The sequence below is a fragment of the Euprymna scolopes genome, chromosome 12 (genome assembly GCF_053919585.1).
Source record: "Euprymna scolopes isolate OS-2025 chromosome 12, ASM5391958v1, whole genome shotgun sequence".
NCBI classification, from domain to species: Eukaryota; Metazoa; Mollusca; class Cephalopoda; order Sepiida; family Sepiolidae; genus Euprymna; species Euprymna scolopes.
The window spans coordinates 155,157,094-155,266,798 of NC_136493.1; the positions used below are offsets into that span (position 1 = coordinate 155,157,094).

General features: G+C 35.3%; 1 protein-coding gene across 3 annotated transcripts; it reads left to right on the forward strand.

Moving 5' to 3' along the window:
- Window positions 1-31,735: 31,735 nt before the first annotated feature.
- On the forward strand, window positions 31,736-109,303 carry LOC145291573 (galactoside alpha-(1,2)-fucosyltransferase 2-like). 3 transcript variants are annotated; one of them, XM_080137649.1, is made up of 3 exons: window positions 31,736-31,951; window positions 77,653-77,690; window positions 107,176-109,303. In XM_080137649.1, the coding sequence occupies exons 2-3, from the start codon at window positions 77,672-77,674 to the stop codon at window positions 108,318-108,320; spliced, it is 1,164 nt and encodes a 387-aa protein (XP_079993775.1). In that variant the 5' UTR covers window positions 31,736-31,951; window positions 77,653-77,671; the 3' UTR covers window positions 108,321-109,303. The 3 variants fall into 3 exon arrangements, with proteins under 3 accessions (XP_079993775.1, XP_079993774.1, XP_079993776.1); XM_080137648.1 differs by lacking the exon at window positions 31,736-31,951 and adding an exon at window positions 64,716-64,888; XM_080137650.1 differs by lacking the exons at window positions 31,736-31,951; window positions 107,176-109,303 and adding exons at window positions 64,749-64,888; window positions 89,102-90,161.
- The last annotated feature ends 402 nt before the right edge of the window (window positions 109,304-109,705 follow it).

Here is a 109,705-nt window from a genome sequence, read left to right on the forward strand (position 1 = left end):
TACTTTTGCATGCTTTCCCTCTCGGAGCGAAGCTAAACAGTTTCTTCGTCTTCTTTGCAACCTGCATCCATCTTTACAATTTACTATGGAGGTTGAAGACTGTAGCTCTCTCCCATTCCTCGACGTTCGTGTTTCTAAAGTTGGTACTACGTTTGAGACCTCTGTTTATAGAAAACCTACATTTACAGGGCTCTATCTTAATTGGTTTTCTTTTGCCCCTCAGTCTAGAAAAATAAACCTCATTAGCGCTCTTACGCATCGTGCACTTATGATTTGTTCACCAAACCGTCTTGATACGGAACTTGGTGAAATTACAACTATTTTTCTTAATAATGGATATCCCATTAATATAATAAAATCTACTATTGAACGTACAATTACTACATTTAATAGCGGTAAACATATTGGTCCATCACGTTGTCCCATTTATCTAAAATTACCATGGTTGGGTCCTGTTGGCCTTCATATTGTTAAAAGGATTTCTTCTGCTACTCAACGGTGTTTTCCAGCTACTATGCTTAGAGTAGTTTACACAACTCGAACCTTTTTCTCTTCTTTTCGTAAAGATGTTTTGCCAACCATTCAAAAGAACTCTGTTGTTTATAAATTCGTTTGTCAGTGTGGAGCTGACTACGTTGGCAAAACGTCCCAAAGATTAGAAATGAGAATATCCCAACATATCCCTCGGGATATTCGACTACACCAGGTTTCGAGAGCATCCGGGCACTCCCAGGCTCATGAGTCTGCCATTGGCGATCACCTGTTGAGTATAAATAGGTGTGCCGATCAATATTCCGATGGGTGGTTTTCTGTTTTATACAGTGCTAGGTCGAACTATCATCTCAATATCATTGAGGCGTTAGTTATTAACAACTCTCGACCTAGCCTGTGTAGACAAAAGATTCTTAGACATCAGTTGGAGATATTCATTGATTTAAAACCACCTGAACAGTGAGATTTTTTTTTTTTTTTTTTTTCTTTTTTTCTCTCTCCACTGTTCTTCCAACTGTAACCAAAATTCCCCTCTTCCCTCATTCGTTTTCTTAGTTTTTAATCTATCATTCTGACGTTTCCTCTTAGAGGGTCAGACGATAAGGCCTTAGGGAAAATTTTAATTTCACCTGCCCATTTCTTGTTTTTTTTTGGTATTTAAATTAAATTATGTTTCCTCTGAAATTTCTCCTTCCATTCTGCTGTACCAAAAATTTACTTACATATTTATATATGTATGTATATATATATATATATATATATATATATATATATATATATATATATATATATATATATATATAGTCATATATATATGTATATATGAATTTTCGCGAAACATCTGTTTCGTATTCTAAACTATTTTCAACAGTATTTTTCCTTTTTTTTTTACTCTGAAGCTTTTTAATCTTATTAGCTAAAAATTGTGCGGTCCTAGAATGTTCGCAGCAGGAATATTTGGCACTTGGTATTTTTCTGGAGTTATTGCAACTGACAAGATGCTTCTTTTAGAAACACAAACTCTGTTTACGTAAAAACGAAGTTACGAATGGTAAAAGGAACTAGGTTTATTTTATTTTTATGCAAATCCGATAATGCCCGGGAATCAATGACTATTCCAATAAATATCTTTTTTTGTCAAGTTATAAATATAATAAATTAAATCCTCGCATTTGCTGTTTACGGTTATTTTATTTTTATTTTTTTATTACATGGGGGGGGGTCACCACTTATCAAGGCCAGGAGGCCACTCAGGGATAAGGGTTTTTGCGTGTACAGTAATCGATGCAATAGTATTGTAGTAATATTTGTATTGGCGATTTGATAGAGTGTCTTCCTGAAGGGGGCGGTTTGTCAGGAATTTGTTTGTGTTGGATTTGAAGACATCCAAGTTGTAGTCAGGTGGGAAACAGGCGAACGGAAGAGAGTTCCACAATCGTACATACGTAGAAAGGAGCTTCGCTCATGGAATCTACGTTTGGATTAAGGCACAGATAAAGAGTGGGGAAAATTATTGACCGTAGTTTCAGTCAGACGGGTGTTTCTCGTGAAAGATTGGCGAGGGGGGGGACGAGAGATTGGAGCTCAGAGGAGCACTTGCCATGGAAATAACAATAAAACAAAGACAGGCTCGCAACGTCTGTTTTGTGGGAGAGAGGCTGCAGGGAAGAGAAAAGGGCATCCCCCACCAAACCACGAAGTCTATTTTGTACTCTGTCAAGGCAGGATAGGCTGTTTTTAGCAGCTCCTGCCCAGATGTGGCAGCAGTACTCCATCCTTGAACGTACTTGGCTTTTACAGATAGAGAATTGCATCAGTAGTGAGATATCTTCTGGAGCGGTAGAAGGATCCCACCATTTTCCCAGCGTCGTTGGCAACAGATTCACGCAAATGCAGTCATAGGACTAGACTCGGAAACAACCGGAATACAAACTGGATACTACAATTAGATTTACATCGGGTTTTATTCGAGAAAATTTACTCGCCCTAGGACCAATTAACTTAAGTGAAGCAACAGCTACTACACTTATATCTTACAGTATTACAGCTTCTGTAAGGTTTGGTTTTGGGTACCCTAAATCTAGTTGCCCCCCGCCCTTGTTCACTGATACCCGTTAACGTTATAATTTAATAAGCTCTGATTTATGATGGCCTGCAAGACAGCAGCGAGAGCGTTTTAGCCATAACAGGCTAGAATGAGACTGGCAATGGCCACCTGAGTAATAATTAAATAACTTCACTTCAGGAAAAAAAAGGCCAGGTTACACTCGAAACCCACTTATTTCCGACCGACACAGAGGTCTAACATACGGACATGCAACCATGTCAAATTCTCAAAGAAAGGAGAAACCCTGGGAAGGATAAACACCAGAGGTTATGGATGTCTAGAAGGTGGTGAGAACCGACCTAAATGGACCCAACAAAGAAATAAATCGATCAAGGAAATTCGGGAAAATAGAGACCAGGCTTCCGGAATGGAATGTGTAATTAAGAAGTAGACCGATAGAGGCACTAATCGACTGGATCGGAAGTTTCGCTCCTTAAAACATCAGTTTTTGAGGAGTTAAAAACGCATAAATGGGAGCAAAGCGGTTCTAACCTAACAGTTACTCTTGAAAACGGTCAAAAATGGCACTAAAAAGCCTGGTCCATTTATCTATTAAAATGGCACTAAAAAGCCTGGTCCATTTATCTATTAAAATGAAGAAGGCAAAAACTTCGTTAAGGTTTTATATCACCCCAGACTTAGATCGGGAGATGATGTTATTTTCTGTGCTTCTTGGCCTAAGCCTTTTTCTATTTATTTAAAAAGAAAATACAACTTTTTTTATATATGGGCCGTTGAACTGCAATTATCTGCGAAAGATTTAGTAAATTTGCATGGTCTTTTAAACATTCATTTTAACTAATTCCCTAGAAGTTTTTTTTCGGTTTTCTTATGGGATGATCATCTTTAGTTTACTATTACGTGTAATTATATTCATGCAGATATTCTACACGATTTATACTTGCGTAATATTTGCATAAAAAAGGTTATAGCAAACACAAATCTATTTCTCTATATATTTACGTGTGCGTATATACATTTGTTAAAAAATTTTTGGCCTACCAAACTCCTCCGTCAGTTTTTGGTCTACAGACATGAAACTTCATATATAGGGTATCGATCAATGCAAAACTTTAAAATCGGTGCAAAAGTGTGAAAATTAAAAAAATTAATTTTGCCAGGTGAAGGTCGAGCGACGGCATTACAAATATGCATGCGTATCTTAATAGCTATTGGATCATGTTTTACTTATAAACTTTGCAGTAAACATGTCTTCAAAGTACAGTCATTAAAAAAATAAATCGTAAGCTAAACGTTTTGGTTTCGATTCTCGGTGGTGGCACACGAGTCATTTTTTTTTAACTTTTTAAAATCATTACTGTACATTGGGTCCAATATGATATAATAATAAAGATAGAATCTGCATTAATGAAAATATATTTAATCGTATATTACGAACGTGCAATGCCTGGCGGCCCGCTAGCATATATATATATATATATATATATATATATATATATATATATATATATATATATATATATACTAGCATTTCAGCACGGCGTTGCCTGGGTGTTTGGAGGTGTATGTTGAGCAAAAAAAAAAAAAAAGCGCTCAATTTTTTTAAAATTTGACCACTATTATGACCCCTTAACATTTATTGTTTTGGGCTCAAATAAAGTTATTAAAGGAAGCTCTATCGAAAATTTCAAGTGTTTAGACCCAAAATTTGCGGAGGGGTTTGGTAGAGTTCTCAAAGGTCAAATCGTCAAACTTTGACCGCTTAACAGCCAAATTTCTGGTCGAAACCGAATTACAAAGATTTTCCCAAAATGTCAGTACCTTGTATATCAAATTTCGAGTCTGTAGACTTAAAATTAACAGTTATTGCGTAGGGAAATGTACACACACACACACACACACACACACACACACAGACATACACGTTCACTTTTATAGATATACTAGCATTTCAGCCCGGCGTTATTCTATCTAATAGCCCGATTTTTTGTGATTTTTCTTTTCTCTCACCAGAGCTTCCAAGATCCAGCAGATATATCCCACATTCATGCGTCCCTAAAAAAAAAAAATACAAGGTTATATCTTTCTTACGTAATCTACGGCATATTTTTGCCTGTCTCTTACTTCATTAAGCTATATGTGATTGCCTCGGGACTACCTATCATCAGTTTACTGGTCCCCTTAAGAATTTTCGTATTCTTTCCAATGCCTGTTTATTAATTAAGCCAAGTCTTACCACTTGCTTGGAGTCGTTACGTGCAACCAGCTTATTTTAAGCACTTAATTAACCAGGTTCCCAAATTTTTCGTATAGGGGCACATCTTGTGCTTATCAATCCCTACCAAGTCACTTTTCTTGGAAAAAAAATTATAGGATCTCTAAAAAACAAAAAACAAAACAAAAACCAATTGCTAAAAGAAAACATCTTTCTTACGGCTTATCACATCTAAAAACTCTCTAAATACACGTTTACGTAATTTATTTTGTCCCACTCTTAAAAGTCTAATTTCTAAGTCAACCATTCGTCTTAATCTTATTTTCTACTAAATCATTTTAATTCTAATGTATATATCTAATAATTACTTTGAATTCCTGTCGCAAAAAAAACATTACATTTACATACATTTAAGACATTTTGCAATATAAAAACATTAAATAAAATACGTTACATTATATTTCAAAGTCCGTTAATACAAAATAAATTGTCCCTTTTTTTCAAAGACAAACAATTAAAACACACATTAAAAAGCTGCAAAGTTCAATCGTTTCACATTTCTGCAGCTTTCTTTTTGACAATAGCGTATTTTATTCTTTTTTTTAATAACACAAGATTTTAAAAGTACATCGGACTTTGACACAACATTGTTACAATGATTGACAGCTGACTTTAAACAAACTGCTTTGACCCGCATTTACCAAAAACATTTCTGACACACATTTATTTTGTTGTGTGTATGTGCTACATATATATATATATATATTTCCTTTTTTTAAACAAAAGAATTCATTTCAATGAATTATGCACGGTGACTTGTGTTTACTACTATGTATTATTTCCATTCATTACTACGGATTTCTTTTGCGGCATATCGGCCTTTTCTTTTTTTTTTAAATATTTCTTGTATACTTTTGTTCCTTGTGTGTGTTCAATTTTTTTTCTATTTTCAATACTGCGTATGTGTGCATGCTTCTCTCTCTTTTTTTAAATTATTGTTTTATTTCGTTTTGAATTTCTTTTCCTTTTTCGAATTCTGTGATCGTCTAGTAAACGTTGTGTTTTTTTTTTCGTGGTAACGCCAGTTTCTTTTTTTTTCAACCCACCCTTGTATGAGTGGACTAGTCACGTACACCAAATTTCATATATGTTATATAAGGGTGTTATTATTAGACGAAGGTACCACTTGTGCGCGTATGTTACGTGAGTTCTTATTTAGTGTTCTTGTTTGTATTAAAAAGTCTTAGAGTGATAGACAGTCTTAGGTGAGATTAGAGTCTTAAGAGTGTTCATGGAAGTAAGAGATCTTTGAGGTTCATGTGTGTGATCATGTTGTGAGATATGGAGACATTAACAGGTGTATATAAAGAGAGAGTGAGAGTTTATAAATGAGAGAGATTGCATGTAAATACATTTTGAGAAGGTGTTTTCATATCTAGATAGACAGACCGATAGGTTGGCATTTATGCCGATGGATTGACAGGTTGGCATTTATGCTTTGACAGTTCGTATGAACGGGAGTGTTTATATAACATAAATAGACACATATACTTTCTAACACATATATTTTTTTAGATGATGAATTTCAAATAGTTTGTACATATAAATAGACAATACCTTTTCATGTAATGATGGACACAGGAGACGGCAGTTATAAAAACATGATGAGCATTTATTCTTCCACTTGAACCAGTTGGTGGCTTTGCGTTCAGGAATTCAAAGGTTCACATATTAAGTTTCAAAAGTGACCGTCTCGCTTCTAGACGATTGAAACCCATGTCTGGACCCAGACTATCGTCTGACTCTGACTCTCTGCCTCCCTTCTTCTGACTTCTCACTCTAACTAACTAACTAACTAACTAACTAACTCTCACTTCCTATATTGAGAAATCCATGCATGTCCGGCCAACGTGACCATAATTCATGTGCCATCAACATGCGCGACCTGCACGTTTCCGAACATTCTGATTTCCCATTTTTTCTTTGTTGTTTTCACAAAGGAATTCAACCTATATATCTAATTCATTTAACCCATATTTTATTATCCACATTCTTTCTAACAATTGAAAAGTTTATTGATTATTTATTTCATCAGAATTAACAATTTACTGGACATTCCATTTAAACCTAATTTTCTTTAAAACTTATATCCAGGGTTCGATCTCTGCTTTCTCTCATTCTATTTTCATTTTAACTAAATCTCTCTATTTTTATACTTACATGAAAAGGAGACAGCCCTTATCATGTAACAAATGTTCATTATAAGATGATAAACACAATTACCTTTCGTTCGTGATGAAGGATGACACAAGACAACAGTTACAACATAATGATGACTTCTTTATTCATCTGATTGGACGGTCGATGACGTCAGGAATTCAACTGGTATGACTACATTGGTTTACCCCTCTCCCATCGCCTCCAAAGGGCTCTGAATCCAAGTCATCAACTGAACAACTGACTGCCTAACTCTCTGACTCTAAACTCTCTCTGGCCGACTAACTAACTAACTCTTAGATCCTATATTGAGAATCTCCCTTTGTCGATGACGCCAGAAGTGTGATTTCAAACGTGATTAATTTCACGTGGCTTTTCGTATGTTTGTCCAACACACTCTTGACAAACAAAAGAATCCTCAATTCTAATCTGACAAATATAATTTAATTTGCATTGTTCATTCTTTTAGCTGACATTTTTATATTCCGATTTCTAAAAGAATGGACAATCAACTCTTTTTCCGATATAAACAATATTTAACTATTCTAATAGAATTTAACAATAGACTAAATTTCTAACATTCTATTTCTTAACCTTCACATCAGGTTTCAATTTTAGGCTAATCTCATTTTCACTTATCTAGTATTCTTCTTATTTACGTGGGAAAGGGACAGCCCTTTCCCTGTAACATACATACATATATATATATATATATATATATATATATATATATATATATATGTATATATATATATATATCTTATGTATCACTTTATCACATTATAAATATATATTTAACATATATATAAATATATAAAACACATATATATAATATACATATTTTATATTTATATATATATATTTTTTTGACATTAAGAGGAGATTATATATATATATATATATATATATATATATATATATATATATATATATATATATATATACCCGTTCACATACACCTTTCACGATAAAGATAGAACCCACAACTAGATGGAATCGAACAATTGCATCGACAGCGGACAACGCCAGACCCAAAATGGGTTTCGATGTACTGCATCTCATCAGTGACGTGCTCCGACATAGGCGCGAACACAGGTCGTCGCACTCATGAAGTGTGCAATTTTGACGACCTAACCATATGGGCCACGGCGCAATCTATTGACTATGCCTCGATTTTTTAAATTCTTATATATATATTATTTTTTTATCCAGTTCTACATTATACAATGTGACAAGCAACGCGTCTTATACAACTAAGATAGTTACTACTGGTATGCAGGCGGTAGATATCACATCTACAAACATTAACTGAAATTACCCGACTCCCCAGACACGATTTCGGAACAACCTTATTTGTTGAGGGACATCACGTCCCTACAAAGGATGACCCGCTTTTTCTACATATATTAGACATTAAGAGGAGATTATATATATACATATATATATATATATATATATATATATATATATATATATATATATATATATATATATATATATATATATATATAAATACCCGTTCACATACACCTTTCACGATAAAGATAGAACCCACAACTAGATAGAATAGAACAATTGCATCGACAATGGACAACGCCAGACCCAAAGTGGGTTTCGATGTACTGCATCTCATCAGTGACGTGCTCCGATATATGCGCGAACCCAGGTCGGAGCACGTCACTGATGAGATGCAGTACATCGAAACCCACTTTGGGTCTGGCGTTGTCCGTTGTCCATGCAATTGCTCGATTCTATCTAGTTGTGGGTTCTATCTTTATTGTGAAAGGTGTATGTGAACGGGTATATATATATATATATATATATATATATATATATATATATATATATATATATATATATTTATATTTATATTTATATTTATATATACATTTATGATAATTTGTTTTACTATAATAATTAAATACCTACAGACATTAGTGTTTCATCCTTTCGGGAATTTTCAGTGCAGGGTATCACGATTAAGACCAGTCGACAGATTCGAACTCGGCAACACGAGCCATCTCTGGATCGATTAGCAAAGACCGTATCCATTCGGATATCATTAATAGCGTGAAATAACGTTGAATTTAAACATTTTAATTTTTAAAATGTTCTATACGTCAGTCAGACAGTGATCTAATCGTTATACGATCATCTATGCATATATATATATATGCATATGTGGAAAATAATTATATATATACTAGCGGGGGGTACCAGGCGTTGCCTGGGTGTTTAGAGGTGTGTATGTAGGAGGGGGGTCCTGTTTTAATATTATAAAAAAAACACGATGTTATAAAAAATTGGAAAAACCAAAACAAAGCAAAACCGCGAACAAATGTAAAAAAAGGGGGAAAAAGGTGTAAAAGAGGAAAAAAGGTTTAGGTAGGAAGAAAGGCTCGAACCCGAAGCATCGAGGCTAAGGCAGAAAAAATGCCTGACACGTTACCTCTACGCCAAAGCGACACACAACTGAGAACGGATAAATTAACCCTTTAAAAACACTTGCAGGTAGTTGAAACTAACGTCAACGTTTTCTAGGTCAAACATGACGTCATTGTCGTAGTAGCAGGAGGAGGCCGAGTTTATTTATAGATTCCCCCGCTCTGGTTTAGCTAATATATGACGCGTAAAATTGAAAGGAATAAAAACAAAACGAACGTGAAAGAATACCAAAGGAAAAAAAGGAAAAAAAAGAAACCCTCCCCAAAAGTTACCGCGTAAAATGCAAATATGTTTATTTAAATCTAATTTTTTTTAAAAATGGAAATACAAAATTCAAAAAATAAAACTTACCGCGTATAATGAAAATATGTTTATTAGATTTTATCTATTTGTTTTTCTTTATTTAAATGAAAAAGAAAAAAAAATGAATAAATAAAACCAGAAAACTGACCGTGTTTTTTTAATTTTTTTAAATTTTGGTTTGTTTTGGTTTCTTTTTTTGTATTGTTTTCTTTGTTGTCGCTATTAACCAATTTGAATGTCGTCTGATTCCAATATCGATAACGTAGCAGTAATTGTGCTAATGAAACTATCAGAAATGCAATGTATAGAAATAAATAATGAATAAGTAACTAATCCGAAAATAGGAAGTCAGCTCCCTCCTATTATCACGTATGAAATCAGTGCAAACATAATAGAAGTATAAAGACAGCAAATAAAATATTAAAGCGACTAATTGGTGCAAGATTTGAAGAACGCTGGCGGCTGACTGTTAAAGTTTTTTGTAAAAACTGGAATCCAATGTTAGTTCGTTTCGTAGTAATCCTTCGAATTACAACCCCCCATCCCCCTACAAAAAGGGAAAAATATAAAGGGAGGAAAAAAAAAAGGGGGAAAAAGAAGAAGAAATTTATAAAATGGTACAAGTAACGCACAGAATAACTGGAATGTAAAGTCGCGTTTCACCCGACGGAAAACTGCCAATCCATATTTTTTAAGCAACTAAGAACTCAAACCGGTGTTCCTTGTATATCCCCCTGTGGATGTATCCGCAGCGGTGTTAAGTGGTCGCGGGCGGAGTATGAATCGAATAGAGAGAAAAGATTTTACAACTTCCATTGATTCTAACCGATTGTGGTAATGAACTCTCACCGGAAAAAAACATAGAAATGTACGAATATCAACGAACTGTAAGGGTAGTAGGCCTATAGCACACCTCAAATCCTATGCTGAGGTTTGGGGACATTATATTTGAATGTAATGTGATTTTTAATCCTATTAAGGTCAAAGTTACACGCGAAAAATTAGTTCTTTATTTATATAGAGAAGAAGATATATATATATATATATATATATATATATATATATATATATATATCTCAGAGTTTTCCTTCTCCTAGAGAGGTTGCCTTCACCACGGCTTAAGCACCGTGTGTTTTGTGTGTATGTATCTGTGTTGGGGTGGAGAAGGCTCCCGTAAGCCGTGGTGAAGGCAACCTTTCTAGGAGAAGCAAATCTCTGATTTAAAAAACCATAAAGCGGGAGACTAGTACCCGCATTAAGCTGGTCTGCAGTTTAACTTGTTGCTGGCTATCTTGCTCTTGTTTGTTACTGGATCTCAACATTTTGAACCGAGAGAGAGACTAAGCTGTCGTACAAAGCTAAGACTCTGTAACATCATCTTTGTATAGATACACCCTCGGGCATTTGTCTATTAAAATAGTCCTGTGGCGATGGAAGTCATTTTTGGGCTCATATATATATACTTTTAATGTATATTGTGAATACTTTTTTCCTAATTGCCATAATTCATTAAACTAAATAAAAGTGTACATTTTCAGGGCATATACATTGGAAGTCAACATACCAAATATGACGACATATAAATAAAATCCGCTTCGTGTATTCCGACTCCAAAAGGGTTTGAATTTCCACCATTCAACGATACATATGTTAGACAAATTATACTAATAAAATAACATTAGTGTTCTGTCAATGCAACACACACACACACACACACACACACACACACACACACACACACACACACACACACACACACACATGTATCTGCACATCGTAGCAAGGCATGACTGTATTTACATAAAGAAAATAAAAAAAATATAATTTCTCTTTGTTGAAATTTAATTATTCTTAATTTTTGGATATCTTTCTACCTGTAATATATATATATATATATATATATATATATATATATATATATATATATATATATATATATATATATATATATACTACTTAATCTGGCTGAAAAATGCGAAGCTCGCGGTTTGTTTACAAACAAACGTTTGAGCACTTTACAAGTGGCGGACGAATGTTTATTTGAATAGACATTCGGACAGATTAGTTACGGGCACCGTGGTCAAGGGGTAGAACTGCCGACTGTCATCACGACGGTTCTAGGTTCGATCCTCAGCTTGGGATAGGTGCTAGTCTAGCGGCACTGATGAGTTGTGATACAACGAAACAGGACTGTATGTCGATGACTACAAATATACTTTATATATATATATATATATATATATATATATATATATATATATATATATATATATATATATACTAGTCGTATCCTGCCACGCGTTGCTGTGATTAAATTTGATAAAATGGAAAATATTAAAAAAAAGAGAAAACACATGTTTCTTATATACTTACGAGGGGCGCGCAATAAGTAATGCCCCTGACCCACTTCTTCTATAATCGGCTGCATGGCATGGTTTACTTCTTGAGTATCCTAGTTTTAAGGCACCAGTATGACACTATCGTTTCCCGGGGAGAGTTACTGGAAATGCAACTAGCACCCCGGGTGTTAGAAACCATATCAAACGATAGGCACATGGAAAAATCAATAGGTGGATATGTCGTCAGCTATAATCGGCTTGCTTCTTTAGTCTTCATTGCGTAGTTACAGACAGCATTTCTATCGTCGGCATTAATGGCTGGGACCGCGTGCTGAAATTGAACGCTTGTACAAAATAGCGAACAAATGCATTTTTATAAAAATATATAATGTATTTTACGTTTAACACTGGCGGAGCATATTTAAATAAAGACGAGTTGAAACTAGACGCATACAGCTAAACTGCTATGTCGCGTCCTTTGCGCCCAGAATCCAAGTTTCAACTGTTTAAAATAATACAATAATAGTCAATTCTTGCTGGATGTTTTGGAAATATTGCACATGGGAGTTTTGAATAAATTGAATGTTTAATAGTAATTTCAAATCAGAATGAGTACTTCTTCCACCTGGTAGTAAAGTTGCACCTATTCCAGATGAAGCAAGAGCTAAAGCTATGCTATTTTGTGATCGAATGGTTGCCAAAATACATTTAATTAGGAAAGTTTTACCAGTTCCTCCGGTGCTGTTCTAATTAGTAGTAATTTTCAAATAATTTTCTAATCTCACTGTAAGTAATTTAAGTAACTAAAATAGAATTATCCATGTTTTAATAATAACTTATTCACAGTAAGTGATTTAGGTGACTAAAATAGGCCTTATCTATGTTTCAACAATACCTTATCCACTGTAATTTAGGTGACTAAAATAGGATTTATCCATGTTTTGACAATGCCTTAGTCACAGTAAGTAACTTGGGTGACTAAAATAAGATTTATCTATGTTTCCCTGTAATTTAGGTGATTAAAAGAGAATTTATCTACTGTAATTAATTTAGGTGACTAAAATAGGGTTTACCTATCTTTTGACAATGCCTTATTCACTGTAAGTAAATTAGATGAATAAGATAGGATTAGAGAGAGGGATAGGTAGAGGGAGTGATAGAATGATAGAGATAGAGAGAAAGAGAGAGGGAAATAGAGAAAGATAGAGAGTGGTAGATAGATAGATAGATAGATAGATAGAGGGAGGTGGAGGAAAAGAGAGTGAGAAAGAAAGAGATACAGAGAGAGGGAGAGAAAGATTGATAGAGAGTGAGAGATAGAAAGGGGAGAAAGAGAGAGAGAGAGAGAGGGGAAGGGAAAAGAGATAAACGGGTAATAAAGAGATAAAGATAGATAGATAGAGAGAGAGAGAGAGAGAGAGAGAGAGAGACAGACAGACAGACATACATACAGACAGACAGACAGACAGAGTAAGTCACCGGCATGTTCATTTTTCAATACCGCTATTCGTTTATACTTCTTACACAATTATATTGCAACAGTAAATACAAATTTTTAAAGACTCAGTTATTTTTTATGTTGAAATATAATTGTATAAGAAGTATAAACGAATGAATTAGTTTAACGTAGTATATATATATATATATATATATATATATATATATATATATATATATATATATATATATATATATATATATATATATCGACAACTGAAGCAACGAATCACGTGACTAATTCTTACAGTAAAGTCAAAATCGATATTTTTCGCATTTGTCAGAACATAGGAATTTTTATTTTTATTAATATTTGGTAGTAAATATATCAAAATAAATAATATTAGTGTAATAGCAAAATAGTAAAACAATCGCTAAGATAAAAATGAAAAAGCTAATTTTTGTCGCGTTCAAAATGATCGACTTTTGAGATTAAAAAAAGTTTTTTATATTGTAATATTTTTTTTTTTTATCTAAAAACACGTTTGGATTATTTAAAAACTCTATCGGAAAATGTCAAGGCAATCGGTTCAGTATTTTATTTAAATAGTAGATACGTAACAAACATGCATTTCCATATATATATATATATATATATATATATATATATATATATATATATATATATATCTTATAAAACTGTACTTTGTATTAAAAATACTGGTTCTTAGTCAATTTTGTTAATATATCTAAATTTACCGATAAAACAATATCTTCCAAGTACACCAAAAAAATATTTTAAAAATTATACTTATAAAAATGTTAGCAAAAACAATTCATTGTAAAACAAATATTGTTTCGGAGATGGGTATATTTGCCGATGACACCACTCTCTATAACAGATATGAGGGGAAAACAAATGAACACATATCCAAGAAAATGGCAGAAACACTAGAGGATGACCTCCAATCCGTAGTGGAATGGGGACAAAAATGGTTGGTCTCATTCAATGCTGCTAAGACTAAGCTTGTTTCCTTCAATAACTACAAGAAACCTTCTCTACCACCAATAGCAATGGCCAAGAGCACATTGCCTGAAAGTACTTCTTTTAAACTCCTCGGTCTAACGTTTACAGGGAATATGAACTGGAATAGATACATTGAGAGCATTGCCAATGCTGCTGCAAGGAAGGTTGGCTCCCTCTACCGTGCTAGAAAACTACTTACGCCTGACAGTATCCTATACCTCTATAAGGCAACCATTTGCCCATGTATGGAGTACTGTTGTCACATCTGGGCTGGTGCATCTGCTGCTTGTCTCTCGCTCCTGGACAGGGTTCAAAAAAAGAGTCGCCAACCTGATAGGTCCTGAACTGTCATCTAGGTTTCAACCTCTGTCCCATCGACGAGATGTTGCATCCCTCTGCCTGTTCTACAAATACTTTAATGGTGAATGCTCTGACGAACTGCAAACAATTGTACCTCCCCGACGTAACTACCCCCGACAAACCCGACAAGCTACTAAGTCCCATCCCTTTACAGTGGAGATCCCTAGGTGCAAGAAAGCCTTTTACTCCAATAGTTTCTTCCCCAGAACTGCGGGTCTTTGGAACTCCCTTCCGGGATTCTGCTTTCCCAACTGCAATGATATGCAGAAGTTCAAGCGTAATGTTAACAAACATCTTTCTACTCTTCTCCCTTCATAATGACCCCGCTAATTAATTCCCTAATAGTAGCCCCCTGCTTCAAAGTGGCACTGTGCCTTGTTTGGGGTGAAAATTAAAAAAAAAAAAAAAAAAAAAAAACTTGTATCATCAAATATTCGAAGTAGATTATTAAACGTCACAATAACAAACTCAAAAAGAGGTAAACATGTGAAAAAAAAACCCATCGTAGTGAAGAGTCGATGACGATAATTTATGATTCGTTTGAACGACTAAAACCTTAAGTTACACTAGAACAAAAACGCTCTAACAACTCTGCAAAATAAGCATCTCTAACTTTGGACATTGAACCCCCCCAGTGTATATCTTCTGTAAGAAGTGAAATTTCAAAAGGAAATGTTCAAATATAATACACCCCTCACGAACAGAATGAATTAACCCCGAAAAGGACTATAAATAGTTTGAGTTATTTGGATTATTCGTACTACTATGCATTGTTAGTTCTAATAATCCAAATTGTCAGTCCGCATTCTCAATAAATAACTATCGATCTCGTGTCCCGGCATTGTTTGAAAATCATTTTTTTTTTTTTACACAGTGATCACCACTTATCAAGGCCCGGAAGCCACTCAGGGATAAGGGTTATTGCAAGTACATTAAGTTAGTGAGGAGATTTGCTGAAGTGTTTACTTAAGGGGGCGGTTCATTAGGAATTTGTTAACATTGGACTTTAAGACATCCAAGTTGTAGTCCGGAGGGAAGCAGGCAGACGGAACAGAGTTCCACAGGCGTGCAGTTCTAAGAAAGAAGCTTTGTTCATGGAATCCGCGTTTTGATTTAGGCACAGATATAGAGTGGGGGAAATTTTTCACAGTGGATTCAGCTAGACGGGTGTTTTTCGTGAAAAATCTGTAAACAACCAATTATATTGCTCGGACAGTAAGAAAGGAAGCGTAAGGAAGCAGTGCGTATTCAACCAAGGTATATATTACAAGCAAAAGATAAATAACACGGAATTTTAAAACGAAACATTAACGGTTTTATCTGATAAGTGGCTCTAATGAAGCAGATTTCTCAGTGTCCAATAGGAGACTGACAGTAGATTTTTGCCAGAGTGCAATCTATTCCTACCTCCTAAAATTATGATTATTTGGGGAGAGAGATTTGGTCGGATTTAAAGTAGGAAAGTATGAAGTCGAATGAAACTGAGTGATAATTTCCGGAAACACGCCCCATGCATTGCCAGGAAAGATGATCACATTGGAATAAGGTGTAGCGTCTGGGTTTACAGTCCTATAATGTCTGATTCGAGTGGGAAAATAACTCTATTTTATTATTATAGTAAATGCGTATTCGTATTTGTTCTTAAGTAATAAATAAAATAATTATAACCATTATAATACTTAATGATAGGCACACTGAAGAAATCCCCGTTAATAACTTCTTGAAAACTACTGCATTCTGTTAAAAAGTGTACATGCATGCATCTAAAAATGGTTAAAAATATACAATATGGAATAAACAGACAAACTGTTTTGAAACCACGTTAAGATGCACATATTTTTATTAAAAAAAAACTCATTCGATTGTTTTATCGTGAAATATTTCTTATTAATTTCGGATAGTAAAATATCCATCGTCAGAACTAGAAATATTTTTTTTCGTAAATCTGTGACTAATATTATTGTATCGAGGTTGTGTGTTGATGTTGTTGCATGCAGTACTATAGAAAATAACTCTTTATTTTAAGATATTTTGGCGCGTGACTACTGCAATAAATAAGAATCGACAAAAAGTTCTTAGAAGCATCTTTAATAAAACGCAAAAATTTGAAATAAACAGAAAAACTCTTTCTTTCTCCTGAATCAGCACTGCTTTATTCTACGAGGGGGGGGGGGTGAAGTAAGTAATGCCCCTGATCCACTTCCCATAGAAGTAGAGCAACGAAACTTGGCACAGTTATTAGTCTTTCTCTACATAGGAACCACACAGAGTTATGTATTTCTCCCATCGTTTGATGCAGCTCTGGATACCGTTTTTGTAGAACACCCCAGGTTAGTCCTCCAACCACGACGTGACTTCAGAAATCAAGGCTGCATAATCTGGGAAACGCTTTCCTTTCAAAAACAACTTCATGGCTGGGAAGAGGTGAAAGTCAAAGAGTGCAAGGTCAGGAGAGTAGGGAGGATGGGGAAGGATTTCATATCCACATGCCCGTGCTTCTGATCTGGCGACATGCGAGTTGTGGACCAGAGCGTTGTCCTGCAGGAGGAGGGTACCTTTGCTGATCTTGCCCCACCTCTTGATTTTCATAGCTTCCCTTAATTCCCTCAAAAGTGAAGCATAATAGGCTCCTGTAATTGTGCTACCCTTAGCCATGAAATCTGTCATCACTACTCTGTCCTGGTCCCAGAAAACTGTGAGCATGACCTGGCCAGCGGAGGGCTGTACCCTTGCCTTCTTTGGAAGTGGTGAGTCCAAGTGCTTCGACTGCATTGACTGGGCTTTGGTCTCTGGATCATAGTGATGGACCCAGGTGTCATCCTGTGTAATCAGTCTTTTGAAAAACTTTGACTCATGTTCTTGGCACATCTCCAAATTCATCCTCGAGCACTCAACGCGTTCTCGCTTCTGGAATGGTGTGAGCAACCTGGGAATCCATCTGGAAGACACCTTATGCATATGCAAATAGTCATGAATGATAGTTTCCACAGACCCTGTACTAATATTGACATCTTGAGCTATTTGGCGAATAGTAATGCGCCGAACTTCCAAAATGGCAGCCTCAACTTGACGGACAGATGGCTCATCAATGGCAGAAGTGGGGCGACCAGGTCTGAGAGCTGTTTCCACAGACTTCCAGCCATGTTTGAATTCACGATGCCAGCGTTTTACAAGGTCATATGATGGGGCATTATCACCATGAGTTTCTTTCATTTCATCAAAAGTCTCCTGTGGTGTGCGTCCTTTCAAATACAAAAACCGGATCGCTGCTCGACATTACACAGGCTCCATTTCACACCTGACTCAGTTCAAACACCTGTAAAACAGAAACCACAATTAGTTCAGAGCTGTAATTTGCCACATAACCCATAGAGATATAAATCATTGCACATGCAAAATTTCAGCTAGATCAGAAAGCTGGAAGTGGGTCAGGGGCATTACTTATTGCACGCCCCTTGTAATAACAAAAAGTACAAGACGACTGAAACAATGCCCAGATAAATGGAGAGCACATACAAGACATGGCGTTTCCTGTTACCCATATTAGTATTGACTCAGATCCACGTCGCTTAATCCTACTGATCCAGCGGATACCAGTTTGCAACGTGAGTATGTCGTATGCAGGCTGTGGATATAGGTTCACTGCCATTCACATCTTAAATCGACGCGTTCATCCGATGTGCCATCATTTGAAACGTTTGTAATTAAAAAATTCAAATTTCTTTCATGTGTTGCATTGACAACATTCACTGCGGAATTTGATATAATTCATATCGTGTTCTTCGGATAAGAGACTAAAAATGAATCTCACTGGGCAGGCGGGAAAGTTTAGAGGATAGTAAAAGTGATGGAAACTTTCCCAGAAGATGAGTTTAGTAATATCATTCTAGCAATGTGAGGATTAAATCTGAAGTAAAGCGATCAGAAAAAAGGTATAGATTCTGTGCTATGCAACTGCAAAAAAGCGAAAAGATATGCGCATCTAATATGAGAGGCGAGGCTTGCAGATTTCAATAGAATGGCAATGTACTGCTTACAAAATGATGGAAAATAATTGAACATTTTAAAATTCTACAGCAAAATCGGGAACAAAAAATGTAAATCTTGAGAAAACAAACGAGGTTGAAATTTTACATTTTTGATCCAAATCCGACCAAGTCAAAACGTTTTCAATATCAGGATACTTTCATTAATGACACAGCTTTTGCGTTACGACATCTAACCAGGTGTTTCCGTGAAGAAAACTGGGCTACCAACACTAAGCTTCTTTCCTTTAATAATTACAGCAAATCGTCTCAACCACTAATAGCTATGATTAATGATACATTACCTAAAAGAACTTCGTTCAAACTCTTCGACTTAACATTCTCAGGGAACATGAGTTGGAACAGATACATTGAGGGCAAGGCTGCTGCAAAGATCGTTGGCCCTCTCTACCGTGCTAGAAAGTTACTTACGCCTGGGAGTATCCTGTGCCTCTACAAGGCCACCATTCGCCTATGTATGGAGTATTGTTGTCACATTTGAGCAGGTGCATCTGCTACTAGTCTCTCACTCATAGACAGAGTTCAAAGAGAGTCGCCAACCTATTGGATCTCGCACTGTCAGCTAGGCTTAACCTCTGTCCCATCGACATAAATACCCCCCACAAAGCCCTTGTACCCCCCGACAAATCAGAAAAGCAGTAAAATCCCACCCCTACTCAGTAGAGATCCCCAGATGTCAGAAAACTTTCTACTTTAATAATTTCTTCTCTCGAACTGATATACTTTGGAATTCCCTTCCGGGTTCCGGTGTTCCTGACCGTACTGAAAGAAACAGAAACATGTACATGCGAGTATTACGTTCCTTTCTAAACAATTCACTTCTTTTAAGTAAAAAATAGTCGAGATAAAATCGAAACCAAAACCTAAAGACAGTGAGTCATGTACGATAACCATTAAGTCAGCTTAATACGATCTTTAAAAGGTGTTTACAAACCTACTTATTCTTCACATAAGGTATCTGTTATGAGAACGATTCACGCATGCGAATTCGTGAAACAGTTAGCAAACAGATAAATTCTAACACGTGCCAATTTTTCAATTTTGATCTTTTAGTAGCCATTTTTTTCCGGATGACAACTGATTAAACAGTTTTCTATATGCCTGAATACTCTATATACCAAATTTCAAGTCTGTAGATAAAAAATCGCTATGAACATATAAGTGTCCTCACGCACACACATTTCCCACTTTATTTTTCGGAATGTGAAAGCAAAAAACCGAAAGTCCAAGATTCGAGTTTCGACCTCATTTGGGCTCATCAGTCAGGCATATCCGAACCCGGGATTCGAAACCTGAGCCTCTTGCATGCGAGGCAAGCGCTCTGCCAACTGAGCAAACACACAAGAAGGTCTACTAACTCTACGCACATCAAGCAACTGTCGAAGTTGCTTGATCTGTGTTAGTAGACTTACGGATATATCTAACACGAACCCAAATGAGGGCGAAACTCGAGTCTTGGACTTGGGGTTTGTTGAGTATCATAGCTCTTGTGAACGGCGACGTTGTTTGGCTGTGGAAATAATTATATATATTTATTATATGAAGCAGAAATGTCTGTTAGTGTGTATGTATGTATGTATGTATGTATGTATCTTCGTGAACAGCGCTCCTCCATGCCAACCTGCTCCCAGCCACGTCCTCCCATGTCTCAAGGTCCATGTGAAACTGCTTTAAATTTACTTTGATGTTGTCCTTATACCTCATCTTTTGGCCACCCTGGGCACGCTTTCCCTCAACAAGCTGAGAGTATAAAATCTGTTTTGGGAGGCGGAGATTCGGCATTCTGACAACATGACCAGTCCATCTAAGCTGGCGTTGAGCAACAGTAGCGGTGATAGTAGGAATGTCGGCCTCACCCAGGACGCTGGTGTTGGTGCGTCGGTCCTTCCAACTGATTCTGAGGATTTTTCGGAGGCATCTTTGGTGGTACGTCTCCAGGGTTTTTACGTGCCTCCCGTATGTGGTCCAGGTCTCCGATCCATAGAGAAGAGTGGGCAGCAAGACAGCCTTGTATACCATGATTTTGGTCTTTGCCAGAATGTCACGGTTCTCAAATACTCTCTTCCTTAGCCTTGAGAAAGCCCCACTGGCACAGCTGAGACGGTGTTGTATTTCATCATCTATGTTGGCTTTTGATGATAGGATGCTGCCTAGGTATGGGAAGTGGTCCACATTTTCCAGTCTAGCGTTGTCGATGGAGATGTTTGGGGGTGAGACTGGAGTACTGTTTGGTGATGATTGATGGAGGATTTGAGTTTTTTTTATATTGATTGTTAGTCCTAGCTGTTTGTACGCCCTCGTGAAGGCAACCAGTGTCCACTGTAGGTCCTCTTCTGATAGGGCTACAAGGGCGTTATCGTCTGCATACTGTAGCTTCATAATGGATATGGTGTTCGTTCGACCTTTGGCCCTGAATCTGTTGATGTTAAAAAGTCGCCTGTCAGTTTTGTACATAATCCGAACTCCACGAGGAAGATGTTTGTCCGTGAGATGGAGGATAGCAGTAATGAAGATGGAGAACAGGGTTGGGGCAATGACACATCCCTGTTTCACTCCTGTGTCAACCCTGAAGGGCTCTGTTTCATCTCCACTACTACTGAGGACTGTAGCTGACATATTGTCATGTAGCAGTCTCAGTACCCGAATGTACCTCCCTGGGCATCCAAACCTTGCAAGAACCAGCCAAAGGGCTTGACGGTTCACCGAGTCAAAGGCTTTAGTAAGGTCTATAAAAGCCATGTATAATGGTAAATTTTATAGCAGTGACCTAAATCAAGCTGCTGAGGATAAACGCAAGCACAGAAAGGACAGATTATCAACCAGACACACCCAACCCCACCCCACCACCACTACCTTTATCTGCCCAAATTGCACAAGAAAAATTGGGTCTAGGATTGGGCTCTATGCTCACCTGAGGACCCACAGAAGCTACAACGGGGGGCAGTCTTACTCGGACACGAGTGACCGCCGATGATGATGGTATGTATGTATGTATGCGTGTTTGTATGTCTCGCTAAAACTTTTGAAATCCAAAGCGAATAAGAATGATTCTGGTACTGTCTTAAAAGACGCATTATATGTGAAATTTAGAACAAAATATTCATTTTTTTTTTTACCTTAACGAATGCAGAATCGTTTTTTTTTTTTTGCTTTTAATACCATAAGTGATCAGTAGGGATATGACAAGAGAATATTCTTTTCATTATTTTGGCTCTCGGGTATATATCAATTAATATCTTATATGCTTTTAGGTAGAGTTATGTGGTTCTCGATTGATTAACCCTGTCTAACTGTGTCGGATATATACTTGAGAGTCAAAACGATAAAAAGAATATTCTCTTGTCATAGCCCTAGTGATCAGCAACATATTTTAAAAACATAAAATATCGTCTATTTTGGTTAAAGAAAGACTTTTGCGGTTTACGGACTGTGCCGAAGCATACAACCAGAAAGTTAAAGTCGTTATGCTTTTGCATTTATACATGGGTTAAAATAGTTTTTGTAAAATTTAATCCTGGAATTTAGATTCATACTTTGCATTATTTATACGAGGGCAAGATACTTTTTTTTAACCACCGTATTAAACACGAAAAATCAGCGCCGTATTCCCCCTTCCAAAATGGCACCGCTGAAAGGGCATGGCGAACCCTTTTTGAGATGACAAGATGCCTACTTACTGAATCGAAATTAGCGCATAGTTTATGGACATACGCTTTAATGGCAGCAGCATATATCAGAAATAGATCGTTCAATAAGAAGCTAGAAAAAGCGCCGTATGAAGCGTTTTGCGGTGTAAAACCTAAAATGAACAGAATGCATCTATTTGGTTCTGATTGTTTTGCATTTATAGAAAACACCAGTAAACTAAATACTAAAAGCCAAAAAGGTACTTTCGTAGGTTACGATAAAAATAGTCCGGTATATTTAATCTACTTCTCAAACCAAAATTCCATAAAAAGGATTAGATGTGTAAAATTCAATGATACATTAAATTTAAAAAATGGCGATCCAGTGGATGAAAAACGTGAAATATTACCTAGCATCTTAATCGATCACAATGAAAATATTAATAACGACGACAATTACAGTAGAACTTCTGACGAAAATATTAACCAGACACGTCGATACCCAATAAGGGAGCGAAAAAGGCCAGACTTCTTACAAAATGAAAAGATACAAGATTACGCCGTGGATTACTGTTATTCGTTGAACAGCGCACCGGAAAGTTATTATGAGGCGATTAATTAAGAAAATCACCAAGAATGGGAACAAGCCATGGTATCCGAATTGAAAGCTTTATCTGAAAATAACATATATGAAATAGTGGCAAAAACCAACAGATAAAAATATAATTTCTTCACGCTGGTTTTTTTCCAAAAAAAATCACAGCTTCTGGCAGTGAAACTTTTAAAGCAAGATTTGTTGCAAAGGTTTTTCACAAATTTCTGGAGTGGAATATTTTGCAACGACAAATTTAGCGACAATTAGAATTTTATTACAACTTGTTGCTGAATACAATTTAAAAATACATCAAATGGATGTAAAAATGCTTATTTAAATGCTCCGATTGACTGTGAAATCTACATTTACCCTCCAGAGGGATTTAAAATGAAAAATAAAAATTGGGTGTGGAAATTAAATAATATATGGACTAAAACAAAGTGCACACAATTGGAATTTAACACTCCATAATTATTTAATAGAACAGGAATTCAAACAATGTCCCATGGACGCATGCGTGTATACCAAACATGTAAGTAATAAATTGTTGATTTTGTTTTTTTTGGGTTGACGATATATTACTTGCCTCAAACTGTGACAACACTTTAAAAGACGTTAAAAATGAATCAAATAAAAAATTTAAAATGGCCGATCTTGGACGACTGTCATGGTTCCTTGATATAAAATTTACCTGTGAAAATGAAACTATAACTATGGACCAATCACGATATATTGAAAAAATTCTACTCAAGTTCGGAATGTAAGATTGTAAGCCGCGTTCAACTCCCATCGAAATGGACATAAATAAAAATATAGGGACCGAAACAAAATCCATAGATAATCGAATATACAGGGAAACTAGATGACTGCAACAAGGCCTGACATATATTACACTGTAACAAAGGTATTCCAGAACTTATCGAAACCGACAATTAAAGACCTTAATCGTGCAAAACAAATCCTTCGTTACCTAAAAGGAACCAAGGAACAATCTTTAATATTTAAAAAGTCTACATATCCTCTAAATTTAGATGGTTTTTCGGATTCAGATTGGGGTAACTCTGAGGATAGAAAATAGTATAGTGGGGTATTGTTTTAGACTGTCAAAGACTGGACCGATGATCTATTGGAAAACTAAAAAGCAACAAATTGTTGCCCTTTCTACTTGTGAAGCAGAATATTTGGCTCTTACTCATTCCGTGCAGGAGGCAATTTTTCTAAACATCCTTCTAAGATCTATTTTAAAACCAGATCTAAGTAAAAAACCTATAGTAATTCATTGTGATAATCAGAGCAGTATCTTATTAGCAAATAATTCTATGATTCATCAAAGGTCGAAACATATTGATATCAGATATCATTTTATAAGGGATGAAATAAGGAAAAAATCTATTACTCTTATGTGACGTCTGAAAATAATATAGCCGACATTTTCACTAAATCTGTAAAAAGAATAAAATTAAGACATTTTATAACCGAACTTTTTGGAATCTAATTATGAATAAATCTCTTTTCAGAAACCCAAAAAGAGAAGCATAAACAGTCAAAATCACCCCCACCCCACAAATTGTAAATTGTCCCGGACACGACGTTAAACTGCGACCATTTCTACCTTACTAACCAAATTAACAAACTAATACTTAACACAATGTTTCCAGTTTTTGTTGAAAAAAAGTACCTTGTTAAAACCTTTTCTTTATAAATTTCTTATTTGTCAAATAATTTTTTTGTATCTTTTTTTTTGGCAAACATTTGTTAAAAAAAGAAAAAGAAAAAAATGTATATTTGTGAATTTTTGTGCATGTTTATATGTATTTGAAAAGTATTCTATTTGTATGTTTATATATATTTGAAAAGTGTTTATTTTTATATGTATCAAAAAACCAAAAACCAAAACAAAATAAAAAACTCAATGTCATAAAAAAATTGCTTCTTTTTGCACACATTATACCAATATATTAATTCTTCTTGACCAATGAGAATAAAGACAAATTCCCCCAAAACAAGAGGAAAAAAAACAACAAAATGTGGCACAAGGCCGGAAAGTAGGAGCCCTACAGGCTCCCCTAAAGAAACGGCACTCCTGCAATTTTAAAAATTGCCTGAGTAAACCCGTCAGCATTCCCCGTTCGGGGCGCCTAAGGCAGTAAGCAATAAACTTGCCCCACCGGAAAGCCCGGTGGCAAAGCCTGGGAGGGTGGGCCTTCTAGGTATTACCCATTTACCTAGGCGATGTACCTCAGTCCAACAGGTGCTGGGCCGGTTCCCGGCCCCTTACCTGTTGGACTGAGTGTCAAGTGACGAATCCTTGACGTGTACTACCCTGTCTCCCTGCAGCCGAAGCCGCTAGGAGACCTTCCCCATCAGACGAAGTGATGGGGGTATATATTTAAATGCTACCCACATCAGCATTATGTGGCACAAGGCCAGAAAGTGGGAACCCCGCAGGCTCCCCTAAAGGAGGGGCACTCCTGCAATTTTAAAAATTGCCTGAGTAACCCCGTCGGCATTCCTCGATCGGGGCGCCTAAGGCAGCAAGCAATAAACTTGCCCCACCGGAAAGCCCCGTTGCAAGGCCGGGGAGGGTGGACCTCCTAGGTATTACCCAGGCGGCGTACCTCAGTCCAACAGGTGCTGGGCCGGTTCCCGGCCCCTTACCTGTTGGGCTGAGTGTCAAGTGATGAATCCTTTATTTTTACTACCCAATCTCCCTGCAGCCGAAGCCGCTAGGTGACCTTCCCCATCAGACGAACTGACGGCTGTGCTAAACAACCAATGAAAACGTTTCAAAATTATTATAAAAATTGTTGAATTTTGAATTCAATCAGTTCGCCGTTAACTACGCCACGAACCGCATTTGATTCTTGGCCGCCATCTTGGTTACTGATCTGAACTACGCCGCCATCTTTGTTCAACACAATGTCTCAAAACTTAACAATATATATATATATATATATATATATATATATATATATATATATATATATATATATATATATATATATATATATATAACCCTAACACCCTCTCTTTCCGAGGGCCGAGCCAAATCCGTCGCTATCCTGTTTCTCGGGAGCATACTTGTGATGTACTTCTGGCCGTGTTCGTCACTCCCAGCTCACAGGACCATAGATGCAACCCAGCAGAGCTACATTCTTACTTGTCTCGTGGTGGACCCCTCGAGGGTGACCAGACTCTCACTGGTCACTGAAAAATATCTCTTAGGGTCATGCACGTTTCGCCCCCCCCGCAGGCGGGGTGAGAGCGATGTGGACGCCTCGATGCCAGCTAGTAAAAAAAAGGACCCTAACTCTAAAAAGCCAATCGTTTTTATCAAATCGGTAATTCCTCCTTCCACCCTTTTGGAGTTATTCTTTCTTTTTCTTTTAGAGCTTATCTCTACCAGACCTCAACTCCCACCTGCACTGAGGTTTTTTACTTGTTACCAATTAGGCATGATTAGTCACCCAGGTCGAACAATGCCTGGCGGCGACCCCTACTTTTTGAGCCCCCATTCTTCATCTCGCTCAACAGAGATTTTAATAACAACCTTTCCGTTGTTGATAGATGTCATCTCGTTTGTCTTTCTCTTAAAAACCCCACCCCGGCACTGATGTGATAAGCGATAACTATTTATTTCCTATTGAAATATTTTATTTCTTCTGGACATTTTTCATAAACATCTGTTTTTCCTTGACCAAGTGTCAGCATGTCCCCCCTAACCATACCTCATCCTCTCCCATCTTCTCTTCCTCTATTTGAAAAGAAAGATCATCTGGTGTCTCCAGGGATCTCGTCATATATATATATATATATATATATATATATATATATATATATATATATATATATATATATATATATTAAATTAAAAAGGTGTCAAAATGAAAGTTACATATAACGTTATAAAACTATTAGGTCAGTGAGGACAAAAATGAGAAGAAAATGGAAAAGAACCTTTGGTGTTTCAAAGCTAAATGCTTCTCACCAGGGCAGGTTTGCTTTATAAAGAAAATATTCTGTTTTAAACTCATTTTTAACTCATTGTATATCTATCTATGTATGTATTTCTGTCTCTCACTCACTCTCTCTCTCTCTCTCTCTCTCTCTCTCTCTCTATATATATATATATATATATATATAACTACTTCATTTACTCACATAAAATTAATATACGAAAGTATAAATTTATGTAAACTTTTTACTTCAAAAGTGCTCAATACGTAGGTAGAGCTAGTTAGTAAGTTATAAAATATATATGGCGATTAAGCTATACTGAATATTCCGCGCTTCATCCACTTTAGGACTCTTCAGGCTTAGGCGGTATGCGCATAAGCCTGAAGAGTCATAGAGTGGATGGAACGCGGAATATTCAGTGTAGCTTAATCGCCATATATATTTTATAACTTATATATATATATATATATATATATATATATATATATATATATATATATATATATATATATCCGAAATTAGTATATTTGGGCAGCATTTTTTCTTTTATGCACGTTTAATAAAATAGCACAGATAACTCTTGCTTGTTTTTCTTGTAATCCTCCTTTTCTCTTTGCCGGACCATTTCCCGAACGTTTTTTTTTTTCGAGTGAAAAAAGAAATTTCCCATAATCGCGAACGTTTTCGACGTCCATTGGTCATCCTCAGGCGAGTAGTAAAAAATAAAAAATGATAAAAAATGAAATTGAAAAATGAAAATAGCGAGATGAAATGAAAAGCCGATTAAAAGACGATTAAACGCTTAAAACCACTAAAATACTCAAAAGCACTTGAACGTTCCCTCCGTTTCATTTTGAGTCTGGTTAATCGTTGGTTTATTAATGTGGATTAGCAATGCCTCAAAGATTGGAAGTCGCACCTCGCAATATGAGACAGTTAAAATGGCCGTGTTTTTTTAAATTAATATCTCTCTGAATTCAGTTTTAGGGGTGATTTTGAGTATTTTAGTGATTTTAAGCGATTTTAATCGTCTTTTAATCGTCTTTTTATTTCATCTCGTTATTTTCGTTTTTCAATTTCATTTTTTATTTTTTATATTTTACTACTCGCCTGAGGATGACCAATGAAGGTCGAAAACCATCGCGATTATGGGAAATTTCTTTATCCACTCGAAAAAAAAAACAAAAAACGTTCGGGAAATGGTCCGGCAAAGAGAAAAGGAGGATTACAAGAAAAACAAGCAAGAGTTATCTGTGTTATTTAATGAAACGTGCATATATATATATATATATATATATATATATATATATATATATATATATATATATATATATATATATATATATACTAGTTGGACGCCCGGCGTTGCTCGGTCATACAATACGCTTAAACATGGTAGTTTAATTTATACAGATCGTATATGTATTATTGTAGAATCAATCCTCTATTCCGAGGAATAATTTACCTGGTGGACTAATTCGCAAAAATACATAAATAAATAAATAAAAAATATGAAATAAAAATAAAAGAATAATAATGATAATGTCGTCCATTAAATTTCGTTTGTGTTACAATATCACGTCAGCTGATATTTAGGCTTGAAGATAAATGCCCTGAAAAAGTCACTTCTGATTACTGTTTAGTTTTCAAATATACAAACGAAGAAATAATTTGCGGCGATTTCAAATGGTATCTCTTCTTTTATAATAAATTGAACGCATTAATAAGAAAAAATTAAAATAAAATGGTGAGGTATACCCGGGCTTGAACAGGGGAACCAGTTGATCTGTAGTCAAACGCTAATCTTTTTGATGTCAATAATTCTATTTTATAAGAATAAATGATTTGCTAAGATTTTATTATCTCTCTTGCCAGTGTAACGTAATATATTCCTCTTTAAAATATTTTCTTTTTTATTTAAGAAAGACTATTTTTAGGATCGTTTTGTTTCGATACTTATCGCATGAATTTCTGTACAAAACATATCTAAGAACACTGCCAGACATATAAATTACCTTTGTGTGAAATTTGCAAAAGATAGGCTCAGGCATTTTGGAACCTATGAGGAACGAACTCACACACACGCACCCAAAGTGACTTTTACATGATATAACTCCAAATCTGTTTGTGTGTTCTCTATAAAAAGGTGATAGAATCTACATAAAATCTAAAACCGTGCTCTTACGATGTTATTCCACACTTGAACCCAGACCACGCCGGATAACCCTGCTAGAACTACAGAAATTCATAGAAAATATCGCGAATGAAGTCGGGAAATTAAAAATCATAATTGAGTGATCGTGCAATACGTGATGAATAATATTTTCTTAACGGAATGAATTTGTGAACTAGAATATATAAACTATTTAAAAGATGTAATGTTTTTGTTCTTTTTGAAAACCAATCTCCAGTGTCGTTTTTTTTTGTTCTTCTTTACATGGGAGTTACCACTTAACAAGGCGAAAGGCCACTCGACGATAAGGGTTAATGTGTGTACGGTAGTCACTGAGACAACAGCGTATCAATAGTTACTGTTGGCAATAGGGTAGAAATGGATTATTTAGGCGGAGAGCAACAAGACCTTGTTTACATTGGATTTGTAGTCAGTTGGAAAACATGTTAGCTGAATAGAGTTCCACCGGCGGGCAGTTCTAGGAGAGAAGTTTTATTCATGGAATTTGCGTTTAGATTTAAGCACAGATAGAAAATGGCGGAAATTGTTGATAGTGGTTGTAGCTAGACGAGTGTTTTTTTGTGAAATTTTGGCAAGGGGGAAGTTATAGATTGAATTATTGAACCATAGATTGAATTATTGAACTATAGATTGAAGCTCAGATAAGCACTTACCATGAAAATAACGACAGACCAAAGACAGTCTCGCAATGTCTCTGCTGTGGGAAAGATGTTGCAGGGAAGAAAAAAGCGCAACTAAATTTTGAACTTTCTCAAGTCAGGATAGAGTCTCTGAGGATCTTCCGTCCAGATATGGCAACAGTACTCCATTTTAGGACGTATCTCGTTCTTATACAGGTAGAGAATTGCGTCGGGAGTTAGATACCTTCTGGAGCGGTAAAACGACGCAACCATCTTTCCGTCGACTTTGGAAACATTTAAGTATTCTGTTTCAGATCAGGAGTAAAGGTCAAACCCAGAAGTTTGTCAAATTAGGAATCCTCTTTTTGACGAGAGTCATTCATATCAATTTGGACCAAGTGGAGATCAGAGCGTTTATGGTGAAAAGATAAAAGCTTAGTTTTGGGTGTGTTAGAATTAATCAACCATTTTTTATCCCACTGCACCACATGCTAAAGGTCTGAAAGAGATCTTAGCTTTTATTGGCTTTTGAAGTGTTTCCATGGATCGTAGTATCATTTGCGTACATGTCGATGAATGAACCTGTAATGTGATTTGGGAGATCATTAATTTGGCCCAGAATGAATTCCTGAGGCACGTTAGCATTGGTTATTTGATTTTCTGACTTTTGTCCATCGACGACTACTTGTATAGACCTATCAGAGAGAAAAAGATTCGATGGTTGAGAAGACATTTCTAGATATTCCATAGTTGTAAATCTTATGAAGTAGACCTTTATGCCAAATCCTATCAAATGTCTTTGATATGTCAAGAGCTATTGCTCTTGAGAAGAAACCCTGTCGATAGATTCACTGATCCTACGTGAAATTACAGTCACTACATCAGCTATAGATTTTGCCGGACGGAAACCATATTGCTTGTCACTGAGTAGGTTGTTTTGCTGAGGTAGTTGACAACTTCTCTATTTAGCTGGATTCCAACAACTTACTCATCACATACAGAAGACTAATTGGACTGGACTGAGATGCAGAAAATCGATCTTCACTATTTTTAAATATTGGTCAAACTAATGAGGTTTTACAATGTGCTGGAAAGCATTTCTTCTTAATGCAACGATTGAACAGCTTTGCAAGAACGGTACTAGTTCCGGTTGCAGCTTTTTGAGTACTATAACTGGAATATTGTCAGGACCAGTTGCTTTGCTGGCATCAAGATTCTTGATGAGTGTGGCAAAATCACGAACAGATATCTGGATGTCGCTCAGATTATTTACAGTTTTGAGAGGAAATTCGGGAAATAGGAGTTCCTGATCGCATAAGGTTGAGTTTGCTGCAGAGTTATTGGCAAAGAGTTTGGCCTTTTTGTCGTCATATGGTAAATGGAGGCAATACCGAAGTTGCAAAATTTCCAACCTCCATTCTCTGGTTGAGTCCTGAGGCAAGGAGAGTATTGTTGAAATAAACAAGAGTTTTTCATACTCCTAAATTATTTCACAACAAATAGAATGTAATCCACTGCTGAAAAGAGGAAATATGGGTTCGTACATTTTTTCTAAGAGTTTTAGTAAAAGGAACGAAGTCGCCCCAACTGAACGTGACACACCGAGCCGATTATACAATGTCATTCACACACACATACATATACATAGACACACAGACACGCAGAGTTACACACACACACACACACACACACACACACACACACACACACACACACACACACACACACACACACACGTTTTTTTACGTTTTGTTTTAAACAGAGCCTCGTTAGTACTCTCACCGTGGTGTCCTGACAAACGAGTGGGTAAAACGGTTTGGAAATTAGTTGTAAAGAAAGAAAATGGATGAAAATGAGGAGGAGGAAGAGGAGAAGGAGAAGAAGACGAAGACCAAAAACGACAAGAACAAAAACAACAACAGCGACGATATTATAAAAATCAAGATGTGAGCGTCACACTGGAAATATAAATGAATGAATGCTTGACATATCGTAAAGACACCGGTACAGGTGAGTAAAAACGATTCGCTATTTTCCCTGATTTTGATTTAAGTTTCTATCATTATTCTCCTCCATCTCTCTCTCTCTTTCTCTCTCTCTCTCTCTCTCTCTCTCTCACACACACACACACACACACACACATATTTATCTATCTATCTATCTATCTATCTATCTATCTATCTATCTATCTATCTCTACACATACACACACATATATATATGTATATATAATTATTACTATAAACGTTTCTGTGTAGCTTAAATGACACAAATATGTGTGTGCATGTATATATATATATATATATATATATATATATATATATATATATATATATATATATATATATATGTAGTTCTCAAAAACTGGTTTCTTCTGCGGGAGACAAACTTTTTTAAATCGCCTGACGAGGACTTGTCGTTTTAGTCAACCATATGTCCGAAACATTAGCATGTCTAGTGTCGCGATCTTGTTATTTTGCATATATTAATAAATATATATCTTGCTCTTCTTTTATTGAGCACTCTTAATAAAACTGTTAAATTCATGAGTTATGTTTCTTCAATACCTATAACTTGGTATATATATATATGAGGTAGTTGCCTGTCTAGCCACACTGATGAGCTGTGAAACAGCGAAACAGTACTGTATGTGGATGACTATATATATATATATATATATATATATATATATATATATATATACACACTTGTGGTAATTAAGCTACACAGAAACGTTAGTCTTTCATTGATTATCTATCTATCTATCTATCTATCTATCTGTCTGTCTATCTATTGAAGTATATTTGTATTTATTTATATCATAACCATACTTATGCACGTGAGTAGAACTGATTAAAAATAATTGGCAGAAATGGGTTTACACAAATTACGCAACCATTCTAAATAAACAATAAATTAATAGCATTGTCATTTGAAGTACACACTAGAATTGGCATTTAAAATAATCACAAATCTCAACATAATTTTAGATGCAAATTAAACAGTCTCTTTAAATAATTACTAAACTCAATACAAGTCATTTGAGATTCTTTGATGATATAAAGAAATTAACATGGACGTTAATGGACATGTCTTGGAACTCCATGATCGCCGATGTCAACTACAAGTCTGGCGCTTATCCAACTAACTGTACATTGCTGTTGAATTTTAAGGGTTAACTAGTTTGATCTCACTAAGGTTTATATTCACTACCTCCCCTTAGGCAATGTTCGTTTTGATTTCAACAAGTACGCGTGCATGACCACAAAATAGAAAAAAGGCAAGGGAAGACAATGACGAACAATAAACCCGATTTTGTCTAATAATATAACTGTTCTGAATAAAATTAGTGTTAGTTTCTAAATCATTTATAAAAACACCTATCCTTGCACGTAGCATAACGTTCACAGCTTTTACTTCTATGCGTTTTCAGTTCTAATCAAAATAAAATATTTTATTTTATGCTTTGAATTGCAAATACAACGAACTTATTTACTTTTCCAGCAACAGGTTTTAAATAACTCTTACCTACTAAATGAATGACGAAAGACAAAAAAATGTCGTAAAGCGACTCGCACGATATTCACATCGTCGCCTGTTTTCTCACGGCCTATTGACGTAAGATTTCCAGCTTAGCAAAGAATGCCAGAATTTCAAATACAGTTTTCCAAGTTTAACCCCCAATCCTCAGTTCGGTGGTTCTTGGTATGCCATCAAGAAACTGCAGCAAGTGGTGTAACCCCAATCTTAGAGCTTACTCCCGTTTTCATTCTGACTTAGACTAGTATACTTGTTCCTAGTTACTTGCCTCCCCGCGAGGGGAATTAGATAAAGATCGGTTTTAATGTGGGGAAAACTCAGCTACCCTAAAAGTGGCACACCACACTGGATTTGAACTTAAATTAAAATTTCTTTAGTCTAGAAAAATTATCCTTCAATGACTGAGGACAGAAAAATGAAATGTAGTATCAGAACAGATACTACAATTTCTTCATAGCCAAAGACTTAATGGTATGTTTATTTCGCCCCACAAAACAAGATGTGATACAAAGTCGTGAACATGGGATTTGAAAATCCAACGTCCTAAGGGAAGTTTACTCTGGCCTTAAAAATATGGTTGAAGGGTGGACCTCCTACAATTGCGCAGGACCTTACAAACCATGGATCAACCCAGGGAGAACAAGTGCTCTCAACAATGACCTACACTCTAGTAGCTTTAGGGCAGAGAGAGAAATCCCTGTTAGTGTCTCGTTTGCAGAGTTTTCATTTACAAAATATTTTTTCTACAAAACAAATATACTTACTCTGATATTGTTTGTTATATTGTTACATACTCACTTTTAACAAACTGTAGTATCTGTTCTGATACTACACTTCACTACACTTCACCTTTTCTGTCCTCGATTAGTGGAGAAGAAATCCTTTTAGACTGAGGCAATTTTTATTCTTGTTCCTATCAAAAATGCTCCTTTTTGGAGAGCTGGATTTTTCCCACATTAAAAACCTACCTTGTGGTTAACTCTGTCCTCGTGGAGAGGCAAGCAAATAGGAACACTTGCAGGACGCAAATAACGTACAAGTATAAAAGAGAGAAAGTCCGGCATAATCGCGTTGACACCACACCGGTTATCGTTAGATCACCAAAGTTAAGCGACGTGGAGTCTGGCCAGTACCAGGTGAGTGACTATTCAGGAATACTGTATATCATATTTCCACGACCAGGATGTACATTCGGCTGGGGACAAATTGTGAATTTCATTTTCCCTGTAAACTTCCTCCTTTGAAGGAAGCTGGCATAGCTCGACAAGGGCTAATATTAAAAACGAGGTTACCAGAAAAGAATAACGTGATGAGAAGTAGGTATATATATATATATATATATATATATATATATATATATATATATATATATATATATATATATATAGAGAGAGAGAGAGAGAGAGAGAGAGAGAGAGAGAAATATAGAGATACAGCAGCGGGATATGTTTTTTTAATACACCACAAATTGCGGAATCGAGCTTTTGCATCTGGCTGAGATTACTTTATAATATAGTCTTCAATATTTATAATATACTTTAGTTTTGCCATCTTCGATTATTTTGGTAAACTTAACTGTAATATATATATATATATATATATATATATATATATATATATATATATATATATATATATATGTGTGTGTGTGTGTGTGCTTCTAAAAAGTGGATTACTACTAAACTACCCATTCACGCTTAGACGGCGCTACCCACTGGACTGACAATACACACTCTCTACTTCGAATAACAAACTCTGCCAAACGACACCATGGCACGTAAAGGGGGGAAAAATTGTATTGTTTAAAAAGAAAATTCCTGATGAAGGCTTTATGAGCCGAAAATTTGAAACTTTAAATAAATATTTTGTTTATTTAAAAAATACAGATACGCACGCGGTTGTCTTTCTAATCTCATATTTCGAATTCCGTTTCCCCGTGCTTCTAAAAAGTGGATTACTACTAATATATATATATATATATATATATATATATATATATATATATATATATATATATATATATATATATATATATATATGTATGTGTGTGTGTGTGTGTGTGACTTCTGTTGCTGGGTTCGAATCTATCGACTGGTGTTAATTGTGACATCCTGCACTGATGATTCCATTATAAAGGATGAAACTCTGATGTATGTAGGTATTTGATAATTATTACTGTATGTAGATATTTAATTATTATTATAGTAAATAATTATCAAAATACATTAAGCACAAATATTAATATATATGAAGAAGAATAAGATTGCCTATAACACAGCACACAGTTATATAAAAGAATTTAGAATTAAATGACACTCCCACCCTCATCTATTATAATTTTAATACAAAACGTTAAAAGGATAAATAAGACAGATTAGTTACCCCCTTAGACCACTAAATAACACGCGTTGTCTCCCCTCAACCGAAAAAAGGTACAGAGGTTAAATAAGATAAATTAATTATCCCCCTTACTCAACCAAAAGCAACGAAAGGCAGACCGGAAAAAAAAGCAAACAACACATAATTACTAAAACGCATTAAAAAAAATTAAAAACAATTAAAAAAGAAGAAAATTCATACCGGATTAAAATAAATAAAACAGGAACTAGCTATAGTCTAATAAATAAAAACATACATCATTATATAAACAAACATATGCGGACCTGAAAAAATATGCCCTGGGGCAGAAAACAAGATGGCTGACGAGAGCCGAACATTATTTACGTGTTACCATTAACGGTTTCCCGTTGTGTTGGGGCTTGAAACCGACGGTACCAATGTTTTTCTGAACTTCTGTAAAACTAATATATATATATATATATATATATATATATATATATATATATAAGAGCAAATAGTTAATAAAACATGTTAAAAAACACTTTGAAAAAGATATTTAATCTGAAAAGGAAACACTTAATAAGTGGATAGTCCTTAATCCGCGGAGTTTCGAAGAAATACTTTCCTTCTCATCAGAGGGTAGGAAAATGCGGGATCGGATTTTGCATACAAAAGTATTTGATGAAACTGCAATTTTTTCGAAACTCCACGGATTAAGGACTATCCACTTATTAAGTGTCTCCTTTTCAGATTAAATATCTTTTTAACTCTTTTTTCAAAGTGTTTTTTAACATGTTTTATTAACTACTTACTCTTATAAGCTCTATCTCCTACTTGATTTTATCGAACTTTTACATCTGGTTGAGATTACTTTATAAATATTAACTCTTTTATATTTATAATATACTTTAGTTTTACCATCTTGAATCATTTTGGTAAATTTAATTGCAATTTTTATTTTATTTTATATATATATATATATATATATATATATATATATAAGACGACACGATCGGCTATATAGATACACGTTATTTATAGGGACATGCACATACGTATACACCCTGCTATGCTACACCTGCTCTAGTCAGGGACCCACCGTGATACACTGAGAGGAAACTGTACATGTCTCTACGCTATGACTTATCATCATACAATGTCTTGAGTTATAGTTTAAAATGCAAAGGTTAAGTATCATAGTTCACTAGTGCTCTAAACAGAAAAATTCATTTTGAACGCGCCCCTGTCTTATTACTCTTGTTTTTATACGCCAGGTCCTTCAGCGTGTTTGTGATGTTAGGCTGTATAAGGGTGTTGACTTTAGTAAACATCGAACTGTTCTTTCTTTAATCGGATTTTTTCGATTATCAATATTCAATATTTATCGGAAGGATTCCGATCAAAAACCTATCTAAGAACACTTCCGGGCTCATTAAGTACATTTGTGTGAAATTTCAAAAAATCGGTCCAACAGTTTCGGAGTTCATAGAGAACGGACTCATACACGCATACACTCGCACGCACACACTCGCACACAGAGAAAAAGTGGCTTTTATATATAAGCAGAAATTACCAAAAATACAAAAAAAAAACAAAAAAAAAACAAAGATTAAAACACTTAATCGCATATAAACATTTTTTTTGATAAATACTCACCCAGAAAGAAACATTTAAAAAGCATTCCTAATATAAAAAAGCAGTCAACGCGATGGTGTTCTTAAAGACATCAAATAAGTCATTTTCTCTTTATTTTAAATTTTGATAAATATCAATAAAATATTTAAATCTTTTTAAATACATTTTTCACTGAGATATTTCTGGTTTTAATTTTCTTTTTCTTTTATGACACAAAAAATATCTGTTGTGAAGAGATTTCGTTTCTTTACATTATCATATCTCTCGATTATTTATGGACCTACTTAAATAAAGTAACAATTATAGTTAAAATTTCAATGCTGTTTTTGGATTTCTTGAACATTTTAAAACTTGATACTTATAATGGATTTTTAGCTGGCAACAACCATTAGTCATCTGAAATTTGAGTGGCAATAAATCTCTCAAAACTCTCAGTATTATTGGCACCCTTCTACATTTACAAATATAGAACAAAAAATAAACCAGCTAATGTATATGGATGATCTGAAGCTATTTGCAAAAAACAAAAACAAAACCAAAAAAAAAAAAAAACTAAAAGGAATCGGAAAAAACTAATAAACACGGCTATAATATTCAGCCGGGACATTGAAATGAAATTTGCAATGGAAAAGTGTGCACTAATAGAGATGAAAAGAGGAAAAACTAGAAAAATCAGAGAGCATAGAACTGAGGAGATGAGGGCGATGGGTGAACATGGGACTTGCAAATATTTGGGTTCTGGAAGCAGATCAAATCTACAGAAATGAAAGATAGGATTGGAAAAGAGTACCCGAGAAGAGCAAGGAAACTCTTAGAAACAAAATTGTACAGTGGAAATCTTATAATAATATATAGAATAAACACCTTGGCAGTATCATTAATACGTTATCTAGACCATTCATAGGTAGGACCAAAGAAGAACTTAGACATCTTGATCAGAAGACTAGAAAACTAATGAACATGGACAACGCTTTACACCCGAAAGATTCTACTGACTGACTCAACGTGAAAAAGAACAAAGGGAGAAGAGAACTCATAAGTGTAGAAGATTGTGTAGAAGACACAAGATTGTGTAGAAGACACAAGAAAACCTTGAAAAGGACAAGAAAAGAAATGTGAGAAGTGAAAGAACTACATGAATGATTCATAAGAATAACAAAAGAAGCGAATCACGAAAACATATGGACATGTACAGAGAAACAGAATCTTCATTGACAGCTGCACAGAACATGATTAGAATGAACCACATTAAGGCTAAAATAGATCAAATAGGAAAACAATAAATGTATATTTTGTTAACAGAAACAGAACGGTAAACTTAATAATAAATGAATGCAGCAAACTAGCCCTAAAGGATTTCAGAAAACAGACAAAGCTGCGTGGGGAAAGCAGTACACTTGGAACGATACAAACCACTGCCCTTCGAACATGCAAGCAAATTTTATAAGCACAAACAAGCGACAGTGTTGGGAATTGAAGAATAAAAACCACAAAATCCTTTGGGACATGGAGGTACAAACGGCTACAAATTAACGAGGAGGAAAGAAATTGCCAAATTGTAGATTTTGCTGTGACAGCAGATCACAGGGTGAAGACGAAAAAGAAGGAAAACTAAAAAAATATGCGGAAATTTCCAATAAACTGAAAGAAATATGGAATATAGAGAAAATCAATATAATACCAATAATTGTAAGAATTAATAGGAACAGTCTCAAAGAACTTGAAATAAAAAAAAACTAGGGGAAATTTGAATAAAAGAGAAGAATGAGATTATACAACAGACGGTAATACTTAAAACAGCTGAAATCTTAAGAAAAACCCTCGAATGCGGAAATTAACCCACATCAGCTATAAACATTAAACGATCACATGGAAACTATAAAGAATAAAAGAAGATCATTACATAAAACCAAGAAAACTGAAACCGCAAAATTGTAAGTTAAATATGCGCCATCTCCCACAAAGAGTCAAGAAGAACGGAAACATCCAGGAGAGAAAGCACTAACCAAACCTCCAGTAGATTAATGTGGAGAGGACTGATCATTAGAGAGGTTTGTTGTCACGCAAATTTTAGTGAAGACCAATGGTCATTGCCAGTGAAACATTAATGACCAGCGGCGGTTGCGATAACGCAACACATTTGCAAAGGTTATGGTAAAAAAAAATGGAAATCTGAAAAGACCTGTTGCCAGTAAGACTTCAAGGAACACCACAAGTTGATGTCAAAGAGTAGTGTTTGATTACGTCCTGTGTGATAACTCCAAGTGAGTACAAAAAATAATATTTATAAAGAAAAATTTTCGTCGAACCGGACTTAATAAAATCGCAGACCGAGTTTAATCCGCAGTCAATAGTCTTGACATAATCATCGGTTTCCAAAAATACTTTCCGTTTCGATTGATGAACATAAAAATAAGACCTCACCCAAATACTCCAGATGTTATCAATCAATTAGAGCGCAAACGAAAATCGGGCTTCCCGTTTTCGAGGCGCACCGAGCTATCGAGTTGTGTGTGTGTGTGTGTGAGACCTGTTGCCGGGTTCGAATTTATCGATGTGTGTGTGTGTGTGTGTGTGTGTGTGTTGACAAAGGTGGAACGAATGTGTTATACGCTTTTATTTCATTCTCGCCCAAAACACAACGTGAAAATAAATGACATCTGTTTAATTCAACAAACAACAAAGCTTTGCAAACAAATGTGAATAAAATATTCATAAATTTCACAGAAAAAACATTTTATGGAAAAGGAAGCTGAGCAAAATATTTTATAACTATACAATAACAAATAGAGAAAGACAGAACAAAGCAATATAAATAAAATAGTTTATATATGCATGTGTATCTGGCTGTGTAAAAATATTTAACCGATAATCTCTTAAACTACTGATAGCATAACATAACAGGAAATAGTAATTATACACCAAGGATGGTTTATAACGACTAAAATTTATGGATGAATGAATAATGCGTACAGAAATATGTCGGCAAGTTGAAATGCAAAATGTTCATTTCAACTTGCCAACATATTTCTATTACTTTAGCGCATGCACACATACATAGCTTGAAGTAGATAAATTTTAAGTCTTGCTTAGCTATCCATCATTAGTTCAAAGGGTACGGAACGCGAATGGAGCACTAAATATGTTTGTTTCGATTTTAATTCAAAGCACCCAAGTTATTTTTTAAACTTTAGAAATCAGCACAGTGCTGATTTCTAAAGTTTAAAAAATGACTTGGGTGCTATCAACTAAAATCGAAACAAACATTTAGCGAAACAGTACTGTATGTGGATGACTGTATATATATATATATATATATATATATATATATATATATATATATATATATATATACATATATATATATATATATATATATATATATATATACATATATATATATATATATATATATAGTAAGTTATAAAATATATATGGCGATTTTTTTTTATTACATTTTCACCCCAAACAAGGAAAATTGCCACTTTGGTGTAGGGGGCTACTATCAGGGGCAACAACTACTGGGGTACTATGTAGGGATTTGGGAAGCAAGATGTCGGTTCACGTTACACTTGAACTTCTGCACGTCAGTACTGTTGGGGAAGCAGGGACCTGGAATGGAATTCCAGAGTCTAGCGGTTCTGGGGAAGAAACTATTACAGTAAAAATATCTTTTACATCTAGGGATCTCTACAGTGTGGGGTGGGATTTAGCAGCCTGTCGGGGTTGTCGAGGGTGCTCACGTCGTGGGGGCACAAGTGATTGCAGTTCGTCAGAGCATTCACCACTAAAATACTTGTAGAAAAAGTAGAGGGATGCAACATTTAATCGATGGGACAGAGGCTGAAGCTTAGATGCCAGTTCAGGGCCTATCAGGTTTGCGACTCTCTTTTGAACCTTGTCAAGGAGCGAGAGACTAGTAGCAGATGCACCAGCCCGGATGTGACAGCAATACTCCATACATGGGCGAATGGTGGCCTTATAGAGGTACAGGATACTTTCGGGTGTTAGTAGTTGTCTAGCACGGTAGAGAGAGCCCACCTTTCTTGCAGCGGCCCTGGCAATGCCTTCAATGTAATTGTTCCAACTCATGTTTCCTGTGAACGTTAGGCCAAGGAGTTTGAAAGATGTACTCTCAGATAAAGAGTCGTTGGCCATTGCTATAGGTGGTATAGAGGGTTTCTTGTAATTATTGAATGAAACTAGTTTAGTCTTGGCAACATTGAACGCGACCAACTATTTTGTCCCCATTCCACCACAGATTGGAGGTCTTCCTCTAGTGTTTCTGCCATTTCTTTAGAAATGTGTTCATTCGTCTTCCTGTCGTGCCTGCCATAGAGTGTAGTGTCATCAGCATATATACCCATCTCAGAGGCAATTTTGTCGGAGAGGTCATTTATGAATATCAGGAACAATAGAGGTCCAAGGATAGAACCCTGGGGCACCCCCGCATTTATATCATATTGTTTAATGTACGACCGTCGAGGACAACCTGGATTTTTCTCTTATCTAAGAAGGATTTAATTATGTTAAATATTCTACCAGTGATACCGTATGATCTAATTTTCCTGAGGAGGCCCTCATGACATACCCTGTCAAAAGCCTTAGATATATCTAGAGCTACCGCTCTGCCCCCCCCCGCTTTGTCCAGTGAATGGTATATACGTTCAGAGATTACAGTTAGGATGTCTGCTGTGGAACGGGCTTGTCTAAATCCATATTGTTTATCAGTCAGAAGTTTAGCATCTGTCAGGTGATGGACTAGAGCATGGTTAATTAAGGTCTCAAATATTTTGGCAAAAAGTGGGAGGAGGCTAATGGGGCAATAATTTGATGGGTCAGTCCTTTCGCCAGAATTCTTGAATACTGGTACAACAGAAGCAGTTTTCCAACAGCCCGGAAAGCAAGCTTCATTAAGGCATTTGTTGTAAAGTTTGGAGAGAACTGGAGCTACTTCGGCTGAGCACTTTTTTAATAGCACGGCTGGGATAAGATCAGGTCCACATGCTTTTGAAGTGTCAAGGTTTTTTATGATAGCATGCACCTGAGCAGGGGTGATTTTTAGATCGTCTAGTGTGGCGTCTGTCCGCATAGGAAAGTCAGGTAGGAGGTGGTTGGAAGGGTCCAGTGTGGAGTTTGAGGCAAACCGACTGGCAAGCATGTTAGCCTTATCGGTTGCTGAGGAGACAACCTCGTGATTGTTGGTTAGTGGGGGAATTGTTGATTGCCCATTATTTACTACACTGTTGGGAGAGCGGTAGAGAAAATAATAGTAGCTAATATTGTGTTGCATGTTTAGTCTAAAGCACATAAAGGCTTGACCATCTGTTTCTAGGTTTGTTTCTCTAGTAAGGGGGGAGGGTATTACGAATGTAAACTCCAAGTCCGTGCATGTGTCTGTCAGAGTCCTTACGTAGAGTGGGAGATATCCAGGCATGTTAAAGTGGTTAGAGGGGATGGAGGAGTGTAGGTTAGTCTCACTTAGTGCTAAGATATCCGGGGTATTTGTTAAGAGAAATGCTTCAACATCAGCTAAATTAGTTCTAGGCCCACGGATATTTGTGAATGCAAGCCTCAAGGGAGGAGGCAAGTTGAATTTGTTTGTCCCTAACCCTGGTTTAAGCTTATTTTTAGATTGTACTGTCGTCATATTTTTTTAAAAATAGTTTCGATTTAGGTAAGGGGGAGCTAAACAAGAGGTTATGCAGAACATCAGACATGCATCACAAGTAGACCATCAGCTGACCTTTCTCCAATTAGGATTGTGGTCTCAGGAAAGCCCACCGGGGATGAGTGCAGGGTCCCTTTCCATGCGCGTCATCGCACTACAAACAACCCGATATTATTCAACTGCTGATGGAGCAGCCGCTCTAAGCGCTACCAAAGAGTTAGGGCATCTGTACTACCAGTCGGGAACAACAGCCAGGAACTGTCAATCCAGTACCCTCAACCCATTAGAAGAAGGTCAACCCAATCTAATTGCTCGGGCATATATCATACTCAAGCACTCCCAAATGTCCAGTTTTAGGGGTGGGGTGTGCTGGGAATGGGGTAAAACGGCGTTCGTTGCCCTAGCCAGGAAACAAGATCTACCGCTGGGTGTTTCTGCCGAATCACTGAGATAGTGTCTCTGCGCTTGACTAATAGGCAAAGAAGGAGTATGGAAGCCGGGCGATAGACAGAACTTATCTACTCCTTAAACAGTTTAGGTTTGCAAACCGGTGAATTTGTTTGAGTCGACAGCTCTAGGAAGGTTGTCATCCAAGACTGAAGAGGCCTCCCTCCTCTTTGGTTTAGTTTCAGAGTTTTCCTTCTGCTAGACGGATGATCTGGGAAGACCTACTGGGTCCGTCAGCACTGAGAGGGTTTTCTCCGCGCCTAGGTTCTAATCCGCGTGGTTAGTTAGTGTTACTGGATTAGTTTGTGGGGGTTATATCTCTGCTGATTAGTTACACTCCTCAAAGTGATTTAGGGACATTGCTATTTAATTGTTAATGGATAAAGGGGGTGAGTGGAGTTCATGCAGTGTAAGCATCTATGATTGTAAGAAGGCTTGTTAGGGAAGAGACAATGTGGTTTGAGTCTTACCCTTTTTATTTATTTTATTTATGTTAGCTTAGGTCTAGGATAATGTTACAGTATGAGTAGGTATTAAGAATTGAGCTACGATTTGTGCCCAAACTATTTTACATGATAGGAGGGTTAATATGTAAGTGCAATATAGTATGGATAAAACAGCAAGTTTTGAGTCATGCGTAATTAGGTGAATAGATATATGGGCAGGTTTTCAGTAGGTGCGAATAGAGTTGAAGTTGTAGGTATTTTCAAGTAAGAGTCATGGGACATTTTGCATAACAAGGAGTGTCGGTTCAATTTCGTATTAACTGTTGCAAAACTCTCGTGGAGACAGTTATGTAATGCAGATCGCTTTGCTTCTGAGTACGTTGGCTGTTAAATTCCTGCCTCTAAGTGCTTAGGCTGTTAAATCCCTTACTGGATAGGAATGAGCTGTAATGCATGCCTTAGAGGTAGAAATGTATAGATGTTTAGTGATGGCTATTAAAACAGTTTGCATGTGAGGGTTAGGGGATGGAAGTTAGCGATTCCACTACAAATGCGGTACAATGTGGGAGTTTAGTGGCGGATAGGTGGGAAGGAGTAGATTGTTAGCGTTCAAGAGGAAAGGGGTTATTTATTTACAGATAGATTTCCATTAGGATTTTTGAGTTACAGGTAAGGTTTAGTTTGAAGAAAGGGGGAAAAAAGATTTTTTTCTTTTTTTTTTGCATGCAGGTAAGACAAACGCAATCGTCTTGGAGGTAAAATGTATATTAAGATTTCGTAGCTAGCTATTAGGTTTTTCCCCTCAGTTATAGGAACAACTAGTTCATTGGGATTTGGAATTAAGCTACACTGAATATTCCGCGTTTCATCCACTCTAAGACTCTCCAGGCTTATGCGCGAATTTTGTGGTTGTCTGTCGTTTTTACATACGCACCTTCTATTGAGATCTTAGTTAACCAATCAGCTTTCTAGTATACACCGCGCCCTTTCTATCAGCCAATGAACATGCACTTATCGGACAAAGGCCTATTTGACCTCTGGTGTGTGCTCTATTTAGCCTGGATATCTAGTTTTTTGACCTATTTTAAATCTAGGTTATAGGTTGTTAAATTTTTTTTATGTTAGTTTATATATAAATATATATATATGTACATAAATATATGCACACACACACACACACACACATATATATATATGAATAAAATAAAGCAAGATATAAATGATGCTTTAGACGTTATGTGAATAAAAAGGAAAAACCTAAAAGAGAAAAAACAAAAATAAAATCAACGTTTTGTCCCCATTTCAGGGGACATCATCAGGATTTCTAGGCGAGGATGTACAGGAAAGACGGTCATATCACATGCGAAAGAGGAGAAGTTTAGTTCTATTTCTGTTCTGGAGAGAAAAAATTTCATGATGAAAAGAGAATTTATATCAAGTGTGTGGAGGGGGGGGGTCGGGTTATATACATATATGCATTTTTTTTTTTAATTTTTTTTATCATCATCAACCAGGATCTAAATTAATGTTTTGTTCATTACCGAAAAGATACACAGATACTTTAAAACATCTAGCAAAAAATAAAGACATTATAATCTCACAGGCAGACAAAGGCGGCGGCATAGTGATTATGGACAGAAATACATACGTAGAAAAAATGCACACACTACTATCCGACACAGATACATATGCTCCCACAAACTTAAATTCCATACAAAAAGATATTGAAACCTTCAACAAATCCTTAAAAAAATTTATAAAAAATGAAAAAAAATGGGCATCTTATATCGAATATCACCCCATTATTCCCACATTATATGGCCTCCCCAAAACTCATAAACAAAATATCCCCATGCGACCCATAATTTCGAACATCGGAAGTGTCACACAGAAGGTAGCACGAGCCATCTCCCAAATTTTAACCCCACTAATGGGCACCATTAGTACTGCTCATATTAAAAATTCTGGAGACCTACTAAATAGAATAAAAAACATCAATATACAAAATAAAACAATGCATAGTTTGGACATAGTCTCTCTATACACCAATGTCCCAATTAAAAAATGTCTTACGTTACTTCTAAAACATCTAAACAAAATTAAAATTGTTTTACCTTTCTCCCCGAAAACATTAATAGAAATAATTAAACTTATCACAAACATTACCCACTTCCAATTTAATAACTATTTTTATAAACAAAAATTCGGACTCCCCATGGGAAACCCCCTCAGTGGGGTACTCGCTTGCTTATTCTTAGAATTTTTAGAAACTAGCTCTTTTAAATTTAGAATACCTGCAAACACAACTTATTTTCGATACATTGACGATATCCTCATTTTTCTCCCCGCAAATACACACATAGAAGAATTAAAAAATAAACTCAACTCAGTCGAACCCTCCATAAAATTCACATATGAATCCGAACATAACAACTCCCTACCCTTTCTTGATGTACTTATCATAAGATCTGAAAACGATCTTATGTTTAAAGTACATCGAAAAAGTACACACAAAAATGATTATATACACTATTATTCGCACCACAGTGATAAAATAAAAACGGGCATGATAATCGGTTTTTTCTTACGTGCCATTAGAATCTGCAGCCCTCAATATCTCGAAAATGAAATCACACATATCACCGAATCACTAAAACTTTTACAATACCCAACTTACCTTATCTCTAAAACAAAGAAAAAAGCCATCAAAATATACTCAAACATAGACAAACAAAAACAGAACACACCAGATACACCACTACTAAATAGACATCTTCTTATACCTACCCACACTAACAACGACACAATTTGCAATACTCTTAATAATCTAGGCATACAAACAGTACAAACCACTTCCTTAACTATAAAGCGAACTTTAAAAACTAGCAAATATTCCGCTGAAATCTCCACTTCCAAAGCCGGTATTTACGCCATCCCATGTAATGATTGCAAAAAATCATACATAGGTGAGACACAGCGAAATTTGGAAATCAGACTAAGCGAACATAAAAGGGACATAAGAAATGCCAACCCCTTAAATGCACTCTTTTCCCACTGTGTCGAACATGGCCACTCTTTCGGCTTTGGACGTGCAAAAATCTTAAAATCCATCCCAGATAGAGCAAAACGGAGACTTATTGAATCTGCTTTAATTTCAAACATTAACACCATCAAACAAAGAAAAGGATTTTATAATGTAGCCCCAATCATAGGTAATATAATAATAAATGAACAAAACATTAATTTAGATCCTGGTTGATAAAAAAAAATGCATATATGTATATAACCCGACCCTCCTCAACACACTTGATATAAATTCTCTTTTCATCATGAAATTTTTTCTCTCCAGAACAGAAATAGAACTAAACTTCTCTTTCGCGTGTGATATGACCGTCTTTCCTGTACATCCTCGCCTAGAAATCCTGATGATGTCCCCTGAAATGGGGACGAAACATTGATTTTATTTTTGTTTTTTCTCTTTTAGGTTTTTCCTTTTTATTCACACACACACACACACACACACACACACACACACACACACACACACACACATATATGCACACATATATGTGTGATCGTTTATGTATATTCATGTTTATTTAATTTATTTATTTTCTATTGTTTTTTTTTAGTTTTAAAACTATTTTGTATCGCTATCCTAGAGTAAATTTTATCTTGTGAACACAGTTGTTCACTATTTCTCTTATACAGTTTAATAGATGTTGGGGTTCTTTAAAGTACAGGATAGCAAATTTTTCATGAAGGCATAATCTACATGGGTCGTCTTGGTCCCTATACGTGGTAGCTTGTCTTATTATTTTCCATTCGACTACCAGCGAATGTGCGCTTTCCTTGAGTTCCCAGTATTTATTTTCTAGTGTTGTTTTCATACGGTGTTTTTTTTATTGTTGAATATACTTTTGTGGTCATAATATCGAGTTTTGAAATCTAAGGATGTCATACTTACGTAATATTTCTTGTTACTCGGGTTTTCTTTCGCATATATTATTGCCTGATAAACTACGCTTTTGGTTAGACATTTATTTTGAAGTGGGCAAAGTGTGCGATGTCTACAGTTGCATTTATCTTGTTCGTTATTAGTATTTTTATTTATAGTATTATGGTTGTTCTTTTCCGGGTTGGTTTATTATTATTATTATTATTATTATTATTATTATTATTATTATTATTATTATTATTTCTGCTAGTGTTAGTTTTATTTTTGTCATGGTGTCTACTTTTTTATTTTGTTGTTGTTTACAGTGTTTTTATTTAATATTTTGTTATTATGTGCTTTAATTATCATTTCTAAATTTTCGCAATAGCTGTAGGATAACTTTAAGGTATTTTTATTGAAAATTTTGTGTAAGGGGTTGGTTGCGGGAAAGTGTTTTTCAATAAGATCTAAAAATTTCTTGCCAAGTTTTATTTTTAACATTTGATTGTATGGGGCTGTATACCAAACTATAGTTCTTTTTCTTCTATTTTTAATTTTATTATAGTTATTGGTGTTTTGTTGCTTATATTTGATATCGATATTGTTGTATCCACTATTTTTAGGGCTGTTTCATAGATATTGGTTGACCTGTTAAATGAATTTTCATCGCTTGAGTTATTACTGAGTCTACTTACGATCGAGTTAGGAATATATTTTATAATTGATGGTGGGTGATTGGACTTAGGGTTTACGTATATTGGAGTAGCGTTATCTTTTAAGTAGGGTTCATATGTGTTTTTATCTAAATTTAACGTGACGTCCAGGAAGTTTGTTATTTTTATGTTAGCTGGTACGTCTGCTTTTAGGCCTAATTGTTTCATTTCCTTGTGTATGATTTTCTTAAAGTTTTCTCCTTTGACTTTGTTGGAATTTTTTCATTATAGCTAGTCCGTCATCTCTATATAGGCCGATATTTGTAGTATCAAATATGCTTGTGAGGGTATATAGAATGAATAATCCCACAAGATCTGATGCCTCTGCAGAATCCCTGGCACCCATCGCCAAATCAAACGAATTTGTCATTTTAGTTTTTATCTATTGGTTATTGTTATTTATTAGAACTGATTTTCTACATTTTTTAATGAAGTTGATTTCTTCCGAGGATATATCAGTGTATGCCTCGGCAAATTCTAGGGCAATGTTAAAAAGTTCTTCGGATATCGAGGAATAGAAGTCTATGGTGTCTAACTGTATAAACGTACATTTATCTTTGTTTTCTATATTTTTAAACCAGGTGATTGCTTCGGCAGTATTTGTCTACTGGTTTAATTCTAGGTCTTGTTTGATTTGTTTGTTTACTCTAGAAAGTATTGTTTTAGTATATATATATATATATATATATATATATATATATATATATATATATATATATATTTATATATAAACTAACATAAAAAAAACATAACCTAGATCAAAAACAGGTCAAGAAACTAGATATCCAGGCTAAATAGAGCACACACAAAGGAACAGGTCAACCACAGGTCAAATAGGCCTTTATCCGATAAGTGCATGTTTATTGGCTGATAGAAAGGGCGCAGTGGATGCTAGAAAGCTCATTGGCTAACTAAAATCTCAATAGAAGGTGCGTATATAAAAACGACAGACAACCACAAAATTCGCGCATAAGCCTGAAGAGTCCTAGAGTGGATGAAACGCGGAATATTCAGTGTAGCTTAATCGCCATATATATTTTATAACTTACTAACTAGCTCTACCTACGTATTGAGCACTTTTGAAGTAAATACTTAAAGTTTACGCATAAATTTATACTTTCGTATATTAATTTAATGTGAGTAAATGAAGTAGTTATATATATATATATATATATATATATATATATATATATATATATATATATTTAAATAAGGGAGTAGTCACCAACAATGTGTATTTTTTAACATTATTTTATTATTCCGTGTCTTGGGTTTTCATTGAGAATTATGTTTGGATCATTGTAGTAATGTTTTTAAGTCATTGAAATCGTTTTTACGTGCGTTTCAGACGGTCTGTGATGCGTCCTTGTCAGAAATTATTTTAAACACATTTGAAAATAATTTCTGAGAAGGACGCATCACAGACCGTCTAAAACGCGCGTAAAAACGATTTCAATGACTTAAAAACATTATTACAATGATCCAAACATAATTCTCAATGAAAAACCAAGACACGGAATAATAAAATAATGTTAAAAAATACACATGGTTGGTGACTACTTCCTTATTTAAATATACATCTTTCTTTCGTTGGAATTTTTTAACCCATTTATATATATATATATATATATATATATATATATATATATATATATATATATATATATATATATACTAGCAGATAGCCCGGCGTTGCCCGGTCGTATGTTTTAATTTTTACAGAAACTGAGACATGTGCATGCGAGTATTATGTTTTTCTAAACGGTTCACTTCTTGTTAGTAAAAAAATACTCGAGTTGAGATGGAAACTAAACGAAAGTGACAGTTATTGGGATAAAAACATATTTAGTCAATTATTGCTCCTGTCAATATAACATATATGTAGAAGACTAATTCATTTTACTGTAAAAAGAAAACAAAAAAGTACAGATACTACTACTACTACTACTACTACTACTACTACTACTACTACTACTACTACTTCTAGCAGATATCTAGATATTTACGCGCAGCTAATTTAACTCCTCAAAATGAGATTCTACATTTTTTTAGGTAATTACATATGATACCGTGAGGAAATGGTGGAAAGAAGAAATATTTTAGAATTTTGAGAAGGGATTAGTTTCGTATATAAATTTAATGTAAAATGAACGTGCTTTTCCGAAACTTCTTTACCACTGACTCTAAGTCTGACTTCCATAAAACCATAATGCTTTAAAAGTATGAGCCTCCCCTCCTAAAAAAAAAAAAATGAGCACGCAGAATTTATTTTTAGACCAAAATAAAACTGTTTTGTTAACTGCTCTAAAGCGCTAGAATTTCCCGAAAATGTGAGCCTATTTTATGTTAAATTTATATGTAAAACAGATACCCAACTCTAACTTCTAAAATAATATTTTTGAGCGCTCACAAAATAGAATCTCATTTGTGTGTGGGAATAATTTAGTCGAGGGCGTTAATCTTCTGTAATATAATAATAATGATAACAGCAATATCTCCCTATATAATATTTTGACGACATAAATTTCCCTCTGGATCAAAGTATCGTACGTTTGCAATAACAAATACAAAATGCTAATTCATTGCATCTAGGCTATTAGCAACTATCTTATTTAATTTTCGAATACAATTTTAGATACATTAAGCCGTTATAATAAAATGCTACATTGCATCCTAAGAGCAACACTATCACAATCGCACTATATATAGAGGAAAGAGTCCCTATTTTTCTCTATAAATATACCAGTTGACACCGGGATCAATTCTACATTTCCCTATATTACTTTCATTGTGCGCATCGTAACTGGTTATTAGCTACATTCACATAACTTAATCTTTCAATTTCCCATTTCAAAAATAATAAATTCTCCCTTTCAGAATCTGCACATTCTGATTGGCTGAGACATGAAAATCTTATTATTCCAAAATCTACTTCTTCATACATAAATGGACGCTTCAGAAATTTTCCAAATGGTATCGCTCTCTACATGAGGTAATTGTTCTAAAAAACAAATACAAACAAAATAATCGCTCATAAACAGACAATTTAATACTGGTGACCTTACACTTATTTATGCACAAAGTGCCTACGCACCGATATCCCCCACAAAACACCCCGAAAAACATAATTTACGGGTACCATTATTTATTTTTCGATTTTGGAGCGGCTTGACAACCCTTACACGATGCTATTTTTTTTGTTTAGTTTTTTTGGAGGAGGGGGCGTTTTTATTATATTTTTTATTCTTTTTATTTTTACTATTACTGCGAACGATTTAAATTACTTATATATTTTCCAATATTACCTAGACTTCAATCATGTTACTCATCGTGTCAACCGCTTACAAATAAGTTAACGTATCAATATTTTATGCAGATAAATTTTAAACCAAATTACATTGCCTACAGAAACACTTATTTGTTATATGTTTTTCTTAACAATTAGACTTTCGGTGAAGTGTTTTGTTTAATTCTCTTTTCCTTACTCACTATCGACACTGCAAAGACATTAACTTTGTTTTTGTTTTTTTTAAGGTAATTTTTAACCTTATCTCCAGCTCAACAATTTTCTTCAAACGAACGACTTGTTTAGGTTTCCGACTTTGCTGAATAAGACAATATCATTTTAATTTAGCAGAAACAAGTAGTTTTCGAGATATAAAGAACTGTGTTATGCACTGTAATTCAGTGGCCGCCAGATTTGTACGCACACTGACACCTCCCTATGCTGGTTATGCTGACAACAAATACCAAGATTAAATTTAGGGCAAATATTTTGAGAATCATCCCTCAAAAATGGGTTGTCTATTCCAAAAGCCGTTCTTAACATGGCGGGGTTGGGGTGTGTATTTTTAAAGCAGTTCTTTATATAAGGAATTTGGATGTCTATTCCGAAAGCCTTAAACAATTGCGGGCGGACACTGGCAGCTGTGGCCAAAATGAAAAAATCTGGCTTTCACTGGCGATTAGTGATGGTTTGGAGCGATAACATGCAGGTAGTGTTTGAATATAAAAAAGAAACAATTAATGGAAATCACTACGAATTAATAAAAGTACGAAAATGGTCGATTATGTTCAATTTTACGTTCCATAATGGAACGCTGGAGTGTGTCGGCAGTGATGTTTCGGCGGATCATTAGAATGTTTCTGGTCTTTCAACATCAGACATTCCTTCTCGCGCATGACCCGACCAGAGGTGATCAGTCTCTAGTCCACTTTCAATAAGTGTGCTTTCAGACACTGTTTAAATTGCGGCTGTACTCCACACAAAATCCTCTTGTGTTCTCGGATTGGTTGAATTTTAATGGCGCGTGTTTTAGTATGCGAATAATATAATAGCAATGGAAGAAAAAAAACTTCAGACCACCTAAGAAGAAGAATTAATTACAAATAAATCCAATCCTTCCCAATAATAATAGAGGTGGATATATACATGCATACGACCAACCACACACGCACAGACAGCCATATGCAAATCATTCTTTGTTAAAAAAATATCTTCAACCTTGGAAATTTACCGCATGAATTATAATTTTATAAATAATTAAAGTCAATTGAAAAATAAAATTACTATATACAACTGAGAAGTATATGCTGTTCGAATAAGGGTAAAAACGAAGTGTAAATATGCGACTAAATACAAGTAGAATAAAAACTCAATGAATTAACTATGAAAATATTCTGGAGTAAACTCCAAAAACATCTAAAAGTATTTAAATAAAATCGCCGCGAAAAGTAAAGGGACGAAAAGGTAGAAATGGTAAAAACTCTGTGACTGAAGCATTGAAGCAAACGAATGAAAAAAGAATAAAATTATCGGATGAACAAATAAATGAAAAGGTTTACATTTAATAAATAAGTAAAGCTGAATGACGAAGTTACTTGAAGAATAAAATAACTAAATACAAATAAGAATTATGTGTACTGTGCGAATAAGAATTAAAAATGAAATGTAAACATACGAGTAAATACAAGTAGAATAAAATAAAATTAAATTAACTATCGAAATGTTCTAAGGTGAACTAAAAAGCCTAAAGTATTTAAACAAAATTGCTGCGAAAAGCAAAGGGACGAAAGAGGTGGAAATGGTAAGAAACTCTGGGATTAAGGCGAACGAAAGAAAAAAATATATATCGGATGAAATGAGCAAGTTTACGAAAATAATAGGTTGGGACGAACATATAAAGAAATGATTTTCCCTTTTTTTTAAATTATATTTTTAGGGACGAAAAAGGTAGAAATGGTACCGACTCTGGGACTAAAGCGAATGAATGAGAAAAGAATAAAATTATCGGATGAACAAACCAATGAAAAGGTTTACATTTAATCTCTTCTCTTTCTCTCTCTATATATATTATATTATATTATATATATTATTATCTTCTTCTATCTATCTATCTATATAAATAAAATGAACTCATTTTTTCCCGTCGGATTTTGACCTTAATAGGATTAAAAATCAAGATATTTCATGCAAATATAATATGCACAAACGGCAGAACAATATATGAGGTGTGTTATAGGCTTATTATTTCTCAAATTCCTCGATAATCTTAGATTTCTATACTTTTTCTGCTGAGAAGTCACGGCCAAAATCGGTTAAGATCAATGGAAGTGGTAAAATATTTTCTCTCTAATAAATTCCTCCTCCCCCTGCCACCACTTAACACCGTTTGGGGATCGTTCACAAGGAACAGTTGAGAAGAGAACACCGGTTTAGCTTCGTAGTTCTTTCATGTCAAGTTATTTAAAATCACTAAACTAAGCTGCAGTGATCTGTGGCGTAGTGGTTAGCGTGCTGGACAATTCACATTATATTTTCACGTTCGCGCCGACCTACCGTAGTCGTTTTATTCTTTTTTTCCTAAACAACTGGAACGGACTTTTCTTGGTGGCCGAACTGTTAACGTTGCAGATGTTTTTTTTTTTTTACACTTTATTTTCCTACTTTTACTCATGACTCCGGGTTTGATCCTTCCTACTTACCTACCATAACATTTTTTAAAACTCCCCCCCCCGTCCCGGAAACAAACACTCGGGCAACGCCGGGTACTCTCGCTAGTATATCTATATAAATAAAATGAACTCATTTTTTCCCGTCGGATTTTGACCTTAATAGGATTAAAAATCAAGATATTTCATGCAAATATAATATGCACAAACGGCAGAACAATATCTGAGGTGTGTTATAGGCTTATTATTTCTCAAATTCCTCGATAATCTTAGATTTCTATACTTTTTCTGCTGAGAAGTCACGGCCAAAATCGGTTAAGATCAATGGAAGTGGTAAAATATTTTCTCTCTAATAAATTCCTCCTCCCCCTGCCACCACTTAACACCGTTTGGGGATCGTTCACAAGGAACAGTTGAGAAGAGAACACCGGTTTAGCTTCGTAGTTCTTTCATGTCAAGTTATTTAAAATCACTAAACTAAGCTGCAGTGATCTGTGGCGTAGTGGTTAGCGTGCTGGACAATTCACATTATATTTTCACGTTCGCGCCGACCTACCGTAGTCGTTTTATTCTTTTTTTCCTAAACAACTGGAACGGACTTTTCTTGGTGGCCGAACTGTTAACGTTGCAGATGTTTTTTTTTTTTTACACTTTATTTTCCTACTTTTACTCATGACTCCGGGTTTGATCCTTCCTACTTACCTACCATAACATTTTTTAAAACTCCCCCCCCCGTCCCGGAAACAAACACTCGGGCAACGCCGGGTACTCTCGCTAGTATATATAAATAAAATGAACTCATTTTTTCCCGTCGGATTTTGACCTTAATAGGATTAAAAATCAAGATATTTCATGCAAATATAATATGCACAAACGGCAGAACAATATCTGAGGTGTGTTATAGGCTTATTATTTCTCAAATTCCTCGATAATCTTAGATTTCTATACTTTTTCTGCTGAGAAGTCACGGCCAAAATCGGTTAAGATCAATGGAAGTGGTAAAATATTTTCTCTCTAATAAATTCCTCCTCCCCCTGCCACCACTTAACACCGTTTGGGGATCGTTCACAAGGAACAGTTGAGAAGAGAACACCGGTTTAGCTTCGTAGTTCTTTCATGTCAAGTTATTTAAAATCACTAAACTAAGCTGCAGTGATCTGTGGCGTAGTGGTTAGCGTGCTGGACAATTCACATTATATTTTCACGTTCGCGCCGACCTACCGTAGTCGTTTTATTCTTTTTTTCCTAAACAACTGGAACGGACTTTTCTTGGTGGCCGAACTGTTAACGTTGCAGATGTTTTTTTTTTTTTACACTTTATTTTCCTACTTTTACTCATGACTCCGGGTTTGATCCTTCCTACTTACCTACCATAACATTTTTTAAAACTCCCCCCCCCGTCCCGGAAACAAACACTCGGGCAACGCCGGGTACTCTCGCTAGTATATATAAATAAAATGAACTCATTTTTTCCCGTCGGATTTTGACCTTAATAGGATTAAAAATCAAGATATTTCATGCAAATATAATATGCACAAACGGCAGAACAATATCTGAGGTGTGTTATAGGCTTATTATTTCTCAAATTCCTCGATAATCTTAGATTTCTATACTTTTTCTGCTGAGAAGTCACGGCCAAAATCGGTTAAGATCAATGGAAGTGGTAAAATATTTTCTCTCTAATAAATTCCTCCTCCCCCTGCCACCACTTAACACCGTTTGGGGATCGTTCACAAGGAACAGTTGAGAAGAGAACACCGGTTTAGCTTCGTAGTTCTTTCATGTCAAGTTATTTAAAATCACTAAACTAAGCTGCAGTGATCTGTGGCGTAGTGGTTAGCGTGCTGGACAATTCACATTATATTTTCACGTTCGCGCCGACCTACCGTAGTCGTTTTATTCTTTTTTTCCTAAACAACTGGAACGGACTTTTCTTGGTGGCCGAACTGTTAACGTTGCAGATGTTTTTTTTTTTTACACTTTATTTTCCTACTTTTACTCATGACTCCGGGTTTGATCCTTCCTACTTACCTACCATAACATTTTTTAAAACTCCCCCCCCCCCGTCCCGGAAACAAACACTCGGGCAACGCCGGGTACCCTCGCTAGTATATAAATAAAATGAACTCATTTTTTCCCGTCGGATTTTGACCTTAATAGGATTAAAAATCAAGATATTTCATGCAAATATAATATGCACAAACGGCAGAACAATATCTGAGGTGTGTTATAGGCTTATTATTTCTCAAATTCCTCGATAATCTTAGATTTCTATACTTTTTCTGCTGAGAAGTCACGGCCAAAATCGGTTAAGATCAATGGAAGTGGTAAAATATTTTCTCTCTAATAAATTCCTCCTCCCCCTGCCACCACTTAACACCGTTTGGGGATCGTTCACAAGGAACAGTTGAGAAGAGAACACCGGTTTGGCTTCGTAGTTCTTTCATGTGAAGTTATTTAAAATCCCTAAACTAAGCTGCAGTGCTCTGTGGCGTAGTGGTTAGCGTGCTGGACAATTCACATTATATTTTCACGTTCGCGCCGACCTACCGTAGTCGTTTTTTTTTTTTTTTTTTTTCCTAACAACTGGAATGGACTTTTCTTGGTGGCCGAACTGTTAACGTTGCAGATGTTTTTTTTTTTTTTCACACTTTATTTTCCTACTTTTACTCATGACTCCGGGTTTGATCCTTCCTACTTACCTACCATAACATTTTTTAAAACTCCCCCCCCGTCCCGGAAACAAACACTCGGGCAACGCCGGGTACCCCCGCTAGTAAATCATAAAGCTGAATGACAAAGTTAATTAAAGAATAATTTTACTAAAGACGAGTTAGAATTTTATGTACTATGCGAATAAGAATTAAAAATGAAATGTAAACGTACGAGTAAATACAATTAGAATAAAAAATAAAATTAAATGAACTATTGAAATGTTCTAGGGTGAACTAAAAAATGACTAAAGTATTTAAATAAAATCGCCGCGAAAAACAAAGGGACGAAAGAAGTAGAAATGGTAAAAAACTCTGAGGCCAAGACGAAGGGATGAAAGAAAAAAAAATTATCGGATGATCAAATGAGTGGGCGGGTTTACGACAATAATAGGTTGGGACGAACATAAAAGAAATGTATTCCCCTTTTTATATTTTAATTTTTATTCATTTTTATTTTATTTTTATTTATTTTATTATTTTTAATTTTCCTTTTTTAAACTTTTAAATTTTTTTATTTTTATTTTTAATTTTTATTATTTATTTATTTATTTTTAAATGGAAAGTAAAACATAAGTTTTGGCAGTTGGGGATTCTCACTGTATATGTATTGTTTATAGTTATCGAAATCAGTGGTAGAAGTTCTAGCTGTTTCCGTTCGTTGTTAAAGTATTCCTCTTTCTTTTCAGCTCTTTCACCAATAGTATTAAAGTAAATTCCAGGTGTATGTTGTCTTTATTTAAGGTGTAAATCAAAACAATTATGACTTTTTCCCTTTACTTCTTTGAGTATTGTCATGTTAAGAACGGCGTTTGGAATAGACATCCCAAATTTCCAATGTTAAGAACGGATTTCGGAATAGACACCACTAACCTCTTCATCTTAAAAAAGGCGTCTGGAATACACCTCCTCCAACATCTACATGTAACAAACGGCTTTCGGAGTGGACAACGCCCTTAGTATTAGGGTGGGATGTGGAAAAAATAATTCCCACAAATTTAACCGTGATAATTGTTGTCAGCATACCCACCCGCAACTGCTAAAAAAATTGTGGGATGTCAGTATCGGTAGGAGAGAAGTAGATTTGTTTATCGCGTGTGCGTACAAATATTACAGCCAGTGAATGATAGTGTATAATACAGGTTATCTCTATAAATCCTTGTCTCCGCAAAATTTGAATGAGATTTTCTTAATCAGCATAGTCGAAAACAAAAGAAAAGTAATCATTCTAAAGAAAATTGGGGAGGTAGACCTAATGTACAAATTACCGCCCCTTCCCCCACAGAAAATATATGCACACAAAAAACGTAATGTGTGCGCAATGTTGAAAATCAGGCCGGAAAAGGAATGAAAATAAAGTACTCCACCGAATTCAATACCCTATGTAATGTAATTTACAGTGTAAATGTAGCGTAGGTCATGTGTGTAAAAAGTCGATCATTTTAACTAAAACCAGAGGTCTGTCGATTGATGTATGGTAGAAAGAAATGGAAAATATTTGAACATTTTGACAAAATATGTAAAATATTAAATAAAGTAAGCATAGTTATTTGAAAAGATATGCGATGAAAAACAAAAAATAATTAAATTGCTTAATAAAGGGTAACGCTTTTTTTTTTTTTTAAATATTTTTATAATGGTGGTGAAAAAGAAAATATAGTTAAGCAGTTTTAAAATGGGAAGAATATATGCGGCGAGATACAAACCGAGCGAGCGAGAGAGCTAGAAACAAAAATTTAGTTTGTTGTTTTGTCTTCGAAGAGAGAGAGAGAGAGAGAGAGAGAGAGAGAGAGAGAGAGAGAGAGAGAGAGAGAGGGAGAGATTTGAGAAGAATATATACAGCGAGAAAATCTAGTGGATCGTGCTGGTTTAAATAAAGTATAATTAAATAAATTATCTAAAAAAAAATGTAACTATATTTACTCATAGGGCAAAAGTAGGTATCATAACGACACCACTTTGAATGGTTCGTTAGCATCCGTTTAGCATTCTAATACCGTTATTCCGGAATTTAGTAATGGTCAGAGCTCATCCAATCAGAAGGAGCGAAATTAGTCGGGGAGACATTATTTTTGTAACGGCAAAGAGTATGATTTTTATGTCAGTGAGTTTACGATCCAATTACGAAGCATGAAACCCCATATCTATTCAAAGTGCAGAATACCCCCCCCCCCCCCGGTGATGACTGGGAGCGGTAAGAGGACTTGTTATTTAGAGTTATTTACTTGTTATTTAGAGTTATTTACTTGTTATTTAGAGGGAAAATATTTTTTATTTCTTTTCCTCATTTCATGAACTGTTTACACTAAAACCTTTTTTTTTTGCATTTATGAATAGATTTCATATAATGCTGTTTCAATTAATGCAAACACCAGCAAATTTATACCTTCGCCAGTCATCTGCTAATATCCTTCTTCTGATGACAAAAACACATTTCTTGGAAACTCTGCGAATTAAGAAAATCTTATTTCTTATTTTAGCACCTTGTCGCTCAATAAATTCATGTAAAATATATAATTAAAAGTTTTAAATCGTGTTTTTCTATGACCAGCTATATTTTCTGTTTTGGTTGTATTTAGCTTTTTTATTTGGTTGGTATTATTATATAAATACTAATATTTATATTCGCTTTAAGTTTAATGAAGCTTTTGACTTCTAAACTTAATTTTTACTTGATTATATATATATATATATATATATATGTGTGTGTGTGTGTGTGTGTGTGTGTGTGTGTGTGTGTGTGTGTGTGTGTGTGTGTGTGTGTGTTTTAGGGTTGATTTTCAACACAATAATATTAGTAAATCTACCAAGGAAACATGTTTCTGATATTCTTTATACTTTAGTAAATATTAACTTCATCTAATCTCATCGCCCTAAATGATTATTAAGGCATAGACAAGTGTTATGTAATCGTCGGTCAACGCCGAATAGAGAGCATTTATTCAGTTATCTATCTATCTATCTATCTATCTATCTATCTATCTATCTATCTATCTATCTAGCGAAGTAAACAATAGATTGAATTATGGGAAATAATTAGTTGAGCGAGATGCAGGCGTGGAAAGGGTCAAAGGGTCATGCTGTGACATAAATCAAACTTTGTGACCGATAAAGTTACACCGGAAGGTATGCAAACGGGGACCGGATCTGATGTGTCAAGGGTATCGGTTTGAAGAAACTGAGTTGATTTTAGCGAGTTCGTTCTTAGATACCGAAGAGACAGGATGTGTTTAACAGACTCCTCATAAGGAGGCGACGATTTCCAAATGGATGCAGAGAAACAATAAGCCAACCATCCAACACAATTCGACAAAAATCGATTTTCAAATGGGAGTTACCCTCATTTATGACACACACAGCTGTTCCTCTCATTTGCTTTATGGCTTTATTCCCTACAATTCTCTTATCTCCACATGTCTTTTTCTCTCTCTCTCTCTCCACACACACACACACACACACACACACACACACACACACACACACACACACACACACACACACACACACACACATTATTACATATATATGTGTTTATATAAAGTTAGGTAGGAATAGGTTTTATTTATATAAAATTATCTATTTAAATACATATATATGCATTTTTTATATTTGTATGTGTAAGATTTACTCTTGAACAAATTAAACGATCATTATGAATTTTTGAACAGCTGTTGATGTAGATAACCGAAATGTAGGTTATATTTAGTTTTATTAAATTTTATGCGGAATAGGTTAAAGTATTTTGTGAACATTAAGATATTCCGAGTTTTGTGAAATTTTAAGAATAGATATTATAGAGCCAATCAATAAATCTTTGGAATATTTTAAAGTGTTGTTAGAGCACACAATATCGACAAAACTTTCCATTTGAAAATTCAAATATTTCAAATTTATGTTCAATTTTATTGTCATTAGACACTAATGGTGTAACATTCACTGAATTTAAAATTGTTTTTAAGATTCATTACGTTTCGATGTTTTCTTGAATCCAAATCATGTAATAGATTTTGATCCAAAGAAGAATAAGGATTCTAGAGTTAAGGTTTTGTATAGTTGTTGATTCTTATCTTCGTAAGGGGACATAAAAATGTTCAGGGATTTTATTTTAATCGTTATTATTCATGCTATTTTTTCACATATATAGCATAATCGCGTTGCCATGCCGTTTCTCGTTAGATTACCAAAGTTAAGCGACATTAGCCAATACCATTTGGACATGGTGGGCGCTGTATATCATCTTCACATTACAGGGCTATACATACGGCTGGGAACCGCTTGTTAATTTGATATTTCAGTGAAAGCCGGCACAGCTCGTCCAGGGCTTATACGACACGAGATATTACTGGTTCGGTTCTGGGATAGGTATTATGCTAGTATGTCTATAAAGTAAACCAAGAAGAAGAATTTCTCGTCAAAATTCAGGTAACTCTTATTTTTGTGAAGTGTTTCATAAAGTCGTTAAGCATTTAGAAAAAGTGACTCTCTTTGTTCAATGAACATCTATCTGTACACACTACATACACGTTCGTAAATTAGATGGCAAAGTGTTTCTTTACTTATAGTCGTTATCAGCGATGACTTAATAGTAATCGGTTGTTGCAATAACGCAAATTCATTTGCAAAGGTTATCGAAAGAGGTGAAGAGTACTGGAAATCGGGCAGACTTGTTATTACCCTGACTGCAGGGAACAGCACGGGTTATTGACAGAGAGATCTCTTTTATGATGACCTCTGTAAAAAAATTCAGTAAGGACAAATAATAATAATAATAATAATAATAATAATAATAATAATAATAATAATAATAATAATAATGTGTGCACTTTGAGTGTGTACATGTGGACTCTCTGGGCAAAGATACGAAATAGTAAACCACATAATTGAATGCAGTAGACAACCTAAAAAGAATAGAAAAACAAACACGACTACGTAATAAAAGACGGTCTATCGGGAACTATGCAAACGCTTGCATCTTGAACACGCAAACAAATGATACAAATACAGGAGATAGTATTTGTAAACAAAAATCTAAAAATCTTCTGGAACATGGAGGGGCATACACACAAACTCATTCAAGCAAGGATATCCAACGTTATAATCGTTAATAAGAACGAAAAGGATTTCACTGTCGCAACAGGCCACAGAGTGAAGACCAAGGAGGCAGATAAATGAAGTAAATTCATTGAATTTGTTAGAGGAGTGAATGGGGTATGAAACACTATGAAAATCACTCTAGTACGAATGTAGATACGCAAGGAACCGTTTTCGAAAAAAAAAAGAAAAGAAAACTGGAAAAGGATGAGGAGAAATTGGAACTAAAGAGAAGATTAACACCATAAAATGGATAGTAATGATGAAAACAGTCGAAATGTTAAAATATCCTTGAATGCGGAAACCAACTTACATAACCAGTCATACACGAGATCACACACGCCTCGACGGATGTCACAGACAATAAAAGTGAAAGGTCACCGAGGTTGGAAAGACCGAGGAGAGAGAGCACAGATTAAAACTTTCACTGGAAGGGTGCAGAGAATCACAGAACATTAGAACGGCTTATTGCCACTCAATTTATAAAAAAGACCAACGGTCGCTACTAGTGATAAAACGATGGTAAACGAATGTTGAGATAACACAAAAAATTACAAAGTTTATCGAAAGAGGTGGAGAGTGCTGGAAATCTGAGGAGATTTATTGTCACTCAGGCTCCAAGGGAACATCACTGGTTATTGTCAGTGAGCAATCCCATATACCCCCTTCAGATACACCCACGCATTTGCTGGTACCAGCTGATGATATAGCCATACAAAATGGTCGTGAAGGGTCACAGTTAAAGATTTTAAATAATCTATGTTCAATATTTTTTTTGCCATATAAGGATACAGGAAATTCATGAATTCACATATTTCGTATTAATGTTGATTTGCATATTGCAGTGCAATATCCAGTCGTTCTGTTTTTCACATGTCGTGAGTTGAATTTCTACTCGTAACATATGATTATGGCATTTACTTAATTTTTTAATTATCTTTACTTAATATTATTACTTAATTTTTAAATTATGTTTACTTAATTTTAATACTTATTTTTTAATTATCTTTACTTAATATTATTACTTAATTTTTAAATTATGTTTACTTAATTTTAATACTTATTTTTAATTATCTTTACTTAATATTATTACTTAATTTTAAATTATGTTTACTTAATTTTAATACTTATTTTTTAATTATCTTTACTTAATATTATTACTTAATTTTTAAATTATGTTTACTTAATTTTAATACTTATTTTTTAATTATCTTTACTTAATATTATTACTTAATTTTTAAATTATGTATACTTTATTTTAATACTTATTTTTAAAATTCATGAATTCACATATTTCGTATTAATGTTGATTTGCATATTGCAGTGGAATATCCAGTCGTTCTGTTTTTCACACGTCGTGAGTTGAATTTCCACTAGTAACATATGATTCTGGCATTTACTTAATTTTTTAATTATATTTACTTAATATTATTACTTAATTTTTAAATTATGTTTACTTAATTTTAATACTTATTTTTTTATTATCTTTACTTAATATTATTACTTAATTTTTAAATTATGTTTACTTAATTTTATTACTTAATTTCTTAATTACATTTGCTTAATTTCAAAGTTACATGTACTTAATTTTTACATTATATTTACTTATTTTTTAAATTAAATTTACTTAATTTTCAAATCATATTTACTTAATTTTTAATTTACATTTACTTATATTTTGAATGATATTTATTTTATTGCTAATAATTAAAAAAAATCATGCCATTTCAGTTCTGATTTTTTAAAAAACAAAGCTGATTCTTTGTATTACTTGTTTTGGTCGGACTAACCGACTGAAACGTTTCACAAGTGACACTTAAGATAAGAACAAAAGTCCAATCAAAACAAGTAATACCATTTATTTAATTAAAAAAAAAATATACTTACATAATTTTTAAATTTAATGCTAGGCAAAGCGTTTCACTATTCGTATTTAGTCTTAACATGCCCGGCACACTTTATCACACTTCGCTTCATAGTTGACATTGAAAATAATAACATTGAAATAAATGACATTTTGCCTCTCTTCAAAGAATGTGTTTCCAGCCACGCCCACCGTCTGTGAAACACTCATTTTCGGACCACCCATTCCCGCCCTCATTCTACAATAAATAAACAAAGCCGAGAGGAATAAATTAATATGAGAAAATAAAAACTAGGGAGTGGTGCACTTACACAGAAATTATAGACTAGTCACCATTGATTGTGACACAGACACCTGTTCCAGCTTTCCTTTGTGATCTTTTATTTCATTATTATAGATTGTTTAGCTTTGTTTAGCTTGAATTTTCTAATATCGATGAATATACGTGATGGACACAGTAACTTTGTTTCTGGTGTCACCATTGGAACAGTTGGTGTTTTCTTACCCGCTGTGTATGTATGCATTTGCAATGAGTGTATGAACATAACTACAAAGTAAACGTATGCGTTAATAGCACGAAAGCAATTTTTTTATCGCGCAGGTAAGCAAATACACATTTATAAAAAATATTTCCTTTTTTGTGTAAGTTTAACAATTTTCAAACAGAGAAAAACTTTTAAAGAATTAAATGACTTCATTGCATCCCGAACAATGCCGAGTAATTGGAGCTAGTTTATTATACATGTGTTTAAATCCCACCTCTACACTTCAGAATCCTCTAAATGTTGGACAGCCTTCTACGCGAATAATTTCGAACCGCTAGACTTAGAAATTTTCTCCTGATCCCTGCTTCCCTGACTGGCATAGTACACATAGTATCCTTACAAAATTTGTCATAAATAATAGCTCCTTACATCCAAGTGGCACTGTGCCTTGTTTGAGGTGAAATAAAAAAAAAAACAGTATAAATTAGTAATCAGTTATGCTATTTTAGGCTTCCGTATTTTTATGAATATTGCTTCAAACAATGTATGAAGCTACTTAATGTAAAGAGCTAAATATCACTTCAAGGTCAAAAGCTAACCAACAGTAACTGATATATGGATAGATTTTGACAAAAACAGCAATTCTTCCCTCTTTGTCAGAAATATCGCTCATAGAATACGAGGACTAAAAAAATAAGAAAGCGATAGTTATGATGCTGTCAAAAGTAAATTCAAGTTCCACTTTCTACTTTTATTTGGATTTTATATAATTTAGTTTGGTTAAACCTGGTTTTGTGCAGTTTGGCTTGATTAGGTCTGGTTTGGCTCGGTTCGATTTGATTAGATCTGGTTTGTTTTGTTTTGGTTAGATTTGATTTTGGTAAATTTGTTAGGTTTGATTGGTAAATAATAAATTAGGATAGATTTAGTTTTGCTTAGTTTGTCTATTTTACGGCAAACTCGTTTATGTGGTTTAATTTTGAAACACAAGATTTAACATAGATATCTTGTCAGATTTTAGATGTTAGACTCAAATAGCATTTAAACTGACAAAAATAACGTTGGTTCTTTTCTTTTATCATTGTTGTACTATATTATTAGAAATATAATAATGTAAATCGCTACAATGTATTTAAAAAAATAGCTTAATCTGGCCCAGACGACTTTTAATATGAAAAGCTTTTTTTTAAATAATCACCTTAAAATAAAAATCACCAAAGGGATAAATTATAATATTAAACTGAAAAAGTTAAACGAATTATGTCTTTTTCTATTCAGTTTAGAAGTAATCATTTATCCAAAAGTTACTGTAAGAACAAAAATATTTCTCAGAAAAGTAAAAAAGAAATGGTGTATTTTTGTATCTATTAAAAATGTATTTCATCGCTGTGCGATAGCATAAGATGAATGCCCCATTGGGAGAATAAAGATAATGTCGTTTTTATTCAATTTAAAAGGAATTATTTTGCCAGAAGAAAAATAAAATATGTTATTTTCTGATTCATCTCCAAATAAACTATATTGTCAAAATATGTAATCCGGCCAAATTGTACAGAGGAAGTAAAATGAATTATTTTTTTAAATTCAATTTTAAATTAATTCTATTGCCCAAATTTTATAGAAGAACTGACAAAAAGATTGTCGTCTTTTAATTTAAGAAATATAAATCATTTTGCATCGCAAGGGAAATGTTTCCTGTAAGAAGTAAATGAATTGTTTTCTATGGATTTGTACTTAACATATAATTTAGTCTTATCCATCCTGTTTCCGCCGTTGTTATTTCATGAACAACATTCATTCATTTCTTATGAAACAATTATTGTTCGCATTCGTTTCTCTGATATCTTTCTAGTTAGAATAATTTCTTTAAAGACACTTGAAAGATAACGCGTGAAGGTTGCGAATATCCTTAAGTGAAAGTGTTTTTATGGAAAGAACTGGATTCGAACTTGGCACATTCTGGTTGTCAGTCTGTATCATTAATCACTTAAACACTGGTACCTCCCTGCCGTTGTATTAATGTTCTTTGGTTTCTGTTGATTCATGTGTCTTTGTACAATCTGTATAAACTCTTAAACTCATTTACCGTTACGACCACTCGTCTTGTTTTGATGAATTGAAAGTAAATTATATATATATATATATATATATATATATATATACGTATATATATATGTATATATATGTATATATATGTATATATATGTATATATATATGTATATATATATATATATATATATATGTATATATATATATATGTATATATATGTATATATATATATATATATATATATATATTCCCCCACTCTTTATCTGTGCCTAAACCTAAACGTAGATTCCATAAAAAAGCTTCTTTCTTATAAGTGCACGCATGTGGAACTGTCTTCCGTTTGCCTGCTTTCCAGTTGACTACAATATGGTTGTCTTCAAGTCCAACGTAAACAAGTTCTTGGTGAGCCGTTCCACTTAAGTTAACAAATTTACCGAATTTCCATTACTAACGATTACTATATTGTCCAATTGACTATTGTATACTCATAACCCTTATCCTCGAGTGGTCTCTGGGCCTTGATAAGTGGTTATGTCTATATATATATATATATATATATATATATATATATATATATATATATATATATATATATATATTAAATTTTGATTCAATGAATTTCAAAAAACCCTTGTTGAAATGAAGTGGTTGAGTTTCATATCAAAGATTTTTTATTATTCTACGCAAGACAAAGAATACTTTTGAAAATTAATCTCCTTAACTTATAGGGTTTCGATGTCTACCATCTCATCAGAGGAGAGAAAATATTAGCAAATATTTATAAAGGTATGTACCCTATTTGCTAAAGTCAGTGAGACATGGAAAGTCAAAGTCAAAATAATTAATTAGAAGTCCTATAGCAAGAGGATTTGAAGAAAAGGATATGAAAATTGTAGATCCAGATTGCGTGGTAAAATCCATGGTGGACGTCCTTTACAGCAGTTGGGTAATAAGATCCAAGTTGTATATTTGGTAATCCGCATAGCTGAGTAGATATTCGAATCGGGCAAGTTTTTGTATAAATTTGTTTGTGGGTCCAGCGAAAATAATTCAAAGTCTGGTGGAAGCCTTATCATTAGAAGTCTATATTATTATTAGTGGGTTGACGTGTTAGTTGTAGGGAGAGAAGGTAGTGGTTAAAGGTAAGAAGTGGGGTGAACATGTGCATATATATCTATATATACATACACACGCACACATATATACATACATACATACATACATACATACATACATACATACACCTACACCCCCATATATATATATATATATATATATATATATATATATATATATATATATATATATATATATATATATATAGTAATTTATAAAATATATATGGCGATCAAGCTACACTGAATATTCCGCGTTTCATCCACTCTAGGACTCTTCAGGCTTATGCGCGAATTCTGTGGTTGTTTATCGTTTTTATATGATCTTCTTCTATTGAGATTTTAGTTAGCCAATCAGCTTTCTAGTATCCACCGAGTCCTTCCTATCAGCCAATGAGCATGCATTTATCGAACAAATGCCTATTTGGCCTCTGGTTGACCTGTTCCTTTATGTGTGCTCTATTTAGTTCCTTGATCTGTTTTAAAACTAGGTTCGTGTTTTTTTTTCTTTTTTTATGTTAGTTTATATATATATATATACATACATATATATATGTGTGTGTGTGTGTGTGTGTGTACATACATATATGCACATATATATACATATATATGCATACATATATGTGTGATCGTTTATGTATATTCATGTTTATTTAATTTATTTATTTGTTTATTTTCTATTGTTTTTGTTAGTTTTAAAACTATTTTGTATCGCTATCCTAGAGTAAGTTTTATCTTGTGAACACAGTCGTTTGCTATTTCTCTTCTACAGTTTAATAGATGTTGGGGTTCTTTAAAGTACAGGATAGCAAATTTTTCATGAAGGCATATTCTACATGGGTCGTCTAGGTCCCTACACGTAGTAGCTTCTCTTATTATTTTCCATTCGACTACCGGCGAATGTCCGCTTTCTTTGAGTTCCCAGGAGTTATTCGCTAGTGTTGTTTTCATACGGTGCTTTTTATTTGTTTTATTTATTCAAAAGTACATTCAACAATAAAAAACACCGTATGAAAACAACACTAGCGAATAAATACTGAGAACTCAGAAGTACATTCAACTGGGAATTTCAAAAGTACATTCAACAATAAAAACTATTAAACTGTAGAAGAGAAATAGCAAACAACTGTGTTCTTTCTTGTTTATATGTGCGTATCTGGAAATTACCTTGCAATGGGGAATGTTTACATCTTTTCTGGTTAGTAGATAGGGGCGAAATTATAAATACATTAATTGGGAAGCTACATGTTTTTGGAAATACTATTCTAACAAGATCTCAGAGTGCAAATTACGTGTAAGAAATTAAAGTGTAGTATGTTAATGTGCTTATAGTAAGTCATTTCTTAACATGTACATCAACAATAAGAGAAAGTTATTACATGGGTTATAAGAGGTGATTAAGAACCTATCTTTAGAAAATTAACATTTTTATATTATCAAAGTTTTAGTTTAGATTTTAGTCAAAACTGCTGTGTATTTAGTATTATGATTTTACCCATTTACATTTATACAGAGATTGTATGTTATTTTATTTTAAGATGGCTGTATTTAAATTTTTCTTGTGCTTACATCTGGACACTAGTTCATTCTTGGTATTTATTATGAGCTTGTTGAATGTGATGATGTTAACTGCTTCGGATATACAAAGATTGCAACATTTGTAACCTAGGGCATATGATCTAGATTTATTCAGTATGCTCCATTTAATTGAATAGGGAATTTTCTTGTCCTCTAGGCTATTGATTAATTTAGTTAAGGATGTACTATTATTATCATTGTTTTGAGATCTTTCATTTCTGAAGGAATATAGGTGGTTTGAGATTCTTATTTTTTATTAAGTTTGATGATGCACCTATATACGTGAATGTTTTCCTTGTTTTATTATTGTCAGTCCCATTGCTATTGAGTCTTATATTGGGGGGGCTGGGTTAAAAGGGGGCCTGGAGATTCATAGCTCGGGTGTTGGTTAATCCTATTCTGGTCTTCACTGGGAATTATATTATTGGATACGTTAGCCTGGCTGTTATTGTTTCTGTTGTTATTATTAGAGCCCTCACCATGTGTTTCCCTATGTATGCTTGCGTCCTGAATGCTTCGACTATATTGATTGTTTTCCTCATTTGATTGGTTGTTTGCATGTTTTGGTAATTGCGTGACTGTGCAGGCGTATACCACGTCTTTGTGCATGTAATCGTTATTAAGAGGGCATTCATTTTTATTTTGGCAGTTATATTTGTTACTAGGTATTGGGTCAATTGGTATATCCAGCGCTTGTTTAATTTTCCTGTTATTTGTCGAAATTATTGTCTGTGCTAGATTAAGCATTGTGGAGTATGAAAATTTTTGGGAATTTTTGTTTAATATGGTCTCACTGACTTTAGCAAATAGGGTAAATACCTCTATAAATATTTGCTAATATTTTCTCTCCTCTGATGAGATGGTAGACATCGAAACCCTATAGGTTAAGGAGATTAATTCTCTAAAATATTCTTTGTCTTGCTTAGAATAATAAAAACATATTTGATATGAAACTCAACCACTTCATTTCAATAAGGGTTTTTTGAAATTCATTGAATCACAATTTGATTTATTTGCTCTATCTTGCATATCGAGCAATTCTTATTTAGATGGGATAACTTATAGAATATTACTCCCAGTAATATTTCGTAAATCTTATAATCACAGGTTTCCATACCAACTGATTGTTAAATAAAAAAAAAGTTCTGAAGTATATATATATAATACTCTAAGTAACTCTAAGTTCGGTAGCAATCAAATTAAAAACAAAACTTTGTCTACATAATTGTTATTCGTTTATTTGTGCTGAACTATCAATTTCGTAAAACACCAGAAATTATATCATGTATCCAGAGTACTAACACACACACACACACACACACACACACACACACACACACACACACACACACACACACACACACACACACACACACACACACACACACACACACACACACACACACACACACACACACACACACACACACACACACACACACACACACACACACACACACACACACACACACACACACACACACACACACACACACACACACACACACACACACACACACACACACACACACACACACACACACACACACACACACACACACACACACACACACACACACACACACACACACACACACACACACACACACACACACACACACACACACACACACACACACACACACACACACACACACACACACACACACACACACACACACACACACACACACACACACACACACACACACACACACACACACACACACACACACACACACACACACACACACACACACACACACACACACACACACACACACACACACACACACACACACACACACACACACACACACACACACACACACACACACACACACACACACACACACACACACACACACACACACACACACACACACACACACACACACACACACACACACACACACACACACACACACACACACACACACACACACACACACACACACACACACACACACACACACACACACACACACACACACACACACACACACACACACACACACACACACACACACACACACACACACACACACACACACACACACACACACACACACACACACACACACACACACACACACACACACACACACACACACACACACACACACACACACACACACACACACACACACACACACACACACACACACACACACACACACACACACACACACACACACACACACACACACACACACACACACACACACACACACACACACACACACACACACACACACACACACACACACACACACACACACACACACACACACACACACACACACACACACACACACACACACACACACACACACACACACACACACACACACACACACACACACACACACACACACACACACACACACACACACACACACACACACACACACACACACACACACACACACACACACACACACACACACACACACACACACACACACACACACACACACACACACACACACACACACACACACACACACACACACACACACACACACACACACACACACACACACACACACACACACACACACACACACACACACACACACACACACACACACACACACACACACACACACACACACACACACACACACACACACACACACACACACACACACACACACACACACACACACACACACACACACACACACACACACACACACACACACACACACACACACACACACACACACACACACACACACACACACACACACACACACACACACACACACACACACACACACACACACACACACACACACACACACACACACACACACACACACACACACACACACACACACACACACACACACACACACACACACACACACACACACACACACACACACACACACACACACACACACACACACACACACACACACACACACACACACACACACACACACACACACACACACACACACACACACACACACACACACACACACACACACACACACACACACACACACACACACACACACACACACACACACACACACACACACACACACACACACACACACACACACACACACACACACACACACACACACACACACACACACACACACACACACACACACACACACACACACACACACACACACACACACACACACACACACACACACACACACACACACACACACACACACACACACACACACACACACACACACACACACACACACACACACACACACACACACACACACACACACACACACACACACACACACACACACACACACACACACACACACACACACACACACACACACACACACACACACACACACACACACACACACACACACACACACACACACACACACACACACACACACACACACACACACACACACACACACACACACACACACACACACACACACACACACACACACACACACACACACACACACACACACACACACACACACACACACACACACACACACACACACACACACACACACACACACACACACACACACACACACACACACACACACACACACACACACACACACACACACACACACACACACACACACACACACACACACACACACACACACACACACACACACACACACACACACACACACACACACACACACACACACACACACACACACACACACACACACACACACACACACACACACACACACACACACACACACACACACACACACACACACACACACACACACACACACACACACACACACACACACACACACACACACACACACACACACACACACACACACACACACACATATAATGCATTGGGTTCGTGAAGAATAGTGTAATTTCTATATATTGAGTAGAAGGGTTCAATATAATACAGAGCAAGAATAAAAGTTAAAAAGAAAAAAAAATAACATTTTTCATTATAATTTATTTCGGGATTGTTATGTTAATTTGTTTTGTAAATACTGTGCTGAGTCTTTCTTTGTGACTTTGTATAGTAGAATTTTACAAAAAGTTTTTATTATTCGGCAGAATACTTCACAGCTGGGCGCTCTTTAATCCGCGGAGTTTCTAATCAATGCTATTTCTTCTCATCAGAGTAAAAAAATTGTTAGCGAAATAGTTAGAAAGTCACGTTAAAAGTTTTAACATTTCTATGTATTTTCTGGTTGCTGCATGGGTTGAAAGTTAAAGTTTTATGCTTTGTAGTCACATAACTTAAAAAAAACATAAGTATATGCATAAGTCTCGATTTGGGAACGTTTAGCGTAATAGGGATATTTTAGCACCAATTACATCTCACATATCGTCCTCAATAAGAATTTAGTGCTAAAACACATGACGTTCTATTTTTGGACCATATATATATATATATATATATATATATATATATATATATAGTTATAAGCTTTTATATATATATATATATAGTTATAAGCTTTTATACTTTTCGTATTCTTTTTTATATATATATATAAATATATATATATATATATATTCAGGTTTGAGTATATATATATATATATATATATATATATATATTCAGGTTTGAGTATATATATATATATATATATATATATATATATACATATATACATATATACATATATATATATATACATATATATATATACATATATATATATATATATACTCAAACCTGAATATATATATATATATATATATATATATTTATATATATATATATAAAAAAGAATACGAAAAGTATAAAAGCTTATAACCTTTCTTTATTCGTCTTCAATTGGTGACGTGCAGGAATACAAAATAATATTATGAAAATATATATATATAAAGCTGAATGTGTGTGTGTGTGTGTGTGTGTCTGGTCACGATTAGGCTCCTATATGGTTGACTATTTAAAAAAAAAACTGATTGCATATAATGATAGAAGATGTATCGAGACACAGGAATGGGTATATTTGATCCTGCAGAACGGTGGTTCATTAAAATTGGGGGGGGGGATCTGCGTTCGCGCCGGGTCCACAAAGTATGGAAATAAAAAATTAAAAAAAAAAACCTTTACAAGTGTTTTTGATATAGATGTACATAAGAATAGTTTGATAAGTATGTTTTAACTTAAATAGGGACGGTATAATAAAATTGTGGGGTCTGTGTTCGCGCCTGGCCTTCATAGAAGTGAAATAGGCACAAACTTTAATAAAGACTTTTCATATCTATCTGCGTAAGTATACTTTGATAATTATGTTTCAGTTTGAAAAAATATGGTATAATAAAATTATGGGGTGTTCGGTCGCGCCAGACCTCATAGAATGGAAATATGTCACAAAGTTTAACAAGGTTTTTTAATATAGATCCAAAGACTATTGTTATAAGTGTTTCAGTGTGAACAGGTATGGTATAATAAATTATGGGGTTTATCTATTTTATTTTTACTTTCATCATATTTTGCTTTGGTTTTGATACCTATCTCTTTACAACCCTTCCTTTCCATAATCTATCATCTATAAATATAAAAGCGAAAATGTGTGTATGTATGTATGTATGCATGTATGTATGTATGTATGTGTGTGTGTTCGCTTTTTCTGTGTGTCTACAAAAGGCTTCTTTCAGAGAAGCGGTCGGTCGGTTCACAACTTTTTAAAACTTTTTATATCACATATAAATCGTAATATCTCACAGTTAACAACGAAGCTCGCCTGTCTATTTAATTTGCTCGATTTCGGGAAGATAAATATTCAACATTTGTCGCTCGACACATGTGGATTAGTCTTTTTCCTATAACATCTTGGGGGGGGCGTTTAGCAGTAAATACTATCCCGCAGTCAAACTTGACCTCATTAACGCATTAAAACGGGCACCTGCTAAACTAAAGTAATTAAATAAATTCAAACGTGTTTCCGTTAGTATCTCGCGGTGGGGCAATGGTTAACGTCGCACGTTTTTTTTTCCACACTTTAATTTACAACTTTGCCTCAACGGTTCGGGTTCGATCCTCATACTTACTTTTTTTACCCCCACCCCCACCCCGGAGTTTCCACACACACCTCCAAACACCCAGGCAACGCCGGGTACCCCTCGCTAGTACTTTAATAAATCAGAGTCCATTTTTTATCGGCTGTTTTTGAACCCAGTCAACGACGGGTACTTTTGCTAGTATATATATATATATATATATATATATATATATATATCAGATATCCTAACTGCAATCTCTGAACGAATATACCGTTCACTGGACAAAACAGGAGAAGGTAAAGCGGTAGCCCTCGATATATCTAAGGTTTTTCACAGGGTATGGCACGATGGTCTTCTAAGGAAAATCAGATCATATGGTATCACTGGAAGAAGACATAATGTAATTAAATGCTTCTTAATTAAGAGAAAAATCCTGGTTGTCCTCGACCGCCGTACATCTAAACAATGTGATATAAATACGGGAGTACCTCAGGGGTATATCCTTCGACCTTTATTATTCCTGATATTCAATAATGACCTCTCTGAAAAAAAGGTATATATTGCTGATGAAATCACTCTCTAAAACAGGCACGAGGGGAAAACAAATGAACACATATCTAAGGAAATAACAGAAACACTAGAAGAAGATCTCCAATCTGTAGTGGAATGGGGACAAAAATGGATGGTCATATTCAATGCTGCCAAGACTGAGCTTGTTTCCATTCAATAATTACAAGAAACCTTCTCTATCACCAATAGCAATGGCCAAGAACCCATTACCTGAAGATACTTCCTTTAAACTCTTCGGCCTAACGTTTAGAGGGAACATGAACTGGAATAGATACATTGAGAGCATTGCCAAAAGCATTGCGAAGAATGTGGGCTCTCTCTACCGTGCTAGAAAACTACATACGCCTGAAAGTATCCTGTCACCATTCGCCCATGTATGGAGTACTGTTGTCACATTTGGGCTGGTGCATCTGTTACTTGTCTCTCACTCCTGGTCAGGGATCAAAAGGGAGCCACCAACCTGATAGGTCCTGAACAGTCATCTAGGCTTCAGCCTCTGTCACATCAACGAAATTTTGCATCTCTCTGCCTGTTCTACAAGTACTTTAATGGTGATTGCTCTGACGAACTACAAGCACTTGTACTCCGTCGACGTGAATAACCCTGACAAACCCGACAAGCACCTAAATCTCACCCCTTCACAGTAGAGATCCTTAGGTGTAAGAAAGCCTTCTGCTCCAATAGTTTCCTTCCCAGAACTGCTAGACTTTGGAACTCCCTTCTGGGATTCTGCTTCCCTAACTGTGCAGAAGTTCAAGTGTAATGTGAACAGACATCTTGCTACTCATCTCCCTTCATAATACCCCTGCAACTTATGTCCCCGATAGTAGCCTCTTACTTCAAAGTGTCACTGTGCCTTGTTTGGGGGTGAAATTGAATATATATATATATAAGCTTGACGAATTCTCACGAGAATGAAACGCGGAATATTTTGTGTAGCTTAATTGCCATATACATTTTCATAACTTACTACCTAGTTCTACTTATGGATTGAGCATTGTTGAAGTAAATACTGACAATTTACGCACAAAATTATATTTTCATATATTGGTTTATGTGATTAAATGAAGTATATATATATATATATATATATATATATATATATATATATATATATATATATATATATATATAGGCATGTGTATGTTAATCCAGTTTAAGTATGTATTCATGGGATCTAAAGCCAGAGAATTTAACCAGATTTATATAATTGTGCTCATTGATAAAGTGAGCTGTTTAATATCAATATTTTTAATTATACAAACGTACAATAACGCTGCGACACTAACAGGTCGATTTTTCGATCTATTTTTTAATCATTTTAAACCCTTTTTAATTAAGAGAGAGAGAGAGAGGGGACGTAGAGAGAGATACAACCTTAATCCGTCTACTGCATGATGATATGAAGGACAAATGGAACATGAAATGGCAATGTATCATAGAAAATGTGTGATAATGTTAAGGCTTCGATTTCAATCTCCGTACATCGCAGCAAATGGTCATTTCAAAACTTCACTAAACAGAAGATACGAAAAAATAAAAATTAATTTTTATAAACTGTAATTGTGTACTCATATTTTTTATTTGCTTTTTCAGATTTGTAAAATTTTCAGCAATGACTCGATTTAATAAAGGTATGTAACTCCACCCTAAACTTTCCCCAATTCTATTTCACAGTTTAAACATAAACCCAATTCACTCTTTCAATTCCAAATTCGATATTACATATTAATTTATATATGATTATAAGTGAATTTATTGAAAACAATTCATATTATCAGTTTATTTATAGAAATAAAACGATTAAAATTATTAAATCTCCTTAATGTTGTTCTTATTTATCATTTCTTGTTTTTAATAGTAAAATATGGTTTCGTTAATGATAATCATAAACCGAGCATTTATTAAAAACAAAAAAGAAGTAAAACATATTTCCAAATTCGAATAATTTTATCATAAAACAATAAACAGAATGGAATGATATTAAACGGTATCATTTGGATTATTCGGAGTACTATTCTCATCTTGAGTGTTATTCTCACAAGATACACCTGAAGAAATCGGAGGTTACATCGGCCGAATCGTTGTGAGAACAACATTCACAATAAGAACAGTAGTTCGAATAATCCGCATAATACAAATTATCAATCCTCATCTACAAATTCAAAAAAAAAAAAAAAAAATGGGATCTAAAGCCAGAGAATTTAACCAGATTTATATAATTGTGCTCATTGATAAAGTGAGCTGTTTAATATCAATATTTTTAATTATACAAACGTACAATAACGCTGCGACACTAACAGGTTGATTTTTCGATCTATTTTTTTAATCATTTTAACCCCTTTTTAATTAAGAGAGAGAGAGAGAGAGAGAGAGAGAGAGAGAGAGAGAGAGAGAGAGAGAGAGAGAGGATGTTAAAAGATTTTGCTCAAAACTGTTGTATTTCTGCTATTGTTAAAAGAATGAAAACATGCTTATATATAAAAATACAACATATCTTTTTTTCGTTGACGGTTATGATGGTTGGTTGTTAGGAGGAAGATGCACACGCGGGAATTCGATGAGTTGATTATTCATGGCTCCAATCATAAACCAACAACGATACCTTTTCGGTTGTTATTATATAAGCATTTGTGACCACCCGAAACGTCCATTTTGGAATATATTGTCACTGCAACCGCACCCCAAGGGCGTTTTATTCGGCCATCGTCTTTCACAGGATTGACTTGACTTTGATTATATCTGTGTAACATTTTGTCGAAAATGACTTTTCAAACATTATACCTTTAACTTTTCTTTCTGACAATTTTAAGTTTTGTTGCTTCTAAAGACAGGTGCTTGTCAGGTTTATAATTTTTTTTATTTAAATGACTTTTTTGTACATTTGATAATTATTAGTAATCTTACCGGTGCAATACACGCGATCTAGGTATTAACAAGAAGTTAGCTTCATAATTTTTATTCAAATGAACTTTTGGTACATTTGATAATGCAGATGAACACGTTTTATCCAAAATGATTTCTCGGCACACACAGAACAAATATCCAACAAATATAGCACTTCATCTTTTCCCTGGTTTCACTTGATCTCCAAGCTTGCGGAAGATTCCTTACTTCCCACCCGGTTTAAAATGACGAACGATGCTTCAAATTTTGTTGTCGCTTCAAAATGCCGTCGATAATCTTTTTGTATTAAAATAATTGACGTGATTTTGATAAAACAATTTAACCGTTTGGGTACGTTCTTCGACATTATATTTATTCATATATATGATGATTGCAACGTCTTGTCAGACGAGTTCCACTCCCTCAGACACTTAAATTCCATGAGCCCAAAAATGACTTCTCTCACCACAGGACCATTTTTATAAACAAATCCCTGAGGGAGTATCTATATACAGATGATGTTACAGAGTCTTAGCTTTGTACGAAGCTAAGTCTCTCTCTCGGTTCAAAATGTTGAGATCCAGCAACAAAAGAAGAGCAAGATAGCCAGCAACAAGTTAAACTGCAGACCAGCTTAATGCGGGTACTGGTCTTCCGCTTTATGGTTTTTTTAAATCAGAGATTTGCTTCTCCTAGAAAGGTTGCCTTCACCACAACTTACAGGAGCCCTCTCCACCCCAACACACACATACATACACACAAACACACACAGTGCTAGTTGGCCGTTGACCCCGAAAAAGGGTTCATTCGCCCTTTGGAAGGTCTTGTTTCATATATCTATCTATCTATCTATCTATCTATCTATCTATCTATATATATATATATATATATATATATATATATACACGAACACACACGCTCACGTATATAAAAATTGATGATGAAAACAATTTATATACGACGGTCATTTCAAAATTAATGCGTCCTATTTGTTGTACCGCCCGAAGGAACCAGAAGGGATTGCAGAATTGCATTGTTTTGATGACTGTAGGGAAAATCGTAGTCTACCTGACAAGAGTGGGTGTCGTGTTCATTCATTTAAGGAAAAAATAATAAAATAAGCTAACATGGCGACGCCACTTTTGTATTTGACGATTACGTGTGAGCAACGCAAACTCTCTGCAAATTAGATTATGCAACATGCATAAAAGAAGGGGTAAATGAACGACCAGAGAGTTGAAAGACAGCGTGTTATGCGGACGGACGTGGGTATTATCAAGATTATTGAAACTGACTCCAAACATTGTAGACGGAACAGAACACAATTTTTAAACTCCACTGAAATCAATTTTCAAACTAGAATGGTTTACTTATACATTCATAACCTGAAAGTTTCATCTCCTTGTTGCAAATATTGAGGGTGTGAGACTCTAAGGAATCCTTGTCATGAACGTTCCTCAGAAGCAAAGGTGCGTCATTGAATTCTTGGCAAAAGCGCATTAAGAATAGAATTGGTGACTACCTAAAAAAAAAAAAATTTGGAGCACAAAAGGTCGCTCGTTTTAATGATACCTCTCCCGTCTTCGTAGCTCTTCAACTTTATGAGTTGGAGGCTTTACTTTTGGCACCGCCCTCGTATTTGTTAATCCATCAAATGTATAAATAAGGGATTAAAATAAAGAATAAAATTTCTTAATCCTTAACCTATGGATTTTCAAAAGCTCATAAATATTGTAATTTATTTTTGTCATCAATATTATCGATTTTGATTGCTCTATTTGATATATTGAACTTTCTATTATTTCGATAGGTTATAATATAACGATTATATTTATCTCTATAATTATATATATCTGTGTTTTTTCATTTATCAACATAGAATTTTCTAAGGAGATATAATATTTTATATATCGAATTCCTGTATTTAATTCAACAGTGCTTAACAAGAGATTATAGCTAGGTTGTAAATTATAACTTATTGTATATATACACACGGTATGTGTATGCATATATATGTATATAAATAGAGACCCGACGTTATCCGGAGTTAAATGAGGATCAACGAATGTTCCACACTTCCAATGCTATTATTGTCATCGAAATCGGTTAAATCGCTCATTTCTCAACCAAAACGATTGATTGTCTACTCAAGTCGAGGACCCAGCGCGGTGCACTGGAAGGAAACTTTACATTCCTCCCTGCTGCAATTCAGTCCACAATACATTGTTGTTTACATTGAGCCGCAAAGAACCTACTGTTGATTTTATAAAACTATTTTTATAAAATGCCTTAAATGTAAGTTTAAAATGAAAACTTCTCGAATGCATTTGCTGTATAAGAGTGTTAACTTTGGGTAAAATCGGACTGTACTTTTATAATCGGATTTTTTCGATTATTGATTTTCGATATTTATCGGAGGCTATCTAAGAACAATTCCAGATTATATGAAGTATATTTGTGCGAAATTAAAAGAAATTGACCGAGCCGTTTCGGAGTCCATAGGGGACGAACTAACATAGATGCACACACAGACAAAATTCATTTCATAGAGAGAGATGTGGTCGATAATAGTCTCATACGTATGGATATAAGTCATCACTAACATCACAATATGTATGTATATAAATCAACACAGTCTCGCAGATACCTCATATGCGACTATTATGCGTAAACATTCAAGTAACTACATTTTAAGCATAACAGCCTTTGAACGCATTGAAATGCTTTAATCAATATTTTTAAACCAACCTGAGCCTAACTTCTGCATGAATGCACATATTTCATAAGACAACTCGTAGCTACTTACAGAACTGTTTTCTGCAAAAACGTCTCTTTTCCATAGGCGGTATAAATGTATGGACATTATTAGAAGAGAGGAAGACGACTACACTACTTATGCAACTATAGTGAATAAGACTTGCGACGATTTTAAACTGGAGTTATCAGCAGATAATTTTAAATGTTTAATATTTGTGCAAAGGCTGGTCTTAAATAAGGACGTTGAAATCAGTCGTCGTGTTTTAAATAAACTGGAAAACTCACCGAATTTAAAACTACAAAAACTTAGCGGAAGACCGTGAACGGCTTATTGCGTTGAAACAAGACAGTCGTGACATAGAGGAAAGCGGAGTGTCGCATATTAAAAAGATCCATAAAAAAAATTCGACTTAAAAAAATAACCAGGGAAAGAAACAAGAAAAAGAGACACTTGGACCATGTTGGAGGTGTGGAAATAAACATTGCTACAATGAGTGTCCCTACAAATTCAAACAATGTGATAACTGCCACCAGAAAGGGCATAAAGCATCGCATTGTAGAAAAAAATCTGGTAGAAAGACATCCATTAAACTTACGAAAATTGAACTCAAGGAAAAAATATTCGGAAATATGTACAGGTCAAAATGTTTAAAAAGAAAGTAAGGCTACAGCTTGATAGTAGGTCTGACATTTCCATTATTAATGTACAGACATGGAAGAGGCTTGGGAGACCCACGATGATTAAATCATATATCATAAATCAACGCTCTGATCCCCATCTGGCATCAATTGTGATGGATGGCTCTCGTCTGGGTGAGGCCCCGTGTTTTGACAAGCTTCTGGGTTTGACCTTTACTCCTGATCTGAAATGGAACACGTACATCAAGTCTGTTGCCATGGTCGCTGGAAAGATGGTGGGATCCTTCTACCGCTCCAGAAGATATCTCACTACTGATGCAATTCTCTATCTATATAAAAGCCAAGTACGTCCAAGGATGGAATACTGTTGCCATATCTGGGCAGGAGCTGCTAAAAACAGCCTATCCTGCCTTGGCAGAGTACAAAATAGACTTCGTGGCTTAGTGGGGGATGCCCTTTTCTCTACCCTGCAACCTCTCTCCCACAGAAGAGACGTTGCGAGCCTATCCTTGTTTTATCGTTATTTCCATGGCAGGTGCTCATCTGAACTCCAATCTCTGGTCCCCCCCCCTCGCCAATCTTTCACGAAAAACACCCGTCTAGCTGAATCCACTGTGAAAAATTTCCCCCACTCTATATCTGTGCCTAAATCAAAACGCGGATTCCATGAACAAAGCTTCTTTCTTAGAACTGCACGCCTGTGGAACTCTGTTCCGTTTGCCTGCTTCCCACCGGACTACAACTTGGATGTCTTCAAGTCCAATGTTAACAAATTCCTAATGAACCGCCCCCTTAAGTAAACACTTCATCAAATCTCCACACTAACGTAATGTACTTGCAATAACCCTTATTCCTGAGTGGCTTCCGGGCCTTGATAAGTGGTGATCACTGTGTAAAAAAAAAAAAAAAAAAAAATCACATAAAACGGCGAGAAACGTCAGTGGCGAAAAATTACCTTCGAAGGAGAATTATTGACTAATATTTTTTTTCAGAACAGGGCCGAAAAAGCAAGAATTTTTGTCATGCGAAAATGAAACAACCTCTTTGGAACTGATCTGTTCGAAAAGTTAAGACTATGGGATCTGCCTTTAAGCTCATTTTGCCAAAAGGTTGAGGATTCAAATGTGGAGGTAGAAAAAACTTAAGAGGGAGTTAAAAGAGAATTTCCCAGACATATTTTCAGGCGGTTTGGGAAGGTGTAAAAAAGCGGTAGCAAAATTTGACGTAAAAGTAAATGAACAGCTAGTGTTCAGAAAGAAAAGAAATGTTTCATACGCCACTATAGAACAGATAGACGGTGAATTAGAAAGACTCGAAAACATGGATGTCATCGGAAAAATTGATCACAGTGAGTGGGCTGCACCAACGGTTTGCATCATAAAGAAGAGTAAGGAGATTCGGGTTTGCGCCGACTTCGCGACAGGCTTAAACAGGATCACCATTATCCTCTTCCTAACCCTGAAAAGATATTTGCGAAACTGAGTGGAGGGGAATATTTGTCTAAAATCGACCTCAGTGACGCGTACTTACAAGTTCCAGTCGATGAGGAGTGTTCAAAGCTGCTATGTATTAATACCCATAAGGGATTGTACAAGTTTAACAGACTTCCTTTCAAAGTCGCCCCTGCGATATTTCAGCAAATTATATATATTATGTTTAATGGGTTGGATTTCGCAGTAGGATACCTGGACGATGTGTTAATGAAAAGCGCTAGCAAAGAACAACACAACGCTCATGTAAACGAAGTATTCAAAAGGACCCAGGATTATGGATTTAAAGTAAAACAGGAAAAATGTACATTTTTCATGGAGAAAATAAAACTTGGGGCAAATCATCGATAAACATGGAAGAAAGTCGGATCCAGATAGATCAAGTGCAATAAAGAATATGCCTGCTCCAGAAAATATTGCGTCTTTACAAAGTTTCTTAGGTTTGGCAAATTACTACAGTGTATTTGTGCCAAATATGCATAAACTAAGGTCGCCTTTAAATGAACTGTTAAGGAAAGACCAAAAATGGGTCTGGACGCAAAAGTGTAAAGAAGCATTTCGGGAAATTAAAGAGACTTTAACGTCTGACTTGTTTCTGGCACATTATAATCCCAAGCGTGAAATTATAGTTGCAAGCGATGCCAGCTCCTATGGCACAGGAGTATGCATTTTACACAAAATGGATGATGAAAAAGTGGAACCCATAGCACATTCACCCCGATCACTTTTGCCAGCCGAAAAGAACTACTCACAAATTGAAAAAGAGGCGCTAAGCATTATATTCGCGGTAAAGAAATTTGATCGTTTCCTGCACGGTAGGCAACTTGTGTTACAAACAGACCACAAACCATTATTAACGATTTTCGGATCGAAAAGGGGACTACCACAACATACGGTGAATAAACTCCAAATATGGGGTACCATACTTCTGAATTACAATTTTCAAATGGAGTATGTACCATCTAAAAAATTTGGTCATGCAGACGGGTTATCGAGATTAATACCTAAGCAAACAGAACCATGGTTATGGTAATAGCAGCCATTCAAGCGGAAGTTGAAGTAAAAAATACGCTATGTGACACAATAAGAGAACTTCCAGAACGCTTGATGAGATTAAGAGTAAGGCAGAGGTGGACGAATTTATTATACGCGCGAAAGAAAAGATCAACAATAACGAACTGGATGAAGAAATTTATTCAATTTGCGATAACGTCATGTTATATAGCGACAGGGTCGTAATTCCTGCGACATTACGGAAAAGAATGCGCAAGGAATTCCATGTAGGACATCCAGGTATATCAAGAATGAAAAGCCTTATGCGCTCTTTCGTTTATTGGCCAAACATGGATAAGGATATACAAGGGAAAATCAGGGAGTGTAGAGGACGCGCATTAGCTTTGAAAGCTCCTCCGACTCAATTCGGATCGTGGGCGAAACTGAACCGACCTTGGTCTAGGATTCATTTAGATTTTGCAGGACCGCTAGATGGGTTCTACTATCTCATTGTTGTAAACAGCCTATCTAAATGGCCGGAAGTATTAAAATGTAAGAATCCCACATCCGAGGTAACTATCAACTTCCTTCATGAACTATTCGCTAGGTTTGGAGTAGTAGACTGCATTGTTACAGACAATGGAACGCAATTTACGTCTACCGAATTTAAACATTTTTGCGAGGATCATCTAATCGAGCATATAACCATTCCGCCATACCACCCAAGAAGTAATGGACAAGCAGAGAAATTCGTTGACACATTCAAGAGAGCTCTGAAAAAAGCTAGTGGGTCGCCGACGAATAAGTCAACCCAACAGTTTTTACAAGTCTACAGAGTCACTTCGATACCTTTGTAATATCTATTATAGTGTACTAATGTGCGAATGACTGACCTTGGTTATATTACTCTTTATCAACAAGGTTTTTAGGACTAATAGCATCCTTTTTGATGTAATGTTGAGTTTGAACCCTAACTGATGCAGGGAGTAAGCTTCATTTTTTTATACCATACCGGTTCGTACAACCATAGTTTATCTGTTACGCGCAACTGTATGTAAGGCGACTAATGGTTTTCGATTGTAATTTATCCTGTTGTTGTATAGCTAGGGTCATATTTATATTGAAAGAGATAAGATGGGGACATTCATATTGAAGAGAGACGGCGGACATATACATAACACTAATGTTGGGAGAGTGACATTTATACATATTAAAGCTCTGTTGTTTCTCATAACACAGATTAGCGAGGAGAGAGATAGGGGATGCACATTCTTGAGAGAGTTACATAATAATGATGAGGGAGACAATGTTCATATTAAGGATGTTTCACACATTATCTTTTGCTGTTGAATGATGACACGAAGACGACAGTTACAAAAACATAATGATAACTTCTTTATTATCAGATCGACTAGTCGAATGCTGATGAAATCAAGTAATTCAATGCCGTTTCTACATGTTAAATGTTCTTCCCCTTCGCTTCTAAAGGGACTGATCATGTCAGCTCTGTCCCACCGCTCTGCTCTGTCCGATCTGGACTCGATTGCCCCCGATCTTCTCCAACTAATCTGCTAATCCTGGCTCCTATATTGAGAAATTCCCTTTCTGCTATGACGTCATATGTGTGGTTCAAAACATGATGAACTCACGTGGCTAACACGTTCTCGACACACATTTCTGCAACAACAAATTCTCACTAACCTATTTTTCAACCTAACTTATTTTTCAATTTTTTTTAAAAATTGCATTGTTCATTATTTTTAGCTGATCTTTTTAATTCACTTTCCATAAAAGAATGCACTGCACAATTACATTCTTTTTACACACAACGTATCTAAACTATTTTATATGAAATTTAACAATGCGAAATTCTAACATTCCATTTTCTGAATCTATTTCTGAACCTTGCTTACAAAGTTTGAATCTCGATCTATCCCAATATCATTTTCACTTATCTAATGTTCTTCTTACTTACAAGAAAAGGGAGACTGTTTTCTTGTAACACTGTAATCTGTCTCTACTTTCTCATTGTCTCATGCCACACACATGTTATGTCATTTTAACTATGGCATGCTGCACAGCAGTTCAGTTCTCGATAGCCTAATACTGGTTTGACATTTTCCGCTGTAGCCTGTAATTACTGCCAATGGTAACACTCTTCTCAATTCGCCTTTCCAAAGTAAGAGGACACCACCCGCAATCTATATATCCACCTACTAATACTCTTTATTAAAAAGAAATTGAAGCATCTCCTGTCCAATTCTATTCCGCTGTTCATCTTCCAGTTGCAACGCAATTTACTATCACCCTTCTTCTTTTATAGAATTCTCATAGTACTCCACTTTGATTTTGAACACTGGAGACTCTCCCTTCGAATTCTACTCCACCATCCATCTCTTCATATCGAACTCCACTTTGATGTCTTTATTCTCTATTTTTGCAAACAAAAGTTTTGCGACTTAGGCAATTGTAGCATAGTTTAATTCTGAAAACTTCATTCTATAGTTTTTAAGGATCAGACATTTCGGCTTATTAATCACACCCATTCCGAGAACATCGATAGTGATGATAAACATTTAAAAAAGTAATACCTCCAAAGTAAATTCTATTTGACGTTTTGCTGAAGTCCAAGGGACGTTTTACGGAATTTTAGAGACATTTTGTTAAACTTTTAGGGGCCTATTCGGAACCTTACGGATAATTTTCTGAACTCTTAGAAACCTTTTGCGAAATGTTAGGAACTTTTCATTGAAATCATATGGACGTTTTTCAGCACCCTAAGTAATTTTTGCTGAAGTCTTATAGGCGTTTTCGAAACTTTAGACACCTTTTATTGAACCCTTACGAATTTTGTTGAACTTCTAGAACCCTTTGGAGAATATTAGCGACCTTTTCTGAGCTTTTAGGGACTTTTTGTAGAACCTTAAGAACTTTTTGCTAAACTTTTAGGATCTTTGGCTAAACCTTAGGGACCTTTTGTGAAACTCGTAGAGACTTTTACGGAACCTTGGGCACCTTTTTCTAAACTCTTAGGTACCTTCAATGGAATCTTAGCGACTTTTTGCTGAACACTTACAGACCTTTTGCGGAACTTTTAGTACCAGTATTATATAATCGTGTACGGAAAAGGCACCAAAAAACGGTGTATGTTGTATAATCGTCTAAATGTTGATATGCGTATTTGGGACCAAGGGGTTATCCTGATGTGTATACGTGTCACTAAATGTCTATCGTTGCTTCTTCACTATTTGAACCCTAGAATTATGTTGTTGCTGTCTATTTATGATATATTCATATCTAATTGTTCATATGCGCGCGCGCGCGTGTGTGTGTGTGTGCTACATGTATTTTGGACATACCTTTATGCGTCGTGGATATTGTACACCTGGAATTCATCTTGTTTTTGGAGGGGAGGCTGAAATCCGTTTGGATGAATATTCATTCACTTCCAATAACCCTGATTGGTTTTCTATAGTTTTTATTCACTTTCCAGGTGTTGATCGCAGAAGAATGGAAAGTGAATATCTTTGCTTGCGTGGTTATTTCTAGGTCCCTATTTTCACACATGTCAGCTCCATCTCAAGTGAATGGGGGACGAACTGTTAAAGCGTCCGCTCTGCTCAACTTCTAAATTCCAACTCTCAATATCCAGCTAACTTGATCACGTGACTCACACGTAGATCCGATCAGCTGACCAGCTCTTCCAGTAAACGTGTCTGCAATATGATTTACTATATTTTGACAGATTTTATAAATATTCTTCATATTCATATCCCGTCTATCTCTCCAGTTAGATAGATAGATGGATAGACCGAGATGGATGGATACAGAAATAAACTAAATAGATAGATCGACACTTTCTTATGTTCGACCTATTACATAACATCAAGAACCAAGGTGGAAGGAAGGTTGATATATAGTATTGTGCTAAGTTTTTTTTCCGTACACACTAAGACGGAATACAGCTATGCATTAATGGTGTAGATTGTATAGTATTTATACTTACCTGAATTTGTCTTTGTACGTATGAAAGACGAATGAGAGGTACACACGCAGTGAGATAGTACAGGCGGAAAGAGAGAAAGAAATAGATAGAGAAAGAGAGATAGAGAAAAAGAGAGAGAGAGAGAGGGAGATTAATTCACTCGCGTTGAATTTGTAAGCAGAATTAAAAGTTGCCAACAAAAATTAGTAAATAAAATAACCGTCAGATAAAAGTTTTAATTGATTATTTCTCTATTATTTTCTTTTCTTTCCATTCTTTTCTATTTCGATTTTAGCAACCATTTTCTGCGTGGTCGGTGTCAGCTTTCTCCTGGTGTGCGTCTTGGAGTTCAAACTCAGACAGTCTTCGAATACTTCAGACAGACGTCATCATCTTTGCATACATTTTAAAGGGCGACTCGGTAACCAGATGTTCATTTTCGCATCGGCGTACGGAATCGCCCGTACAGAAAACAGGAAACTCGTTACCACCACAAATACACTTCAAAACTATTTCGAAGGGGTCACCTCATATAAGGGCCCTAAGTCCTGTTATTTTCAGGCCCCGATCAAAGAAAAATGGGCTTGTGCATTCGACCCAGAACTCACTTTGGCATTGCCAGGAGACAGCGATGTCCTTTTGACCGGCTACCTCCAGTCGTGGATGTATTTCCGAAATTATTCATCCGATATTCGCCGCATATTCACGTTCAAGCGAAATATCATCAAGAAAGCTGAGACGATTCTGGAAAAAACAAAGCGGAGCTATTTAGCTAGGAGCAGCGTTACTAGAAGTAATTTAACTCTAATCGGCGTTCATGTCAGACGCGGTGACATGTTGCAATTAAGCAAGTATGGTTATAGAACAGCGACGCTGGAGTACTTTTTACGTGCGATGGACTATTTTACGCGCAAGTTTCCCGATGTCCTTTTCGTAGTATGTTCAGACGATATTGCATGGTGTAAACAAAACCTTCAGCGCAAGAAAAACATCAGAGTTATGTTTAGTGGTCTGCCTGCAGTCGATATGGCCATATTGTCACTCTGTAATCATACTATTTCGTCGACTGGCTCGTTCAGTTGGTGGTCAGCTTGGCTGGCCGGGGGGCAAACCACATTCTTTGCACACCCGGCGTTCGAAGACTCGTCTTTGCGGAAGGAATTCAGTGAAACCCTTTCAGATTACTTTTGGCCTGGGTGGATTCCGTTATCTTAACGCAAATTTCCTCGACTTCTCATAACTGAAATAAGTGTTGTAATTTTTAGATTCTTAACATGGTTAATTAAGATCGACTGACCAAAACTGTTAATCTTCCTGTACAAAGCCTACATGAATATATTTTTATACGACATGTCCCTCTATGTTCGTTTTACTTCTTTGTATGACCCATACGATTGTTGATGTGCAAATCCAAAAATGTTCGTTCATTAATTAGTTTAAACTCTTTTAGCGTCACATCTCTTGGTGTTTCCTCGTCACTTTCTGTTGTTTTCCTTTGCAGAGAATAGTGGTGTACAAGATGCTAGTTTCCAAGAAGTGTGTACACTCTAACAACGCTTCTGCTGTAAGAGTCTGATTCACAGCATCATCTTACCTTGCTCATATACACAACTATTCGTAGTGACTTTCCTTTCACTATCTGATAATACAAATTAACTACTGACAAGTGTTGATAAGCATCTGAAATTTTCTATAATATTTATCTCTTATTACTAGCAGGAACCGTTTACCGGCGTTGGCCTGTGGAAGTATGCCCCCCATCCCACCTGCAAAAAAAAAAAAAAAATTAAACTACTTTTGTTAGCGGGAGCCACTACCGGCCCAGTAAAATAGCGGGCAATGGCACCCGTGGCCTAAATTAATGTACCATGCCGAAGTAACAACATTAGTGCCTATAAACCATTCTTAACATAGGGATTAGATTATGTGCTGTAATTATTCTTTTTTTTTTTCACCTAACGTGTCAAATAAAGTAGGGTAGTGTGGCATATTAGATAGCAGTCATTACCGTCCGCCTGTAATGTATAATGAAAATAAAAGAATGAACTAAAAATTAATTATAACCCAGTGCATTTATTCCTGAGGGAACATTGTGTCACGAGGAAAAAAACATGAATAACGATTCCCGTAGTATTTAAATTTTTACTTTTTAACTCTGTCGTATTTTTTCCGGCGATTATCATCGAGCACTGGCTTAGTTTTCAGATTAAAAAAGAAATTTAAGGTAGCATTTTTAATTTCTATAATAGCCGGAGATCAATTTGTAATGACAACATTCTAATAAATGGAACACACACTTTTTTTGCCATGTCAGTTGTTGATGCTACCCCTAGCCGTTAAAATTTTCCCTCTTCTGTTGGCAAGGTGTATACATTTTTTCCAAAGTATTTTGCTAATGTGAAATCTATAACAAACGCCGTAAAAATTTTGCGAAAAATTGAAACGGAAAAATCTAAATGTTAGTAGCAATACTAACAACTAGAGTGGACAAAAAGCGGGTGTTCACTGTAGTAGAACGTTACAATTCCAGATTAAAGCCTGTAAGCCTGAAAAATTTACGAATAAGTGAAAAAATAAACAATAAATAAATGGTAGGGGCAGCACTGCTTAGCTCCACCAATTCTTTTTTTTTTTTTTTTTTTTAATTATTTTGCATTCTGAACGTTATGTGTGTGTTAAAAGGTTCTAAAAGGGTAAAGGTGTTTGGAGGTGTGTGTGTTGTTAAATAAAAGAAGAAACCGGGGGGGGGGGATCGAACCCGACGACGACGACGAGGTTTGTTTGTTATAAGCAAAGTAAAAAAAGAAAACAACGTTAAAACTTAAGCGGGGGGGGGGTAATCAAAACGTCGAAAAAAAAACTAACGTAAGGTGATGAAAACAGAAAAACGAACAGGTGTTAAATGGCTTAAATAAACCTGTTTCGATATTAAAATTTAAAAAATCGGTGGGTACCCGGGTGTTTTTGGGTGTGTGGTCGGGGGTGGATAAGCGAAGTAAAAAAAAACAAAAAACAGAAAAACCAACGTTACATGAAAAATGGCTTAAATAACACTGGTTCAATATTTAAATTAAAAAAATCGAAAAAAGAAGACATCTCACACCACGATTCGAACCCAAAACGTTTAGATAATGAACCAACGCGCTAACGCGACGTACATGAAATTTAGTCAGTTTTTCAACTATTTAAAGTAAATCAGGCCATGATGTCATCTGGCGCATGCGTAGAACCGGTCGCCGTCTCGAGAGGACCGTTTTTGTTACCCCCCCTGTCGAAAATTGTCGATTTCGGGGTGAAAAAATGAAAGTTTTTGGCCAATTTTTCGATATTTTTCGAGCGAAGGACGGGGCTTCAATAGGATACCGAGTTTGTGAATTTTCGTCGTGCCTGTCGAAAATTTTTAGCAGACACACAAAAATACCCACATACATACATACATACATACATACATACATTTTCGCTTGTATATATATAGATTTATATATTGAAAAGTTTAGCTTACAAATAATCAAGTTTGAAAATAATTTAACTCTCATCATCATCTATGTCAGACGCGATGACATGTTACAATTAAGCAAGCATGGTGGTTATAAAACAACAACGCTCGAGTAATTAACACGTTCGATGGACTACTTTATAAGGTGTAAAGCATTATAACTAATTGCTAATATTTTCTCCTCTCAAGAGATGGTAGACATCGAAATCCTATAGGATAAGGAGTTAAAATATTTCTAATGTATTCTTTGTCTTACATAGAATAATAAAAATCTTTTGATCTGAAACTCAAACATTTCACGCCATAAATTTTTAAATTTATTGAATGACTAAAATTATATATATATATATATATATTTTTTTTTTTACAAAGGCATCACCACATTATCAAGGCCAAGAGGCCACTCAAGGATAATGGTTAAAGAGTGTACAGTAGAAATTGGACAATATAGTAATCATTCGTAATGAAAATTTGGTAAATTTTATAACTTATATGGAACGGCTCATCAAGAACTTATTTACGTTAGACTTGAACACAACCATATTGTAGTCAGCCGGAAAGCAGGAAAACGGAAGACAATTCCACAGGCGTGCAGTTCTAAGAAAGAAGCTTTGTTCATGGAATCTACGTTTAGGTTTAGGCACAGATAAAGAGTGGGGGGAATTATTGATAGTGTTTACAGCTAGACGAGTGTTTCTTGTGAAAGTTTGTCGAGGGGGGCCATAGATTGAAGCTCAGTCGAACACTTTCCATGAAAATAACGATACATCAGAGACAAACTCGCAACATCTCTTCTGTGAGATAGAGGTTGCAGCGAAGAGAAAAAGACATCTCCTACGAGGCTACGAAGTCTATTTTGAACTCTATCAAGGCAGGACAAGTCCTTTCTAGCAGCTCCTGCCCAGATGTGGCAACAGTATTCCGTCCTTGGACGTACCTGGCTCTTATATAGATAGAGAATAGCATCAGCAGTGAGATATCTACCGGATCGATAGAAAGATCCCACCATTTTTCCAGCGGCCTTGGCAACAGATTTGATGTACGTGTTCCATTTAAGATCAGGAGTAATGGTCAAGCCCAGAAGCTTGTCAAAACTTGAGGCCTCCTGAAGACGAGAGCCATTCATTTCAATTGATGCCAGATGTGGATTAGAATGTTGATGATGTAAAGAGAGAAGCTTGGTTTTAGATGCATTAAAAGTAACCAGCCACTCCTTTCCCCATTGTACTACGTGCTCAAGATCAGAGGAGAGAGAATTGGAGAGAACTTGGTCGTTTACTGTCTTAGATGTGGTACCATAAATGGTAGTGTCATCAGGATAAATGTCTACAAATGATGTAAGGATGTGATTTGGAAGATCATTAATGTAGATCAGGAAAAGAGTCGGGCCCAGGATGGACCCCTGAGGGACACCGGCATTAATACTGTGAGCTTCTGATTTTTGCCCCTCAACTACTACTCTTATGAATCTATCAGAAAGAAATGATTTAATAATTGAGAAGACTTTTCCAGCTATACCATAGCTAGCGATCTTATGAAGTAAACCTTTATGCCATAGCCTATCAAAGGCTTTAGATATGTCAAGAGCAATTGCCCTAGAAAGATTGCCACCGTCGAGAGATTTGCTAATCCTATGCGATATAACTGTAAGCACATCTGCTGTAGATCTAGCAGAACGGAAACCATATTGAGTGTCACTAAGAAGGTTATTTTTGTTGAGATGGTTGATTACTTCTGTATTTAACACAGATTCCAGCAACTTACTCATGACGCACAGGAGACTTAGTGGCCTGTACTGAGAGGGGGATGAGCGATCACCTGAATTCTTAAATACAGGGCATACTGATGAGATTTTCCAGGGAGATGGGAAACTATTCTCCTTAAGACAACGTTTAAACAGTTTTGTAAGTATGGGCGCTAGTTCAGGTTGAAGTTTTTTGAGTACTATAATTGGAATACCGTCAGGGCCAGTTGCTTTACTGGAATCAAGGTTTGTGATTAGCTTGGCAACATCACGTACAGATATACGTATATCACATAGCGTGTTTTCTGATACAGGAGGAAATATTGGGGGTTGGCGGCCTTGGTCGCAAAGGGTAGAATTAGCTGCAAAGTTCTTGACAAAGAGTTTGGCTTTGTCTGATGCTGACGAGATTACCTCAGGTCCATTGATAATAGTTGGGATGGAGCACACGCTTCTGTTCAGGATTCTGTTTGCTATTTGCCAAAACTGGTGGGAACCAAGCCGCTGCTCAGCTACCTTGGATTTAACAGACTAGGCATATAGCTCTCTAGCATTTTTATTACTCTTTTATAGTGGTTGCTGGCAGTCCTGAAAGCGGCTTTAGTTTCCATACATCTATTACGTTTGAAGCAGTGGAAAAAGTGATTTCTGTGCGCAATGGCAGCAGCATATTCTGGAGAGAACCATGGCTGGCTGTTAGGTTTTTGCTGAAACTTTTTAGAAGGTATGAAACGGTCAATACCTACAATTAACCATTCCGTCAGGTCTAATACTATAGAGGACACATCCTATTTAAACATGGAATGCAGAGGTAGATCAGATATAAATGTATGGAAGCTATCCCAGTAAGCCTTAGTGTATCGATATACTGTACGATGGAGAGGTACGTCTGGGGACTTATTACATTTCATTTTTATCTTAATTGATACAACAGAGTGGTCGGAAGATCCAAGAGGCGATAGAACAGAAACTGAACATAGTTCAGGGCAAGTTGTGAGAAAAAGGTCTAGTAGGCTCGCATACTGGCCGTCATTGTCGGGCACACGGGTGGGTTCCTGAACAATCTGAGTGAGGTCATAGGCAATGGAGAAATCATGACAGAACCTCCCCTCATCATCGGTCTTGTTTGAGCGGGTCAACCATTCGACGTTGTGAACATTGAAGTCTCCACATACGTGAATGTTAGCTGAAGGATAAGCAGATAGGACTTGGTCAATTTTCTCAGATATGCTTTGAAAGATAGTAACTCCGCTGTTGTGGGGGCGATAGAGAGTAAATATAAATGCAGTAGTGTGAGCTAAAGCAACCCGGAAGCACATATAGGGTAAGTTAGGATCTTCCCTGGAGATGTCCCTACCAGATGGAAAGCTATCTTTAATATAGGCACATATTCCATGCCCATGGCGATATTGGGGGTCAGATTTAGAAGTTAAGTTAGAGTATCCTGTAATTGCAAACTCTTCTAGGGAAATAGCCTGTCCAATACCAGTTTCACTTAAAAATAAAAGGTCTGGTTTAGTCTCCTGTAATTGGGTTTCAACCTCTGGAAGGTTAGTTATATAGGTTATATTATTGTTATTAATTATTATTTCATCATTAAAGTTTTAAGTGAACAAAATTGTTCAAATGAAATTAAAATTGAAAATTAAATGCAAAAGAACCATTTTTATATTAACTTTGGTTCACCTCAAACAAGGCGCATTTCCTCTGAGACGTGAATTAAGAACATCCTTTAGTGAGGAGTTGTGCAACGATATTTTTTACATTACATTTAAAATTTGTATACTAGTACAATCAAAGAAACAGGGAGCTGGGGAGCATTTTAAAATCAATATTTGCATATATATATTGTTGTTGTTGTTATTGTTATTGTTGTTGCAGTTTGTGTCAACCAATGATCTCTGACTTTCTAACTCATCACGTTTTCCCCGTATTCGTATCTAAACACACACACACACACACACACACACACACACACACACACACACACACACACACACACACACACACATCTATTATTACAGTTCGTTCCTTATGGACTCGAAAACGGCTAAGCTTATTTTTATGAAATTTCACACAAATGTATTTTGTGTATCAAGTAATGTTCTTGGATTGGTTTTATATCGAAAGGTCTTCAATAAGTATTCATAATCGATAATCAAAAAAATCCGATGGAAGAAGGAACAATCCATTTCCACCAAAGTTAACGCCGTATGCAATCTAATATCACAAGTGAATTTGAGAAGTTTTATTACCACACAAGCAGAAAGGCTTGGCATATAAAATCAGCAGTAGATTCTTTGATATGACAGGGGTACGTTCGAAATAAATGTTTTTATTTAAAGCAACCTAAACTATGATACTTGTTTTTGTTTCGGTTTAACGCTAATTCAAACCATTATCATCGCACGACCAGAAAGGCCAGGCATATAAAATCAACAATAGGTTATTTGATATGACGGGCGTGTTGAAAATGAATGTTTTTGTTTAGAGCTCAATTGAACCATGATACTTGATTTTTGCATTTTAAACATTAATTCAAGCCATCATGTATAAACACAATATTATAAAATCAACAGTAGGTTTTCTACAGTGTATTTTGGACTTTTCGACTACGTAGTTGTATGTGAAAATTCCTCACGATACATGGCAATGGGTCTCCAATCAGAGCAGATTGAAAAATCGATTGAAAAATGGGCGACTTCACCGATTTCGATGTCAATAAAAATGTGGGATTGTGAAACAATCGCTGGGCAACGTCGAGTTTCTCTGCTAGTTAAACAAAATGTAAAATATGATTCGAAAACGGCATGAAAAACGAAATAAACACAAAAACCAGTACAAATTTTGTTATTAATTATTATATCATCATTAAAGTTTTAAGTGAACAACATTGTTCAAATGAAATTACAATTAAAAATTAAATGCAAAAGAACCATTTTTATATTAACTTTAGTTCACCTCAAACAAGGCGCATTTCCTCTGAAACGTGAATTAAGAACATCCTTTAGTGAGGAGTTGTGCAACGATATTTTTTTACATTACATTTAAAATTTGTATACTCGTACAATCAAAGAAACAGGGAGCTGGGGAGCATTTTAAAATCAAGAAGTTCAAGGAAACTATTGACTCTTACTATTAAGGGGTGGGATTTTTCTGATTGTTTGTTTGGTCGAGGGTATTTACGTCGAGGTATTTACTGATCATGCATCAGAACACTTCTTAATGCAGACGGTCGTTCAAATGCGCTTTTCAATATATATAATTGCTAAATCCACGTTAATCATTATTCTACGATATATATACACTGAAAGCGAGTAAAACACAACTGATGTATGAAATAATATTTTATTTTTATTTCACATCGACAAACATTTTACAAGTTTTACGATATCTTTTTGTTTCTTAAATTGTTAGGTGAAAGCACAGAATAGTTACAATACACCCGTCAGTCCGGTAACGTAAGTGCACAAGTACCAATAAAGTGATTTCGAATATCGTATTCAGCTAAATCCATAACAAGCGGCATTTGAATGAATGGTTTATTTTCTTGATGCCTCACTGTAATCACGTGATTAAAATTTTAGCAGACGAAACATTGGAAGTCAAAAGAGTAAGGAGTTCCATAAAAATAAAATGGAAGTAAAAGAAAAGTATATAAAAGAAAAATTATTATTATTATTATTATTATTATCATCATTATTATTATTATTATTATTATTATTATTATTATTATTATTATTATTATTATTATTAATAATAATAATAATAATAAAATTACACACGAATAAAGCAGTACATTAAGAAGGCGAACAAAATAAAACGCGAACAACACAGAGACAAAACAAAACAAAGCAATACTAAAAACAAACACAAAAACGGAAATATATTTATATTGTGGGAAAGTTGGAAATGAAAAGGAAATGTGAAAATGGCAAGGGTTAAGCTAAAGTTCAGACACCCAGACAGACGTCTCCGTAGGATAGAGCAAAATAGGACAAATAATCACATAGATATCTGAGAGAAAACTGCCAAGACTAACAATGAAATCTTATATTATTTTAATAGTTATTTACATAATTAGTGGCATGGCCAGCATAACTAATTTTAGACCAAAAGCTTTTATTTTTCATTATTTGCAAATGATAAAAATACATTCAAAATGATTATATCCGTAATAATAATTTAAAATGCATTAAAAGTTATTTGAAAAAATTAAATTTTTTAATTAGTGAAATGAAGAAATGAGATATTTTATGTATATTATATATGAATTACTACATATTTAAGCTTATAGTATAATAGGGTATATATAATTTTTAATATTAAATATATATGTTAGAAACAAGAAATTTAATGATTAATAGTTAAGGATTAGATCCAAAAGATTAGCATTAAACTTAGAAATAAAACATCATAGAATTATAATCATAAAAACTTAAAATTTTGGCAATTTACCAGCCAATCACTAAGAAATTAAGATTAAAATTTAAATTTAAATATACCTTATGTTATAATGCACTGGGAATTTTAATAGTACGAGAGAAACACACACAGACACACAGACACACACACACAGACACACACACACACACACACATATATATGTATATATATATATATATATATATATATAAAGCTGGACGTCTGTGTGTGTGTCTGGTCACGAACAGGCTCCTATATGGTTGACAATTATAGAAAACTGATTGCATATAATGATAGATGTATCGAGACACAGGAATGGGTATTTTGATCTGGCATAATAATGATTCATTTAAATTGTGGGGTCTGCGTACGCGCCTGGTCAACAAAGTATAGAAATAAAAATTAAAAAATTAAAAAAAAACGTTTACAAGTGTTTTTGATATAGATGTACATAATAATAGTTTGATAAGTATGTTTTAACTTAAATAGGGATGGTATAATAAAATTGGGGGGTCTGCGTTCGCGCCTGGCCTCTATAGAATGGAAATAGGCACAAACTTTAATAAAGACTTTTGATATCTATCTGTGTAAGTATACTTTGATAATTATGTTTCAGTTTGAAGAAATATGGTATAATAAAATTATGGGGTGTTCGTTCGCACCTGACCTCCATAGAATGGAAATATGTCACAAAGTTTAACAAGGTTTTTTAATATAGATCCACAGAATATTGTGATAAGTGTTTCAGTGTGAACAGGTATGGTATAATAAATTATGGGGTTTATATATTTTATTTTTACTTTCATCATATTTTGCTTTGGTTTTGATACCCCCAAATTCGAAGCTATCTCTTTACAACCCTTCTTTTTCATAACCTATCATACTTTCATAAATCAGAGTCCATTTTCTGTAGGCTGTTTTTGAACCCAGTCAACGACGGGTACTTTTGCTAGTATATATATATATATATATATATATATATATATATATATATATATATATATATATATATATATATATAGAGAGAGAGAGAGAGAGAGAGAGAGAGATAGAGAGAGAGTCATCCATATACAGTACTTTTTCGTTGTATCACAATTTATCAGTGCGGCTGGACAAGCACCTCTCCCTAACCGTGGATAAAACCTACAACTATCGCATTGATAGTCGGCAGTTCTTACCGCATCTTATAAAATGGTTATTACATGAACATTCGCCCATCGCTTTTGCAGTATTCGAGCTGCTAGTTTGTTCACAAATAAACAATTAGCGACCCTCGCTTGATACCCAAATAAACAGATAGTTAGATTCATTCACGACAGTGTCAAACCCAAAGAGACGAGGGTGGCTTAATTTTTATTAATTTTCATCCATTGTATATATATATATATATATATATATATATATATATATATATATATATATATATATATATATAAAATGAAAATTACAATTGAATTTACCAAAATGATCCAAGATGGTAAAATTAAAGTAAATTATAAATATTAAAGAATTAATATTTATAAAATTATCTCAGCCAGATGTAAAAGCTCGATAATACCAAATAGGAAATAGAGCTTATAATATGAGCAAACAGTTAATGAAATATGTTAAAAAACACTTTGAAATGAGTTAAAAACATATTTAATCTGAAAAGGAAACACTAGATAAATGGATAGTCCTTAATCCGCGGAGTTTCGAAGAAATACTTTCCTTCTCATCAGAGGGTAGGAATTAACAAAATGCGGGATCGGATTTTGCATGCAGATGTATTTGATGAAACAACAAATAAGTCAAAGATCTTACTTGAAAACAAAATAAGTTAAGCAGAGGGAATATGGTAAAGAAAAAGGTGATTACACATTAATGGATAGTCTGGTGGAAGATAAAAAAATCCAGTGACGGTAAGATCCAAATGTAAAACTTCAAGAAAGTTAAAAGAATTTCCATTTGTACAAGTAAAATCCAAGGAAATCCCGTAATTGGAAGAAGATGGTCCATAATAATCCAAAGGCAGAAATCCATGGAATAATTCACAAAAATGTGTACAAGGAAAAAATAATATTAATAAAAGAAAAATAAGATGTACTTTTCACTCTACTTCCGAGAGATAGTTATGTCTCGGAAGTAGAGTGAAAAGCACATCTTGGATACTACTCTTACTTAAGACGAATTTAATTATGTTAAGTATTCGTCCAGTAATACTATATTATCTGATTTTCCTGAGAAAACCCTCGTACCATACCCTTAGATATATCTAGGGCTACTGCCCTACCTTCCTCTGCTATATCCAGTATATGATATATACATTCAGAGATTACAGTTAGGATATCTGCAGTGGAACGGGCTTGCCTAAATCCATATTTTTGGTCGGACAGTTTAGCAACTGTAAGGTGATGGACTTTAGCTTGATTAAATATGAACTCAAATATTTTTGCGAAAAGAAAGAGGAGGCTAATCAGACTATAATTTAATTGGTCGGACCTTTCGCCAAAATTTTTGCAAACTGGTACCAAAGAAGCAGTTTTCCTTTTGCTTTTGAGTTGTCTAGATTTTTTATGATATCATTCACTTGGGAAGGGGTGATTTTCAAACCATCTAGTATGATTTCTGTCTGCAAAGGAAAATCAAGGAAGGGAGTGGTTTGCTGGGTCCAAAGTAGAGTTTGAGGCATACCGGCTGGCAAGCATGTTAGCCTTCTCGGTTGCCGTGCAAGCAACTTCATGATTATTAGATACTGGGGGAATTGTTGATCGCTAATTATTTACTACACTGTTGTAGATTTTCCAGAATACCCGAGTTCCTAATTTCTGCGCTTTAATGCGTTTTCTTGTAGTTTCGGTGTATTCTCTCTTAGCTGTCGCTATTTTTTCTTACAATTTCTTCTAGCTTCTATAATCTTTAGTCTGTTTGTATAGTACTTATGTCAGAATAAATCTGTGGTATGCATGCTGCCTTTGAGCAATCGCAGTTGTGTAAGTAGAAGTAAATATCATAGATTATGAGATACTTTATATTAAATCATTGGCAATATTCTATCTAGAATCCTTTTACTAATGTTGCCTATACCTGAAATACAAGGAGAGATCAATCTTATTATACGGTTAACTTCAAAGTAAGGCTTGTGGTCCTTCAAAGTAAATCTCGGGCAGTTTGGATTGTAGACTTCAATATTATTCTGTATGTTAATTTGAGAGCAAATGTTCAAGGCAGATGCATTTATATTATAGATGTCTTCTTCATTTACCAGTTTATAAATTTTTCCAGTTCATTCATAATTAAATTTTTGTAAGTGTTATAACTCATATTATAAATGTTCATAGTTTTGTCAGCAGGAACTATTATATTAGGGGTTGTTACGTATTTTTTTGTGTGTTTTATTTATTTTTTTGATTGCTGGATTCAAATATTCCGATTTCTTTTTAATTTTTATGTGTTTAATCATGTTGAACATATCATGTTCAAAATTGTCTAGTGCTGCAATGACAGGTGGACATTTCATAGACTCAACTCACTCTAAATTCTACAATAATTATTTGTTTTCACATTCTACAGTATTTGAACCGAGTGAAATTTGTTGTTTTGTCTTTTCTGATTTACTTTCAATACTTTCATTTTGATACGCGTTCTCCCAACACGCTGTCTTCCCACTCGCCCGTGGTTCCTTTCCCTTCCTCTTTTATGCCCGTTCATCAAACTCCCTCGCTTCCAGTTTGCATATTTCACACGTAAATTGGCATGACCCTCATACATATAACTGCGACATCGGCATTTTAACTTTTTTTCTTTGAGGAAAAAAACACGAAACTCGTGCTATTCAGGTCAGTTACGCCCCCCCTCTTATCTCATAATCACAAACAGGGCAAGGAGGTAGTATCCGTCTCTGTCGGGTACTTCGAAGAGGAATAACGTGGCCCTGACTTTCGTGCGTACGCTCGTCTGTGGGTGCGCTTTCAGTAGACACCTCATCAGTTGGGAGGTTGCTAGCATCAGAATCATTCTCAAGCGGATCTGAATTAAAATAGATTAGCCGCTCACTGTACTCAGAATCATTGCCCTCAGAATCACTTTCGTCACTTGACAAGTTCGTCTGGGTTACTGGTCGAAGGTCTTTAACGTGCTTAGGCACCCCATCAACTTTCACAGACTGCAGGCTGATCACCTCAGTAACCCGACCAGTGTTATATTTCGTTGTGCACCTGCCAAGTGGATTTTTAACCCAAACGATGTCTCCTTTTTCATACTTCCCTCCAGTCACTTCTGGTTTGGGCAGTGGGTTAGCTTCAATACCTTTGATTCGTACATGGTATCTATGTAGCACGTCTCCTAGTGCGGTGGAAGATGAAACGTCATCCTTTGGGTTGACGTTGTGCCAGTAGACCGCCTCCTGTATTGAACATTTCTTTCTGGCTGCGATGGTCTTAATGATTCTATGGCTTCGCTCTATAATACCATTTCCACTTGGTGAGTACGCACATCAAATGTATGTTCCAATTTTTTGCAAATGACTGGAAAAAGCAGTAGCATCGTCGGTCAGTATTTCCGTCGGTGGGCCTCGATCGAGGAAAATACTCTCCAAGTCGGATTACAGTGGTCGTATCTGTCCGATGCAGTGACCGCCAGATTGCAGATCTAGAGGGGCCACAATAATAGTTAAAAAATTCTCACCATTGTCGTGGGTTACGTCCATTGACAGTCTGTCTCAGTTGTTGTTTACATCAATTTTTCCTTTTTTCCAGCGCATATATATGTTCAAGGCCACTGCATCTAAAGCAACGTATCTCACGACGGACTATGCACGCCCGACTGCTCGACCTCTTTTGGCAATTCTGTAAGCAGACCCTTCGCCACCACACTCGTAGCAAACAAATTTTTCATCGTCACAGTGCACATTTGATTCTGTAGGTAATCGTCTGGCAGACGTAGCAGTAGACAATTCTGCAGGGCCGTCGTGGTCAATAATGATAGCTCTTATTCGGGTCAACAGTTGTTCCGCACTCATTGTTTCCATCCTGGATGAGGCACGTAATACATGTTTAACATATTGCGGTAGTCCAGATACGAATGCACACGTTAGCCAACATTCGGGCAACGGTCCCCCAACCAACCGGGCCAGGCTTCGCAACTCAGCAAAAAAATCGTCCACCGTCTCGTTAGGACGAAGTTATCGAGTGATAAACTGGTCATATGCATTAAATGTATCAGTAGCATACGCGGTTATAAGGGCTTGCTTGATCTGTTCAGCATCCGCTTTCTGCTCCATACTAAGTTGCCTGTATATGGCCAGAGCTCTATCTCGCAATCTCAATGGCAGGACACGCTCAAAATTTTTCATGGTGCAAAGCTCACACACAAGCTCCACATTTTCAATCCACTCCATAATGGGCATATCGGCGGCAGCACCACTAAATACCGGAATCAACCGGATATCAAACATCTTGGTTTCCAATGCCGAAAGGTTATATAAAAGGTTTTACAGTGTTTGAACCGAGTGAAATTTGTTGTTCTGTCTTTTCTGATTTAGTTTCAATAGTTTCGTTTCGACACACGTTCTCCCAACACGCTGTCTCCTCACTCGCCCGTGGTTCCTTTCCCTTCCTCTTTTATGGTAGTTGTGGTATTTATGTGCTTCCCCACGAAAGCAAATTAGGCACAAGGTCGTTTTTAATGTGGAGGAAAACCTTAAAAGTAGGGTAAAAAGGGTGTACTCTGGTTGTGACCAAAAATAATAATTGTCCTAGTATAGAGGGTTTCCCCTCCATTGACTGGTACAAATTATCTTAAGGTGCAGCATCTGCAGAACAGATACTACACTTTCATCCCGGCCCGAAACAAACTCCCTCGCCTCTAGTTTGTATATATCACACGTAAATTTGCATGACCCTCATACATATGAATACGACGTCGGCATTTTAACTTTTTTTTTCTTTGAGGAAAAAACACGAAACTCAAGCTATTCAGGTAAGTTACGATTTTCCCACACACATAATCGCCTAAAAATGTAGAATATCATTAAGGGGGTGATTTTAAATGTACATATAATTTCTTCTGTAGAATTTGATAAATTTCTAAAGGTTCATTTTAGGGACGGTCAAAATGATAGATAAACCAAGTTGTTTTTTTAAACGAATTAAAATCTAATAAAACCCATTATTTTTTAGCATAGTTTTTTTCCAGAAAGATAAAAGCCTGAATTTATTCATATGAAAAGCAGAATAATATAAACTTTTCTACTATTTTTAATAGAATTTAAAATTTTTAAATTAAAAACAAAAAACAAAGAAGAAAAATATAAACAGACACCATTCGGCGCCATTTTCGTCTCAATGGATAACACATTTATATCTATTTTTAAAAGGTTTTGAATAAATTATTTTTTTTTGTCAAAATAAGATTTAGGAGGATTTGCTATTAGAATATGCAAAACTATTATAATATAAGTACCTGAATTTCAAATAATTTCATCTTTTATCTAAGTCTAATGGCGAAATTAAAAAGGTCAAAATTTAATGATAGTTTCGAAGAAATTACGGTTCTTTTACATGAATAAATGAATTCATTTAGTCCTATAAATTTCCATGTATTTTTAACGTTTGTTTTGACGAAGAATCAACTTCATAAGGATTTAATTCTTTTTTTCATAAGCTATACATATTTATTTCCTATATAACTACCGAAGTTAAACAACGACGAGGCTGGCCAGTACCAGATGGGTGACCATTTTGGGAATGCTTATCGCCCTATGTGCTTTTTTTTTAAACACGGGGTATTATGCTCTTGTTCTGTCAGACATGATCGGGTAGAAGCCTTATGTAATTCGCAATTGTATTCTTAGTATCGCTCCCACCGAGGATTGAACCTTCAACCTTCAGAAGAGTATCACTTGTAGATAATTCTAGTATGAATTTTAGTATCCTTAAATCTGTTCTTGGTTTTAGACGTACAATCTTACTACTTACCCATTAAGATCAGGACATACAGTGTCGGCAAAAAGAAAGTCCGCACTTGTAATTTTTTCAAAAACTGCAAATTTAAGCTTAATTTTATGTAACTGCTTAAACAACCTATACCTCATTTGATTCGCCTTTTATTCCTCTATAATTTTACCTGTTCATATTTGACTTTTAATTGAAATATGTTCACGTAAATTTAAAAAAATAACTTCAAATTGAGGAGACAAAAAGAAAGTCCGCAGCAACAAATTCGCTTAAAACTAGGTTAGATTATCGCCCATAAATTAGTTTAAAATATCCACCAACAGGCAACAAAGCATCTCTAATCGTAATTATTATTGTTCCAGGTTATACAACGTAACATTTTGTCCATATGCTGCGACTTTCTCTTAATGATCGTCATGAGCTCATTAATCTCCACCTGTCTGGTTTATCCAATCGGGAAATCGGCCACAGATTTAAATGTGATGAGAAAACGGTACGAAAGACTGTGCAAAAGCACCAAAACACCGGCAGTGTTCGTGATGCCCCTAAATCTGGCCGTTAATTCTAACAGGGAAGACAATGCTATCAAGATTCGCAGCCTAAGAAATAGATTTGAAACAGCTCCCCAAATCCAACAACAGTACACTCTTGTTAAAAAGTGCTCTCTTTCTACTCTCAAGAGAAGATTAAAGGAATTCAATTTGTGAGGATATGTTGAAAGACACAGGCCAATGATTTCTGTAAAGAACAGAAAGCGTCGTCTGGATTTCGTCAGATGCAATGCTCTTCATATTGGTCAAAAGTGCTTTTTAGCGACGAAAGCAAGTTCAATAGGCTAGGCAGTTATGATAGGCAGTACGTCCATCGGAGGAAAGACGAAGAATTTAATTCTAGGTGATCAGTTTCAACGCTGCAAGGTGGTGGAGGTTCAGTTTTGGTGTGGGGCATTATTATTACCAATTGTCCAGGGCCTATAGTTCGCTTGCAAGGTCGAATTAATTCGACCAAGTACATTAATATGTTGACTGAGCATTTTCTACCCTCCTTTGGTCGGAATTTGGATGATAATCCCATCTTCATGCAGGATAATGCTTCCATTCACACAGCTGGCAATGTCAAGAGGTTCCTGGAAGAGCATGATATTCTGTGTTTGGATTGGCCTGCGCAATCTCCAGACCTCAATCTTATCGAAAACGTATGGCATTGCATCAAGCAACAGCTACGCAATGATAAAATTTCAAATTTGGAAGAACTTTGAATAAAAATTAAAGAAAAGTGGGATGCCCTTTCCCCTGAGTATTGCTGCAGTCTAATTCAAGGAATTCCCAAAAGATTGCAGGCTGTCAAATTGCAGAAGGGCTATGCTACTAAATATTAGCAAGTTCATTGTGTTGCTGTTGTATTTGTGTTGCATTAATGTCCTAAAGTGATATTTAAATAACAATTTTCCATTGTGCAGACTTTCTTTTTGCCTTCTCAATTTGAAGTTATGTTTTTAAATTGGCGCGAACACTAGAATATTTCAATTAAAAGTCAAATATGAATGGGTAAAATTATAGAAGAATAAAAGTCTAATCAAATGAGGTATAGTTTGTTTAAACAGTTACATTAAATTTAGCTTAAATTTGCAGTTTTAAAAAAATGACAAGTGTGGACTTTCTTTTTGCCGCCTGTGTATTATTGCATATTATATATATTAATAACTACTACTACTACTACTACTACTACTACTACTACTAATAATAATAATAATTTCGATTCCTTTTCAGTTTTAAAAATTGGTATTGTGATTGTGATAGCTTTGGTATTTTACCTGAGCCTCCGCGGAAGACATTCTGGACAGATAAGACGGAATCTTCGATACAAAAGCTGGTTCAACTACATCGCTACTGTGAACAGATACGGGCTAACATCATGGGGTATCAACTACCCACAGATGCTTGGCCACACAAATCCCCCAAACCGAGGTAAGCAACTTCGGTATCTCTGTTGTCGATCACAGAACGGTCTCAGCGATCAAATGTTTGTATTTGCCTCCAGCTACGGCATTGCCAAAGAGAAAAACCGGATTTTGATCACCGGAAAAAACTTTCTGCCGATGTTTACTCTTAAATCCAACGCATCTGCAAAAGTTGAAAGAATGGAAACCAAAGACATTTGTAGCAAAGCAAAGGTATATCCCCTCGCATGGGAGAATCGATTACAGAAGAAGAAGCAAATTAATTTTGGTGATGATCCCGTTGTCATTTTGGGCGGTCAAATGACGTCATGGAGATATTTCAAGAACGCAGAAACGGAATTAAGACAAATGTTCACATTTAAACCGAACATCATAAATGAGGCACAGCGAATTCTACACGAAATTAGAGTACAACATTTTGGGAATGGTCCGCTACCAAATAACGTTACCTTTGTTGGAATATACGTCCAACGGAGTCTTAAAGCGAATCGTTTGAAAAAGATTATGCTTCCTCCTAGATCGTATTTTTTAAAAGCAATGCTATACTTTAAACAAAAATTTCAGCACATTATCTTCGTGCTTATCTCGGATTCGCCAACTTGGTGCCGGGAAAATCTGCCGAGCAATTTTCATCTGGTAGATATGAACTCCTCCTCGCCAGCTTTACACATGGCCGTCATATCACAGTGCAATCACACGGTCATCTCCATCGGAACATTTGGATGGTGGTCAGCGTGGCTCGCGAATGGCACCACCACTTATTTCAAGCCATTGATAAGAGGAAATTGGTATCTGAGAAAAATGATTCGTACGGCTTATTCTGAATTTTTCTGGCCCGGGTGGATACCGATAATGGCTTCACCGGCAAGTATTCGGAAGCAAAATCCTGGAAAATTGCTGCATAAGAACCATGCCTTACAGGTCATTCGCGACTGGAAATCAAAACACAATTAATCAAAAAGCTGGTAACCGGAAACCCGCCTCACAGTACCTCCCTCCAGTATAAAGAAACGGATAGTATTTTTCAGATAAGCTAAAATAAAAAATAGAACGTTGGCTAAGATGCCTTATACAATATATTTCTACTAAAAAATCTGTCCGATTAAGCAACTGCTTATATTTTAAAGAATTAGAACTGTTTAGAAGCAAGCCAAGATATTCGGTGAAATCCGGAAGAAGTACGAGGTGTCCCCAATAAGTTTCCAGACTTTGTTCGTATGGGCACTTGTACTGATAGTACGCACATGAAACTCTTGTCTCTTTTGAAATAATCTCATCCGGTTGCAATGCATTTGTTGTACCGCTCCAACAATTTTTGGAAGGTCCCATGAAAGTCCTCTTGTGTGAGCGTTTTAGTGACCCTCGTCACAGCCTCTTTCATCTCTTCAATTGTCTCATAATGACAGCCTCTAAGGTTTTTTTTTTTAGCTTAGAGAATAACCAAAAGTCACAGGGAGCAAGGTCTGGACTATAGGGAGGACGAGGAACTGTCTTGATTCCTATCTTGGTCTGTGACAAGGATGGATTTTCTCTGATCACCCTTGGAACAAACTTCGCGCACATCTACCGCATCTTTAGTCTCTCGCGAATAATGATGTGTACAATTCCCACATTGACATCAAACTGTGCTACCAAGAAACTGATGCTCGATTAATGCAAGATGGTTCCAAAACAGCCTGAAGCATTCCATAATTTCTGGCATTTTTTCTAAGTTTAAAAACAGAATGTTATTGCATATCGTTCTTCTTATAATTTTTATTTCTACGTTGACATTTCTATATGAATTTGGCATTTCTTTTTTCTTTTAAATTTCTATTTTTTTCATTTTTATTGCTAATTTAGCATTTCTTTTTCAACTTTTACGTTTTAATTTTTAGATTTTTATTTCTACTTCATTATTTCTATTTCTACTTTTACATTTCTATTTCTATATTTACATTTCTGTTTCTATATTTACATTTCTATTTCTATATTTACATTTCTGTTTCTATATATACATTTCTGTTTCTATATTTACATTTCTGTTTCTATATTTACATTTCTATTTCTATATTTACATTTCTGTTTCTATATTTACATTTCTGTTTCTATATTTACATTTATGTTTCGATATTTACATTTCTATTTCTATATTTACATTTCTATTTCTATATTTACATTTCTATTTCTATATTTACATTTCTGTTTCTATATTTACATTTCTGTTTCTATATTTACATTTCTATTTCTATATTTACATTTCTGTTTCTATATTTATATTTCTATTTCTATATTTACATTTCTGTTTCTATATTTACATTTCTGTTTCTATATTTACATTTCTGTTTCTATATTTACAT